This window comes from Nyctibius grandis, chromosome W, assembly GCF_013368605.1.
Source record: "Nyctibius grandis isolate bNycGra1 chromosome W, bNycGra1.pri, whole genome shotgun sequence".
Classification (NCBI taxonomy): Eukaryota; Metazoa; Chordata; class Aves; order Nyctibiiformes; family Nyctibiidae; genus Nyctibius; species Nyctibius grandis.
Window position 1 is genome coordinate 9,251,489 of NC_090694.1, and position 134,612 is coordinate 9,386,100.

Sequence of the window (134,612 nt, forward strand, 5' to 3'; positions counted from 1 at the left end):
ATGCAGCAAGTCTTTCCTCCTCAGACTGCAGAGGACTGAAGCGGCTCTGCAAGGGCACCTCAGGCTTCAGGGGAAGTCTTTTTCTCCTGCTGGTCCTTGCCTTTGCAATCTTCCAATCCTCTGCAGTTATATCCCCCTTTCCTTCTGTGTGTGCCACTGGGGGGTTCTGCAGCGGCACCTCAGGCCTCAGAGGAAGTCACTTCCTCCTGCTGGTTTTTGTCTTTACAACCCTCCATTCTCCTGTAGTTTTATCCTCCCTTCCTTCTGAGTGTGCCACTGGGGGGGTTTTTGGCTGTTTGGCCATGGACTGTGGGGCCACTGCAGACTGCACTTGAACCCCATTATCCAACTCCTTCTCAGCCTCCTTGATATTACACAGCCTCCTCACTGCCTCCTGCAGCTCAGCCACATGCTGCAGGAGGTCCTCCACCTGGGCACACCTGATGCAGGCAGGTCTGCTGCTGCCCATCCCTGCCCCAGGCAAAAGATCAAGACACTTACCACAGCCCGAGGTCTGCGCTCCAGCCTCTCCCTTCAGCAGCTCTGTCTGGGTGGAGGCATCGGTTACAGCTAGGGTCGATGGTGCAGATCCCCGAGCCGGAGCTGCAGCCCTCGCTCTCAGGCGAGTGCCCACCATTCTGCCTTGAGGGTCAGGTAGGGTGTCTACGCCCTTCCCTGCATGCCCTCCCGCGCAAACTACCGCACCACGCTCTGGCTGCCCACTTTATTCGCTGGCGCTCCCAAGGCCGCCTTTTGTAGGAGGGGCCGCGGTTGCTCTGGCAACGCCCCCGCCTCGTCAGCGACTCTCCGCGAGAGCTCCCGGCTCCGGGCGCCTCTCGCCGCTGCCCTGGCGTTTCCTTACCTCAGGAAAAGCTGCTGTGCGCCGAGATCTGCCGCTCCGTTGCAGGACGGGCCGGCTCCGGAGCAGCTCCCTTCGGCGACTGACTGCTAGTTCACTATCAACACGTACAAATAAACTTTATTAATCATCATTTGAATGCCTCTTAATGCCTAATCAAGATAGAATCCCATTTTTTCTAGTGTGGGGAGACAATGCATAGGCTCTGAGTGGGCAAAGGGCAGGGAGTATTTAGACATGCTACACTGGAAGGTCACTCACCATAGGCCACCAAACAGGAGAGTGGCACTGCTGGGGATAAACCCCAGCATCCCAGCTCAGTGTCCTTTTCCACACGATGACATATCCCTGAATTAATGTAGTTAAGCTTTTGACAAAAGAGAAGACATTTGAAAATGAGAAAATATAGCTACAAGAGCTATATAATTTTCTTGCAACCCAGGCTCTAATGGACTTTTTTTTTTAAACAGTTAATGGTAAGATTAATGGTTTTATGTCTATAAAACTGGCAAGAACATCTTGCCAATGAATGCAAGACTAGCATTTTCACTTTATCTTTTGTAAGAGAAAAACATATACCAAGATCTTAAAGAGAGATGATTTTCCAGTGGAGCATCAAATGAAGCTGTCTTTATGAAATGACTTGATTTTGAAGCAGAATAAGCAAAGATTCCAAAGATTTTTGTATGATGGACTTGGTAATGTTCTGTACCAGCTGTTGCTAAGGGCTACAGAGACAGTTTTCTACCCTGCTGGATGCACAGAAAATCATTGGCCTTCACTCAATTGCTTTACATTCACACAGCCCATAGACTACTCTGATTTTTGTCCCAGCTGCCTAGAGCTTCAGTGCAGCTGTGGCAGCTATCAGTAAGACATATAGCATCATAGCAACCCTTGTTTTCACCATCAGTTCACACTTGCTGAAGACTTGCTTCATCCTACTCTGAAAGAATTCCCTAGTAAGAAGTAAAGCCAGTTGTTCTGCTTATAAGTCACATCATGACATAAAGCAGGAGAGTCATAATTGATAGCAAATTATTTCCATAGATGTGACCAGCAATGTGAGTGAAGACAGAAGCCCCTGCAGTTCTCAATGACATTGTATCTTCACTAATCTACATTTACCTCCCATGGACACTGACAGGTTTTCATCTAAAAGTCTGGTATTCTTTCATACTACATGACCTCTTTAAGTTACATGAGCTGCTGTACATTTCTAATACTTTGCTTGATAACAAGTTTGCAAACAAACCCTCTTTTTGGTCTTTACAAAATACTGTGCATTTTTCTCTTTCATCTCTGGATGTCTCCGTTCCTGTGTGATATGATCTAAGTAATCCTGCTCCGGCAGGGGGATTGGACTAGATGATCTTTCGAGGTCCCTTCCAATCCCTAACATTCTGTGATTCTGTGATTCTGTGAAATTGAACGAGCAGGGCAAAGAAAATCAGCAGAGCATAATATGGCCACTAGCGTATCAACTGTAGTGTGTGCATTTATGAACCTGTCACTCGGAGATTAGACCAGACATGCTTCTCTCATCAAAGGCTTCAAAGTCAAGCCTGAATACTCAACTGACTTTCCCAAGATGGGATTTTCCTACTCTCAAAACAAATATGGCATTTCTGTCCATGCTGGAGAACCCTCTCATATTTGTATCATCAAGTATAATTAGTTGCATTATTGAATCCAGCTGTTCCAGCATCAAATTCTCTGGTAAGTTCCAGTGTGGCTGACTTGCTGCCTTGTAATTTGCTGACAGAAGACATTAAGGCATCATTTCCATATGTGTTAGGACTGCTTTGAGTTCATTTACAGTTCCAGTGAACTGTAATCTAGTGCAGCCTAACGGCTTAGAGCATTAACTAGAGAGCTGTATTCCCAGGTCAGGCGCTGGGTTACTATACAACTTTTGGCAAGTTGCTTAACATTTCAGGTAATCTTTCTTCTAAACTTAATATCACTATATTTACTATACTTACCTCATAAGAATTTTCGGAAGCTCAATTAATATTTATAAGTCTTCTAGCTTAGATAACAGGCCCTGTTCAAAATGCTGCTTCATAAATTGTCATTTATGGCTATATCTAACCAGTAGCGTTGGAAACATTTTTAGGCACTTTTGTTATCTTGTCAATAGAAGTTAGACTGCTTGCACAACAAATAAAACTACCAGTGTGATGAACCTTCCTGCTAACAGGTGGTAAGGATTGATTCCATGTTTTAAAACGTGGAAATTTTTCTTTCTCTCAGTTCACAGCTTATTCATGACATGGAAATGCCTTTCACCAATTAGAACAGAAATTCAGTTTTTACTAGTAAAGTTCAAAATATGTTCTTCTCCAGCTTAGTGGAATGTCACCCTGTTTGGATCCTGCTTTTTACTTCTGTGTTTGAAGTCCTGCACAAAGTCAAAGGATGAAGTCATTGGAGGCATGACATGTAGGAAAAATGTTATCGGCTTTAGCTGTTCACGGGACACTATATGATGTTAGCAGTGATACAGTAGCTAACATTATGATGACAGCTTTTACAAGGTAAATTATATCCTCTCTAGTGAAATTATTTTCTATTTGAAAGATAGAGACTAACTGAAGGCCCTTGACTTCAGCGTTGCCCACATAGTCAGTGACTGAAAGCAGTAACGCAATACAAATGATTAATTTTCAACCTATGAATAATCCTAGCAAAGAAGCAAAAAATAAATAAGTATTGATCCACACTCACAGACCTCAAGGCTGATCCATTTCTGTTATAATTGATGGGAAAATTTCCTTTCTTAGCTTTACTCTCTGTTGTTAACTAAACTCAACATCCGTCACACACGTTCACCTCATAATCACAAATGACGATCAAAAATGTCATTTTAGCCTCCAGGCATGAAGTAGAAGTACCTAGTGATGCTAGCCAGCAGGAATCAGAAGATTTTGAGTTCCTGTTTTATTTGTGTAAGGGTATGATAAGCTTGTGAGGACTGGAAACAACTGCATTGCAAATTCTTAGCAAGCTCTCCATAAGACTCAAAATAGTAAGATCATCCAGACACACATGAACGGGCACAATCCAGTGTGTCCATCCACTGTGGTACATGCAGTCCAAATCAGTTCATCATTTGCACTTTGAGAATTTATTGGAAAATTAGCTTATAAACACAGGATAGTGATGTATTCAACTACTTCTGGAGTACAGTTTGTGGCCTGACAATTAGTATTTCATCATAACATAACAAAGCTTTTAATAGTCATTTGCGATTAAGGGAGAAGGTAAGGAAACTCTGAGATCTGCAGTAGTAGGCATTTAATGGCCCTAAGTAATCCAAACAAAACTGTATTGTTATCTGCTCACTCATAGTGTTGTCAGCTCAAAGGATTTTATCAAGAATATTCCAGTACATTATATTTTTCTTAAAATCCCAATTCACGAAGAACCTCAGTTTTCTGTTTTTAAGCAGGAGCATCCAGTGCTTACTTTAAGCACTCAACTTGTATGGAAACCCTAAAGCACTCAAAAAAAATCTATCCTTCCTGCAAAAGGATCCTTCATGATCTCCCTCTATAGGCCTCTAAAGACACTTCCTTCTCTCCCTTGATGAGAAAGGGATCCTAGAGTAGTGTCCCGATGTGGTTAAAATGAAGCCACAGGTTAGGTGTCCTGGGTACCAAATTAAGCTTCTCATGCTGAGGTTTAAAGGTGCACATCCCTCATGACTAAAAGTTCAAAGTCAAAAGGCAAAGCATAGTACATTTTATGACGTGCCGAGTCATGATTTTGAAGTTATCCTCATGTTTTTTGAAGTCTGTTTAGTGAATATCTGGAAGCACTGCATAAGCTCTTGGATAAATATTCCGGCTCTCAAATATGGCCCATCATGTCTCTTCCTCTTTAAATGAAGCCCAAGCAGCTTCATTCTCTTGACAGCATTAATGGCAAGCATGCAAGGGGCTGTCTGAGAGGCCTTTGAGAATAGCAAGGGCTGTATGCATGCATCCATGCACTCTTCAGGCCTTTGAGCTGAAAGGGAATTCATTGTGTTTGGATGAGCTGTAGCAGCTGATGTTTACAGCTTGTGCTGTGTGAAGAAACAAACTGTGGGTTAAACACAGAAATTTTCTTTTGTAACCTCACTGTTGAGGATAGGGATTGTAATGCTGCCATGTGGCTAAGCAAAGGTTTTGCTCATTATGAATGTGCATAAATACAAATACATGCATGTGATGCTTTGAAAAAAACCCTGAACAGGGATTTTATTTCCTATTTAAAAAGTCAGTGAACTCAGAGGTGCCTTGTCAGTACCAACAGCTTTGTGTGTTCTGCCTGCCTTGGTCATAAAGTCCCATAGTATAAGGGTCTAGAATCTCCCTATTTTATGATGATAAAAAATGAACTGTAGCAAGGCCATCTGATATTATCAAACAGGGAAAGTGCATGGAGGCACACAGCTTTGAAGTAGCCTGGAATCCTTTTTTGCTGAAATGCCATAGTGATGGCCACAGTGAAAATAGAGGACTGTGGCTAGGAGGAAGGCACACTATCTGTTGCATCTTCAATACAAAATATTTTGTGCCCAATTCTTTTCTTTTTATAGTTATGAAGGCTTCTCACCAATAGTCTTGAACATCACAGAGAATGGCAGTGTTCAGAAAAAAATTCATTGTGCTAGGAGCCTTGAAAGGAATTTGGAACATATTGTTTACTGGATGTTAGCAGCTACTTGAAATTGAACTTTTGCTGTGTGTATACATTACCATCCTCCAATCCCACAGGTATTATACACAAATATCCAGCTCTACTGATGGAAAACATGACAGGGTGCATTTGGCAAGGATTTTTCATTCAGAACTGACTTCCCTGCCAGGAGGTTTCAAGGCTCATGCAGCATTGGCACCTACCCTTCTGCAAACCATCAGTGTGGCTAAAAAAGCTTCCTCATTACATCACTTCTTTTCATTTTCTTATCATTTAGTAAAAGTTTTTCTCTGGTGGGAAAAAGGTAGGATTGTTTGCCTCAGCCACATTAAATATTCTCACACAGCCTCCTGTCCCAATTCAAATAGATTTACTGGCAAAACTCATAATGTGACCAAGAATGGCCCAAAACAGTGATTTTTGGCTTTTTCTATTTCTGGATCTTCAACATTTCTGCAGGGAAGGTGAGAGGCGTGTATAGCAAACATAAGCTGAGCAAAGCCTTGATTTCATTAGCTGTCTTTCACAGACTCCTCATAGAAAACCACTGTCCTAAATCATTAAATCGCAGAGCTTAGCTTATGCAATGTTTGTCTCTATGAAGCCAATAAGCTAGTCCTGTGCAGGATTACTGCCCATGATTTGGCCCATAATGCCTTTGCACGTAGCTATTCACAAAATCTATCACACGATAAAGGAAAAGACATCTTCTCTTCAAAATGAGACATTTGTCCATATGGCCACACTCTCAGAGTACCTCACAGTCTGTAGAGTACGTACATATACTGTATGTGTACATGGTATACTCATTTTTAACAATGGAAAACTGAAAAGCAAAGGAATACCTTTTCAGGTATATGCAGGAACCTAATTCCAGAGGATTTAGAAGCACACCAGGAATTTTTACTTCACAGTGGAGAGAAATAAGCTTCACAGGGGGTGATGAAGAGCAAGAGGCTCACGTAGGTATCATAAATATCCTACAGTCCCCTGAGGGACTGTGGCCCATAGGTGACCCATGCTGCAGCAGGGACACCCCCAGGGGACTGCTGCCCCCGGGTGACCAACACCGGGACAGGGACGCTCCTGAGTGACTGTGGCCCATGGACAACCCACATCGGAGGAAAGGCACTAAGAAACAGAGTAGCAAGAAAACCTGAAGCAGCAAAGAACAGCAGAGAAAATGAATGAGAAGCAAATAGCAGCAGAGGAAAAGCAGTAAGAAGCAAAGTACAGCAGAACAAAATAAATAAACAAAATAAACAAACAAAGAGAGCAGCAGAAAAAACACATGCATGTGTCCTCGTTTCACTGGGATTTTGTTTCAGTTTGTGGCTAGCCATGGTGATCAAGGCCCTTAGCAGTTAAATGCAGGGCAGCTGACCCAGGCTGGCCCACAGATGTATTCTATATCATTAACATCAAGTTCACTATAAAAGGGAGGGCTTGCTAGGGAGAGGTGGGCTTGTTTTTGCTCTCTTCTTTTTTAGTATCTCTTTTTCTCATTCCCAGCAATTGGTATTCCTGGAACAACCTGCTGCAACTCTGTAGCAAAGTATAATTTTGTGTGTTTTGTGTTATCATCAATATGGGTTTTCTTTCTTTTATTAAATCTGTTTAACTTCTAACCCATGTCTCTCTCTTTTTCCCCATTTCCTTCCTCGGTTGGGGAAGGGATGTTGGGTGAGAGAAAAACTGTTATTGTTCAGCCCCAGGTGCGGGCTAAACATAGACAGCATGCAACCCCAAACCTCCTGTGTCACCCATTGCCTGACTGGAATAACTGGGACAGACTGAGTTTAACCCACAGCAAACACAGGGGAAGTCAACCCTGGGAAAGTAGGAGGGAAAAGTGTTTGGCTCAAGTGCTTTTTTGATCATTGATGTTCTTTTTTCTCCATACCCAAAACAATGATCAGAAGTTGATGTTAACTGGACATAAGTAAAAATTCCCTGAGAAGTTTTGCCCATGACAGATGCTTAGATGCTCTTACCAATAAGGTGTGCCCTTCCAGCCCCACAAAGCTCTGATTCCTTCCAGTGGGAACACGTCTGTCTCCAGTAAAAACTGACCAGGAACCACAGTGCCTGGCTCCTATCAGGTGTCCCAGCTAACAGTTCCCTTTAACTACTGCAACATAAAATATCATGAAGAGCTTATTAATAGGTCAAGCCTAAAGCTACAGGAGTATTTCAAAATATTCATTATTAAATTTGGAGCGAAAGGGGAATAGGAGTTATATTTGGTAGTAAAGAACTGCAGCCCAATATAAAAAAAAAAAAAAATTAATATGGATATTATTAAACACAGAGTTAGGTGACTGTCATGTTACAGGAGAGATTTTAACATTCAATTTTTCTTTCACTACAGTCAGTAGTAAAACATGCTTTTACTTCAAGAGGAGCTGAATGGAGCCATTAAGTGGAGTTGAATTGTTAGGCCACATGGTCTCTCTCCTTGTAATTTTCTTTGTGTTACAGGTATTTATTTCTGTTTTCCGTTTGTGTTTACATTTTCTTGGCCCTTTTAGTGCCCTAAGGAGCCATTTATAAGTGGTCATAACACAGTAACCCACAAAATTACAGCCCTATAAATTATTTCCTCAGGCATTAAAAGAGCCTGGGGAAATACAAACACAGACTGACTCAAAACTTTTATTTAATAAAATTTAGGCCATATTGGTGGTGGGGAAAAAAAAATCATCATTTCAAAAACTGGGAAACTACTTGGAAATATAGTTAATTTTTACCTACTTGTCTTATAGACAGATATCATCTTGGCATACAGGGGAATTTGAAAGCTTACACAAAAGCATACATGTGTCAGTGGAGCAAAAAGCTTTTTTGTTTTGGAGTGTTTTTTGTAAATTTAAATTTTAAGTTAACTTATTACAAATAATTAAGCCTTAGAATGGAAGAAAGTTAATTACACCCTCTAATCTCTCTCTCATGCTCTGGACATCTGGCAGTCTACCTTAGCAGTCATTTTGGCATAATAGAGAAAAACCTGGAAAACAAGGCACTCAGTGCTGAGGATATGAAATCCATCCCTATATGTTTGAGAGTGTTTACTGTGGACTACCTCTAACCTGGTCCTACAGACTGAATGTTCATTCACAGCTCTAACGCATCTTCTAGCTTAATTTCAAAAGAATCCAAGTTTGTGTGCTCCAAGACTGCTCCGCAATAGAAACCAAAACATAGCAAGTGTGGGGAGAACAACAGCAGCCACCCCACCCCAAAAAACCCACCCCTGTGATTCACTCCAAAAGCCAACTTTTTATTCAAACTAAAATGCAAAAGTAGGTTCAGTCCCCAATTTCCCCTATGTGAATGGACTGGAATCACATGCTTGCTACAAGGAACTGACGTAGCAGGCTATGTATGACTCACTAGATTATGATATGGTTTCTAAAACTCCAGACTAAAGCAAGAGTTTGAGAAACTGATTGACAGATTAATAGATCGCATAACTGCAAACTTGTCATTTTGTAATCAGTTAAATTCCCCTACTTATAAGAAGTTACAAAGCCAATGTACCAGCACAAAACAAAACTTCATACTTTTCAGGACAGAAAGTAAAGAGTGTATTTGCTAGAAACAGCAGCTTTTACAAAGTTAGAATTTAATCTCTGATCTGAGTAATAAGTTGCTGGCTCAAGAAGGGCAAGGGGGAGGACAAGGAAACAATAGGCCACACAGCCTAACCTTGACCCTGGGAAGGTTACATAGCCAACTCCCCTGGGAACTTCATGAAAGATAAGGTGACTAGGAACAGGCAGCATGATTTTACACAGGTAAATCATACCTGGCCAACCTGACTGCCTTCTACAGTGAGATGGCTGACCCTGTGGACACAGGAAGAGCAATGGATGTTGCATACCTTGATTTTTAGCAAGGCCTTTGACAAGGTTTCCCACAGTATCCAGGCACATTAGTGACATACAGTTTGCACAGGAGGAATATCAACTAGGTGGAAAACTAGCTGGTCCACCAGACTCAAATGGTTGTGATTGCAGTATAAAGTCCAGCTAATGGTGAGGTACCAGTAGCATTCATGAGGGGATCAGTGCTGAAGTCAGCGCTTTAATGTCTTTATTACTGACCTGGATGATGGGAAGGAAAGCACTCTCAGCTAGTTCACAGATTTTAGCAAATTGGAGGAACAAATGATATACTGGAGAGCATGACTGTCAGAGGGACCTCAGCAGACTAAAGAAACAGGTTGACAGGAATCTCATTAAGTTCAAAGGCAAATGCAAAGTCCATTATTCAGGACGGAATAACCCCATACAACAGTACAGAGCGTGGGCTGACTAGCTAGAAAACAGCTCTGCAGAAAAGGTCAAGATGGTCTCACTGGACAAGTTGAACATGAATCAGCAGAACAACCGTGCAGCAAAGGCCAACCACGTATTGGGCTGCATCAGTAAGCATATAGCCAGCAGGTAAGGGAAGTGATGATTCCCCTGTACTTTGCACTTGTGAGACCGCGTGTTCAGTACAAGAACCCACTGACATACTGAAGTGATACAAACGGGGAGCCATCATTCACACGTTACATACAAGAAGAAGTGGAAAGAACTGGGTTTGTCAGTCTTAGAAGGATAAGGGGAGAATCTTCTTGTTGCTTTCCATGAGACAGTGGAGAAAACAGACTCTTTTCTGAGGGGCACAGTAACTGGATTAGGCTAGGCAATACACACAAGTTGCAGCAAAGGAAATTCCAATCAGATATCAAAAAATTTTTGTTCACAATGGGAAGAATCAAACACTGGAACAGGGGAACAGAGAGGCTGTGGAATCTCCAACCAAGAGATGTTCAAATCAAAGCCTGGAGCAATCTGATCTAACTGGACCTGTTTTGAGCAGGGGGTTGGACCAAATTATCTCTAGAGGATCCTTCCAACCTAAAATCCTCTGTAACTTTAATAATGCAACAACTTATATTAAAAACAAAGATTCAAGGTGTCTCGAGGCCATGGACACACACTGCAAATTGGAAGAGTTCCACCAGGTGAACAGAAATTAGCGTCTTCCATCCTCTCTCCTTTTGTTCTTGCTGCACTGCTTTGCCATGATCTGATCAGAACAGATTTTCATAGCCTGCTTGAGGCATGCTAGAGTAAATACCTCTTGGGTGATAATAAGCCACTGGAGACAGAAGAGAGAGAGTAAAATCTTCAAACTAGCAGTCAGATCCACAAAGGGCTATGGCTTTACCATTTGTCAGACTACAAATCCATATACTGTGGGTATATGCTCCCCAGGTGGCCTACTCAGTCAAGAGGAAAGAGAGGTTACCTCATGAATCAACACCAGGCTGCAGCCTCTAAGAGAGGCCTCAAGTCTCAGCTTGATGAAAACATGAGTTGCGTGTCAGATTTGTGCAACTATACAATTGAACAGACTATCAGATGGCTAACATTATTCATTTATCATTCACTTTGAAGGCAGATGCTGGAATCATCATAACAATCAACTTGACCACCTTGTAGAACTAAATAACTAAGAACTGAAGCAAACTTATATGGTATCAGGCTCAATGGGATAGGATTCATCTCACACCTCAGCCAATGGAAAATGAAGCATTCAGCCAAGTTAAAAAAGAAAGCCTAAAGAATTATGTCAAAAAAGGAAACATATTGGGATCAACTGCTCTCAACAGTTGTCTAACCCTCTTCATTTATTAGAAGAGCTCATATAAAAGTTTCTAAGATCAGGTGATATCAGTCATACCTAGAACGAACGTTTTAAAGAACCATTCAAATAAAAAAAAATTAAAATGCATATTTCACTATGATTCCTTTTCACTACGTTCTTTAATCTCAACATCCATTGGTGGCATTTTGATCTTTTAACTCCCAGAGAGAATGTCAGACTACTTATCTACTCAGGAAATACAACAGGAGAGAAAAGAGACAGTGATCGATAAAGAAAAATAATCAACACTTTATTAGCACTTCAACAATTACCTGGTGTTCCATGGTAAAGCACAGTTTTAAAGATAACACTGGTACCTCTGACCCAACATAACTGTATGATTTTTTCCAAATACAAAGGAAAAAAATTCCCCTCCCTTTTATTTTTTTTAAAGAAAAGCTGTCTTATATTAGCTACTTATAAGCAGAGACGTGTTGCATACTGCAGTTAGATACTTCACGTTTGACAAGACATAAATTAACGTTTTAGAATGTTAAATCTGTTCAAATCCCTTTTTTGCTTAGTTGTGAGGGAGAGGATCATTTCCTAGTCTTTCCCCTTCTCCCATTTCCCTCCTATTTTTTTTGCAGACCTAAAAGAAAAGTTGAATACGATGAAATCAAGAGGCCACACGTGCTACATTCAAACATAGCTGCCACAATGTTTTAATTTAAAATTTAATTACAAGTATTTTCCTGCAGTGTAAAACATATTAGTGCTTATGTGATAATTTTTATTTTAAATTATATAAGAGTTTTGCAATAAGGGCAGCTTCTTTCATACACTGTTACATTCCTTAATGCATTACCTGCTCAAAGTATGGGTTTTAAGTGATCTTCACATAAAAACAGAGGTAACTAAGTGGAAATACTATATTTTATATGAGGTCTCAATACATGGTGCAAAAAAAAAAGTTTGTTCTATCAATCAAGATGCATTAATTTCAAGACTTACTTCACAGCAGTTTGTCTTACCCAGATATGAATGCTTTCTAACACAAGTACAGCTATTTCTATTTAGCCTTTGTCACCATGGACAGTTGCTACATCATTATGGAAACATGATAAATTCATTTTATTAGACAAATATTTGAGTTCCACTCAAGTACACTTAACAATAAAAACAAAACAGCAATCTATATCATAATTTAATTCTTTACTGAACATATTATGAGAATTTAACAGTGCTTTTAATTAGATTAGGGAGAAGTCAAATAATCAAACCACTGGATTTTAAGTTGGATTTTAAGTTTGGTATGTTTCTGTGCTGTCCAAACAATAGCTTATTTATTTAGAAAAATTCTAATAAACTCCAGCATCTTAAATATTTTCAAAAGGATCTTTTCCAGCATCACAAAACTGTTAATTCAGAAAGCATTACTAAATTTTAAAGTAGCAAATACAGTTAAAAGTCTAAGTGAACTGTTGCATTTAAGAGGGCTAATTTGGCAGAAGCTAAACTCCCTTGCATTCCAGCTTGTCCTCAGATATCAGAGGGGCTGGGGGCAGCTGAGCTTAGCCTCTGAGTGATGCCTGATTTGACACCTTAAATTTTGGCTGAAATAGGCCAAAAGTCGGCACTATCAGTCCGGCTGCATTCAACAGCTAATATGTTGAACTAACACAGGTCCGGATGCACTCATAGTGCAGAGCCCAGTCGTGGTCGATGAACTAACATGGTTCCAGATTATGCCATAAACCTGGGCACATCCACCAAAATAAAATCCTCACAACCAGTTCCACAGTTAAGGTAATTTATTTGAGCAATGGATACAGATTCTTTTAGATTGCCAGTGATGAATACACTGTCTGCAAAGCACGCTTAGGTACCTATGAACATATATATGTTGCAAGATGACTATATAGCGCTACTAATACGATTACAAATACAAGCTTGATTTCTAAGCTTCCTGGGGAAGCACCTGGTATAACCAAGCGTACGAATCTTACCCAAAGGCGTCCCTATGGGTGGAGAAGAGAGGTTCAGCCCATCGACTGATCCCAGAAGTCCGTAGTGATGTCTCCCTGGCTTCTTAGCAATGGTATCTTCCCCCCCTTGCCTCTTTCTTAAAGGCATTTTATAGTATTTTCCTATGTTTAGGTGCAGCTTGAGTGACTTTAGTCATATATACCTTTATTATTCATTGGTGTAAAATTCTCTCACTTCAATTTTAAAGGCATAGGCTAAGAAAAATTCAGAGAGCATGCTCAGGGCAGAGGGAGGCGGATAACTTTTGGGATGGGGGTGTGTTTTGGTATTATAATGAAATTATAATGAGCAAAGTTCATCCACAGGACACGATTGCACCACGATCGCTGGCTCAGCAACCAGTGTTTTGGGTGGAACGGGGTATTATTTCTTATTTGACAATAGCTATGCGATTTATCGTCTACAAGGTACCATGGAGTTCCCATACCTGCCTTGTTTACACAGAGCCTGGTCACGGTTATCTCCACACTGTTCCACCCTCCATTCTCTCAGAGTTAGCACACCAAGCTCCCTTGGTGCACGAACATCTAAGAATGCAGGCCAGGTTGCCTGGGGAACTGTCACCACATCCCACCCTAGATGCTTTCTTAGTTCTGTAAGATGTGGATATAACTTTACTCTCAATAAGTGTGCCTCCAATAATAAGTTTCAATAAGTTGCCCCCCAGTAGTTTCTCCACATGAACAAAAACTGAAACACTGTGGTCCAAATTCTGTGAACAGATCAGGTATGCAAGATGTTCTGCCTGTGCAGAACTGGACCATATTTTTCCTCAGACAGTTAAAAAGGCAATGACTGGAAAAGATGGAGAATTTAGCAGCTGCTGAAAACAGTTAAGCAGTGCAAGTAAGTGTACATTTCCTTGTCAGGCTTGAAGATCACTTGGTAGGTCCCTGAAATCCTGTGTTTTGTTTTACACAATGTAAGTGGACACTACAAAAAAGTGGAACTGTATTTTAAAGAAAAATAACTTTCCTAAAGTGTTCCAGATTCACAGCATCCATACAATCCACAAAAGAAACAGTTCATTTTTTTTTAATAGAGATTTAACAGAATATTATGTTTAGGATCTCAAATCATGTAAGCATGTTTGCAATTCTGCTTTAAATTTTGATGAAATAAATAGTTATTTTTGTCCATACTGGCCAAAGAACAGCTTTGATAAGACAGAATACAATTTTGGCACAGCAATTTTTAGTGAATTTCCATGACAGAAGTATAGACAGTTAGGAGAAGGAAGCCAATAACTACTTAAAGATGACAAAGAGTAATTACTTCCTGCTTCTAACAGCTCAATGTTAACCTTAAAAAGCACATTTTCGTTCTTTAATGCATTGCCTCATGGGAGATTTAGTTTGAAGGGCTAATGTGCCCATCCTTTCATAAAAGCCTACATCCCTGACTGAACTACATCTCCTAGGAGTCAATGCAGTCTTCTCCAAATGCCGGCTGCATTACGACAGTAAGATTCTTCTAACTCATGCTTTCCATTACCTCTGTGACAAAACCATAGTCACAATCATGAGTGGAATATAAATCAGTATTTAGCTTTGATATGATTCCCTGACTTTGGCCTGTATGGCATCACAAGTCTTCTTAGCATCTCCCAACAACATGGCAGTATTGGGTTTGTAGAAGATTGGATTGTTCACAGCTGCATAACCAACTCCCAAAGATCTCTTCATTACAATGACCTGCATATAAAGAGTTCATGTTTGACACAGTGAAAACCAACCATCATTCCCCCTCAAATGAAGATGACACAAAACCAACCTCTATAAACGAAGGGAGAGGAAGAGAGATCCCTGGCCAAAATAGGGTGTTCACTGCTACAAAACTGTATTTCAAATTTTAATATACCAGATAAATTGAAATCTGGACCAGTTTCAGAAACATGTTATTGTTAAAGACAATATTACATGTCAGATGAAGTGACTGTGGACACTACATCTATTCATATGCTTTTACTTTATTCCATATAATAAAGTCAAAGCAAGATGGGCACTGATGATTATAACATAGGTTTTTGAGGCTTTTTCATTTTTAAACTGTTTTAAGAACCCAATTCCCTGTCAACACCACAATTCAGATGAGCGTTCACATCAATACTTGGTGCAATGTACTTCTCCAGACTATTACTCTGTATTACTTCATATATGGGATTTAAAAAAAAAAAATCCTAAAATAAATTTCAGCCAGTTTTAGCCATTAAATGTAAAATTAGTTAACCAATGCACCTTCAGGAGAGAAACTGTGAAGCTGTACCAACTTTAAACATATAAATGTTTAGTTCTCAAATTGCAACACATAGCTATGGAGAAAACACTGATTAACGTATGTGCCTATGACACTGAGTACTTGAATGGTTCAGTAGAACAACACTGGACTCCAAAAAAATTTCACAAAGGGTGCAAAGGAATAGTCAACCCATAGAAGAACTGAGGCTAAGATTGGGTTCAGAACAAGAGATCAAAGATTTCACATCAAGGAAACTTGATGTGAGCAGAACATCATTTGTTCTAATCACATTTTTTGAGCAGAAGCATTTTCATTGGTCTTTTCTATTGCAGTCACCATTAGTCTCACTAAAGCACTTGCTGATGATTATAAAATCATGAAAACTGCATCACACTTACAGAGCACTGACTGTTTTGTTGGACAGCTTGCAGAAAAGCTTCTCATGGAAACCAGAAGAGTAAGATAATCTTGTTAGCTTCTCCTATAAACCATGTTTTTAAGAGCATGCTATCTATAGGTAGGTGCTAACACAACCCTGTTAATCATCTCACCTGTTTGGACTTCCAGACATCAAGAACTGGCATTCCAGCTATGATAGAGTTTGGATCTTCCTGAGCTGCTGAATTAACTGTATCATTTGCACCAATTACAAGGACCAAGTCAGTTTCTGCAGCAAGAGAAAGAAAATAAAACTGATGAAAAATTATCTGAAACCTGAACACTGAGACTGATGTACATTTGTGTGTTAAATCTGATCTTCAGAGGCAGAAGAACCTCTTATGGTAAGCACTCTACAAACATTTATGGGGACTTCATTCACAAATATTTTACAAACTTATCAAGGCAAGTTATACATTAGAGTCCAAGTGTGCTACCAACTACTCCCAGCAAACTGCAAGCATCTAGAACCCCATTTCAAGGGGCTCGTTAGGCCACTCTGCCACACAAAGTTAAATCCTTCAATATTTAAATGTGGTTTCATACACACATAGTATCAGCACTTTCAAATCTCTCTGTGCCTGGTTTTTCCTTTGAATATTCGTTAGAAAAACCTTTTACTAGTGTGCTGGTTTTGGCTGGGATAGAGTTAATTTTCTTCATATTAGCTGGTATAGGGCTATGTTTTGGATTTGTGCTGAAAACAGTGTTAATAATGCAGAGATGTTTTAGTTATTGCTGAGCAGTGCTTACACAGTGTCAAGGCCTTTTCTGCTTCTCACACTGCCCCACCAGCGAGTAGGCTGGAGGTGCACAAGTGAAGAAAAGGGGAAGTCGAGGGCGCGGCTCCCGGGTGCTGGGCGACGGTTCCGGAGTAACGACACAATCCCAATATGAGTATGGAAGTTCTCCGTTTAATGATTACACATACAGGATATATATAGACTCTAAGCAGAGAGCACGCTGATCACGCACCAAAGCCCGCGTTTCCATTGGTAAAGCCTTGCTGTCCACGCGTACTAGTAGCATATATGATTGGTCTATAAATTTAGATACACAGAGCGATGAGCACCCCCTCCCCTTTTTCTGTTTCTTTTATCTGTTTGTTACAACTGCCAAGTTCTTGTTTTGTTGCATTTTTGCAGTGTTCAAGGAGAGTCCAAGGTGACTCGCTCTGGGCCTAACTCTTGCTCAAAGCCTGGATTGCTCAGACTGCTCAGTGGCATGAAATCATGCCCCCTCTCACTTAACCAAGCCTCCACAATTCCCCCTTCTTGTTTTTGAGCAAGCCAGGCCTGATTAACAATTTTTGTTACAGATTGCTGCAAGCAGGAAAATAAGCAAGGCACTATTAGCAGAATAACCATGATTATAAGCGCTCCCATAATAAGCATTTTTATCAAATCCATCAACCACCCTCCAATTTCAAAACTGCCAAGCCAATTATCCAGAAACCCATGACGTTCCTTCAATTTGTTCGTCGAGCTCAGCAAGTCCTGAATCTGTCTATGAATGGACTGCGAAGAGTCATTCAAATCCATGCAACACATCCCATCAAAATCCTGACAGCCATGTCCATGCATAAGCAAAAGAAAGTCTATGGCAGCTCTATTTTGCAAAGTTGCATGCCTAACACTATCAACATCATTTTCCAAGGCTCCTAAGACCTTGGAGGTCTCATTGACCCTTTTTCCACTCCAACAAGTCAACCTTCTTAACTGCGCTATTGCATGCGCCGAAGCAACCCCCGGTGCAAGGAAAGACACGAAGATTGCTTCCGTTTTTGACCATAATTCTACTTCCTCCTGACAGTCCTCACGAAAAGAGGACGTGCTCCACCTTTGTCTGAGGCGATGTAATTGAGTGTGATTTAATATCAATTTCTGAGAGGGCATTAGTAGGCTTAACTTGACCAATGTGCATGGACCTCCTACCTTTTTACTAGGTAGACCAGGCCAGGCCCTGTCTCCACAAATTAGGAATAGGCCTTTTGGTAGCTTTCTGGGAAATTTAATATCTGGAATCTGCCACTGAGTGCCTGGGTTCGGTCCTCTCCCCTTTTTCCCATAGGTCTGGCGACACCAGACAGAGTCATTTTTCCATATTTCACCACTAGGGGTTACATTTTGTTTCCTGGTGCCGTTGTTCCAGTCCGTATAGTTACGACCTTCAGAATAATTGAAAAAGACACAAGCCTCCGTCCCTAGAGTCCCCAATATATCCAATTCTTGGGGCTCTAGTGGACTGACTGGTAAGAAGTCATCCCATACATCCCAATTGTTAACGCATTTTACTGCTGTTTTACACTTTGTTTGTAAAGCCTCACTTCGTCCTGTTAGCACCTCTTTATTCGCTGATCCGTTTAGGGGCATCCCCACTAAACAGGTGTGGAAGGGTTGTTCAGGCTGAGCTAAAGAGGCACAAAATTGCGTTTGATTCAGTGTTCTCATTAGTGTAATCCAGATATTGTTACTGCCTTCCCAAGGTGTTTTGGGATGATACACAGTATCATGTGCCACTGACAGAGGTAACAGGATTAAGAGGGACCAGACCGGTCTGAATTTCTTTTGATCCATTTTGCCCTTCACTTCTTACACTCCTTTTTCGTCTTCTCCCACTTCCTTCTTTCAACTTCCCACTCCACTGGTATACAATTACCGTTACTACATTCAATAGCCACCAGTAAGACTATTTCGCCAAAAACACACGTATTATTAAACCACCCTGCTTGACAGAATTGATATTCTTCCTCAGTTAACGGTTCCGTACCTGCTTTTAGAACTTCGTTTCCTAACTCTGTCTGTTCTTTCAGACACCTCCTACACCATCGACATGCATATGACGCTCTCTTCCAAAACCTCTCAACACACATAAAACACCTACGCAAAACCCACGGATCACATTCAATACCCCATATATTACTCATGCACACTGGACACTTGATTTCCCTCCTGTTTGTAAATAAACTGTAGCTTTTTATCTTTTGGCAGATGTGTTAACAATTGTTCAGTAAAGTCCTATAAGGCCATACACCACTCAAAGTACTGAGCTGCAATAGGAACGGTTAGTGATGCAGGATCTGTGGCCACAAGCTCTCGACATCGCATCCGATCTTTGATGATAATCTGTGCCAATAGCTCTGTAACGAATTTGATCATTCTGAATTCCATTGATCAATTATTGCATACGGAATTTGCCTATCAAACAAAGTGATAATTTGTATTTCCTGATTCAAATCAATACGATGAACAAATTTGGAATGTAGCCTGCTTTCTATTTCTGTAATCAGTTGTTGTACCTCTGCGCTTCACTGCGGTTCGGGTTGCGAGCTGACTGCTTAAGCCTGGCCTTTCTCCAGTTTCCCTGCACTCTGCAGCTGGTTGTTATCAGCTGACCTTGAGCATTATATTTGGACCTGCACAGTTTCACAAAATGCCTCAGCTTCTCACAGCAAAGACACATCAAAACACAGTTATCTCTCCCACTCAGCTTCGATTTCTTAAGGCAGTTTTTCTTAAAGTGACCTTCTTGCTCGCATGTATAACAACGATGAACTACCTTAACTGCCACCGCAAAAGTTTTTGTTAAATGCTCCATCTGAAATGTGGTGTTTCCTACTTTCCCACACGCATCCATTAGCTCGGTTAAAGTGGGGTCACGATTCGCCATCCCTGTAATAATTTTCCTGCAGTCCTCATCTGTGTTGTCCCTCGCTAACTGTAGTGGCAATGCTTCCTTTACAATTTTCCAATCTAATGGTTGCCAAATATTTCTTTCCTCAGGACCCGCACCCACAATCACCGGATACGCTTGTGGAATTATAACCCCTTCTAATAACGCATCTCGAATGCTCTCTTTCCATTTCACTCCTTCCCCCCTTTCCCCTGTATTCGCAGGCGGATGCTGACCCTCTCCCTCACCTCCCACATTACCAGATGGACGCAGACCTCCCCCCCTGCCCTGATCTAAAGGTGGAGTAGGGAACTGCAAAGGAGGTTGAGGTGGCCCTAATACTTGTCCCGAACACAGAGGGGGGTTTGGGGGAGACATAGTCACATGTCTCGAGGCGTTGGCTGAACGATGCTGCTGCAATTCCGTCTTTAATTCTTCCAGTCGTCTACCAAGCTCTGTCATGTCAATTTCATGTCCATTTCGTGATGGTAATGGTCCTTTAAGTCCTTGTGATTCTGGTACTGCTGACTCCGTAACTGGAGACCTTAACAGTGGTCGTTTAGTGCCGGAATGTAAACTTTGTTCAACAGACCCAGGAAATGGCGAATCCGGTAAAGGTGGATACAAAGCAGGTTTACCCTCCTTCTTGTCCTCCTGCTCAGCCTCATCCGTAGAGAGATCAATGAGAGGAGGAGGGGGTTTCGGCCAAGTCTCCTGTTCAGCATCTGAATCAATTAGTTCAAAACGAGCTCGTGTTTTAGGGCGCACTATCAGTCCTGATGGATCTGTATCTATTTTACTCGCTCCCCGCTCCTCAGCTTTTTTCGGAGCCGTCCGTACCAACGGCAGTAAAGGAGCTGCCACCGGTACAGCCTCCGGGGCCGTGGGAGGTGTTGGTCCCGCAAACAGTGAGGGGGTAGTAGACGCCTGCGGTCCTAAAGCCATAAAAGCTGTATGTGTGACTTCTCTCTCTGCTTTTATTCCTTTTAACGCTTCGCTAACCAGCCTCCACGTAGTAGACAATTTATAGGCTTCCTTATCACCACTTGACACCGCATCCCAGAGAGAGTCACCAATCTTCTCCCACAAAGGCACTTCAAAGACATCATTAAAGGTTGTAAAATGTCCTTTATCTTTTGCCCAAAACAGTAACTGCTTTAACGCAGCTTTGTCGTATTCCTCCTTTTCGTCAGGGTCCTTATTAATAGTCTTTTTCCACGTAATATCTCCCAGTTCTTTCCATTCCTCCACAGAGAATACAAGCGCCGTGTCCTTAAAACGTACCCAGCGCTGTCCCAGCTTTATCAATTTAATGAGTTGTTTTATCGTTGTCTCATTTCCTCTCTTAGAGAAGATACTAATGAGCAACGCGGAGGCAGCTTCCATCTCCATAGCTGCCCCCCGTTTCGGTGCTTGTGTGCGCTGCACAGCACCAACCAGTGTCTGCTCTACCTTTTCTTTCAAGCAGCACCTATTCCTGGGAGTGGAGTGGCCAACTCTTCCAGTGTCTGCTCTGCCTTAGAGACCCAAGCAGCACCCTCCCAGCCGTTCTTTCCCAGCACCCTCCAAAAAATTCTGCCTACCGCAGTTATGGAATTGAGCTCGCAGCGAGAAGGATGTCCTTTTGCTCCGTGGTAACCATCCTCTGCTACCAGTTGAAGAAAAGGGGAAGTCGAGGGCGCGGCTCCCGGGTGCTGGGCGACGGTTCCGGAGTAACGACACAATCCCAATATGAGTATGGAAGTTCTCCGTTTAATGATTACACATACAGGATATATATAGACTCTAAGCAGAGAGCACGCTGATCACGCACCAAAGCCCGCGTTTCCATTGGTAAAGCCTTGCTGTCCACGCGTACTAGTAGCATATATGATTGGTCTATAAATTTAGATACACAGAGCGATGAGCACCCCCTCCCCTTTTCCTGTTTCTTTTATCTGTTTGTTACAACTGCCAAGTTCTTGTTTTGTTGCATTTTTGCAGTGTTCAAGGAGAGTCCAAGGTGACTCGCTCTGGGCCTAACTCTTGCTCAAAGCCTGGATTGCTCAGACTGCTCAGTGGCATGAAATCATGCCCCCTCTCACTTAACCAAGCCTCCACACACAAGAAGTTGGGACAGCTGACCCCAACTGACCAAAGGGATATTCCATACCATATGATGTCATGCTCAGCATATAAAGCTGGGGGAAGAAGAAGGAAGGGGGGGACATTCGGAGTGATGGCATTTTGTCCTCCCAAGTAACCGTTACGCGTGATGGAGCCCTGCTTTCCTGGAGATGGCTGAACACCTGCCTGCTGATGGGAAGTAGTGAATGAATTCCTTGCTTTGCTTTGCTTGCATGTGCGGCTTTTGCTTTACTTATTAAACTGTCTTTATCTCAACCCACAAGTTTTCTTACTTTTACTCTTCTGATTCTCTCCCCCATCACACCGGGGGAGAGTGAGCGAGCAGCTGTGTGGGGCTTAGTTGCCGGCTGGGGTTAAACCACAACAACTAGAAACTTCCTTATTTTTAAATAAGGATGTAGGAAAGCAAAACGTTGTACGTACATTGCTATACTGGTTTGCAAGATATAACAGGGTCAAATCATCCACAGCACCTGACCTAAAGAAATAACAGTATTTTTCTCCTGTATGGAGCAGTAGCAGTGATTAAAAAAGACACAGCATTTGTCATTTATTTCACAGCTACAAGCAATTGAAAAAAAGTTCTCTTGGTTCTGGAGGAAACAAGTTTCACAGGCCTATTTATCCCTCTCCCTTCAATACCTACTCTTTTCTGTACTCCTGCATCCCATATTTCCCTTTGCTTTAACCTGTCTTTACTCTCTGCTTCTCAGTTTTCTGCTTTTGAGTCAGGCCATTTCTTGTATTCCTCTGTGCTCACTTGCCATCAGCTGGGAGAGCACTCAGATTGCAAGAGAAAGACCTCTGCTCCTCTACAGTGGTATCACAACAGGCACAAAGAGAAACTGAATGGCCTAAGATTTTCTATTTTTAAAATCCTTGTGTGATGTAAAAACAGAAGAATCAAATAAAAATTGACAAGATCAAATCCAATCTATTAGAAACTTATAGCTCGCATGCTAACCTGGGAAGTCTTTGTTGATCTCATCCATTTCCAGTACAATATCGTAGGGAACACCAGCTTCTTCTAGGAGTACGTTCAGCTGACCAGGCATACAGCCAGCCACAGGGTGAATACCAAACCTAACAGGAAAAATTCCAACCCCATTAATAAGTACTGACCACTCTGTTTTATATAACAAAATTGCCACCTGTGACCTACAAGGCTGAGAAGTTCTTTAAGCACACGTACGAATTAATAAAAATAAATGGTTAAATCTTAACAATATTGTAAGTACTTTTCCAGTGTTGCAGGGAACTGAGTGGGTGGGAAAGGGAACAACGCCCATAGATTTGACTCTTCACCTGGAGAGCAGCTGTTCCTTTTCTGGAAAGTTAAAAGTATGACTGACACAACAGGTATGCAAAAGAATATGCTCAATTCCCAGTAAAACTAAAAAATCTAGGAGCACAGTTTCAATCCCTCCATCATAAGAAGACTCTTTCAGAAAGTTGTTGCACCTGCAAAGCGGCTTTGGAGAGCCTACTGCAATAAAAATGCCAAGGACACTTCTAGTGACAACATGGAAGGAACTAGTAGCCAGAAATGCCCAGAAACACATCACTGCAGGATGGACCAACAGAGTAAATTTTCCCCCCCTGCCCCAGCAAAAGCTTATACCAGCAAGCTTTGTGGGTTTTCTTCAATTACTTTTTAAAGTAATAGGACTAATTTTACCATTCTGTCTGGCTACAATCATCAGCCCAAATCACATCACGCACAGCAAGCATTCACGTGCACCTTCCAAGCAGTACCATATTTAAAATCTTGTGACAGATATCTTTGGTTCTTTACGAATAAGCCCATTTGCTGCAAAACCATCACCCACATTAATATGCTTCGCAGGTCTCTTACATCACTGAAAAGTGAAAGCACCACAGAGTAAGTGAACTGGCTACAACAGAACACTCTTCATGAAAAGGCCAAAAGCGTGCAGCCTTCCTGAAGCAAAAGCACTCCTAGACCTAGAAACGCACTTGGAAACGCTCTGGAGCTATCACTAAATGTAATGTTGACTCAAGCACACCAGAAATGCCTCAGATGAATGTTGTATAGGGCTGAATCTAAATGTTTAATAAGGAAGTCTACATGTATTTTGGAATAGACAGAAAATACCCAAGAGAAAACTGTAAATTCTTGGATTTCTGAGCAGAAATTTCTGAGCAGAAATCCAAGTGAGTCAGGAATGCAATAAAAGGAATTCAGACAGACTTCTTCAGAAAGGAGGGAAAAACTGATAAATCAACTTGCCATGACAGAGGGATTGTCACGTATTTTTATTTTCAACTCCACTGCGACAGAAGTGGACCATCAGTGATGTGTTATCCACAAGTCACAGTCCAATCAATGTTGGGGATTGGCTGCATGACAAAGGTCATGGCTCATTGGAACAACTGTACGAGCAGAGCAGATTCTGAGGCGAGCAAGACTAGGCCTCAGGCCCTGGCCGAAACTGCAATTCATGCTGATGATAGCAGAACGGCAAGGATACTGAGACCTTGACAGGGATCGTAAACAACTAACTAAAGGGGGAGTGAGAGCCGTGAGAATGAGAAAGAAGCACAGCTGGCTAACCGCAAGTAGGAGGGATATGCAAAAGTAACTTGTAGAGCTTCAGCCAATCAATAGTTGACTAGTAGGCATAATTAAAATCCACTGTATAAATAGATGCTGTCTGGGCTAATAAAGTGACGCATGCTTTATCACTCATAATGAGTTGTCTGCGTGTTGTTCCTCCGCTACTCGCAAATGGCGCCCGAACAAGGACATGAAGGAAATGAGCAGGAGTAGCGGACACAGAGAAGCACCGGTAGCAGCGACCGGGGGGCCAAGATCGACCCAACGCTGACTGGCGCAGCGTGTTGACCAGCGGAGCCTGAACCGTCCAAAAGGGGTTCGCCGTCTGTGAGGGCTGCCGGGAAGGCTGCATCAACGATTTGTCCTACAATGGAGTGCCTTAACCAAGGAGCACGAGTGCCTTAACCAAGGAGCACGGAGAGATCGCCGGCAATATGGATTTCGAGGTAACCCAAGAATTATTGCAGCGCTTTTTAGAAAAGCAGGGAGTAGATTGTATCAAACAATTGTCAGGAATAGTTGCCTATGGGAAAGTTAAAGGCTGTTTCCAACAACCCGACTCCTTGTTTGAAGTAGAGGAATGGCGAAAATTCGGTGATATCTTGTGGGACCAAAACCTCCCACAGCCCCAGTGGCTGTACCGGTGGCAGCTACTTTATCGCCATCAGTACGGACGGCTCCGAAAAAAGCTGAGGAGCGGGGAGCGAGTAAAATAGATACAGATCCATCAGGACTGATAGTGCGCCCTAAAACACGAGCTCGTTTTGGACTAAGTGATTCAGACGCTGAACAGGAGATTTGGCCGAAACCCCCTCCGAAACCACCTCCTCTCATTGATCTCTCTACGGATGAGGCTGAACAGGAGAACAAGAAGGAGGGTAAACCTGCTTCGTATCCACCTTTACCGGATTCGCTGTTTCCTGAGTCTGTTGAACAAAGTTTACATTCCGGCGCTAAACGACCACCGTTAAGGATGCCATTTAAGGAGTCAGCAGTACCAGAGTCACAAGGATTTAAAGGACTGTTACCATCACGAAATGGACACGAACTTGACATGACAGAGCTTGGTAGACGACTGGAAGAATTAAAGACGGAATTGCAGCAGCACCGTCCAGCCAACGCCTCGGGACACGTGACTATGTCTCCCCCAAAACCCCCCTCTGTGTTCGGGACAAGTATTAGGGCCACCTCAACCTCCTTTACAACTCCCTACTCCACCTTTAGATCAGGGCAGGGGGGGAGGTTTGCGTCCATCTGGTAATGTGGGAGGTGAGGGAGAGGGTCAGCGTCCACCCGCGTATACAGGGGAAGGGGGGGAGGTGAGGGAGGAGTGAAATGGAAAGGGATCATTCAAGATGCGTTATTAGAAGGAGTTATAATTCCACAAGCATATCCGGTGATTGTGGGTGCGGGTCCTGAGGGGAGAAATATTTGGCAACTGTTAGATTGGAAAATTGTAAAAGAAGCATTGCCACTATAGTTAGCGAAAGACAACACAGGTGAGGACTGCAGGAAAGTTGTTGCAGGGATGGCAAATCGTAACCCCACCTTAACTGAGCTAATGGATGCTTGTGAGAAAGTAGGAACCACCACATTTCAGATGGAGCATTTAGCAAAAACTTTTGCGGCGGCAATTAAGGTAGTTCATCGTTGTTATACATGCGAACAGGAAGGTCACTTTAAGAAAAACTGCCTTAAGAGGTTGAAGCTGAGTGAGAGAGATAACTCTGTTTTGATGTGTCATTGCTGTGGGAAGCTGGGGCATTTTGTGAAGCTGTGCAGGTCTCAGTATAACGCTCAAGGTCAGCTGATAACAACCAGCTGCAGAATACAGGGAAACTGGAGAAAGAACACGGGGGGGGAACCGTGTGCTGACACAAATGAATCTTCCCAACCAGTTCCAGGCCTAAGCAGTTAACTCGCAGCCCGAACCGCAGGGAGCGCAGGACTGGTGTTTCCACACGGGGTTAACCTGCGCGGCTGCCAAGCCTTGGACCTGTGGCAAACAGGGATAATGCTAATGCTGATTGTCAAAAGATCATTGAAGCTTTACCTGGAAAAACAGATTTGAATGTTATGATAAAGGCATGTGCAAAAGTGGGTACTGTGGAACATAAGGCTCAAGTTATGGCTGCGGCCGTACTTGGGGCTTACGTCGTCACAATTGCAGCCTATATTCCAATTGTTAGCAGGGGACACAACTTTAACAGCGCCACGACACACTACTTCAGAGGTACAGCAACTGATTACAGAAATAGAAAGCAGGCTACGTTCCAAATTTGTACATCGTATTGATTTGAATCAGGAAATACAAATTATCACCTTGTTTGATAGGCAAATTCCGTATGCAATAATTGGTCAATGGAATTCAGAATGATCAGATTCGTTACAGAGCTATTGGCACAGATTATTCATCAAAGGACGGATGCGATGTCGGGAGCTTGTGGCCAGAGATCCCTGCATCACTAACCGTTCCTATTGCAGCTCAATATTTTGAGTGGTGTATGGCTAATAGCTTTGCTTTGCAAACAGCCATGGAGAATTTCTCGGGACAGGTTGTTTACCACTTGCCCTCCCATCCTGTTATAAAATTGAGTGTGGAACTTCCAATTGCCACAGGAGTGTGGTGCGCAGACACTCCTGTGGATGGAATTACCATTTTTACGGATGGATCTGGGGACACAGGCAAGACGGGCCTTGTCTGGTATTCTGATGGCAAGTGGGAATCTATGGTAGTACAACAAAATGGTTCACCTCAGGTGGTAGAATTACAAGCTGTATTAAAAATATTTCAGAATTTTCCCATTCCCTTTAATTTGATTACTGATTCAGCATATGTAGCTGGCATTATAAAGCAATTGGATAGATCTGTTATAGAGCATATATGTAATCAGTGTGTTTTTGAATTGCTGCGAGCTCTGTGGCAAGAAATTCAAATCCGAACTGCATTGTTTTATGTTTTACATGTAAGAAATCATACTAATTTGCCTGGGTTTATTGCAGAAGGCAATGCTCGAGTGGACTCTTTGATTTCCAGAGTGGAAGCAATAGCACAACTGCTTGTCAAAGTGCGTAAAAGAATTACAGACATTACCGGACTAGACTCAGATGTTATCTATTTACCTATTGTCCTGGTTTGGCCTAAACCAGGCCGATTTTCTTTTCAGTGATTTTTCCTTTCAGCTAAGTCTCCTCTAAGTAACTGCACTTTCTGAAACTAACTGCATGTTTTTGCAGACAGTGTCTGCTTCCAGGACTGATAACGCTCAAAGTTTGTAGTTATCACTGAGGCACCGGTAGGGATGTTATGCAGAAAGGCTCTTGCTGTACTTATTCTTGAGAGAAACCAAGGTCACTGCTGAATTCCTCACTGCTTACGAGTGAAGAGCCGAAGGGGGGTCGCAGCTGCAGGGGGAAGCGGACAGGGCAGGTGACCCAAAATTGACCAACGAGGGTATTCCATCCCATACACGTCATTCTCAGTATAAAGCGGGGGGATCACGAGGGTCTCGCTCTTTCTGCTATGGCCGGTGTCCAAGGAGGACTCTGTCTGTTTTCCTGCTGCCCCCGATCCCGATCCGTGCATTCCTGAACCCAGCTCTCGACCGTCGCTAGGCCCAGGCTGGGCCTTCCCGGAGCCTGCCCTGCAGTGCCGGTGGTGACGTGGCTGACTTCAGGGGAGCTCAATCTTGGTTTTGTATATATATTTGTATATATTTGATTATTTCTATTATTATTATTATACTTTTTTTTCATTATTATAGTTTATTAAAACTGTTTTAATTTTCCAACCCAGAAGTCTCTCTCCCTTTTCCCTTTCCCTTTCCCTCTGGGGGGAGGGGGGGGATAACAGAGGGCATCTGCCGCAGGTTTAATAGCCAGCCCAGCTTTAAACCGTGACAGATTTATTGGCACCCAACGTGGGGCCCGAGAGAAGCTCCGACAGGTTGCTCTGATAAGTCGAATCCCAGCTCCAGTGGGAGGAGACCCAGAGAGCTCAGCCAAGAGAGTATCAGATTTCTTCCTTTGAGATTTACGAGGGGTTGGAAATTAAAACAGATAGCTAAGATGATAATGTTATTTGTGAGCCTTGTGTTACCTCTTTTCTTTATAAAGCTTGTTTTAGAGTTAAGTGTAATGATACCTTACTTGCCGTATGCGCTGTGTGTTAGTGCTTTCATGTGGTTTAACAGGGCGTGCTGGTCGAAATGTGTCATTTTGGTATGGGTTTTGATACTGATTTATGTCGTGATAAACTGGGCAGTTATTATTCCGATCTCTTATCTCTATGATACAATGATGGGCAGCTTTAATCGCGAATCCGTAGCTGCGCACACCGGGCATCTTTTAACTGATTTTGATAGTATCTGCTCCTTTTTTGCCAAGCTGATTCCTGCAAAATTCGAACAGGGCATGTTGTTATTTTCGTGTGTCCTGAATGTGTTACTGGTGTGCTATGTGATTAGATGTCAGTGCAGCAACAGCGGGAGGTATCATGCTGCCCCTGTAACCAGGAGAAAACACCGAAAGAAATCAGCTAGTAAAGTGAAGGATGATGACTCAGAGGCTTCTAAGGCAGAGCCAGCACAGGACCCAGGTGAGGGCCCTTCTCAGTCAGAGTCAGGGCCTGACACAGAGGGGGGTTTCCTTGATCGTCTTTTTAAAGAAGGCCCATTACACAAGAAGGACAAGAAAGGTCCTTCTAAAGCAGAACAATCACAGGAGGACTCGGACTCGGAAGTAGAGATAACCTACCACTCCTTATCCCTGAAAGAACTGCGAAATATAAGAAAAGATTTTAGTCGTTATGACGGTGAGCCAATTATTACCTGGTTGCTCCGATGCTGGGATAATGGGGCAGATAGCATAGAATTGGATGGTAGAGAAGCCAGACAGTTGGGATCCCTGTCCAGAGATGGTGGTATTGATAAGATGCTTCCAAGAAGGTCGAACAGTATCAGTCTCTGGAGGCGACTCTTGTCAGCTGTAAAGAGCAGGTATCCCTATAAAGATGATGTTATGAGCCACCTAAGCAAATGGACCACTATAGAAAAAGGTATTAACTACCTTAGAGAACTAGCTGTGCAAGAGATCATTTATAAACACCCTCAGGACATTGTAGATCCTGTAAATCCTGATGAAGTGGAATGCAACCGATCCATGTTCCGGAAGGTTGTGAAGAGTGCTCCACCAACACATGGCCATACATTGTCAATATTAGTCTGGGGAGAAGATCCTATGGCACGACCTAGTGTGGGCGAAATGGCTAACTATATGCGACAGTATGAAGATAGTATTTCTTCCCCACTGCAGGCCCGTGTCTCGGCTGTGGAAAAACTGACTAAGGAGAACAAGGACTCATTTAAACAACTGTCAGACAAACTGTCCAGGATCGAGAATAAACTTGACTCTCTACCTACACAGGCCCGTGTTGCAGCCTTTAGGAGGAAACGCCCTCCTACAGGACCAGCTCAAAGGAAACCGAACACGTCACGAGGTATCCTGTGGTTTACCCTGCGTGATTATGGGGAGGACATGAACAGATGGCATGGACAACCTACCAGTACCCTACAGGCACGAGTACGTGAGTTGCAAGCTAACAGAAATACCAGTGAGAATTTTCCTAGGAGGATGGCTGCTCCAGTTACCAGTGAGCAGGACCCCAGTCAGGGTAGATGGGCCTCAAATCCCTTTTTTCCAAGAGTGAATAGGGGAAATGAAGGTCCAATCCCCGTGAGCTGCACGAATCCAATCTTTAATTAGAGGGGCCCTGCCTCTAGCCAGGAGGAGGAGAGGGATAACCGGATTTATTGGACTGTGTGGATTCGATGGCCTGGCACATTAGAACCACAAAAGTATCGAGCCCTGGTAGACACTGGTGCACAGTGCACCCTCATGCCATCGAATCATAAAGGGACAGAATCTGTCAGTATCTCGGGAATAACAGGGGGATCTCAAGAGTTATCTGTATTGGAGGCCGAAGTGAGCCTAACTGAAAATGAATGGAAAAAGCACCCCATTGTGACTGGCCCAGATGCTCCGTGCATCCTTGGCATAGACTACCTTAAGAAAGGGTATTTTAAGGACCCAAAAGGATATAGATGGGCCTTTGGTGTAGCAGCTGTAGAGACTGAGGACATTAAACAGCTGTCTACCTTGCCTGGCCTCTCAGAGGATCCTTCTGTTGTGGGGTTGCTGAAAGTTGAAGAACAACAGGTGCCAATTGCTACTGCCACGGTGCACCGACGACAATATCGCACCAATCGAGACTCCCTGATCCCCATTCATAAACTGATTAGACAATTAGAAAATCAAGGAGTGATTAGCAAGACTCGCTCACCCTTTAATAGTCCTATATGGCCAGTGCAAAAGTCTAATGGAGAATGGAGATTAACTGTGGACTATCGTGGCCTAAATGAAGTTACACCAAGTGGTACGCCACTATAGACATTGCTAATGCATTTTTCTCTATTCCCTTGGCACCAAAGTGCAGGCCACAGTTTGCTTTTACCTGGAGAGGTATCCAGTACACCTGGAATTGACTGCCCCAGGGGTGGAAACACAGTCCTACTATTTGCCACGGACTGATCCAGACTGCACTAGAAGAGGGTGGAGATCCAGAACATTTGCAATATATTGATGACATCATTGTGTGGGGTGATACAGCAGCAGAAGTCTTTGAGAAAGGGGAGAAAATAATCCAAATTCTTCTGCAAGCTGGTTTTGCCATAAAAAGAGGCAAGGTCAAGGGACCTGCCCGGGAGATCCAGTTTTTAGGGATTAAATGGCAAGATGGGCGTCGCCAGATCCCGATAGAGGTGATCAACAAAATAACAGCTATGTCCCCACCAACTAACAAAAAGGAAACACAAGCCTTCTTAGGCGTTGTGGGTTTCTGGAGAATGCATATTCCAGATTACAGCCAGATTGTACGCCCTCTTTATCAGGTGACCAGAAAGAAGAATGATTTTCAGTGGGGCCCTGAACAACAACAGGCTTTTGAACAGATTAAACAAGAGATTGTGCATGCAGTAGCCCTTGGACCAGTCCGTATGGGACAAGATGTTAAAAATATGCTCTACACCTCAGCTGGGGACAATGGTCCTACCTGGAGCCTCTGGCAGAAAGTGCCAGGGGAGACTCGAGGTCGACCCCTAGGATTTTGGAGTCGAGGATACAAGGGTTCCGAGGCCAATTACACCCCAACTGAAAAAGAGATACTGGCAGCATATGAAGGAGTTAGAGCTGCCTCAGAGGTAATCGGTACTGAAGCACAGCTTCTCCTGGCACCCCAATTACCAGTACTAGGCTGGATGTTCAAGGGTAAGGTTCCTACTACTCATCATGCAACTGATGCTACATGGAGTAAATGGATTGCATTAATTACACAGAGGGCTCGAATAGGAAACCCTAATCGCCCAGGAATCTTAGAAGTGATTATGGACTGGCCAGAAGGCAAAGACTTCGGAATGCCACCAGAAAAGGAGGTGACACGTGCTGAAGAAGCCCCACCATATAATGAACTACCAGAGGATGAGAAGCAGTATGCCCTGTTCACCGATGGATCCTGCCGTCTTGTAGGAAAGCATCGGAAGTGGAAAGCTGCTGTATGGAGTCCTATACGACGAGTCACAGAAGCCACAGAAGGACAAGGTGAATCAAGTCAATTTGCAGAGGTAAAAGCCATCCAGCTGGCTTTAGACATTGCTGAACGAGAAAAGTGGCCAAGGCTGTATCTTTATACTGACTCATGGATGGTGGCAAATGCCTTGTGGGGGTGGTTAAAGCAGTGGAAGCAAAGCAACTGGCAGCGTAAAGGTAAACCTATTTGGGCTGTTGAACTGTGGCAAGATATTGCTGCTCGGCTAGAGAAACTAGTCGTGAAGGTACGTCATGTAGAAGCTCACGTACCTAAAAGTCGGGCAACTGAGGAACATCAAAACAACCAACAAGCAGATCAGGCTGCTAAAGTGTTCCAAATAGATTTGGACTGGGAACATAAAGGTGAACTATTTTTAGCTCGGTGGGCTCATGACACTTCAGGTCATCAAGGGAGAGATGCAACATACAGATGGGCTCGTGACCGAGGGGTGGACTTAACCATGGACTCTATTGCACAGGTTATCCATGATTGTGAAACATGCGCCGCAATTAAGCAAGCCAAACGGTTAAAACCTTTGTGGTATGGGGGGCGGTGGTTGAAATATAAATATGGGGAGGCCTGGCAAATTGACTACATCACACTCCCTCAAACCCGCCAGGGTAAACGTTATGTGCTTACCATGGTGGAGGCGACCACCGGATGGTTGGAAACATACCCTGTGCCCCATGCCACTGCCCGGAACACTATCCTGGGCCTCGAAAAGCAAATCTTTTGGCGACATGGCACACCAGAGAGAATTGAGTCGGACAATGGTACTCATTTCAAAAACAGTCTCATAGATAACTGGGCCAAAGAGCATGGCATCGAATGGGTATATCACATCCCCTATCATGCACCAGCATCTGGGAAAGTTGAACGGTATAATGGGCTGTTAAAAACTACCCTGAAAGCAATGGGGGGTGGAACCTTTAAAAACTGGAATAAGCATTTGGCACAAGCTACCTGGCTAGTTAACACCAGAGGATCTATCAGCCGAGCTGGCCCTGCTCAGTCAGACCTTTTACATACAGTAGAAGGGGATAAAGTCCCTGTGGTGCATGAAAGGAATCTGTTGGGAAAAACTGTCTGGGTTCTTCCTGCTACGGGCAAAGGTAAACCCATTCATGGGATTGCTTTTGCTCAAGGACCTGGATGTACTTGGTGGGTGATGCTGCAGGATGGTGGAGTCCGATGTGTCCCTGAAGGTGATCTGATCTTGGGTGAGAATACTTAATTCTGAACTGCATGATGTTAATTGCTGCATAATACTAACAGTGTTCATAAGTGTCTTTCAGGTTGAAGCAGTGGTGATGAGACCGGAGCTAGCTGCAAGTGGCGTCTAGTAATCTCCTCGAGACTGACATCTTTAACCTGCAACCCGTGGGCACGAACTGTGACAAAGCTCATACCATCTTTCCTACCCTGGGAGACTCCTAGCCAGATGGAAACCCACAATCCTGAACTAAATGAACTTGATGAACTTTTTTTTTTTTGTATAGAGATGAATCATAAACTAATGTTATCTGTATATATTTTAAAATGAAAAGTTAGTGGTGATCTGAGTATGACGTGAATGGTATGGAATAAGGGGTGGAATGTCCTGGTTTGGCCTAAACCAGGCCGATTTTCTTTTCAGTGATTTTTCCTTTCAGCTAAGTCTCCTCTAAGTAACTGCACTTTCTGAAACTAACTGCATGTTTTTGCAGACAGTGTCTGCTTCCAGGACTGATAACGCTCAAAGTTTGTAGTTATTGCTGAGGCACCGGTAGGGATGTTGTGCAGAAAGGCTCTTGCTGTACTTATTCTTGAGAGAAACCAAGGTCACTGCTGAATTCCTCACTGCTTACGAGTGAAGAGCCGAAGGGGGGTCGCAGCTGCAGGGGGAAGCGGACAGGGCAGGTGACCCAAAATTGACCAACGAGGGTATTCCATCCCATACACGTCATTCTCGGTATAAAGGGGGGGGATCACGAGGGTCTCGCTCTCTTTCTGCTATGGCCGGTGTCCAGGGAGGACTCCGTCTGTTTTCCTGCTGCCCCCGATCCCGATCCGTGCATTCCTGAATCCAGCTCTCGACCATCGCTAGACCCAGGCTGGGCCTTCCCGGAGCCTGTCCTGCAGTGCCGGTGGTGACGTGGCTGACTTCAGGGGAGCTCAATCTTGGTTTTGTATATATATTTGTATATATTTGATTATTTCTATTATTATTATTATACTTTTTTTCATTATTATAGTTTATTAAAACTGTTTTAATTTTCCAACCCAGAAGTCTCTCTCCCTTTTCCCTTTCACTTTCCCTTTGGGGGGAGGGGGGGGGATAACAGAGGGCATCTGCCGCAGGTTTAATAGCCAGCCCAGCTTTAAACCGTGACACCTATCAAGAAGGAATATCTACAGTGGTTAACAAATCAGTCAACTATTTTTCAAATGGCCTTACAGGACTTTACTGGACAATTGTTAACACATTTATCAAAAGATAAAAGCTACAGTTTATTTGCAAACAGGATTGGGAAGAACAACCTATCAGATCAGAGATATCTGTGACTGGACTAACTGTTTTTACTGATGCTTATAGTTATTATGTTAATTTCATGCCTGTTCTCATGTCTTCGCAAGGATCTCGATCGAATGATGAACCTAGCTCTGCTCATACAAAAAGAAAAAGGGGGAATTGTTGGGGATTGGCTGCATGACAAAGGTCATGGCTCATTGGAACAACTGTACGAGCAGAGCAGATTCTGAGGCGAGCAAGACTAGGCCTCAGGCCCTGGCCGAAACTGCAATTCATGCTGATGATAGCAGAACGGCAAGGATACTGAGACCTTGACAGGGATCGTAAACAACTAACTAAAGGGGGAGTGAGAGCCGTGAGAATGAGAAAGAAGCACAGCTGGCTAACCGCAAGTAGGAGGGATATGCAAAAGTAACTTGTAGAGCTTCAGCCAATCAATAGTTGACTAGTAGGCATAATTAAAATCCACTGTATAAATAGATGCTGTCTGGGCTAATAAAGTGACGCATGCTTTATCACTCATAATGAATTGTCTGCGTGTTGTTCCTCCGCTACTCGCAAATCAATACAGATCACTTGTGAATCACTTGGTCAGTCACCAAGGCGAGCTGCTCTGGAGGCGGCCCAATCTGCAGCGGAGCGGCAGATCTTGGCGTACAGGGGGTTTTCCTGAGGCAGGGAAACGCCAGGGCAGTGGAGAGACCCACCAGGAGCCAGCAGCTCTTGCAAGAGACACTGAGGAGGTCTGGGCGTTGCCAGAGCAACCGTGGCCACCCACACACCTATAAAAAAGCAGCCTAGGGAGCGCTGCAAACAGAGCGGGCAAACAGAGCGTGGTGCAATAGCCAGGGCATGGCACAGCAGTTTGTGCAGAAGGGTGCGCAGGAAGGGCGCGCAGGAAGGGCGTCGTCACCCTACTAGCTCAAGAGGTGAGTTTAATGGGTGGTCATCACCCTCCCAGAAGGAGCTTAGCTATGGTATCCACCTGGCAGAAAGCTGTTCTTTGCACTCACCAGAACAGATGTGGCTACCCAGACAGAGCTCCCACAAAAACATGCAGCCACCCAGGTCTCAGGCTGCAGGGCATGCCAGAGCCTTTCACTAGTAACGGATGGCAGTAGTGAGAACAGCTGTGTGAGGTGTGACCAAGTAGATGATCTGCTCAGCTTGGTGGCAGAGCTATGAGAGAAAGTAGAAAGGTTAAGGAGCATCAGGGAGTCTGAGATAGACTGGTGGAACCATGCTCTGCCCTCCCTGAGACAGAAACAGGAACAGCCACCAGAAAAAAACACAAGATCAAGGGGATCCTGTATCCTCTCCCCACCAGGCAGAAGGCAGTAGCTTAAAGGAAAGGAGTGAATGGAGGCAAGTCCACACTCGGGGTGGCAGGCGAACCCCCTCCTTGCCTACCTCGCCTTCCCAGGTGCCTCTATACAACAGGTATGAGGCTCTGGATGTGAAAGGTCAGTCAATTGATGATGTGGATGATGGTCCATCTACACCAGAGGTGTTGCCAAGGTCAGAAAGGCCTACCCCTCCATATCACAACCACCTCCACGAGGAAGAAAAGATGGGTTATAGTTGTAGGTGACTCCATTCTGAGGGGAACAGAGGATCCAATATGCCAGACAGAACCTCCTCGTAGGGAAGTCTGCTGTCTCACTGGGGCCTGGGTTAAGAACATTGCTAGGAAACTTCCTAGCCTGGTACGTCCCTTGGACTATTACCCATTATTGCTCTTCCACGTGGGTGGCGATGAAGCTGTAACATGCAGTCTGACAATCAAAAGAGACTTCAGGGCCTTGGGACGGTTGGTAAGGGAATCTGGAGCACAGGTAATTTTTTCAGTGACATTGGAAGAAACAGACGGACCCAGTCTATTAATACATGGCTCCGTGGCTGGTGTCACTGCCAGAATTTTGGGTTTTTCGATAACAGGATGGTCTACACGGCACCAGGCCTGCTGGCATCTTTCTCAAAGGGGGAAGAGAGTCTTTGCTAACGAGCTAGCGGAGCTCATTGGCAGAGCTTTAAACTAGACTTGAAGGAGGAGGGGATGACATGCCAAGGTTAGAGGGACAGCGTGCTAGCGAGGGCCCTCAGCCTGTTGCTCTGAAACTTGCTGGGTACGCTGGAGCACACCTGAAGTCTTACAGAGAAGAGCCAGGGGCTCCTGAGGCAATAGGAGCCAACAGGGAAACACCTCAAAGGAATTAAGGGGTGTACCTCTAAAAAGGTGACACAGCCAACAGCCCAGCTGAAGTGCCTCTACACCAATGCATGCAGCACGGGCAACAAACAGGAGGATCTGGAAGCCACCGTGCTGCTAGAAAGCTACAACCTAGTTGCCATTACTGAAACCTGGTGGGACTAATCCCATGACTGGAGTGCTGCTATTGATGGCTACAAGCTGTTCAGAAGGGACAGGCGAGGAAGGAGGGACAGAGGGGTTGCCCTCTACATCAAGAAATGGATAGATTGTGAAGAGCTGCCTCTGAAGAATAGCCACGAGCAGGTTGAAAGCTTATGGGTAAGAATTAGAGACCAAGGCAACAAAGGGAACCTTGTGGTTGGTGTCTATTACAGGCCACCTGATCAAGGGGAGCCTATTGCCGAAGCCTTCTTACTCCAGCTACAGGAGGCATTGCGCTCACAGGCTCTCGTCCTGCTGGGGGACTTCAACCACCCTGACATCTGATGGAAAAGCAGCACAGCAAGCTGCAGGCAATCCAGGAGACTCCTGGAGTGCATTGAGGATAACTTCTTAAGCCAGGTAATAGACAGCCCTACCAGAGGGGACGCGATACCGGACCTGTTGGTCACCAATGCAAGTGAGCTAATCGGTGACGTCAAGATTGGAGGCAGCCTGGGCTGCAGTAATCACACACTGGTGCGGTTCTGTCTTGGTTTGGCCTAAACCAGGACAATTTTCCTTTCAGTGATTTTTACTTCCAGCTAAGTTTCTTCTAAGTAACTGCACTTTCTGAAAGTAACTGCATGTTTTGCAGACAGTGTCTGTTTCCAGGACTGATAACGCTCAAAGTTTGTAGTTATCGCTGAGGCACCGGTGAGGATGTTATACAGAAAGGCTCTTGCTGTACTTAGAGAAACCAAGGTCACTGCTAAATTCCTCACTGCTTACAAGTGAAGAGCCGAAGGGGGGTCGCACCTGCAGGGAGGAGTGGACAGGGCAGGTGACCCAAAATTGACCAACGAAGGTATTCCATCCCATACACGTCATTCTCAGTATAAAGCGGGGGGATCACGAGGGTCTCGCTCTTTCTGCTATGGCCGGTGTCCAAGGAGGACTCTGTCTGTTTTCCTGCTGCCCCCGATCCCAATCCGTGCATTCCTGAATCCAGTTCCCATCCATCGCTGGGCCCAGCCTGGGCCTTCCCGGAGCCTGTCCTGCAGTGCTGGTGGTGACATGGCCGACATCGGGGGAGCTCGATCTTAGTTTTGTATATATTTGTATATATTTGATTATTCCAATATTATTATTATACTCTTTTCCATTATTATAGTTTATTAAAACTGTTTTAACTTTCCAACCCGTAAGTCTCTCTCCCTTTTCCCTTTCCCTTCGGGGGGCGGGGGGGAGGGTTAACAGAGAGCATCTGCCACAGGATTAATAGCCGGCCCAGCTTTAAACCGTGACAGATTTATTGGCGCCCAACGTGGGGCTCGAGAGAAGCTCCGACAGGTTGCTCTGATAAGTCGAATCCCAGCTCCGGTGGGAGGAGACCCGGAGAGCTCAGCTGAGAGAGTATCAGATTTCTTCCTTTGAGATTTAGGAGGGGTTGGAAATTAAAACAGATAGCTAAGATGATAATGTCATTTTTGAACGCTGTGTTATCTCGTCTCTTTATAAAGCTTTTTACAGAGTTAAGTGTAATAATACCTTACTTGCCATATGCGCTGTTTGTTAGTGTTTACATGCGGCTTACCAGTGGGCGCTGGTCGAAATGTATCGTTTTGGTATGGGTTTTGATACTGATTTATGTCGTGATAAACTGGGCAGTTATTATTCCGATCTCTTATCTCTATGACACAATGATGGGCAGCTTTAATCGCGAATCGGTAGCAGCGACTTCATCTGCACACTCCAGGTGTCCTTTAGCTGATTCTGTTAATGATTACACTTCCAATTTTACTTCGGGAAATAGTACCTTCCCCTTTTCTGCCAAGCTGATTCCACTAGATTCTGCGAAATTCGGATGGGGCATGTTTTTATTTTCGGGTGTCCTGAACGTATTTCAGTTTCTGATGTGGTATAAGATTAAATGTCGGTGCAGGGACAGCTGTAGATGTTATGCTGCCGCTACAGCCACTAAATCCACTCAAACCCCAGCATCTACCCAATCTGTACCAACTGCCCCTGTAACCAGGAAGAACCACCAAAAGAAATCAGCTCGTGAAGAGAAGGATGATGACTCGGAGCCTTCTAAGGCAGAGCCATCACATGATCCAGGTGAGGGCCCTTCTCGGGCAGAGTCAGGGCCCAACACAGATGAGGGTCTCCTTCACCGTCTTTTTAAAAGAGGCCCATCATGCAAGAAAGGTCCTTCTAAAGCAGAACCATCACAGGAGGAGGACTCGGACATAGAGGTAACCTACCACTCCTTATCCCTGAAGGACCTGAGAAATATAAGGAAAGGCTTCAGCCGTTATGACGGTGAGCCAATTATTACCTGGTTGCTCCGATGCTGGGATAATGGGGCGGATAGCATGGACTTGGATGGTAGAGAAGCCAGACAGTTGGGATCCCTGTCCAGAGATGGTGGTATTGATAAGGCGCTCACAAGAAGGTCAAACACTATCAGTCTGTAGAGGCGACTCTCGTCAGCTGTAAAGAGCAGGTATCCCTATAAAGATGATGTTATGAGCCACCTAAGCAAATGGACCACTATAGAAAAAGGTATTAACTACCTTAGAGAACTGGCTGTGCGAGAGATCATTTATAGACGCCCATGGGAAATTGTAGATCCTGTAAATCCTGATGAAGTGGAATGCAACCGATCCATGTTCCGGAAGGTTGTACAGAGTGCTCCACCAGCATATACCCATACATTGTCAATATTGGTCTGGGGAGAAGATAATACGGCACCATCTACTGTGGGTAAAATGGCTAACTGTATGCGACAGTATGAAGATAGTATTTCTTCCCCACTGCAGGCCTGTGTCTTGGCTGTGGAAAAACTGACTAAGGAAAACAAGGACTCATTTAAACAACTGTCAGACAAACTGTCCAGGATAAAGAATGAACTTGACTCTCTACCTGCACAGGCCCGCGTTGCAGCTGTTAGGAGAGTTACATGAGTTGCAAGGTAGAAGAAAACATACAGAGAGTTTTCCTAGGAGGATGGCTGCTCCAGTTACCAGTGAGCAGGACTCCAGTCACGGTAGATGGGCCTCAGATCCCTATTTCCCAAATGTGAATAGGGGGAATGAAGGTCCAATCCCTGTGAGCAGCACGAATCCATTCCTTAATTAGGGGGGCCCTCCCTCCAGCCGGGTGGAGGAGAGGGACAACTGAGTTTATTGGACCGTGTGGATTCGATGGCCTGGCACATCAAAATCACAAAGGTATCGAGCCCTGGTAGACACTGGTGCACAGTGCACCCTAATGCTGTCGAATCGTAAAGGGGCAGAATCTATCAGTATTTCAGGAGTAACAGGGGGATCTCAAGAGTTATCTGTATTGGAGGCTGAAGTGAGCCTAACTAAAAATGAATGGAAAAAGCACCCCATTGTGACTGGCCCAGATGCTCCATGCATCCTTGGCATAGACTACCTCAAGAGAGGGTATTTTAAGGACCCAAAAGGGTATAGATGGGCCTTTGGTATAGCAGCTGTAGAGACTGAGGACATTAAACAGCTGTCTACCTTGCCTGGCCTCTCAGAGGATCCTTCTGTTGTGGGGTTACTGAAAATTGAAGAACAGGTGCCAGTTGCTACTACCACAGTGCACTGACAACAGTATTGCACCAATCAAGATTCCCTGATCCCCATTCATAAACTGATTAGACAATTAGAAAGTCAAGGAGTGATTAGCAAGACTTGCTCACCCTTTAATAGTCCTATATGGCCAGTGCAAAAGTCGAATGGAGATTAACAGTAAACTATCGTGACCTAAATGAAGTTACACCACCACCGAGTGCTGCCATGCCAGACATGCTCTAATTCACTACGAACTGGAGTCAAAGGCAGCCAAGTGGTACGCCACCATAGACATTGCTAATGCATTTTTCTCCATTCCCTTGGCACCAAAGTGCAGGCCACAGTTTTCTTTTACCTGGAGAGGTATCCAGTACACCTGGAATCGACTGCCCCATGGGTGGAAACACAGCCCTACTACTTGCCTTGGACTGATTCAGACTGCACTGGAAGAGGGTGGAGTTCTGGAACATTTGCAATACATTGATGACATCATTGTATGGGGTGATACAGCAGCAGAAGTCTTTGAGAAAGGGGAGAAAATAATCCAAATTCTTCTGCAAGCTGGTTTTGCCATAAAAAGAGGCAAGGTCAAGGGACCTGCCCGGGAGATCCAGTTTTTAGGGATTAAATGGCAAGATGGACATTGCTAAATCCCAATAGAGGTGATCAACAAAACAGCTATGTCCCCACCAACTAACAAAAAGGAAACACAAGCCTTCTTAGGTGTTGTGGGTTTCTGGAGAATGCATATTCCAGATTACAGCCAGATTGTACGCCCTCTTTATCAGGTGACCAGAAAGAAAAATGATTTTCAGTGGGGCCCTGAACAACGACAGGCTTTTGAACAGATCAAACAAGAGACTGTGCATGCAGTAGCCCTTGGACCAGTCTGGACAGGAGATGATGTTAAACATGTGCTCTATACCATAGCCAGAGACAATGGTCCTACCTGGAGCCTCTGGCAGAAAGTACCGGGGGAGACTCGAGGTCGACCCCTAGGATTTTGGAGTCAAGGATACAAGGGCTCCAAGGCTAACTATACTCCAAGTGAAAAAGAAATACTGGCAGCATATCACAGAATCACAGAATCACAGAATGTTAGGGATTGGAAGGGACCTCGAAAGATCATCTAGTCCAATCCCCCTGCCGGGGCAGGATTGCCTAGACCATATCACACAGGAACGCGTCCAGGCGGGTTTTGAATGTCTCCAGAGAAGGAGACTCCACAACCTCTCTGGGCAGCCTGTTCCAGTGTTCAGTCACCCTCACCGTAAAGAAGTTTTTCCTCAAATTTAAGCGGAACCTCCTGTGTTCCAGCTTGCACCCATTGCCCCTTGTCCTGTCAAGGGATGTCACTGAGAAGAGCCTGGCTCCATCCTCTTGACACTTGCCCTTTACATATTTATAAACATTAATGAGGTCACCCCTCAGTCTCCTCTTCTCTAAGCTAAAGAGACCCAGCTCCCTCAGCCTCTCCTCATAAGGGAGATGTTCCACTCCCTTAATCATCTTTGTGGCTCTGCGCTGGACTCTCTCTAGCAGTTCCCTGTCCTTCTTGAACTGAGGGGCCCAGAACTGGACACAATACTCCAGATGCGGCCTCACCAGGGCAGAGTAGAGGGGGAGGAGAACCTCTCTTGACCTGCTAACCACACCCCTTCTAATACACCCCAGGATGCCATTGGCCTTCTTGGCCACAAGGGCACACTGCTGGCTCATGCTCATCCTGTTGTCCACTAGGACCCCCAGGTCCCTTTCCCCTACGCTGCTCTCCAACAGGTCTGCCCCCAACTTGTACTGGTACATGGGGTTGTTCTTGCCCAGATGCAGGACTCTACACTTGCCCTTGTTATATTTCATTAAATTTCTCCCCGCCCAACTCTCCAGCCTGTCCAGGTCTCTCTGAATGGCTGCGCAGCCTTCCGTTGTGTCAGCCACTCCTCCCAGTTTTGTGTCATCAGCGAACTTGCTGACAGTGCACTCTATTCCCTCATCCAAGTCATTAATGAATATATTGAATAGAACTGGTCCCAGTACCGACCCCTGAGGGACTACGCTAGACACAGGCCTCCAACTAGTCTCTTTCCCATTGACCACCACTCTCTGGCTTCTTTCCTTCAGCCAGTTCACAATCCACCTCACTACCCGATCATCCAGACCACACTTCCCCAGTTTAGCTGCGAGGATGCTGTGGGAGACCGTGTCAAACGCTTTACTGAAATCGAGATAGACCACATCCACAGCTTTACCATCATCTATCCACCGGGTAACATCCTCATAAAAGGCTATCAAGTTGGTTGAGCAAGACTTCCCCTTGGTGAAGCCATGCTGAGTGCCCCTAATGATCCCCCTGTCCTTGATGTGCCTAGAGACAGCACCAAGAACAAGTTGCTCCATCACCTTTCCGGGGATGGAGGTGAGGCTGACCGGTCTATAGTTACCCGGGTCCTCCTTCTTGCCCTTTTTGAAGACTGGAGTGACATTCGCTTTCCTCCAGTCCTCAGGCACCTCTCCCGTTGCCCACGACTTAGCAAAGATGATGGAGAGTGGCCTAGCAATGACTTCCGCCAGCTCCCTCAGCACCCGTGGGTGCATCCCATCAGGGCCCATGGATTTATGGACGTCCAGGTTGCTTAATTGGTCCCTGACCCAGCCCTCATCAACCAAGACAGATTCCTCCTCTATCCTGACTTCTTCTGGGGCCACAGGGGTCCGGGGCTCCTCAGGACAGCCTCCAACAGTATAGACAGAGGCAAAGAAGGCATTCAGTAACTCTGCCTTCTTTTTATCCTCTGTCTCCAGGACCCCCACCTCATTCATCAGTGGGCCTACATTGCCTCTAGTGTTGGTTTTACCTGCAATGTATTTGAAGAAGCCCTTTCTGTTGTCCTTGACCTCTCTTGCAAGGTTTAATTCCAAGGAGGCCTTAGCTTTCCTAGTTGCCTCCCTACATCCTCTGACAACAGACTTATATTTCTCCCAAGTGGCCAGCCCCTCCTTCCACGATCTGTACACCCTCTTCTTCCACTTGAGTTTGCCCAGCAGTTCCCTGTTCAACCATGCAGGTCTCCTGGTACCCTTCCTTGACTTCCTACCTGTTGGGATGCTCTGATCTTGAGCTTGGAAGAAGCAGTCCTTGAATGCTAACCAACTATCTTGGGCCCCCTTACCTTCTAGTACCCTGTCCCATGGGATTTCCCCTAGCAATTGCTTGAAAAGGCCAAAGTTGGCCCTCCTGAAGTTCAGGGTTGTGATTCTGCTAGCTATTCTGTTCCTGCCACATGAGATCCTGAACTCTACCATCTCATGGTCACTACAACCAAGGCTGCCCTCAACCTTCACCTCTTCAACCAGACCCTCCTTGTTAGTGAGGATCAGATCCAGCAGCGCTCCTCTCCTAGTTGGCTCATCCACCATTTGCATCAGAAAGTTATCATCAACACACTGGAGGAACCTCCTGGACTGGGGATGGCTGGCTGAGTAGGCCTCCCAGCAAATATCAGGGTAGTTGAAATCCCCCACAACAACCAGGCCCTGTAATTGCGAGACTGCTCTCAGCTGCCTGTAGAAGGCCTCATCACCCTCCTCATCCTGATCCGGTGGCCTGTAATAGACACCCACAACAGTATCACCCCTGCCATATGAAGGAGTTAGAGCTGCTTCAGAGATAATTGGTACTGAAGCACAGCGCCTCCTGGCACCCCAATTACCAGTACTAGGCTGGATGTTGAAGGGTAAGGTTCCTACTACTCATCATGCAACTGATGCTACCTGGAGCAAATGGATTGCATTAATTACACAGAGGGCTTGAATAGGAAACCTTAATTGCCCAGGAATCTTAGAAGTGATCATGGACTGGACAGAAGGCAAAGAATTCGGAATGCCACCAGAAAAGGAGGTGACACATGCCGAGGAAGCCCCACCGTATAATGAACTACGAGAGGATGTCAAGCGGTATGCCCTATTCACCAATGGATCCTGCTGTCTTGTAGGAAAGCATCGGAAGTGGAAAGCTGTTGTATGGAGTCCCATACGGCGAGTCACAGAAGCCACAGAAGGACAAGGTGAATCGAGTCAATTCGCAGAGGTAAAAGCCATCCAGCTGGCTTTAGACATTGCTGAACGAGAAAAGTGGCCAAGGCTGTATCTCTATACTGAATCATGGATGGTAGCAAATGCCTTGTGGGGGTGGTTAAAGCAGTGGAAGCAAAGCAACTGGCAGCGCAAAGGTAAACCTATTTGGGCTGCTGAACTGTGGCAAGATATTGCTGCTCAGCTAGAGAAACTAGTCGTGAAGGTACGTCATGTAGATGCTCACGTACCTAAAAGTTGGGCAACTGAGGAACATCGAAACAACCAACAAGCAGATCAGGCTGCTAAAGTGTTCCAAATAGATTTGGACTGGGAACATAAAGGTGAACTATTTTTAGCTCGGTGGGCTCATGACACTTCAGGTCATCAAGGGAGAGATGCAACATACAGATGGGCTCGTGACCGAGGGGTGGACTTAACCATGGACTCTATTGCACAGGTTATCCACGACTGTGAAACATGCGCCGCAATTAAACAAGCCAAACGGTTAAAACCTTTGTGGTATGGGGGGGGCGGTGGTTGAAATCTAAATATGGGGAGGCCTGGCAAATTGACTACATCACACTCCCTCAAACCCGCCAGGGTAAACGTTATGTGCTTACCGTGGTGAAGGCAACCACGGAATGGCTGGAAACATACTCTGTGCCCCATGCCACTGCCCGGAACACTATTCTGGGCCTCGAAAAGCAAATCTTGTGGTGACACGGCACGCCAGAGAGAATTGAGTCGGACAATGGGACTCATTTAAAAAACAGTCTCATAGACAACCGGGCCAAAGAGCATGGCATCGAATGGGTATATCATATCCCCTATCACGCACCAGCCTCTGGGAAAATTGGAAGGTACAATGGGCTGTTAAAAACTACCCTAAAAGCAATGGGAGGTGGAACCTTTAAAAACTGGGATAAGCATTTGGCACAAGCTACCTGGTTAGTTAACACCAGGGATCTATCAATCGAGCTGGCCCTGCTCAGTCAGACCTCTTGCATACAGTAGAAGGGGATAAAGTCCCTGTGGTGCATGAAAGGAATCTGTTGGGAAAAACTGTCTGGGTTCTTCCTGCTACGGGCAAAGGTAAACCCATTCGTGGGATTGCTTTTGCTCAAGGACCTGGATGTACTTAGTGGGTGATGCTGCAGGAAGGTGAAGTCCGATATGTCCCTGAAGATGATGTAATCCTGGGTGAGAATACTTAATTCTGAACTGCATGATGTTAATTGCTACATAATACTAACAGTGTTCATAAGTGTCTTTCAGGTTGAGACAGTGGTGATGAGACCGGAGCTAGTTTCATCAAGTGGCGTCCAGTAACCTCCTCGAGACTGACATCTTTAACCTGCAACCCGTGGGCACGAACCATGACAAAACTCATATCATGTCTCCTGCCCTGAGAGACTGCTAGCCAGATGAAAACCCACAATCCTGAACTAAATGAACTTAATCATTTTTGTATAGAGATGAATCATAAACTAGTGATATCTGTATATATTTGAAAAAGAAACGGTAGTGGTGATCTGAGTATGATGTGAATGGTATGCAATAAGGGGTGGAACATCGTGGTTTGGCCTAAACCAGGACAATTTTCCTTTCAGTGATTTTTACTTTCAGCTAAGTCTCTTCTAAGTAACTGCACTTTCTGAAACTAACTGCATGTTTTGCAGACAGTGTCTGTTTCCAGGACTGATAACGCTCAAAGTTTGTAGTTATCACTGAGGCACCGGTAGGGATGTTATGCAGAAAGGCTCTTGCTGTACTTAGTCTTAGAGAAACCAAGGTCACTGCTAAATTCCTCACTGCTTACAAGTGAAGAGCCAAAGGGGGTTTGCACCTGCAGGGAGGAGCAGACAGGGCAGGTGACCCAAAATTGACCAACGAAGGTATTCCATCCCATACACGTCATTCTCAGTATAAAGTGGGGGGATCACGAGGGTCTCGCCCTCTTTCTGCTATGGCCGGTGTCCGAAGAGGACTCTGTCTGTTTTCCTGCTGCCCCCGATCCCGATCCATGCATCCCTGAATCCAGCTCTCAACCGTCGCTAGGCCCAGCCTGGGCCTTCCCGGAGCCTGCCCTGCAGTGCTGGTGGTGACGTGGTCGACATCGGGGGAGCTCGATCTTAGTTTTGTATATATTTGTATATATTTGATTATTCCAATATTATTATTATACTCTTTTTCATTATTATAGGTTTATTAAAACTGTTTTAACTTTCCAACCCGTAAGTCTCTCTCCCTTTTCCCTTTCCCTTTGGGGGGCAGGGGGGTAGGGTTAACAGAGAGCGTCTGCCACAGGTTTAATAGCCGGCCCAGCTTTAAACCGTAACAGGTTCACAGTCCTGAGGAATACCGGACAGGCAAAGAGTAAAGTCAGGACCCTGAATTTTAGGAAAGCAAACTTTCATCTGTTCAAGGAGTTAGTCAATAGGACCCCCTGGGAAACCACCCTCAGGGACAAGGGAGCAGAACAGAGCTGGCAGATCTTTAAGGATACTTTCCAGAGAGCGCAAGAGCTCTCAATCCCCAGGTGTAAGAAATCAGGAAAGGAAGGCAAGAGACTGGCATGGATGAGGCAAGACCTGCTGGTCAAACTAAAGGGCAAGAAGGAAATGCACAGGCAGAGGAAGCAGGGACAGGTATCCTGGGAAAAGTACAGGGATGCTGCCCAGTTGTGTAGGGGTGGGGGTCAGGAAGGCCAAGGCACAGCTGGAGCTGAACTTAGCAAGGGACGCAAAGAATAATAAGAAGGGCGTCTATAGGCATGTCAGCCAGAAAAGGAAGGTCAAAGAAAGTGTACCCCCGCTGATGAACATGACTGGCAAACTGGTAACAATGGATGAGGAGAAGGCTAGGTATTCAACAACTTTTTTGCCTCAGTCTTCACTGGCAATCTCTCTTCCCACACCTCTCAAGTGGATGGACTGCAAGGCAGGGACTGGGGGAGCAAAGTCCCTCCCAGTGTAAGAGATCAGGTTCATGACCACCTGAGGAACCTGAACATACATAAGCCTATGGGACCTGACAAGATGCATCCCAGAGTCCTGAGGGAACTGGCTGATGCAGTTGCCAAGCCACTCTCCATGATATTTGAAAAGTCATGGCAGTCAGGTGAAGTCCCTGGTGACTGGAAAAAGGGAAACATTGCACCCATTTTTAAAAAGGGTAGAAAGGAGGACCCTGGGAACTACCGACCTGTCAGCCTCACTTCTGTGCCTGGGAAGATCATGGAACAGATCCTCCTAGAAGCTATGCTAAGGCACATGGAGGACAGGGAGGTGATTTGAGATGGCCAGCATGGCTTCACCAAGGGCAAGTCTTGCCTGACCAACCTAGTGGGCCTTCTATGATGGAGTGACTACATCAGTGGACAAGGGAAGAGCTACAGATGTCATCTATCTGGACTTCTGTAAGGCCTTAGACATGGTCCCCCACAACATCCTTCTCTCTAAATTAGAGAGATGTGGATTTGACGGATGGACTGTTCAGTGGATGAGGAATTGGTTGGATGGTCGCATCCAGAGCATAGTGGTCAACGGCTCCATGTCCAGATGGAGATCGGTGACAAGTAGTGTCCCTCAGGGGTCCATAGTGGGACCAGTACTGTTTAATATCTTCATCAATGACATAGACAATGGGATCGAGTGCACCCTCAGCAAGTTTGCAGATGACACCAAACTGAGCGGTGTGGTTGACATGCCTGAGGGACAGGATGCCACCCAGAGGGACCTGGACAAACTTGAGAAGATCTTCAACTGATCTAGTTGAAGATGTCCCTACTCATTGCAGAAGGGTTGGACTAGATGACCTTTAAAGGTCCCTTCCAACCCAAACGATTCTATGATTCTATGAATTTAACACTGTACAAATACATACTGAAAAGGTCAACTGAGTGCTCCATCAGCAAGAGAACATTATGACCATGCAAAGATGAGACAATTGGAACTCCAGAAACAAAATTAAGGACATATTAATCCACATAATGCTAGATATAGTACAATTTTAAGCTCTACGTCAAACATCAGGATAAAAGCTAGTTTTAAAAGGAATGCCTTTATAAAAAACAAAGAAAATAGATTGTATTCGGCTAGTAAACATTTGGGATCCTGTTACAAAGGATAATACCTAGAATCAGAAAAAAAAGAGAGCAAATATACAGGACAAAACATTAACAGCTTACGTTTCACTCCACTCACTCGGTAATATAAGCAGCATGTAGTACTGCAGCTAGTCCTAAAGTGTACCAAATTCAATCACTTACAGTACAGTAGGAGAACTCTTATTCTGAAGTACATCTGAGAAAGCCCATCACTCCTCTGGCAGCGCAAATAGATTTTCCAACAAAATTCTCTTTTGTTTCCAATAAAATTATTTGAGCATCTTTGTGACCAAAGCTGCTTTGGCAATACACAAAACAAAATACTCGCGAGGTTTCTATTAAATACTATATACAATCTTATTTCAAGGGCTGGAAAGCCAACATTTAAGCTGCCAAGAGAATGAATTTCACCTTTGACTTCACCATTCCTGGCAAGATGCAAAGAAAGAAAAGGAAAGAAAGAGACAAGAGATCTTCTTTCAGGAAGAGTTATGGCATGAACTAGTAGTAAGAGACTTCCAAGAGACTCTGCTTGAAACCATATACTGCATATTCACAAAGTTTGAGAAAGCTGCTCATACAAAAGCCTTTTGGACAAATATTGAAGTGACCTCCAGAATTCTGCTTCTGAGAGCCTGTTAACCAAATATGACAATAGCCTGCTAGTACCTCTTGAAATTGGATGTGCAAGTGTGTCAAAAAGAATCATAAAAATATACTCCTCTCTAAGGTTTTAATTATTTCACAAGATAAGACCTACATATATCTGGAGTGAAATTAGCTTGTCCAAGGGAAAGCAGAATTCAGATAAGCATGGAAGAGAGCGAGCTAAAATCCTTGATGGTTCACAGCATGTCTAACAAAAGCCGTGTATCTTGCTCCTGACTCTCAACAGCAGCAGTTCTTCAAAGCTACATGCATTATGGCAGAAATATTTGTCACATATGCTCTCCCAGATGTTCAAAATATGAACCTCATTCATATGTAAAAATTCAAAACATGAATGACTGAGAAGCATGTTTTATGGTAAAAATGTTTTAAAGGGGAAAAATTGCTAAGTTTCTTTGATATGCTTTTAATATCAGTTATGCAAGAACTCCCTTAGGTTGGTTGGTTTGTTTTTAAATCAATCAGAAATCTCATGCTCTTTTTGACTTTCTGTTTACATGTCATTAAGTTTTCAGTCTACATATACTTTACCCAAAACAAAGATTCACAATCATGCTGTGTCTGACTGTAAGCATTAGTCTGGTAGTTCACTGAAACACAGAATTCACCAGGAATTTTCTGTCTCAACCCTGACTGTATAATGTGGGGCTTGCTTATCACCTCCAACCGTCAGATATACTGAAGTGAGCATACGCCTCCTTGCTAGTAACAGACTTCACACCTAAACAGTATGAGTACCAGGCAAGAGTATTCAGCCTTTTTAATCAGCCTCTTTCGGATACTTTTTAGATTTAGGAAGACACAGCACACTGAAAAATTAGTTCATATTTTGAACCTTTTCTTATAACACAAAGAGTGCAACATTTTCCTTTAAATTTAGACTAAAGATCTAAAACTCCTGACATACACAGCATATCTAGGACAGCACTTTCAGCACAGAAAGCATTTCAATTCGGGGGGGGGTACTTAAAGTAGTATGAAGTTAATTATAGTAGTATGAAAAAGACAACTATTGCATTAAAAATTACTGAAAAATTTCAGGATGGAAATTACTTTTTCTATAGTTCATAAAGTCAGCATCTATCTTTATTAGAACTGGCTAGATAATATTCTTGTAATAAATACTGAAAGAGCTAGCACCTACCTAACTCAATGCAGAAGTGTTTCAGGATCACCTCATCCCTGTAAAGATAGGATTCCTATCATTATGCCAAAACTGAACAGAGTGATGCAAGTAACATCTAGCTGGTGCCTAATGTAGCTTACTCAACACTTTAGAAGTTGTATATACAGAGAATAATTCGCCCAAGGGTTTTGTCTCACCCCCTCTTCCCCTCCATTCACTTTGTGTTTTGACACCTCTCCACCTCTATTTCCAGTACAGACAAACTGTTATTCAAGGTAATAGGAGGAAGAAAAAAAAAAACAAAAAAACACAAACTAATAAAAAAACCCCAAACAACCTAGATGAACTGAGAAGTACATCATTCAGATATTGCACAGCTTGAATCCTGCCATATAACAACAGTTGCAGTATAGCATGACTTGTAAGTATCACAGTATAATGCTCTCATGACACATTAGAGATTACTATGTAGATTACTAGCATCAAAACACATAGCTAGCTAAGCTAGCTCAGGCCTGGTGACATGCCTGAGGCAACAAGATGACCCCAGAAACAGTACTTCAGCATGGACTAAGCTCAGTGGCTCTGTTGGGGTCAGGTCAGTTAAATTTAAACTGAATTTAATTAGTTAAATTAAGCATACTTAAGTGAGGGTTGGTACTGGCTCTCTGTTTCCAATCACCATGGTTTATCACAGCAAAGGCAAGATCCAAGTACATGGCATGAACCTTAGCTCAATGCAGTAACCCTCCCAAGAACCCAACTGCAGGGAAGAAAGAAGAGCCTGCCTCCACAAAGCATCACAAACTTACCTAGTAAGGTCACCCAGAGCTGAGTTGACCCATATAGAATCAATGGCATACCTACAATACACCGCCAGGAGCATGCAGCTACAGCTGCATCCTTGCAGAAGCAGATCAGATACAGAAAGGTTTTCTAGTTCTCTCTAGCTACACCAATACGGCACTTGAGCTAACAGATCTGATGGACTCCATTTGTCCCTCCATCTGCAGCATTAATAATTCAGAACTCATCCAGTTAATTTGACTATAAGAAAGAAACTGAGAACTGACACACACATACACACTTAGTGTCTTCCTAGTAAACATACTTAAGCTTCCTAGAAACTTGCATCAGCACACATTGTTCTTAAGCTGCCATTCAGCACTGTGACAGTAATATTCATCTTATGCACACCTGAGCTACACAGTATGTTAAGACTGATTGGGACAGCATCTTAACTGCTCATCCTTTAAAATTCTTACAGATTTTCTTGTAGAGCAACAAAGAATGATGACTGTAAACTGAAATAATTAAACAATTAAAATTAATCAGTTCTATTTATTAAGTTATAGAGAAATGTGCAAGTGGTATCCATCCACATGTTCCATTACTCACAAGCAATTAGAACCATGAAGAGAAAAAAAAAACACAGAACCCTAAAACACATTTTATTAGAGCTCAGGTGTAGAGGTAACAATAAAAATTCAAAAATGCAGATATAACACTAAATCCATTCTATCACATTTTCAAATATGTAAGAAAGTTGTGTTTCCATGTGCTCAAAAGTAATTAGATTCTCCAGCATCAGAAGACAGAAATGCAAGTCCTGTAAGATATCCACCTATAAAAATTAGGTTTAAAAAAAATCAAACCCACACAAAACACACCAACGTATTAGCAATTAATTTGAAAGGCTGTTAAAGAGAGACTCTGCATTTCCCTCAACTATGAGAGTTACTGTGGGGTTCCCACGGGACAATGGTGGGAACGAGGTACTGAACGAGCTATGTCCAGGCATGTCCAGGGGGTGGTAATGGGGTGGTGATGAACTAGCCAATCATAATACAGAACAAGGGCCTTAGCTATGAGACCAACAAGATATGGGGGAAGTTGAGGACCTTGGCTATGAGAAAAATAAGATATGGGGAAGCTGAAAAATAAGAAAGAATGCTGCACCTGCAAGATATAACTTTTTAGCATAAGCCAATAAGAACTAATATAGAGGCGTGTGAACAAAGCATACTAACCAGTCATAATAGAAATGACATGTACACAGAGTGTGTACAAAAATAGAATAGTATAAATGTACCCTCAATAGAATAGTATAAATGTACCCTCAGATACGTAAATAAACGAGATCTGCTTAACAATCATATTGGTCTGCGTGCATTTACTCCGTGCCCTCTCAACAAGTGGCGCCCGAACAGGGACATTCCCCCGGACCAGGGGCCTTCGGCTGGAGACTGCGGAGAAGCAGCGGACAACGGCACGAAAGGAAAGGGTGAGAGGAAGCCAGCTGTAGAGTGCTGCCCCGGCACTGGATTTTCACACCGGCAGGAACGGATGCGGTAAGCCCGAGTTTTGCTAGCAAAGGAAAACCTGGGTAGGGCTTCCCAGGCAGCTGGGGGAGGAATGGGGTCTACCCTGACCAAGACAGAAGTGGCAGTGGTGAAACTCCTCCAACATATACTCTCTGAGAGAGGAATTAAATATGACGAAGCTGCGTTAAAGCAGTTACTGTTTTGGGCAAAAGATAAAGGACATTTTACAACCTTTAATGATGTCTTTGAAGTGCCTTTATGGGAGAAGATTGGTGACTCTCTCTGGGATGCAGTGTCAAGTGGTGATAAGGAAGCCTTTAAATTGTCTGCTACATGGAAGCTGGTTAGTGAAGCGTTAAAAGGAATAAAAGCAGAGAGAGAAGTCACACATACAGCTTTTATGGCTTTAGGACCGCAGACGCCTACTACCCCCTCACTGTTTGCGGGACCAACACCTCCCACGGCCCCGGTGGCTGTACCGGTGGCAGCTCCTTTATCGCCATTGGTACGGACGGCTCTGAAAAAAGCTGAGGAGCGGGGAGCGAGTAAAATAGAGATCCATCAAAAACGGTAGTGCGCCATACTGATCCATCAGAACCGGTAGTGCGCCCTAAAACATGAACTCGATTTGGACTAATTGATTCAGACGCTGAACAAGAGAATTGGCCAAAACCCCCTCCTCCTCTCATTGATCTCTCTACGGATGAGGCTGAGAAAGAGGACAAGAAGGAGGGTAAAACTGTTTCGTATCCACCTTTACCGGATTCGCCGTTTCCTGAGTCTGTTGAACAAAGTTTACATTCCGGCGCTAAACAACCACCGTTAAAGTCTCCAGTTACGGAGTCAGCAGTACCAGAATCACAAGGACTTAAAGGACCGTTACCATCACGAAATGGACACGAAATTGACATGACAGAGCTTGGTAGACGACTGGAAGAATTAAAGACGGAATTGCAGCAGCACCGTCCAGCCAACGCCTCGGGACACATGACTATGTCTCCCCCAAACCCCCCTCTGTGTTCGGGACAAGTATTAGGGCCACCTCAACCTCCTTTGCAAATCCCTACTCCACCTTTAGATCAGGGCGGGGGGGGAGGTTTGCGTCCATCTGGTAATGTGGGAGGTGAGGGAGAGGGTCAGCGTCCGCCCGCGTATACAGGGGAGGTGAGGGAGGAGTGAAATGGAAAGGGATCATTCGAGATGCGTTATTAGAAGGAGTTATAATTCCGCAAGCATATCCTGTGATTGTGGGTGCGGGTCCTGAGGGAAAAAATCTTTGGCAACCGTTAGATTGGAAAATTATAAAAGAAACACGCCAGTCTATACAGACAAATGGCTTGGGCTCTCAGTATACACAGGCTTTGCTTAAACATATTTTTGCAACTAACCTTTTCACGGCAAATGACATTCGACAACTAACGTCCGTGCTGCTGTCTCCTTCTCAAGTTCTACATTTTCTTAATGCCTGGAATAGCGCTTGTCATAGAATAGCTAATACACCTAGGGGTCTGGATGATCCTCTCTTTAACATCACGGCACAAATGCTGTTAGGAGAGGGTCCTTTTTCAACTGTACAGTGGCAAGCGCAGTTTCATGTTGAGGCATTAGCGGCAGCTCAAGACAGTGCATTTCAAGCATTAATATCAGTTCCTAGTGAAGGTGTTCAACAAGCGTATACCAGAGTTTTTCAAAAGACAGGAGAACCATATGGTAAATTTATAGATCGTCTGTATGCAGCTTTGCGAAGCACGCCTGATTTAGATGAAAGTACTAGAGACAAGTTACTGGATGTTCTTGCTTTTGATAATGCTAATGAGACAACTAGAAAAGCATTGGCACATTTACCGAGAGGTGCGGGGGTGGTGGCTATGCTGGAAGCAGTAGAAAGAATGTTAGGAATGGAACAGGCTCAAGTTATGGCAGCTGCAGTCGGAGCAGCAGTGAAACCTCTGCTGCGAGCAAAGGACAAAGATAGGAAATGTTTCAACTGCGGACAGACAGGGCATTTTAAAAAAGATTGCAGAAAAGGACCAAGGAAGTGGTGTGTTAACTGCCGAAGATCAAATCACTATACAGCAGAGTGTACACGATTACAGGGAAACTCCCGGCTGAGCGCGCCGCACCCGCGCGCGCAGACAACAAGTCAGGGTGCTTGGACCGCCACTCCGCAGCCACAAGAGGAAGTGCCGGAGTGGATGTGGAAACAAAATTAGACATATACTTAACAGACAAACAAGTAACTGTAGTTGAAACTAACATGAAAGGACCTTTAGGACATGGTTTGAGTGCGTTACTTCTTGGGCGATCATCTATTTCCAAGCAGGGAATAATTGTACTGCCAGGGGTTATTGATGCAGATTATACAGGTCAAATATGTGCTATGGTATACACCCTATCCCCGCCTGTATTTATTCCGAAGGGCCAAAAGATTGCTCAGTTAGTTCCCTTTAAGGGCTGTGTTCCGAACGCAGAAAACAAAGACAGGGGGGAGGGTTGTTTCGGATCGACGGGACAAGCATTGGTTAATCTTGCTATTGACATCACTAGAAACCAACCGTGTGAAAGAGTAACATTGCGGAATCAGAATGGGGAAGAAAGACAGATCTCTATGCTAATTGATACAGGAGCCGATGTTACGATCATTGCACAGCAACACTGGCCGTCTGCTTGGCCTGTGCAAGCGGCTCCAGTAACGATAGCAGGAGTTGGAGGCTTTACTTTGCCAATGATGAGTCAACAACCGGTACAGCTGCAATTTGCAGACGGAGCCTGTGTAAATGTTAGACCCTATGTCATGAAAGTGCCAGTATCGCTTGTGGGACGAGATGTCTTAACACAATTAGGTGCACGATTGATAACACCTTTTTAGGAGCGGTCACTGAAAAAGGGCCTGTCCTACCTTTAAAATGGAAATCAGAAACACCGGTATGGGTGGATCAGTGGCCGCTTAGATCAGACAGGCTGGAACAGATTGAATTGTTAGTCCAAGAACAGCTAGAAGCAGGTCATATCAGACCGTCCACAAGCCCTTACAATACTCCAATTTTCACGATTCCGAAAAAATCAGGCAAATGGCGATTGCTTCATGATTTGCGGGCCATAAACGATGTTATGGAAGATATGGGAGCATTACAACCTGGACTACCCACTCCTACCATGATTCCAGAAGGTTGGCAAATTTTAGTAATTGATCTAAAAGATTGTTTTTTCACGATATTTTTACATGACAGAGATTGTGCCAAATTTGCGTTCACAGTTCCGAGTATTAACAAGCAGGAACCTGCTAAGAGGTATGAGTGGATAGTCTTGCCTCAGGGTATGAAAAATTCTCCTACATTATGTCAATTATATGTTGCATGGGCCTTACAACCTTTTCATCAAAAGTTTCCTAATCTTTTGATTTATCATTATATGGATGATATTCTGATTGCTGGACAGGATTTAAAGGTGGAATTTGTGTTACCATTGTTAGAAAAAATGCTAGAACAGCGAGGACTGAAAATTGCCCCTGAAAAAATACAAAGATCAGAGCCTTGGAGGTACTTAGGCTGGGAGGTAACTAAGCAAACCATTCGACCTCAAAAAATCTCCCTGAAAGTTGATATATCCACATTGGCTGATGCTCAGAAATTGTTAGGAGAATTGCAGTGGGTTCGTAATACTTGTGGCATTACAAATGATGATATTGCACCGTTAATGCCATTGCTCGGACAAAACCCTGATGTCACTGTGAGCCGTACACTCACTGCAGACCAACAAGCAGCTATAAACAAAATTGCACACAAGGTGGCTACACAGGACGTGGCTCGCATTACTGAGAATGAGCCCCTTTCAGCAATTATTGCAAATACATCAATGGAAAATAAGCATTTGAAAGCATTAATAGTTCAGTTAAAACCAACTCTCAAAATCATTGAATGGGTTTTTCCACCTTTTCATCCTAAAACAACAATTTGTACCAGAGTGGAAGCAATAGCACAATTGCTTGTCAAAGTGCATAAAAGAATTACAGACATTACCGGACTAGACTCAGGTGCTATCTATTTACCTATTAAGAAGGAATATCTACAGTGGTTAACAAATCAGTGTCACGGTTTAAAGCTGGGCCAGCTATTAACCAGGTGGCAGATGCTCTCTGTTAACCCTCTCCCCCCCACCTAAGGGAAAGGGAAAGGGAAAAGGGAGAGAGACTTATGGGTTGGAAAGTTAAAACAGTTTTAATAAACTATAATAATGAAAAAGAATATAATAACAATAATAATAGAAATAACTAAATATATACAAATATGTACAAAACCAAGATCAAGAGCTTGGAAATCCTCCTCAGGCAGAATTGCTCCCCCCAGTACAGGCAGAGGGGAAAAGGCAGTAGCTCCCCCCAGCACGGGCAGAGGGCAAAATGCAAAAGCTCTCCTGCCATCACACCTGCAGGCTTTTAACTGGAGATTTGGCAAAGCTGGTACCAATCAGTGGGAGACAGGAGGGCCCCTCCCTCCTGGGCCCCACCTCCAGGAGGCAGTGGGTTAGTGATAAACAGGAAAGTGAGAATGACATGTATGGGATGGAATACCTTGCTGGTCAATCCTGGGTCACCTGCCCCGTCCACTCCTCCCTGCAGGTACAACCCCCTTCGGCTCTTTACTCGTAAGCAGTGACCTTGGGTTCTCTAAGGCTATTTGGCCTGGTTTGAGCCAAACCAGGACATTCCACCCCTTATTCCATACCATTCATGTCATACTCAGATCACCAGTACCTTTTCATTTTCAAATATATATATACATATCACTAGTCTATGATTCATCTTTATGCGAAAAGTCCATCAAGTTCATTTGGTTCAGGATTGTGGGTTTCCATCTGGCTAGCAGTCTCTCAGCAGTCTCTCTGGCTAGCAGTCTCTCTTTCGTCATGGTTCGTGCCCACGGGTTGCAGGTTAAAGATGTCAGACTCGAGGAGGTTACTGGACGCCACTTGATGAAGCTAGTTCCGGTCTCATCAACACTGTCTTAACCTGAAAGACACTTATGCAGCAACAACATACAGTTCAGGCTTAAGTAGTCTCACCCATAATCAGATCACCTTCAGGGACACATCGGACTTCACCATCTTGCAACATCACCCACCAAGTACATCCAGGTCCCTGAGCAAAAGCAATCCCACGAATGGGTTTACCTTTGCCCGTTGCAGGAACAATCCAGACAGTTTTTCCCAATAGATTCCTTTCATGCACCACCGGGACTTTATCTCCTTCTACTGTATGTAGAAGGTCTGACTGAGCAGGGCCAGCTCGATTGATAGATCCCCTGGTGTTAACTAACCAGGTAGCTTGTGCCAGATGTTTATCCCAGTTTTTAAAGGTTCCACCCCCCATTGCTTTCAGGGTAGTTTTTAACAGCCCATTATACCGTTCAATTTTCCCAGAGGCTGGTGCATGATAGGGGATGTGATATACCCATTCAATGCCATGCTCTTTGGCCCAGTTGTCTGTGAGACTGTTTTTGAAATGAGTCCCATTGTCCGACTCAATTCTCTCTGGCGTGCCATGTCGCCACAAGATTTGCTTTTCGAGGCCCAGAATAGTGTTCCGGGCAGTGGCATGGGGCACAGAGTATGTTTCCAACCATCCGGTGGTCGCCTCCACCATGGTAAGCACATAGCGTTTACCCTGGCGGGTTTGAGGGAGTGTGATGTAGTCAATTTGCCAGGCCTCCCCATATTTATATTTCAACCACCGTCCCCCATACCACAAAGGTTTTAACCGTTTGGCTTGCTTAATTGCGGCGCATGTTTCACAATCATGGATAACCTGTGCAATAGAGTCCATGGTTAAGTCCACCCCTCGGTCACGAGCCCATCTGTATGTTGCATCTCTTCCTTGATGACCTGAAGTGTCATGAGCCCACCGAGCTAAAAATAGTTCACCTTTGTGTTCCCAGTCCAAATCTATTTGGAACACTTTAGCAGCTTGATCCGCTTGTTGGTTGTTTCGATGTTCCTCAGTTGCCCGACTTTTAGGTACGTGGGCATCTACATGACGTGCCTTCACGACTAGTTTCTCTAGCCGAGCAGCAATATCTCGCCACAATTTAGCAGCCCAAATAGGTTTACCTTTGCGCTGCCAGTTGCTTCGCTTCCACTGCTTTAACCACCCCCACAAGGCATTTGCCACCATCCATGAGTCAGTATAAAGATACAGCCTTGGCCACTTTTCTCGTTCAGCAATGTCTAAAGCCAGCTGGATGGCTTTTACTTCTGCAAATTGACTTGATTCACCTTGTCCTTCTGTGGCTTCTGTGACTCGTCGTATAGGACTCCATACAGCAGCTTTCCACTTCCGATGCTTTCCTACAAGACGGCAGGATCCATCGGTGAACAGCGCATACTGCTTCTCATCCTCTGGTAGTTCATTATATGGTGGGGCTTCTTCAGCACGTGTCACCTCCTTTTCTGGTGGCATTCCGAAGTCTTTGCCTTCTGGCCAGTCCATGATTACTTCTAAGATTCCTGGGCGATTAGGGTTTCCTATTCGAGCCCTCTGCGTAATTAATGCAATCCATTTACTCCACGTCGCATCAGTTGCATGATGGGTAGTGGGAACCTTACCCTTGAACATCCAGCCTAGTACTGGTAGTCGAGGTGCTAGGAGAAGTTGTGCTTCAGTACCAATTACCTCTGAAGCAGCTCTAACTCCTTCATATGCTGCCAGTATCTCTTTTTCAGTTGGAGTGTAATTGGCCTCGGAGCCCTTGTATCCTCGACTCCAAAATCCTAGGGGTCGACCTCGAGTCTCCCCTGGCACTTTCTGCCAGAGGCTCCAGGTAGGACCATTGTCCCCAGCTGCGGTGTAGAGCACATTTTTAACATCTTGTCCCGTACGGACTGGTCCAAGGGCTACTGCATGCACAATCTCTTGTTTAATCTGTTCAAAAGCCTGTCGTTGTTCAGGGCCCCACTGAAAATCATTCTTCTTTCTGGTCACTTGATAAAGAGGGCGTACAATCTGGCTGTAATCTGGAATATGCATTCTCCAGAAACCCACAACGCCTAAGAAGGCTTGTGTTTCCTTTTTGTTAGTTGGTGGGGACATGGCTGTTATTTTGTTGATCACCTCTGTCGGGATCTGGCGACGCCCATCTTGCCATTTAATCCCTAAAAACTGGATCTCCCGGGCAGGCCCCTTGACCTTGCCTCTTTTTATGGCAAAACCAGCTTTCAGAAGAATTTGGATTATTTTCTCCCCTTTGTCAAAAACTTCTGCTGCTGTATCACCCCACACAATGATGTCATCAATGTATTGCAAATGTTCTGGAGCTCCACCCTCTTCTAGTGCAGTCTGGATCAGTCCATGGCAAATAGTAGGACTGTGTTTCCACCCCTGGGGCAGTCGATTCCAGGTGTACTGGATACCTCTCCAGGTAAAAGCAAACTGTGGCCTGCACTTTGGTGCCAAAGGAATAGAGAAAAATGCATTAGCAATGTCTATGGTGGCGTACCACTTGGCTGCCTTTGACTCCAGTTTGTATTGAAGTTCTAGCATGTCTGGCACAGCAGCACTCAGCGGTGGCGTAACTTCATTTAGGCCACGATAGTCCACAGTTAATCTCCATTCTCCATCAGACTTTCGCACTGGCCATATAGGACTATTAAAGGGTGAGCGAGTCTTGCCAATCACTCCTTGATTTTCTAATTGTCTAATCAGTTTATGAATGGGGATCAGGGAGTCTCGGTTGGTGCGATATTGTCGTCGGTGCACCGTGGTAGTAGCAATTGGCACCTGTTGTTCTTCAACCTTCAGCAACCCCACAACAGAAGGATCTTCTGAGAGGCCAGGCAAGGTAGACAGCTGTTTAATGTCCTCAGTCTCTACAGCTGCTATACCAAAGGCCCATCTGTACCCTTTTGGGTCCTTAAAATACCCTCTCTTGAGGTAGTCTATGCCAAGGATGCACGGAGCATCTGGGCCAGTCACAATGGGGTGCTTTTTCCATTCATTTTTAGTTAGGCTCACTTCAGCCTCCAATACAGATAACACTTGAGATCCTCCTGTTACTCCTGAAATGCTGATAGATTCTGCCCCTTTATGATCCGATGGCATTAGGGTACACTGTGCACCAGTGTCTACCAAGGCTCGATACCTTTGTGGTTTTAATGTGCCAGGCCATCGAATCCACACAGTCCAATAAATCCGGTTGTCCCTCTCCTCCACCTGGCTGGAGGCAGGGCCCCCCTAATCAAGAAATGGATTCGTGCTGCTCCCAGGGACTGGACCTTCATTTCTCCTATTCACACTTGGGAAAAAGTGATTTGAGGCCCATCTCCCCTGACTGGGGTCCTGCTCACTGGTAACTGGAGCAGCCATCCTCCTAGAAAAATTCTCTCTGGTATTTCTTTTAGCTTGCAACTCACGTACTCGTGCCTGTAGGGTACTGGTAGGTTGTCCATGCCATCTGCTCATGTCCTCCCCGTAACCACGCAGGGCAAACCACAGGATACCTCGTGATGTGTTCTGTTTCCTTTGAGCTGGTCCTGTAGGAGAGCGTTTTCTCCTAACAGCTGCAACGCGCGCCTGTGTAGGTAGAGAGTCAAGTTTATTCTCGATCATGGACAGTTTGTCTGACAGTTGTTTAAATGAGTCCTTGTTCTCCTTAGTCAGTTTTTCCACAGCCGAGATGCGTGCCTGCAGTGGGGAAGAAATACTATCTTCATACTGTCGCATACAGTTAGCCATTTCGCCCACACTAGATCGTGCCATAGCATCTTCTTCTCCCCATACTAATATTGACAATGTATGGGTATATGTCGGTGGAGCATTCTTCACAACCTTCCGGAACATGGATCGGTTGCATTCCACTTCATCAGGATCTACAGGATCTACAATGTCCCGTGGGTGTCTATAAATGATCTCTTGCACAGCCAGTTCTCTAAGGTAGTTAATACCTTTTTCTATAGTGGTCCATTTGCTTAGGTGGCTCATAACATCATCTTTATAGGGATACCTGCTCTTTACAGCTGACAAGAGTCGCCTCCAGAGACTGACAGTGTTTGACTTTCTTGCGAGCGCTTTATCAATACCACCATCTCTGGACAGGGATCCCAACTGTCTGGCTTCTCTGCCATCCAATTGCATGCTGTCTGCCCCATTATCCCAGCATCGGAGCAACCAGGTAATAATAGGTTCACTGTCATAACGGCTGAAGTCTTTCCTTATATTTCTCAGGTCCTTCAGGGATAAGGAGTGGTAGGTTATCTCTACGTCCGAGTCCTCTTGTGATAGTTCTGCTTTAGAAGGGCCTTTCTTCTGTGATGGGTCTGCTTTAAAAGGACGATCGAGGAAACCCCCATCTGTGTCAGGCCCTAACTCTGCCTGAGAAGGGCCCTCACCTGGGTCATATGATGGCTCTGCCTTAGAAGGCTCCGAGTCATCATCCTTCACTTCACGAGCTGATTTCTTTTGGTATTTCTTCCTGGTTACAGGAGCAATTGGTACAGATTCGATAGATGCTGGAGTCTGAGTAGATGCAGTGGCTGTCGTGGGAGTGCTGAGAGTCTGAGTAGCTGCAGTGGCCATCTTGGGGGGTGTAGCAGCTGTGGTACAGGCTGCTGAGGTTTCAGTGGGTTTAGTGGCTGTAGCGGCAGTACACACTGTAGGATCTGAGGTGGCTGCATAACACCTACAACTGTCCCTGCATCGATATTTAATCTTATCCCACATCAGAAACACATTCAGGACAACCAAAAATAAAAACATGCCACCTAGACAGCACCATCCTAATTTCGCAAAATCTAGTGGAATCAGCTTGGCAGAAAAGGAGAAGGTGCTATTTCCCAAAGTAAAACTGGAAGTGTAATCATTAACAGAATCAGCTAAAGGACGCTTGGAGCGTGCAGATGAAGTTGCTGCTACTGATTCGCGATCAAAGCTGCCCATCATTGTGTCATAGAGATAAGAGATCGGAATATTAACTGCCCAGTTTATCACAGCATAAATCAGTATCAAACCCCATACCAAAACAATACATTTCGACCAGCGCCCACTGCTAAACTGCATGTAAACATTCATAAGAAGCAAGCAATAACACAGTGCCCACGGCAGGTAAGGCATCATTGCAATACTCAACTGTGAAAGAAACTCCATAAAAAGATGAGATAACACAGCATTCAAAAATGACATCACCATCTTCACTATCTGTTTTAACTTTCCAACCCCTCGTAAATCTCAAAGGAAGAAATGTGATATTCTCTCAGCTGAGCTCTCTGTGTCTCCTCCCACCAGAGCCAGGATTCAACTTATCAGAGTAACCTGTTGGAGCTTCTCTCGAGCCCCACGTTGGGCGCCAATTAAATCTGTCACGGTTTAAAGCTGGGCCAGCTATTAACCAGGTGGCAGATGCTCTCTGTTAACCCTCTCCCCCCCACCTAAGGGAAAGGGAAAGGGAAAAGGGAGAGAGACTTATGGGTTGGAAAGTTAAAACAGTTTTAATAAACTATAATAATGAAAAAGAATATAATAACAATAATAATAGAAATAACTAAATATATACAAATATGTACAAAACCAAGATCAAGAGCTTGGAAATCCTCCTCAGGCAGAATTGCTCCCCCCAGTACAGGCAGAGGGGAAAAGGCAGTAGCTCCCCCCAGCACGGGCAGAGGGCAAAATGCAAAAGCTCTCCTGCCATCACACCTGCAGGCTTTTAACTGGAGATTTGGCAAAGCTGGTACCAATCAGTGGGAGACAGGAGGGCCCCTCCCTCCTGGGCCCCACCTCCAGGAGGCAGTGGGTTAGTGATAAACAGGAAAGTGAGAATGACATGTATGGGATGGAATACCTTGCTGGTCAATCCTGGGTCACCTGCCCCGTCCACTCCTCCCTGCAGGTACAACCCCCTTCGGCTCTTTACTCGTAAGCAGTGACCTTGGGTTCTCTAAGGCTATTTGGCCTGGTTTGAGCCAAACCAGGACAATCAGTCAACTATTTTTCAAATGGCCTTACAGGACTTTACTGGACAATTGTTAACACATTTGCCAAAAGATAAAAAGCTACAGTTTATTTGCAAACAGGATTGGGAAGAAAAACCTATCAGATCAGAGATATCTGTGACTGGACTAACTGTTTTTACTGATGCAGGAAAGCGATCACACTCAGCAGTTATTACCTGGCAAGAGGATGGACAATGGAAACATTGCAAATTCTCAGGACAAACTGAGGACTCATTGCAGACACTTGAACTTTTTGCAATATACCAGGTCTTTATAAAATGGAAGGACTTACCTGTAAATATTGTAACAGACTCTCTTTATGCAGCAGGCATTGTAAATCGAATTGACAGAGCTTTTATACGACCAGTGAAGAATATGCGACTTTACACCATTTTGCTACAGTTGCATCAGGCAATAAACCTCAGAGAGGCACCTTATTTTGTTACTCACATTCGTAGTCATCAATTTGATCAAGGTTTGAGCATTGGCAATAATAAAGCAGACACACTTGTGTCCTATACGCAAATATCACCAAATCTATTTGAACAAGCTCGCCTATCCCATCAATTCTTTCATCAATCAGCGAAAATGTTAGCAAAACAATTTCACCTCACCATGGCACAAGCACGTGAATTAGTTAGTGCTTGTCCTAGTTGTCAGAAAATTGGCATGGGAATTGGGATAGGGGTAAATCCTCGAGGGCTGTGTGCGTTGCAACTGTGGCAAATGGATGTTACTCACATTGCAGAATTTGGAAGACTCAAATATGTTCATGTATCTGTTGATACGTTTTCACATGTAATATGGGCAACAGCACAAACTGGGGAAACAGGTCGTCATGTCAAACGACATTTACTTGCTTGCTTTGCAAGTCTTGGGGTTCCACAACAACTTAAGACTGATAATGGACCAGCATACTGTTCACAGATTTTTCGTCAATTTTGTCAACTATGGGGTATTACACATGTCACTGGGATTCCTCATTCGCCTACAGGTCAGGCGATTGTGGAACGTGCTCATAGTACATTGAAACAGCTTCTGCAAAAACAAAAAGGGGAAGAGGTGACTGAACCTTCTGAGAGACTTGCAAAAGCTGTTTATATACTTAACCATTGTCCTGGTTTGGTCCAAACCAGGCCAATTAGTCTTAGAGAAACCAAGGTCACTGCTAAATTCCTCACTGCTTATGAGTGAAGAGCTGAAGGGGGGGTCGCACCTGCAGGGAGGAGCAGACAGGGCAGGTGACCCAAGATTGACCAACAAGGTATTCCATCCCATACATGTCATTCTCACTTTCCTATTTGTCACTAACCCACTGCCTCCTGGAGGTGGGGCCCAGGAGGGACAGGCCCTCCTGTCTCCCACTGATTGGTACCAGCTTTGCCAATTCTCCAGTTAAAAGCCTGCAGGTGTGATGGTAGGGGGAGCTACTGCATTTTCCCTTCTGCCTGTGCTGGGGGAGGTACTGCATTTTCCCCTCTGCCTGTGCTGGGGGGAGGTACTGCATTTTCCCCTCTGCCTGTGCTGGGGGGAGCAACTCTGCCTGAGGAGGATTTCTAAGCTCTTGATCTTGGTTTTGTATATATTTGTATATATTTGATTATTTCTATTTTTACTATTATACTCTTTTTCATTACTATAGTTTATTAAAACTGTTTTAACTTTCTAACCCATAAGTCTCTCTCCCTTTTTCCTTTCCCTTAGGGGGGTGGGAGAGGGTTAACAGAGAGCATCTGCCACTGGGTTAATAGCTGGCCCAGCTTTAAACAGTGACAGATTTATTGGTGCTCAAAGTGGGGCTCAAGAGAAGCTCCAACAGGTTGCTCTGATAAGTTGAATCCTGGCTCTGGTGGGAGGAGACCCAGAGAGCTCAGCTGAGAGAGTATCAGATTTCCTCCTTTGAGATTTAGGAGGGGTTGGAAAATAAAACAGATAGTGAAGATGGTGATGTCATTTTTGAATGCTGTGTTATCTCGTCTTTTTATACAGTTTCTTTCACAGTTGAGTATTGCAATGATGCCTTACCTGCCATGGGCACTGTGTTATTGCTTGCTTCTTATGAATGTTTACATGCAGTTTAGCAGTGGGTGCTGGTCGAAATGTATTGTTTTGGTATGGGGTTTGATACTGATTTATGCTGTGATAAACTGGGCAGTTAATATTCTGATCTGTTATCTCTATGACACAATGATGGGCAGCTTTAATCGCGAATCAGTAGCAGCGACTTCATTGGCACGCTCCAGGCGTCCTTTAGCTGATTCTGTTAATGATTACACTTCCAATTTTACTTCGGGAAATAGTACCTTCTCCTTTTCTGCCAAGCTGATTCCACTAGATTTTGCAAAATTAGGATGGTGCTGTCTAGGTGGCATGTTTTTGTTTTCGGTTGTCCTGAATGTGTTTCTGATGTGGGATAAGATTAAATATCGGTGCAGGGACAGTTGTAGGTGTTATGCAGCCACCTCAGATCCTACAGCGTGTGCTGCTGCTACAGCCACTAAATCCACTGAAACCTTGGCAGCCTGCACCACAGTTGCTACACCCCCCAAGATGGCCACTGCAGCTACTCAGACTCTAACGAGTCTCAGCACTCCCACAACAGCCACTACATCTATTCAGACCCCAGCATCTATCGAATCTGTACCAATTGCTCCTGTAACCAGGAAGAAATACTGAAAGAAATCAGCTTGTGAAGAGAAGGATGATGACTCAGAGCCTTCTAAGGCAGAGCCATCACATGACCCAGGTGAGGGCCCTTTTCAGGCAGAGTTAGGGCCTGACACAGATGGGGGTTTCCTCGATCGTCCTTTTAAAGCAGACCCATCACAGAAGAAAGGTCCTTCTAAAGCAGAACTATCACAAGAGGAGGACTCGGATGTAGAGATAACCTACCCCTCCTTATCCCTGAAGGACCTGAGAAATATAAGGAAAGACTTCAGCCGTTATGACGGTGAGCCTATTATTACCTGGTTGCTCCGATGCTGGGATAATGGGGCAGACAGCATGCAATTAGATGGCAGAGAAGCCAGACAGTTGGGATCCCTGTCCAGAGATGGTGGTATTGATAAGGCGCTTGCAAGAAAGTCAAACACTATCAGTCTCTGGAGGCGACTCTTGTCAGCTGTAAAGAGCAGGTATCCCTATAAAGATGATGTTATGAGCCACCTAAGCAAATGGACCACTATAGAAAAAGGTATTAACTACCTTAGACAACTAGCTGTGCAAGAGATCATTTATAGACACCCACGGGACATTGTAGATCCTGTAGATCCTGATGAAGTGGAATGCAACCGATCCATGTTCCGGAGGGTGTAAAGAATGCTCCACCGACATACACCCATACATTGTCAATATTAGTATGGGGAGAAGATGATATGGCACGTTCTACTGTGGGTAAAATGGCTAACTGTATGCGACAGTATGAAGATAGTATTTCTTCCCCACTGCAGGCACGCATCTCGGCTGTGGAAAAACTGACTAAGGAAAACAAGGACTCATTTAAACAACTGTCAGACAAACTGTCCAGGATTGAGAATAAACTTGACTCTACCTACACAGGCGCGTGTTGCAGCCTTTAGGAGAAAACGCCCTCCTACAGGACCAGCTCAAAGGAAACGGAACACATCACGAGGTATCCTGTGGTTTGCCCTGCGTGGTTATGGGGAGGACATGAGCAGATGGCATGGACAACCTACCAGTACCCTACAGGCACGAGTACGTGAGTTGCAAGCTAAAAGAAATGCCAGAGAGAATTTTCCTAGGAGGATGGCTGTTCCAGTTACCAGTGAGCAGGACTCCAGTCAGGGTAGATGGGCCTCAAATTCCTTTTTCCCAAGTGTGAATAGGAGAAATGAAGGTCCAGTCCCTGTGAGCAGCACGAATCCATTTCTTAATTAGGGGGGCCCTGCCTCCAGCCAGGTGGAGGAAAGGGACAACTGAGTTTATTGGACTGTGTGGATTCGATGGCCTGGCACATCAAAACCACAAAGGAATCGAGCCTTGGTAGACACTGGTGCACAGTGCACCCTAATGCCATCGGATCATAAAGGGGCAGAATCTATCAGTATTTCAGGAGTAACAGGGGGATCTCAAGTGTTATCTGTATTGGAAGCTGAAGTGAGCCTAACTAAAAATGAATGGAAAAAGCACCCCATTGTGACTGGTCCAGATGCTCCGTGCATCCTTGGCATAGACTACCTCAAGAGAGGGTATTTTAAGGACCCAAAAGGGTATAGGTGGGCCTTTGGTATAGCAGCTGTAGAGACTGAGGACATTAAACAGCTGTCTACCTTGCCTGGCCTCTCAGAGGATCCTTCTGTTGTGGGGTTGCTGAAGGTTGAAGAACAACAGGTGCCAATTGCTACTACCATGGTGCACCGACGACAATATCGCACCAATCGAGACTCCCTGATCCCCATTCATAAACTGATTAGACAATTAGAAAATCAAGGAGTGATTGGCAAGACTTGCTCACCCTTTAATAGTCCTATATGGCCAGTGCAAAAGTCTGATGGAGAATGGAGATTAACTGTGGACTATCGTGGCCTAAATGAAGTGACGCCACCGCTGAGTGCTGCTGTGCCAGACATGCTAGAACTTCAATACGAACTGGAGTCAAAGGCAGCCAAGTGGTACGCCACCATAGACATTGCTAAAGCGTTTTTCTCTATTCCTTTGGCACTGAAGTGCAGGCCGCAGTTTGCTTTTACCTGGAGAGGTATCCAGTACACCTGGAATCGACTGCCCCAGGGGTGGAAACACAGTCCTACTATTTGCCATGGACTGATCCAGACTGCGCTAGAAACGGGTGGAGCTCCAGAACATTTGCAATACATTGATGACATCATTGTATGGGGTGATACAGCAGCAGAAGTTTTTGACAAAGGGGAGAAAATAATCCAAATTCTTCTGAAAGCTGGTTTTGCCATAAAAAGAGGCAAGGTCAAGGGGCCTGCCCGGGAGATCCAGTTTTTAGGGATTAAATGGCAAGATGGGCGTCGCCAGATCCCGATAGAGGTGATCAACAAAATAACAGCTATGTCCCCACCAACTAACAAAAAGGAAACACAAGCCTTCTTAGGCGTTGTGGGTTTCTGGAGAATGCATATTCCAGATTACAGCCAGATTGTACGCCCTCTTTATCAGGTGACCAGAAAGAAGAATGATTTTCAGTGGGGCCCTGAACAACAACAGGCTTTTGAACAGATTAAACAAGAGATTGTGCATGCAGTAGCCCTTGGACCAGTCCGTATGGAACAAGATGTTAAAAATGTGCTCTACACCTCAGCTGGGGACAATGGTCCTACCTGGAGCCTCTGGCAGAAAGTACCAGGGGAGACTCGAGGTCGACCCCTAGGATTTTGGAGTCGAGGATACAAGGGCTCTGAGGCCAATTACACCCCAACTGAAAAAGAGATACTGGCAGCATATGAAGGAGTTAGAGCTGCTTCAGAGGTAATCGGTACTGAAGCACAGCTTCTCCTGGCACCTCGATTACCAGTACTAGGCTGGATGTTCAAGGGTAAGGTTCCCACTACCCATCATGCAACTGATGCTACATGGAGTAAATGGATTGCATTAATTACACAGAGGGCTCGAATAGGAAACCCTAATTGCCCAGGAATCTTAGAAGTGATCATGGACTGGCCAGAAGGCAAAGACTTCGGAATGCCACCAGAAAAGGAGGTGACACGTGCTGAAGAAGCCCCACCATATAATGAACTACCAGAGGATGAGAAGCAGTATGTCCTGTTCACCGATGGATCCTGCCGTCTTGTAGGAAAACATCAGAAGTGGAAAGCTGCTGTATGGAGTCCCATACGGCGAGTCACAGAAGCCACAGAAGGACAAGGTGAATCAAGTCAATTTGCAGAGGTAAAAGCCATCCAGCTGGCTTTAGACATTGCTGAACGAGAAAAGTGGCCAAGGCTGTATCTCTATACTGACTCATGGATGGTGGCAAATGCCTTGTGGGGGTGGTTAAAGCAGTGGAAGTGAAGCAACTGGCAGCGCAAAGGTAAACCTATTTGGGCTGCTGAATTGTGGCAAGATATTGCTGCTCGGCTAGAGAAACTAGTCGTGAAGGTACGTCATGTAGATGCTCACGTACCTAAAAGTCGGGCAACTGAGAAACATCGAAACAACCAACAAGCAGATCAGGCTGCTAAAGTGTTCCAAATAGATTTGGACTGGGAACATAAAGGTGAACTATTTTTAGCTCGGTGGGCTCATGACACTTCAGGTCATCAAGGGAGAGATGCAACATACAGATGGGCTCGTGACCGAGGGGTGGACTTAACCATGGACTCTATTGCACAGGTTATCCATGATTGTGAAACATGCGCCGCAATTAAGCAAGCCAAATGGTTAAAACCTTTGTGGTATGGGGGGCGGTGGTTGAAATATAAATATGGGGAGGCCTGGCAAATTGACTATAACACACTCCCTCAAACCCACCAGGGTAAACACTATGTGCTTACCATGGTGGAGGCGACCACCGGATGGTTGGAAACATACTCTGTGCCCCATGCCACTGCCCGGAACACTATCCTGGGCCTTGAAAAGCAAATCTTGTGGCGACATGGCACGCCAGAGAGAATTGAGTCGGACAATGGTACTCATTTCAAAAACAGTCTCATAGATAACTGGGCCAAAGAGCATGGCATCGAATGGGTATATCACATCCCCTATCATGCACCAGCATCTGGGAAAATTGAACGATATAATGGGCTGTTAAAAACTACCCTGAAAGCAATGGGGGGTGGAACCTTTAAAAACTGGGATAAACATCTGGCACAAGCTACCTGGTTAGTTAACACCAGCGGATCTATCAGTCGAGCTGGCCCTGCTCAGTCAGACCTCTTGCATACAGTAGAAGGGGATAAAGTCCCTGTGGTGCATGAAAGGAATCTATTGGGAAAAACTGTCTGGGTTCTTCCTGCAACGGGCAAAGGTAAACCCATTCGTGGGATTGCTTTTGCTCAGGGACCTGGATGTACTTGGTGGGTGATGTTGCAAGATGGTGAAGTCTGATGTGTCCCTGAAGGTGATCTGATCTTGGGTGAGAATACTTAATTCTGAACAGTATGTTGTTGCTGCATAAGTGTCTTTCAGGTTAAGACAGTGGTGATGAGACTGGAGCTAGCTTCATTAAGTGGCATCCAATAACCTCCTCGAGTCTGACATCTTTAACCTGCAACCCGTGGGCACGAACCATGACAAAAGAGAGACTGCTAGCCAGAGAGACTGCTGAGAGACTGCTAGCCAGATGGAAACCCACAACCCTGAACTAAATTAACTTGATGAACTTTTTGTATAGAGATGAATCATAAACTAGTGATACGTGTGTATATATATTTGAAAATGAAAAGGTAGTGGTGATCTGAGTATGACGTGAATGGTATGGAATAAGGGGTGGAATGTCCTGGTTTGGCCCAAACCAGGCCAATTAGTCTTAGAGAAACCAAGGTCACTGCTAAATTCCTCACTGCTTATGAGTGAAGAGCTGAAGGGGGGGTTGCACCTGCAGGGAGGAGCAGACAGGGCAGGTGACCCAAGATTGACCAACAAGGTATTCCATCCCATACATATCATTCTCACTTTCCTATTTATCACTAACCCACTGCCTCCTGGAGGTGGGGCCCAGGAGGGAGGGGCCCTCCTGTCTCCCACTGATTGGTACCAGCTTTGCCAATTCTCCAGTTAAAAGCCTGCAGGTGTGATGGCAGGGGGAGCTACTGCATTTTCCCCTCTGCCTGTGCTGGGGGGAGCAACTCTGCCTGAGGAGGATTTCCAAGCTCTTGATCTTGGTTTTGTATATATTTGATTATTTCTATTATTACTATTATACTCTTTTTCATTACTATAGTTTATTAAAACTGTTTTAACTTTCCAACCCCTAAGTCTCTCTCCTTTTTCCCTTTCCCTTAGGGTGGGGGGGGGGGAGAGGGTTAACAGAGAGTATCTGCCACTGGGTTAATAGCTGGCCCAGCTTTAAACCGTGACAACCATTTAACTTTAGCAGGAGATAAGGAGCCACCCCCAATTGTAATACATTGGGAGGCAGTTTGACAGGGAGCAAGCTATGTGCAAAACAAAGGCAAAGTGTGGTATAGGGAACCAGGTACTAACGAGTGGTTGGGACCAGGGGAACTGTTACTAATGGGTCGAGGTTATGCTTCTGTCTCTACAGGCATAGGAGTATGATGGTTTCCGATCAAGTGTATTAAACCATATGTGGAGGTGGAACCCAGATCTGGAGATCCGACAGAGAGAGCAGCACCGAGCACTGAGGATCTTGGCCCCGTACCTAAAGATTCTGGGGATTGCGATGCCATCGATAAGCCACCTTGAGGATCCTTTTACGTCATTACCACCTTTACATGCAACAGCTGAAGTAGAAGCAAAATTGGCACGTGGTTGTGATGGACATGGACATTGTTGCGAACCATGGTTTCTAAAAAACTGTAATGTATGTGGGGAAAGTAAGTGGCGGGTTATTCGACAATCTGAGCCGTGGTGGAGACATGTCGGGTGTGTACCGTGTGTAAGACAGTGGGTAACAGAAAGTTCGCTAGAGAGACAGGCAATTCAATTATTAGGGAGAGAGGCTAACTTGCTTGGGAGATTTGATATTCCAGCACTTAATGTGGCAAATAGAATTGGTGACTGTCAGCAAATTCATATAGCTGAAATAGCTAGTTCATTACAAAGATGTGTGCTGGAGCAGCAAATTACATTGGCAGGCAGTGTGGTGAAGGTACAGTGTGGGGAACAAATTAACATACCACGATCATGGGAAGTTTCTCCTGAGGATTGGGAGCGACAGCAATCGCAATGGTCTTATGTATCACAACCATTGGGCAGGCAGTGATAGATATCAGACAAAATATCTGGGTTACCATCGCAAATGCGACCGGACAAGAATCATTTTGCTTGTCCATGGCAACCCCTGGAGATCCTTTTTGTACTTGCCTGATAGGAGTTCCTGTTTTCGATCCAATCAGTTTTCAAGGTTACATACAAAACCCTGCCCTTGCCACAATGAGTGCAACAACAGCTAGTCAATGTGCAAATTCCATGAATCCAGGTGTCAACTATACTGCATGGTGGCAGGGACAGATAATCATGTCACTTAATCACACTATGATAGAACCACAGGAGCTAGATTTGTTAGGTGCCTTAGGACCTACCTATGGGGCAGTTATGTTTAAAAGTGACAAAGCAACTGTTCACGCCCTCATTAACGACAGTACACTACTATATGCTGTACAAGATGTATCTCCAAAAAATGAATTGTATACAGGAATAAGGGAAAATGACTTTTGTCCATTAGGGTGTCGATATTCTGACACGAAGGGAAACAACATGCTAGGCCGGAAGTTACCAGGAGGCTTATTTTTAATTTGTGGTGATCAAGCTTGGCCAGGAATTCCTAGTAGGCCAATTGGAGGTCCATGTTACCTAGGGAAACTTACCTTGTTTCGACCTTCAGTGGGAGAATTGCTAAACAAAACATTATGGAATTACATGGCCTCTCGAAAAAAGCGTGCGGTATTACCGCTAGGACCAGAATGCGATGATCATGTACGGTTCTGGAACAAACCTACTAATTTTATTGCTGCTTTGTTTGTGCCAGTAGGAACTGCAAAAGCATTACAACTAACAAAAACATTAGGGTGCTGGACAGCGAAGCAATTAAATCTAACTTCTGAGATACTTTCAACTTTAGCTACTGATGTTGATAGCATTAGACATGCAGTATTGCAAAATAGGGCTGCAATTGATTTTTTGCTTTTAGCTCAAGGGCATGGATGTGAGGATGTGGAAGGAATGTGTTGCATGAATCTTTCAGATCATTCTGTTTCTGTTCACCAGCATCTTCGTCAACTGAAGGATAACATGCGCAAACTTACCGTATCAACATCACCTTTCCTGGACTGTCTACAGTCTATTGGCATCACAGGATGGATACAGGACTTGCTAGTACAAGGAATGACTGTGTTGGTTGCTGTAATAATTGTCTTGCTAATAATGGGATGTATGATGAGTTGTATCAAGCAGGCGTTGCTGAAAATGTTCCATCAGACCTGGCTTGTTCAAAAACAAAAAGCAGGATTTATGGGTAACCAAGGCTGGGATTCTCTGACCGGGCTCTGCGAGACACAGGGAACCAGGTTTAAGTAAGAAACAAAGACAAAAAAGGACAGGACATAGCTCGTTCAAAAACAAAAAGGGGGATTTGTGGGGTTCCCACGGGACAATGGTGGGAACGAGGTACTGAACGAGCTATGTCCAGGCATGTCCAGGGGGTGGTAATGGGGTGGTGATGAACTAGCCAATCATAATACAGAACAAGGGCCTTAGCTATGAGACCAACAAGATATGGGGGAAGTTGAGGACCTTGGCTATGAGAAAAATAAGATATGGGGAAGCTGAAAAATAAGAAAGAATGCAGCACCTGCAAGATATAACATTTTAGCATAAGCCAATCAGAACTAATATAGAGGTGTGTGAACAAAGCATACTAACCAATCATAATAGAAATGACATGTACACAGAGTGTGTACAAAAATAGAATAGTATAAATGTACCCTCAGATACGTAAATAAACAAGATCTGCTTAACGATCATATTGGTCTGCGTGCATTTACTCTGTGCCCTCTCAACAAGTTACCAGAAAACTACCATACTTCAATTATGAGTCAGATTTAGAAAGTCCATACTAAGCACAATTTTAAAAGCCCTTGCACCCTGGAATTCAATTTTCTTACTAAGAGTACTATGCAGGAAAAAAAAAAACCTTGATAGAAAAAGTCTTAGGAAAGTTATGCTGTGGCAAAAACTAAGATACTTAACTTTATGTGGACATGGACAGTGTCAACTACCCACGCACATATGACCATGTATACAGTTTCAAGCTGTATTATAAAACTAGAGAAGAATTATATATTCTATATATAGAATTATAATTTAATTATGTATAAGAAATCTGAATTTCACAACTAGGGGCCTACAAACAACACAGCACATGGTTAAAGAACTCTGTTGAAAGTTCTTGCCTTATCAATTTACTCAGTTGTAACTTTGCAGAAATACAATGCTAGTTGTAGAATAAGCATTTCCTCTCCAAGGCCAATGAAAAAGTTTTGTTATTTTACCCATCCATAACAAAGAAAAGCTATAATGAAGGGTCAGCAATATCCAGCTTTCTATGTGATTCTACTAATGCATTAAAGATGTGATCTGCTGCATGATCATCTCAAGTAAGCAATTCCAAGGACTCCTTGGAATTAAACCTTGCAAGAGAGGTCAAGGACAACAGAAAGGGCTTCTTCAAATACATTGCAGGTAAAACCAACACTAGAGGCAATGTAGGCCCACTGATGAATGAGGTGGGGGCCCTGGAGACAGAGAATAAAAAGAAGGCAGAGTTACTGAATGCCTTCTTTGCCTCTGTCTATACTGCTGGAGGCTGTCCTGAGGAGCCCTAGACCCCTGAAGCCCCAGTCAAAGTCAGGATAGAGGAGAAGTCTGTCTTGGTTGATGAGGGCTGGGTCAGGGACCAATTAAGCAACCTGGACATCCATAAATCCATGGGCCCTGATGGGATGCACCTGTGGGTGCTGAGGGAGCTGGCAGAAGTCATTGCTAGGCCACTCTCCATCATCTTTGCTAAGTCGTGGGCAACGGGAGAGGTGCCTGAGGACTGGAGGAAAGCAAATGTCACTCCAGTCTTCAAAAAGGGCAAGAAGGAGGACCCGGGTAACTATAGACCGGTCAGCCTCACCTCCATCCCCGGAAAGGTGATGGAACAACTTGTTCTTGGTGCTGTCTCTAGGCACATCAAGGATAGGGGGATCATTAGGGGCAGTCAACATGGCTTCACCAAGGGGAAGTCATGCTTAACCAACTTGATAGCCTTTTATGAGGATGTTACCCGGTGGATAGATAATGGTAAAGCTGTGGATGTGGTCTATCTCGATTTCAGTAAAGCGTTTGACACAGTCTCCCACAGCATCCTTGCAGCTAAACTGAGGAAGTGTGGTCTGGATGATCGGGTAGTGAGGTGGATTGTGAACTGGCTGAAGGAAAGAAGCCAGAGAGTGGTGGTCAATGGGAAAGAGACTAGTTGGAGGCCTGTGTCTAGCGTAGTCCCTCAGGGGTCGGTACTGGGACCAGTACTATTCAATATATTCATTAATGACTTGGATGAGGGAATAGAGTGCACTGTCAGCAAGTTCGCTGATGACACAAAACTGGGAGGAGTGGCTGACACACCGGAAGGCTGCGCAGCCATTCAGAGAGACCTGGACAGGCTGGAGAGTTGGGCGGGGAGAAATTTAATGAAATATAACAAGGGCAAGTGTAGAGTCCTGCATCTGGGCAAGAACAACCCCATGTACCAGTACAAGTTGGGGGCAGACCTGTTGGAGAGCAGCGTAGGGGAAAGGGACCTGGGGGTCCTAGTGGACAACAGGATGAGCATGAGCCAGCAGTGTGCCCTTGTGGCCAAGAAGGCCAATGGCATCCTGGGGTGTATTAGAAGGGGTGTGGTTAGCAGGTCAAGAGAGGTTCTCCTCCCCCTCTACTCTGCCCTGGTGAGGCCGCATCTGGAATATTGTGTGCAGTTCTGGGCCCCTCAGTTCAAGAAGGACAGGGAACTGCTAGAGAGAGTCCAGCGCAGAGCCACGAAGATGATTAAGGGGGTGGAACATCGCCCTTATGAGGAGAGGCTGAGGGAGCTGGGTCTCTTTAGCTTAGAGAAGAGGAGACTGAGGGGTGACCTCATTAATGTTTATAAATATGTAAAGGGCAAGTGTCATGAGGATGGAGCCAGGCTCTTCTCAGTGACATCCCTTGACAGGACAAGGGGCAATGGGTGCAAGCTGGAACACAGGAGGTTCCACATAAATATGAGGAAAAACTTCTTTACAGTGAGGGTAACTGAACACTGGAACAGGCTGCCCAGAGAGGTTGTGGAGTCTCCTTCTCTGGAGACATTCAAAACCCAACTGGACATGTTCCTGTGTGATATGATCTAGGTAATCCTGCTCCGGCAGGGGGATTGGACTAGATGATCTTTCAAGGTCCCTTCCAATGTCTAACATTCTGTGAGGTTAGCTATACAATTTAATAACTAAAACAATCTGAAGTTTCCAAACTCTCCCATATTTCTAAACTTAAACCCTAGTCATAAAAGATTACGCATCATGTTATATAATCTGTGCTCTTCACTGAGAATGTTATGGCTATAGGCAAAGTAAATGAAAACAACAGTGTCTCTGGATCAATCAAGAGCCATGAAGCAAAAAAAGACCATATGACAGATGCAATTTTTCTTGGCACAGTATGGGCATTGCAAACTGATGACAATCGTATGTCCACACTGGCACCCTTCCACAGTGGATGTGTGAGTGTGTCACTACATCTGGATGGTGAGCATACGAGGGTCCCAAGGCACTCCAGGTCTACTGAAACCATAGGGACAGCAGCTGCACTCAATGAACACCGTGGGAGCTCCACAAAGTGATGAAAGGCCTAAATGACCACAAACTGTAAATACAGATTTATTTAATTAAAATATTAAGTAACCACTGCAGTGATCCCTTCCTGGAATTGACTCATTTCAAGTATAAACCAGTTATTTTAAGAATTTATTCACATTTCTTCCCTGCAAAGACAACATAAAAGGCAAAATCAATAATCTTTTATATCATCAAGGTTGATAAAAAAATAAAGCTTGCCCATGCAGAAGCACTGAAAGGAAAGCCAAAAGCATGTGACACTGTCATCGCATTAGACAAGAAAGGTTCTTTTGTTGCACAACTAATGGGTCACACATACAGCTTTTGCTAAACACGGAGAAATAAGGTGTTAAGAGAACTGCTCCAGGAATCAGATACACCAGCACGCACCCTCATTTCTCATGTATGCATGCACAAATACATCTAAAAAGCAATTTTATATGCAAAATTGCGACATTCTGGGTAAACACTAACAAGTCATTGCTGCTAAACCTTACAACAACCCTGCTTTTATCCATCACAATACATGCTGTAAAACACTGCAAAGACTTATATGCAACTTTTCCATGAACTTGGAAAAATAGTGAAAGAAAAGCAAAACATAAACAAAAAAACAAACAAAAAACCACTAATTGCTGGAGTATTGATTCCAAAGGAAAGGCACCATCTGATTGAAATAAACACATGGAAATAAGAGAATGAGTCTGGCTAACCAGCATCTGTCCAAATATCTTGTTTCAAATGAAAACTGAACCTTGACTAATTTTAAAATATTAAATTACTATAATTACAAAAATAGCTTCCCGAACAATCAGCAAAGGAGGCACGATGTTAGCTTTCCAGTACTTTCAATACCTATAAGGTCTATGAAAAATGGAAGAAGGAAAGGACTTGGGCCAATACTGGCACCTAAGAATTATATCTGCTTTTTAGGGTAATGCTCCAGCAGAATAAGTCCATGGGACTGCCCATGTGCACTTCAATAATCCTTCCATGCAATACTCAAAGACCTCTAATAACAGCATTGCTTGCAGTAGCAAAAATTCATGGGAGCCTGATAAGAGTAGGTCTAAAATGCTTAAGGGATTGGAGCATTTGTCATGAGAAGAGAAGCTGAGAGCTGGGATTCTTCAGCCTGGGGAAGAGAAGGCTCAGGGGAATCTTAACACCATGTATAAATATTGATGGCAGGGAGTAAAGAAGACAGAGCCAGATTCTTCTCAGTGGTATTCAGTGAACAGACAAGAGGCAATGGTCACAAATTTAAATATAAGAAAAACTCATTTTACTCTAAGGGTGATTGAACATTGGAACAGATTGCCCAGAGAGGCTGTCAAGTCTCCATCCCTGGAGACTGGATATTCAAAACCCAACTGGACAAGATCCTAAGCAACCTGCTCTAGTTGACTCTGCTTTGAGCAAGGGGGCTAGCTGAACTAGACAATCTCCAGATATCTCTAACTTCAACCATTCTGTGATTCTGTGAAGATTCAGGTTACATTAAAATAGTGACAGAAGTTTACATCTTCAGACCTTCCTGTGTTCACTGACTGCTTTCTAAACAAATCAGACTTTAGAAACCTTAAAAGCATGGTGTGAAAGAAGATACCACAGCTCTAATGCTTGGAAGAGGCAAAGGGAAATCAGGCAGTGTATCCTGTGGAAGCTAAAATCCTGCTGCTAACATAAGATCACAGGGATTGACTTATGAGGATTTTGAGGAATGTAACAGACTGTTAAAAGTAGATCTCCTGAGACAGTGTGCAGCACATCAGTCCAAACACAGGAGCTCTTGAGCATCTGCAAGACACCTCTCATCAATACACACTGAATGTCTTTAGCTATCCCAGAGTGCAGCAAGGATTAGTGGAAGAGTAAAAAGACAATGTAGACTGTGGATTTTTAACCAAAGGAGGGCATCTAACATTACAGTGTGGTTAAATTTTTTCCAGCATTGTTTCAAACATGCCAGTCAGAATTGGATGTTACTGTCCATTTTTTTTTTTGTGGGGTGGTGTTTTTTTGTTTGTTGATGGGTTTTGGGAGTTGGGGGGGGATGGGGGTGTTTGTTGGTTTTTTGTTTGGGTTTTTTTTTGTTGTTGTTGTTGCTATTAATGCAAGTCAGTTATCCCAGGAAAGAAATAAGTCCTGTGTTCTTGGTGCAGAGGCTGCTGCCTCATCTACTCTTCCATTTTATACCAGACTGATCCCAGCAAACACTTTCTCCATACTGCAAGGAGGCCCTCATTTCCTGCCTAGAATCCTCAACTCTTCCCATTGCACCCCTTTAACTATTCCCAAACAGTTACACAAGCAGAGGGGTAAGTTTCCTTAGGAAATTAGGACTTAAAAAAATAAAATAATAAAGCTATTTTAGCCTAGTAAACAATCCCCCTTAATGGAGGTTTCTCTAGGAGGCAATTCAAAGCACTTAAGTTAGGCCTGTGCTCTCTCCCCATTGACTACAAGCATAGAGGAAAAACGATTCTCCTTGCACTGAAGTCAGCTGTTGCGATTACTCCACACAGTAACAATTTTCGACAGTGACTGCTTTCACAGAGTTCTCCAAACTCCACCTTTAGAAAAGGCTGCTAACTGTTCTCTTGTACAGAATACAAAAAGCTACACTGAAATTTTATTTTTCAAAAAACTTCACTGCTTTTTTTGTAGAAAAGTACTACTATATCTAAAGGAGCTAGCTAACTTACCTTACAGAAAAAAAAGAAAGATTTTGTTGCTACAATAAAGTAATTCTTTTTAAACTTCAGCATGACACCAAACAAAGAAACAAGAAATGAAATTATTCTCCAACTGCTGGGGCTACTTCCAAAACCCAAATTTAAGAACAGTCTAAGGTATCTTAATGCCCTCAAATAGTAAAAGGTAGAAATACCTTTTACACTAAAGCATGAAATTTCTAGATATTCAGCTATAAGTTAATAAAACTAGAGCATTCCTCCAGCTAGTATTTCTGAGAGAGAGATCAACATAAGAATGACTGCTGAAAGAAAAACTAAACCAAAACACAGACTTGTATGAGATTTTAATGGCAAAAAAAAGGTAATACTTTTCATCAAGTAAAGTACTTACCTGACATTTTTCCCTTGTTCTCTCAACATCTTCACTAGATCAGCTATGGGGTACTGAGCTTTTGCTGCACACAAACCATAACCTGAAAGAATTTCCAAATTTCAAGCTATTTTTCTGTTTCAATGCAGACAGAACAGTTATGGGGAATAAGTGTACCCTCCACACAAACAGAAGCTCTCATAATTAAAAATAAACAAAAAAAACCCCACAATATATACATCAGATACCATATATTCCCAGGGGAGTTTCAGCCTGATCACTGTAATTCAGTAGCTGAATATGGCTTTTAGCAGCAAATAATCTTTTCAGTCTTTTTATCTGAATTAATTCATCAGAGCAATAAAGCCCAGGAAGAAAATGCAGAGTATAAGTTATTAATGGTGTCCTCAAGGTTTGACCACAGGAGCAAGAGACAAACTCCTTGAAGATGTTTCAAACAAAGCTTGCAAACAAAGATAATTTCCCAAATTAGAACCCTATCTCACTGATGTTTTCATTTAAGCTAAAGTGAAATGAAAGACTACTTTGGACTTTAGCATTCTTCTCATTCCGATGCTAAAATATAATTTAACACAATAGTTGTGCCATTCAGTTGAAGGAAAACAAGCTTGAACTACTCCCCCCACCTGACTTCTCCTAACAGGAAATGTGCTACTGAACTATATAAGCCTATGGCCAACATAAGAGTTTTAGAGAACTCGTGATTTTGGTTTTCAGGGTTTTTTTTTTTTCTACTTTAACTCCAGTATTTATTGTATACTAATTAAGTTTGAGATTTTTTTCTGCAGGCTTTTTAACAAAACAATGCAGAATTGAGCAAGTAGACAAGAAGCATAAACAAAATCCTCTCTTTCAGTAACTTAAGGGACAGATATTTTGTTATTGGTACCACTGGTACTGTGGTAGTGCTTGGAAACTCGCACCACAACAGCTGTACACAAAATTAACTGTAAACATAATTTACAAAAGACAGCCTTTGTCCTGAAGAATTTAAAAACTAAATAAATAGGACAAAGTTTGAAGAGACATACACAAGGAAAAATAAAGTGACATACACATGTCAACACAGAGGAATGATGACTAACCTGTGAACAAAAACAGATCCCACAACCCCAGTCAACATTTGACACGCTGCTGCTATGTTGCAACTGCAAGACAGGCTACAGGTTTTTTGTTTTGTTTTGGGTTTTTTGTTTGTTGTGTTGGTTTGGGTTTTTTTTTAATAATATGTCTTCTGAACATCTTGTTGTATGAGTCAAGAGTGTCTTACCTGGAGTAATAATAATGTTATTGGCTTCCTTTATCATTTCAATTGCATTGTCCACACTGATTTCTGTGTGGGTTCCAGTAATTTCCATGGGCTTCCCACCAGCTGTTGACATGGTGCCATAGCCCCCTAGAATCACATTTGCAAGGGAACGGTTCATAGCCTGAAAGACAAGAGGTTTTTAATCAGCTAAAGATGAAATCCAAAAACAAAGGATAGGAGATGACCACAAATAAAAATTCTGAAGATATTAAAACCTTCCTGATAATAGTCTTTGTCTGCTGGTTTTGCCTGTTTTCAACTCAAAACTTCTTAAAACAGGCTCCTTGAAATAGAGACCCGGATTAAAACAGCAATAGCCAAACATCAGCTTCTAACACATTACACACGTAACAAGAGATCATCAGCATTTCCCCAAGGCAAAGAACAAAACAACACAAATTAAAAAAAACACCTCAGCAAATACTGGTCTCTTTCTGTTCTTAAAGGGGAGGGCTATAAAAGAATGCATATTTAATGATAGATTTTTATTTTTGTATATATATAAATAAAATATACACACAATTTTTGCAAGATATTTTCTTAAGTTCTTGAGCAATTCAACACATAAGCACAGAACTGCTATATGACAGCATGGAAGCCATGTAGCTCTTACAGGTAGCACAGAAGCAAAGCTCCTACAGCATCAAGACAGAAAAGAACAGAACAAAGCTAAGTAGCCACACAAAACTAACCAAATGCTAACTCAAAACAAATTGTAATGAACTGAAGGGGGCCATGAACTTACTGTCAGAGCACCAAAGGGGAACAAGAGATCTTAAACTAGGAGCTTTAAGAGGAAAACACATCCTGAAAATTCAGTTCTGTAGATACATAGCCAGGAAAAGCCACTGGCTAAATACTTTCATTGGCACATCTCCTTGTGAGCATGGTCCCAAAGCAATATCTGGAAGTAGGCAAAACTTGTAATTGCAGTAAATAAAACTTTAGAAGCAGGAAAGGAACAGGATAAATCGCTTCTTTAAACAAATATGTGTCATACATTCTTAAATTTTGCTGTGGTTTCTGAGCTAGCACAGCAGATGTATCTGGAGAGTCACATATACAAGCAAGAGGAAATACCCACACAAAAGTATGCTTCCAAGTGTCCATTTTCCACTGACATTTCAAATCATGCAACTCCACAGGTTTTTGCTATAGCCTGAGAAGATGTGCAATTCTGTGAAATCCAGCATCTAGCAAATAAGCACAAAGATGTTAGAAGAACTTTTCTTTATCCTGATACATTATCACTGTTTCAGATAGTGTAAGGCAAGCACACAAACGCAGGCTCTGTGAAATCAGCATCTTTCTACTGACTGCAGTGGGCAGTAGTTCATATCCTCTAAGAACACACTGCCTTTGACATGTATTGCAACATTAAACCTTCAAAGAGAAAGAGACTACTTAGTATATTGCATCAGTTAAGTGTCAGGTAAGAGAGTCTAGACAGAAGAATACCCTCTTCAGATATTACATACACTGAGCTTACAAGCAGCAAAGCACTATCTACTCATATCTAAACCAAAAGACAACAGTAAGACCAGACCAAAGGAAAAAAGTTCAAATATTAGAAATCTGAGAATCCACACAAAGCAAGCGTGAGATTGAAGCACCCTTGCCTGGCTATGCACCACAGAGCTGAGGAAAGAGGAGGGAAGTCTGGCAAAAAGGGGGTGGTACAGGCGGCTTCAAAATGAGCCAAGACCTCATCAAGCAACAATTAACCAACGCAGCTAAGATCTACCCGGCACAGGGGCATTGTGGTAAGTCTTCTATAGCCTCTTTCGCCTTCTTTACCACCACAGACCACAAACATATGAACAAAGTGCAGGCTTCACCATTCACAGATAATCCAACTAGCAGCAAAAAGCCCTCTCTGCTGTGCATACACAGGTGATACTGGCCAGGAGCTTCCAGCCAGGGAAAACCAAACCCTTCATCCCCAAGAACTGCAAGTCCTTCCACACCACACTGTGCCCACATAAACCACACAGCTAGTACAGGTGATGGGCCAGCATACAATTTGTAAGACTAACACAATTTGTCCCTTCTCTTGCTCTCCATCATCCCAATTCATGGTTCCTCTTCTACCTGAAACATTTTCCCCATCCCTAAGCATACTGATTCTAATACTACAGTTGCAATCATCAAGTATTTGCGGGGGGGGGGGGGGGGGGGGCGGGAATAAGAGAGAGAGAAGGACATGCTAATACAATCAAATGTTTTGAAAAAGTCACATTGTGTTAGTGTTTTAAAAGAAATCACAATTCACAGGATGAGTGAACAGTACAGGCCTTTGCTTTTTGTTTTGAAGTTAAATTTTTTTGTCCTTAACTCACCTCAGTAATCATAAAAGAGGGATGGGCAGAAAAATCAAACTGATATGAGTGCAAAAATTAAGATATTATCTGAATATGTGTTGGCCAATTTTATCAACTCATAAAAGCTTTAAGAGATTATCTGTATAGGCTTTGGACGATTAATCTACAGTTTTATCACAAAAAGTAATTGAAAATGTAAAAAAAATTTTCAACCATTAAGATGCTTCCACAAACACCTTTTAACCTGTACTAGATAAGCTTCAATAAACATACTACTTTAGACTGAAGTCATATGGGGGGGAAACTGTGTTGCTTCATTAGCTCAGGTTGCAATAGCCTAAAGCAGAGTTTACTGAAACTCTTGAACATTTTTTTTCTCCTGAAACAGAGCTTGAAGACATTGATACTGAATCCCTTGATTATAAGAACGCTTTTAAAGTTAATGATTTCCATTAAAGGAAGTAAGGCAGAAAAGAAAAATGCTGGGGGAGAAACAAGTTATTCTGCTTATTGTCTAGAAATTATACAAAATAATTTTAATTTTACTAGCTGATCAACTTTAATTGTCTATGCTTATGTGAAGCAGCACAAGATTTCTAGAATATTACCTCAAAAACTAAACTTCCTGAAGTTTGATAAATACATAGAGGAAAGCCACTCTGTCACTGCATAACTATTTTGCAAATTATTTCCCCAGGCTTCCTATTTACCTAGATCCTTCCAAAAAACAGATGCAAGTATCTCAAAGTTCTGTGAGTTCTGAGAGGAGCTAGCAATAAAAAGGGGACAGTAAAAGAAAAATGAAGCTATAGAGTGACTATGCCTACTGGTAAATATGTATCCAACAGATCATATTTTCACCAAGACTTACAAGAATTTGATCTCTAAAGAACATACTTTTCATACCTGTGTGTCTTTGTTTAGCCCGCACCCAGGGCTAAACAATAAGCAGTTGTTCTATCACCCAAGACCCCTCCCCAGCTGAGAAAGGGAATTGGGAAAAGGAAGGAGACTCATGGGTTAAAATTTAAACAGATGGATTTGAATTACTTTTTCCCCTTTCTCAAAAACTTCTCCTGCTCTATTAGCCCATACAATGATGTCATCAATGTACTGCAGGTGTTCCAGAGCTCCACCCTTCTCCAGTGCAGTCTGGACCAGTCCATGGCACATGGTGGGGCTATGTTTCCACCCCTGGGGGAGTCGATTCCAGGTATACTGGATGCCCCTCCAGGTGAAGGCAAATTGTTGCCTACACTCTGCTGCCAAAGGAATGGCGAAAAAAGCATTTGCAATGTCAATCGTGGCATACCACTTGGCTGCCTTTGACTCCAGTTCATAATGGAGTTCTAACATGTCCGGTACAGCAGCACTCAGTGGTGGTGTGACTTCATTTAGGCCACGATAGTCCACAGTTAGTCTCCATTCCCCATTAGACTTTGGAACTGGCCATATGGGACTGTTGAAGGGGGAGCACGTTTTGCTGATCACTCCTTGGTTCTCCAGTTGACAGATCAGCTCGTGGATGGGGATCAGCGAGTCTCTATTAGTATGATATTGTCACCGGTGGACCGTTGTAGTAGCAACGGGCACCTTTTGCTCCTCAACCCTCAGCAGCCCCCTCAATAGAAGGGTCCTCTGATAGACTGGGCAGGGTAGACAGCTGTTTAATTTCTTCCATCTCCACAGCCACTACACCAAACGCCCACTGGTACCCCCTTGGGTCCTTGAAATACCCTCTTCTCATGTAACCTATACCAAGAATGCATGAGTGTCCTGGTTTGGCCTAAAACAGAACTAATTTTCCTTTTGGTGATTTTTACTTTCAGCCAAGTCTCTTCTAAGTAACTGCACTTTCTGAAACTAACTGCATGTTTTGCAGACAGCATCTGCTTCTAGGACTGATAATGCTTGATGTTTATAGTTATTATTGAGGCACTAGTAGGAACAGTATGCAGAAAGGCTCTTGCTGTACTTATTCTTAGAGAAGCCAAGGTCACTGCTAAATTCCTTACTGCTTACGAGTGAAGAGCCAAAGGGGGGTCGCACCTGCAGGGAGGAGCGGACAGGGCAGGTGACCCAAAATTGACCAACAAAGGTATTCCATCCCATACACGTCATTCTCCGTATAAAGCAGGGGGATCATGAGGGTCCCTGCCCCTTCTGCTATGGCCGGTGTGCAAAGAGGACTCTGTCCATTTTCCTGCTGCCCCCAATCCCAATCTGTGTGTTCCTGAATCCAGTTCCCATCCATTGCTGGGCCCAGTCTTGGCCTTCCCGAAGCCTGCCCTGCAGTGCCAGTGGTGACATGACCGACTTCAGGGGAGCTCGATCTTGGTTTTCTATATATTTGTATATATTTAATTATTTCCATTATTATTATTATACTCTTTTTCATTATTATAGTTCATTAAAACTGTTTTAACTTTCCAAACCATAAGTCTCTCTCCCTTTTCTCTTTCCCTTCCCCTTCTGGGGGGGGAGGGAGGGTTAATAAAGAGTGTAATAGCCAGCCCAGCTGTAAACCGTGACAGATTTATTGGCACCCAACATGGGGCATGAGAGAAGCTCCAACAGGTTGCTCTGATAAGTTGAATCCCAGCTCCAGCAGGAGGAGACCCAGAGAACTTAGACAAGAGAGTATCAGATTTCTTTCTTTGAGAATTTTGAGGAGTTGGAAAATAAAAGAGATAGCTCACATCATGCCGTTTTTTAACAGAGTGATATCACATATCTTTATAGAGTTTCTTTCACAGTTGAGTATTGCAATGCTGCCTTACCTGCCATATGCACTGTGTTACTGCTTGCTTCTTATTAATGTTTACGTGAGGTTTAGCAGTGGAAGCTGGTCAAAATGCATTGTTTTGCTATGGGGTTTGATACTGATTTATGCTGTGATAAACTGGGCCATTATTATTCTGGTCTCTTATCTCTATGACATAATGATCTGCAGTTTTAACCAAGAATCAGTAGCAGCAACTTCATCTGCGTACTCTGGGTGTTCTTTAGCTGATTTTGTTAATAATTACACTTTAAATTTTACTTTGGGAAATAGCACTCTTCCCTTTTCTGCCAAGCTGATTCCAGTAGATTTTTAAAATGGTTGGGGCTATCTAAATGGCATATTCCTATTTTTGTGTGGTTTTTGTTTGTTTGTTTTTTGTTTTGTTTTGGTTTCTTTTTTTTTGTTTTTTTTTTGTTTTTTTTATGAATGTGTTTCAGGTGTGGTATAAAATTAAATGTTATCTAGGCATCTCAGCTGCTGCAGCCTCCACAACAGCCTCTGTATCTACTCAAACCCTGGCAAGGATGAGGGCTAGGCTAGCCCCCCCCCGCCCCAGAGAGCCTCAGCACTCTGACAACCACCACTGCACCCCCCACAACAGCCGCTGCATCTACTCAAACCCCAGCAGCACACACTGCTGCTGCTGCACCCCCCACAATGGCTACTACATCCACTCAAACCCCAGCAATATGCACTGCAGCTGCTACACCCCCCAAGACGGCCACAGCATCTACTCAAACCTCAGCAGTCTGCACCTTAGCCACTGCACCCCAGAAGACCACAGCTGCATCTATTCAAACCTCAGCAGCCTGCACCATAGCCACTGCACCCCCCACAACAGCAACTGCATCTACTCAAATTCTGATGATGGGCACCATAGTTACACCAGCCTTGGCAACAGGTACTGCCAATACTCCAGTTCCAACGACAGGCACCACAGCTACACCAGCCTCAGCAACTTACACCGCAGCCCCAGCAGCCACTGTGACAACTACTGCATCCACTCTACCCCCAACAACGGGCACCAGAGTCACACCAACTCCAACAACAGATCTTGCAGTCACTCCAACTCCGACAACAGGCATTATAGTTACTTTAACCTCGACGATGGGCACTGCAGCTACACCAACCCTGGTGTCTGCCATGGTGATTCTACCCCCATCTGCTACTGGTGTTCAGTGCAGATGCAAGTGCTCTATGCCTACTTCAGGACCAGAGGACCAATCTGTGCCAATAGCAATTGCCCCTGTAATCAGGAAGAAATACCAAAAGAAATCAGCTCTTGAAAAGAAGGATGATGATGCAGAGCCTTCTCAGGCAGAGCCAACACCTGATACAGATGAGGGCCTTTCTTGGTCTTCTTAAAGCAGAACCATCACAGAAGAGAGGTCCTTCAAAAGCAGAACCATCACAGGAGGAAGACTGACACAGACATAACCTATCACTCCCTATCCTTGAAGGACCTGCAAAATATAAGGAAAGACTTCAGCCATCGTGAAGGTGAGCCAATTATTACCTGGTTGCTCCGATGCTGGGATAATGGGGCAGATAGCATGGACTTCGATGGTAGAGAAGCCAGACAGTTGGGATCCCTGTCCAGAGATGGTGGTATTGATAAGGCGCTTGCGAAAAAGTCAAACACTATCAGTCTGTAGAGGCGACTCTCGTCAGCTGTAAAGAGCAGGTATCCCTATAAAGATGATGTTATGAGCCACCTAAGCAAATGGACCACTATAGAAAAAGGTATTGACTACCTTAGAGAACTGGCTGTGCAAGAGATCATTTATAGACACCCACGGGAAAATGTAGATCCTGTAAATCCTGATGAAGTGGAATGCAACCGATCCATGTTCCAGACACGAGCAGATGGCATGGACAACCTACCAGTACCCTACAGGCACGAGTACATGAGTTGCAAGGTAGAAGAAAACATACAGAGAGTTTTCCTAGGAGGATGGCTGCTCCAGTTACCAGTGAGCAGGACTCCAGTCACGGTAGATGGGCCTCAGATCCCTATTTCCCAAATGTGAATAGGGGGAATGAAGGTCCAATCCCTGTGAGCAGCACGAATCCATTCCTTAATTAGGGGGGCCCTGCCTCCAGCCGGGTGGAGGAGAGGGACAACTGAGTTTATTGGACTGTGTGGATTCGATGGCCTGGCACATCAAAACCACAAAGGTATCGAGCCCTGGTAGACACTGGTGCACAGTGCACCCTAATGCCATCGGATCATAAAGGGGCAGAATCTATCAGTATTTCAGGAGTAACAGGGGGATCTCAAGAGTTATCTGTATTGGAGGCCGAAGTGAGCCTAACTAAAAATGAATGGAAAAAGCACCCCATTGTGACTGGCCCAGATGCTCCGTGCATCCTTGGCATAGACTACCTCAAGAGAGGGTATTTTAAGGACCCAAAAGGGTATAGGTGGGCCTTTGGTATAGCAGCTGTAGAGACTGAGGACATTAAACAGCTGTCTACCTTGCCTGGCCTCTCAGAGGATCCTTCTGTTGTGGGGTTACTGAAAGTTGAAGAACAGGTGCCAGTTGCTACTACCACAGTGCACTGACAACAGTATTGCACCAATCGAGACTCCCTGATCCCCATTCATAAACTGATTAGACAATTAGAAAGTCAAGGAGTGATTAGCAAGACTTGCTCACCCTTTAATAGTCCTATATGGCCAGTGCAAAAGTCGAATGGAGATTAACAGTAAACTATCGTGACCTAAATGAAGTTACACCACCACCGAGTGCTGCCATGCCAGACATGCTCTAATTCACTACGAACTGGAGTCAAAGGCAGCCAAGTGGTACGCCACCATAGACATTGCTAATGCATTTTTCTCCATTCCCTTGGCACCAAAGTGCAGGCCACAGTTTTCTTTTACCTGGAGAGGTATCCAGTACACCTGGAATCGACTGCCCCATGGGTGGAAACACAGCCCTACTACTTGCCTTGGACTGATTCAGACTGCACTGGAAGAGGGTGGAGTTCTGGAACATTTGCAATACATTGATGACATCATTGTATGGGGTGATACAGCAGCAGAAGTCTTTAAGAAAGGGGAGAAAATAATTCAAATTCTTCTGAAAGCTGGTTTTGCCATAAAAAGAGGCAAGGTCAAGGGACCTGCCCGGGAGATCCAGTTTTTAGGGATTAAATGGCAAGATGGACATTGCTAAATCCCAATAGAGGTGATCAACAAAACAGCTATGTCCCCACCAACTAACAAAAAGGAAACACAAGCCTTCTTAGGCGTTGTGGGTTTCTGGAGAATGCATATTCCAGATTACAGCCAGATTGTACGCCCTCTTTATCAGGTGACCAGAAAGAAAAATGATTTTCAGTGGGGCCCTGAACAACGACAGGCTTTTGAACAGATCAAACAAGAGACTGTGCATGCAGTAGCCCTTGGACCAGTCTGGACAGGAGATGATGTTAAACATGTGCTCTATACCATAGCCAGAGACAATGGTCCTACCTGGAGCCTCTGGCAGAAAGTACCAGGGGAGACTCGAGGTCGATCACTAGGATTTTGGAGTCAAGGATACAAGGGCTCCAAGGCTAACTATACTCCAAGTGAAAAAGAAATACTGGCAGCATATGAAGGAGTTAGAGCTGCTTCAGAGATAATTGGTACTGAAGCACAGCACCTCCTGGCACCCCAATTACCAGTACTGGGCTGGATGTTGAAGGGTAAGGTTCCTACTACTCATCATGCAACTGATGCTACATGGAGCAAATGGATTGCATTAATTACACAGAGGGCTTGAATAGGAAACCTTAATTGCCCAGGAATCTTAGAAGTGATCATGGACTGGACAGAAGGCAAAGAATTCGGAATGCCACCAGAAAAGGAGGTGACACATGCCGAGGAAGCCCCACCGTATAATGAACTACGAGAGGATGTCAAGCGGTATGCCCTATTCACCAATGGATCCTGCTGTCTTGTAGGAAAGCATCGGAAGTGGAAAGCTGTTGTATGGAGTCCTATACAACGAGTCACAGAAGCCACAGAAGAACAAGGTGAATCAAGTCAATTCACATAGGTAAAAGCCATCCAGCTGGCTTTAGACATTGCTGAACGAGAAAAGTGGCCAAGGCTGTATCTCTGTACTGACTCATGGATGGTAGCAAATGCCTTAAAGCAGTGGAAGCGAAGCAACTGGCAGCACAGAAGTAAACCTATTTGGGCTACCAAACTGTGGCAAGATATTGCTGCCCAGCTAGAGAAACTAATTGTGAAGGTACATCACGTAGACACTGACGTATCTAAAAGTCAGGCCACTGAGGAACATCGAAACAACCAACAAGTGGATCAGGCTGCTAAAGTGTTCCAAATAGATTTGGACTGGGAACATAAAGGTGAACTATTTTTAGCTCGGTGGGCTCATGACACTTCAGGTCATCAAGGGAGAGATGCAACATACAGATGGGCTCGTGACCAAGGGGTGGACTTAACCATGGACACTATTGCACAGGTTATCCATCACTCTGAAACATGCACCGCAATTAAACAAGCCAAACGGTTAAAACCTTTGTGGTATGGGGGGCAGTGGTTGAAATATAAATATGGGGAGGCCTGGCAGATAGACTATATCACACTCCCTCAAACCTGCCAGGGTAAACACTATGTGCTTACCATGGCAGAGGCAACCTCCGGATGGATGGAAACACACTCTGTGCCCCATGCCACTGCCCGAAACACTATCCTGGGCCTCAAAAAACAAATCTTGTGGTGACACGGCACGCCAGAAAGAATTGAGTCAGACAATGGGACTCATTTAAAAAACAGTCTCATAGACAACTGGGCCAAAGAGCATGGCATCGAATGGGTATATCATATCCCCTATCATGCACCAGCCTCTGGGAAAATTGAAAGGTACAATGGGCTGTTAAAAACTACCCTAAAAGCAATGGGGGGTGAAGCCTTTAAAAACTGGAATAAGCATTTGGCACAAGCTACCTGGCTAGTGAACACCAGGGGATCTATCAGTCAAGCTGGCCCTGCTCAGTCAGACCTCTTACATACAGTAGAAGGGGATAAAGTCCCTGTGGTGCATGAAAGGAATCTGTTGGGAAAAACTGTCTGGGTTCTTCCTGCTTCAGGCAAAGGTAAACCCATTCATGGGATTGCTTTTGCTCAAGGGCCTGGATGTACTTGGTGGGTGACGCTGCAGAATGGTGAAGTCCTACATGCCCCTGAAGGTGATCTAATCCTGGGTGAGAATACTTAATTCTGAACTATATGATGTTAATTGTTACATGATACTAACAGTGTTCATAAGTGTCTTACAGGTTAAGGCAGTGGTGATGAGACCAGAGCTAGCTTTATCAAGCGGTGTCCAGTAACCTCCTTGAGACTGACATCTTTAACCTGCAACCTGTGGGCATGAACCATGACAAATGTCATACCATCTCTCCTGCCCTGAGAGACTGCTATGACAGATGTGATTAACTAAATGAGCTTAATCTGTACAGAGAGATGAATCAAACTAGTGATATCTGTATATATTTGAAAAGGAAAAGGTGGGAATAGTAATCCAAGTATGATATGAACAGTACAGAATAAGAGGTAGAAGGTCCTGATTTGGCCTAAAACAGAACCAATTTTCCTTCCAGTGATTTTTACTTTCAGCTAAGTTTCTTCTAATTAACTGCACTTTCTGAAAGTAACTGCATGTTTTGCAGACAGTGTCTGCTTCTGGGACTGATAACACTCAAAGTTCATAGTTATCACTGAGGCACTGGTAGGGATGTTATATAGAAAGGCTCTTGCTGTACTTATTCTTACAGAAACCAAGGTCACCAATCAATTCCTCACTGATTACAAGTGAAGAGCCACAGGAGGGTGGCACCTCCAGGGAGGAGCAGACAGGACAGGTGACCCAAAAAGTGACCAACAAGGTATTCCATCTCATACATGTCATTCTCCGTATAAAGCAGGGGGATCATAAGGGTCCCTGCCCTTTCTGCTATAGCCAGTGTGCGAAAAGGACTCTGTCCATTTTCCTGCTGCCCCCGATCTGTGTTCCTGAATCCAGTTCCCATCCGTCGCTGGGCCCAGTCTGGGCCTTCCCAAAGCCTGCCCTGCAGTGCCAGTGGTGACATGGCTGACATCAGGGGAGCTCAATCTTGGTTTTGTATATATTTAATTATTTCCATTATTATTATTATGCTCTTTTTCATTATTATAGTTTATTAAAACTGTTTTAACTTTCCAAACCCATAAGTCTCCCTTTTCTCTTTCCCTTCTAGGGGGGGAGGGAGGGTTAATAGAGAGCATCTGCCACCAGTTTAATAGCCAGCCCAGCTTTAAAACATGACAATAAGGCATCTGAGCCAGTCACAATAGGGTGCATCTGCCACTCAGTCCCAGTCAGACTCACTTCAGCTTTCAATACAGTCAGCTCTTGGGAGCCCCATCATGCCAGAGATAGAAATCAATTCTGTCCCTTTATAGTTTGATGACATTAGTGTGCATTGTATGCCAGTGTCCACTAGAGCCTTACACTCCTGTGGGTCTGATGTGCCAGGCCATCGAATCCACACAGTCCAAAAAATACAGTTGTCCCTCTCCTGCACCTGGCTGGAGGCAGGGCTCCTCTAATCCTGAACATAGTGTTCATTATCGACATCTCTGATGTAGCAGCTCAAGGAGATTTGATCCCCATTATTCACATCTGGTAAATAGGGATCTGAAGCCCATCTACACTGTCTGGAGAGCTTCCCATTGGAAACTAGAGCAACAAGTTCCCTGTTTATTATCAGTTCACCTTGCAACTCACATATGCATGTCTAAAGCCGAGATAGGTTTTCCATACCATTTTTTCATGTCCTCTCCATGGTCATGCAGGAAAAACCACAGGGTGCCTCGTGTACCATCTCTCCTGAGCAGGTCTTGCAGAGGAACGCTGTCTCCTCATAGCAGAGATGTTCATCAGTACAGGCAGAGAGCAGGGCCTATCATCCATCTGGGACAATTTTTCTTACACCTCACTGCATAGTTCTGAGGATTTGTCAGACAGTTCTTCCACAGCTGAGATGCTGGCCCATGGGGAGGAAAAGAGATTGTCTGCATACTGCCACATCCAATTATCTATGTCACCCACCATTGGTGCCTCATCATCTTTCCAGGTAAATAGTGCTAATGTGTTGACATACGGCTATGGCACACTCAGTACCCACTTGCACCACATGGGTCCAGTAACTGAGTGCATCTGGATCTACTGGTGTCTGGGGGTCATCCAGGTCAGCAAAAATCAGCTCCCACACAGCTATTTCCCTCAGATTCTTAACCCCTCTCTCAATGGTTGTCCACTTGCCTGCATGGTATATGACATCATCCCTAAAGGGATACTTGTTCTTCACGATTTGCAGGAGTCGCCACCAGAGAGTGAGGGGCTCTGCACCTGTCACAAGACCCCTGTCAATACCCACTTCTCTAGCCATTGGTCCCAGCTGCTTGGCTTCTCTACCATCTAACTCAAAAACATTAGTTCCATTATCCCAGCAGCAGAGCAGCCAAGTAATAAGTTGCTCACCTTCATGACTGCTGTAATCTTTACGTATACCTCACAGCTCACTCAGGGATAAGGATTGAGGGGTTACTTCTGGCTCATCCTCCTTTGATGCCCCTGGTAGGCCATCACAGCCTGCTCTTTTTGTATACTTCTGCTTCTGTACAGGGGCAACTGATAACAGCACTGGTTGAGTGCCTAGGTTAGCTGCATCACCCATCACTGGGGGCTGATTAGTTGCAGCCCTTGTTGCCAAGGTCTGGGTCATCACAGCAAGTGCTTCCTGGAGTTGAGCAATCACAGTGCCCAGTGCAGAGATCTGAATAGCCTCTGGGGTAGCCAGGGTTCCTGCTATAGGGACTGTCAGGGTCTGAGTATCTGCAATTCCAGTCATGGGTGCTGGGGCAGCTGCAGTGTCTTTCATAGGGGCTGGAGCTGCTGTGGTACCTGGTGCAGGGGCCAGGGCTTCTGCAGGGCCCATTACAGTGGCTGCAGCAGCTGTTCTGTATCCACCCCTATACCCATGTTGCACTCTAAGTAAGAGCAAGAACTGAAAGACATTCAGAAGGCCCGACAATATGAGCATGGTGGTTGAAACATCCCATGGGTATTCAAAATTCTCAAAAGCCATTGAGATCAGCCTCAATGGGAAAGGAAAGTACATGTCACCCAGTCCCATTCCACAGAAATCAGAAATGGTCCCAGTTCCAAACAAATTTATAATACCATAAACCAATGCCAAACAACATAGCAGAGTGATACCTCCAAGTCCATGCCCAGAAGTGATAAACACCACAAAACCAGTAACAAACAGCATCAAAGCCACACATTTGATTAGCCACCCCAAAAGCAACTGTAAAAATCAAACACCAGAGAATTCCACCCCGCCACCCTGCTACTGATACCAACATAATGAATGCTCATAACAAAAGCAGTCAAATCTGTGAAAACTTCAACCCTCCGAGACTCTCAGATCAAAAGTCTATGGTTCTCCTGGGTGAGCTATTCACGTTGGGCACCAAATAAACTATCTTCATTTAGCCCACACCCAGGGCTAAACAATAAGCAGTTCTTCCATCACCCAAGACCCCAATTCCCTTTCTCAGCTGGGGAGGGAAAAGGAGGGATACTCATGGGTTGTAATTTAAACAGATTTTATAGAATAAGGAAACCAATATCAACGATAATACAAAAGACACAAAATTATACTTAGCCCACATAGTGATGGCAAGTCACTCCAGTGATAGTAATCATTGAGCAGGGGAGACCGAGCAAGACCAAGCTGGTGGAGGTAAAAAAAGCAGATCAAAAAGCCCCAACCATCCCCAGCAAGCTTTCCCATTTATAGTGAACATGATGTTAATGTTATAGAATACACCTGTGGGGGCCAGCCTGGATCAGCTGCCCTGGCTTTCACTGCTAATAGCCTTGATCACCATACCACAGGTGGCCACAAACAAACAAAATAGAACAGAAAAGTGATTCTATAAGTTTTATCCCCACAAAACCAGGACACTGTGTTACCCCATAAGCATCATCTTTCTACTGATATTGACTAAATTGCTGACTGTATACAAAAATATATATCTATATACAAAAAGATATCCTATAAGCCACATAATCTTTTTTTTTTTTGATAAGGAGATACAAAATGTTCAGGAAATAACAAAATTCTTTAAAATTCATACCTGGGATTGTTCATTTGAACTCACTTCTATGAAGCCACACAGAAATACTTTAAGCTTTTCTGAAATTGTTCCTCAAGAGAGATGAAAATCAATGATACTGAACTTTCCTAACATAACACTATTTATCAGCAGAGAGGAAGTAAAAGGCAACAGCCAGGGCTGACCATAGAAAAACATCAGGACAGGAGAATAGCAACATTGATCATACAAGAACACAAGAGCAGAAGTGAAATAGAATTATACAACAGAGAATCAGGAGGTTGGCAGCTGTTGCACTGTGAAGAGTTTTCTTTAAGTCATTACCTCTCCATCTTCAAAAACAAAAAAGGAGACACACACAGGAAGACAAAGAGACTTCTGTACAAGTGTGCCAGGAAAAAAGGAGACTATTACTAATAATGCAATATGGTTACACAGAGTTGAAGCTCAAGTTTGGTCTGACACAGACATTAGTATCAGCAATAAATTAATGCAAGCCTGCTGCCACCCTGTGGTACTTCAAAGTAACTACTCTGAAGAAAGTAGCACACTTTCCTACACTTCAAAAAACAAACTTTAAATTACTCTCTAGTCAAACCAAATGTGTTTGTTGTTGTTTTGTGGTTTTTTTTTTTTTAAAGGAACTCACTACTTACAATATCTCCTGCTGATAAATTTTAAATTTAGTTTAAATTTAACAACACTGGAGAGTTACATGACTAAAAAGACAGCTGAGCACAAGTAATATCTATTTGAGCCCAGATTCAAACCCTGAATGCCCAAGTCAACACAGAGGCTTTCCTCGGTTTTGAAGCAGGTCTCTCTCCAAACCAGAGAGAGATGACTGACATCTAGTCCAACAGTTTCAATCAAGAATTTTCTAGTCTCTAAACACCTAGCAGTCTGGTCTTCCAATTGCTTATCTTCCTAGAAAACATGCTGAATAAACTTTCTCATTACTTAGAAAACAAGCACAGTTTCTGCTCACTTCTTACCACACACATGATGTAAGAGAGGATGGCACCAGAGGAGCCAATGAGTGCACCAAAAATGGTCAACAAGTTGTTGTTCAGTAGAAAGCCCTCAGCACACAAAGCCCATCCAGAATAACTATTCAGGACAGTAATAACTACAGGCAAGTCAGCACCTCCAATAGCTGCTGTTAAAGTGACACCCTGGAAAAGGAAAGAAAATACACACTTCAGTATAAGCCATGACTAAGGAGAACATGCAAAGAGGACAGTCTGCCTGCAGCATTAAAAAAAATATATATGAAGTTACTTAATAACCCAATCCAAGTATTTTCAATGTAGGAGACATCAAGCTGTGGCCTGAGGATTTGACTTACCAATTCTGTCTTCTGAGCAAGGACAGGAAGGCACTCCACTGTCCTCATCCTGTGCTTCGTCACATGTTTTTACTCAAAAAAATATCCCACCAGCTCCACGGAATTGTTCATACTGAGCAGACTTTGCAAGACTCCGTTTACAGAATGGTAATATGTAGGGTAAATTTTGCAACAGCTTGCGTGAGTGAATGGGGAAAGTTACACATGGGGATAATCTTATTAAGTTATCATGACAACCTGTACATCCAGTGCCTTTATAAGTATCTTAAGGATGAACTTTCCAAAAAGTCTTTTAAAATATCAGTTTATCATATAAAAGCCTCCATTTCATAGCTGCAAAAAGTAATTATATACATACATGCCTGTTCTTTGGAACAGTGTTGTTTTATAGCTAGATTTAGGAGAGTCAGTTGCTGAGGGATTAGATTGGACTGGGCTGGGCTGCTGGCGGCCCTGACCTTGAAGGAATGGAGCTATGTCCTTGAAGAGGTTAAACCTGAGAGTGAAGAGGAATTTAGCAAGAAAACAGAACGCGAGAAAAGATACGGAGTGACATTCCAGCTGCCAACCACAGACTTGTGGCCAGCACATGACGGCAAATCAGCAGTTGTGGTTGGGCGTGTGAACAGTGAGTGCAACCAATCACAAAGCTAGCCAGCTAGAGGGGGGAAGATATAAAAAAATGGAGTAAAATAAACACAGGCGCTCTTTTTGCTTTTGCTCTTGCTTTGCTGCCTGCTTGAAACTATCCTTCTGTCTCCTGTTTTTATTTGACCGCTGTGACAAATATAACAACAAGTTGCTACTTGCAAGTTAACATACAGACACTATGATGATAGTGACTCAGGATGATAAAATACAAGAGGAAACTTGCAAAGCTGAAGAATGAACTGCTTGTTTCACCTCCTGTAATTCCCCAACTTACCATTATGGCTGAGAGAGCTGAGACAGAACCTAAACAAGTAATTCCCATAGTGTAACTAGGATCAATCGTATATGGAACCATTCCGCCAACACTGGCAGCCAGCAATCCTGCATTCAATGCATGTCGACCAGGCAAGAGCAGTGGTGAAGAATCCAGGATACCTGCAGTCAAACACATATTCAGAGATTGACACATACATGCAGGAGAACCTGTTTCTTGCCCCAGAGAAGACTGAATACCTCAGCAAAATAAAAATTTTTTTTAAAAAAAAAAAAAAAAAAAAAAAGGAGGAGCAGAAGATAAAACAAGTTAGTTGAAGCTGAGACCTTATGCTGACTCAGTACACATTCAGACTTATTCTAGATTATCAAATACTCATGTTTAAACTCTTGTTTTACTTCCTAATCTCTCTTAAGTGTTTCAGAATAATCAAAGACCTCTTTTCCTCCTGAAAAGTGCCTTTTTTTTTTTTTTCTTCATTAAACTTACTTAAATTCTGGCCCCCAGTCTTTGCATGCCATGCATGAAGCTCTGCAATAGGAAGCTCTTAGCTGGAGCTTCTTAGTACAGGTATTATCTCAGTCTCTCAAAAGCTGTATGCTTAGAAAAATATGACTACACAGATAACCCCAAATATAAAATACTCCTGCTTTCAAATGCTTTAGTTTCACCAGTACCCTCAGTCACACAGATTTCCCACAGCTTCCCACATTGGCAGAGACTTGAGGGGAAGAGAGGTTTGGAGATTTGTGATTCAGTTTAAAAAGACAAACAAGTATTTATTTTCATCCTATGCTTTAAAACAACACAGCAAAGAGTAAAAATAATTATCCATTACTTTTGATGTAAGTAATTACTTACTGTCTCATTTAAATTTAGCTGAATTCAAGAGAAAGAATGAACTGACCAAAGTATGTGACCTGCTACCTCTAGTTCAATAGTATAGACAAGCTTATTATTATGGTGCTGATATGACAATGGAAGGGGGGGGAAAAAAAAAGAAAACAACAAAAAAATATGAGTGTGCTGAAACAGGCAGTGAAGTTCACCAGGGACATGTGCACAAATCACTAGGAGTGGTGGAGAGGGGAAGATGAAGAGAAAGAAAATAATTGAGAAGAAATAAATGAGTAACTACTTAGCAGAAATACATACTACTGACAAAGCCTTCAAAAAGATTATTAGAGAAGACAGCTTTCCATCCATATCATGCTTCCTCCTTCAGTTGCTGGTCTCAAACACTGAAGAAAGCAAACAGATGTTTCCCAAAGGAACTATTGCAAGGCTAATAACAAGATTAATAGGAAGCTCTTAATACCTGTACTAAGAAGTTCCAGCTATCTGTCTCTCAAAAGCTGTGTGCTTACAAAACCAAAAATAAATGCAATAAAAAAACCTTCATGTGCATAAGAATCAGGAATTAGCAAGTGTTTAATTTAGAAGGCATATTTACTAAAACAGTAATAGGCATGGGGTTTGCATAGTAGGTAAATAGATAGTGGATTGGATGGTTTAAAGTGAGTCAAGTCTTAACTGATACTGCAGAACTACCTACCTAAACAAAGCCTGCAATGCTAAGAACAAAATCCCATAAATATTAGTGGTGCTCACTGAGTCCAGCAACACCAGGGTTTCAATTAAAACGTCTGCTCAGGAAAACAAAGTTGTGATCATAAAGGTTCAATAAAATAGAGTCAGGTACAGTGTCTTAACAACACTAAAGCAACACTCATTTCTAGATGAGATGAATTGAAGGAAGCTTATATGATTTGGTAATTAACAGCAGTAATATGTCCAAGCACTGAAGACAAACCATTCATAACTAAAGCTGTACACAAGCAAAACCAGAATTTTTTTAAAAGTACACTCATAAGAACTAAACATATAAACTTTTACCTGATGCAAAATACAATGTTTCATTCCAATTACACAGCAGTCTAAAGGCAGAGCTAAATCTTGTGGGAGGCCTTTAACAAATAGAATAGTTCTAAATAGAAGGTCTCACCTTGCAGTTTTCCATAAGCAGCAAGAGAGCCACTGAAAGTCACCCCGCCAATGTATGTGCCAAGTTACGCCACAATCTTGGTGAGGTTTGCAGCTGGATCAGTAGCAAAGTGAGGATCCTCACAGTGAGGATCACCTGTGAGTATTCTGCTATACAGGTGAGCATAGCAGCCAAACCAACCAAACTATGGAAAGCAGCCACTAGCTGAGGCAGATCTGTAATCTGGATACGTTTAGCAATCGTCAAACCTATTGAGAGGTGAAGACAGAAGGGAAGTCTTACAAAACACAACTAATCTGTGCAGCTAGAAATTGATATATCATGGTTCAGTGTGCAATGAATACATGCACGCACATGCCTGTTCCAGTGGAAAAATTTGTTCTACACTAGAAATTGCTATGGCATTTAACAGAAAGCTGCATATGGGTATTTTGTGCAATGAGAATATCATGGAAATTAGAAGATTAAAACATATCATGTTCTTAGAAGCTTCATTAAGTATTGAGAAATTCAACATTTCAGTTAAGAAAGCACAGTGTGAAAAAGTGAATTTGGCAGCATTCAGTCAGCAACTGAACAGAAGTATGAAGCTGGGCAAGTTCATTCACCTCTGCATACCCAGTTTCCCTAACAGAGATTATGTGCTCCTGCTTTTCCACCAGTCTCTCCATTCTTTACCACATCCTGATGCATTAATAAATGCCCTGGGACTTATGATTCTTTGTTCACATACTTGCAAAATAACATAAGCAAGCCATAAATGTAAGTTAACCAATTCACCTGTGACCTATACAATATTTTGCATATATACAGCTTGCATAAATGCATGTATAGAGAATATATTATTAGTTTCTAGTATCATACACATACCTATGGTACCACCAAGTGCCACTGCACCTGACATCTGCAAGAACAATTCAGGTGAGGGTTTAAGGCCTCCAAGAGTTGCTGCTAAGCCTCCTGCAACACCAATCATACCCAAAGCATTTCCAAGACGAGCTGTTCCTTGGGTGGACAGACCAGCCAGGGCACCAACACAGCATAAGCCTGAGCCCAGATACATCACCTTTAAAATAAGAAAAACATCAATATACATACATGAAGTAGAGGCACAAAGTGCATAATTATCAAAATCTTTCTGATTACACAAAAGGGCAAATTTCTCCAGAATGTGTATAAGTCACCAGATGGCTTGTTCTTAACTGAAGTAGAAGTCAAACTCTTGACTGTGAGAAACTGTTGTATGGGATGTGATTTTGGTCAATTAATATGCAATATCTATTCAAACTTTTTCCCCACTTCATGAGCTTGGTTTATCTGCACTGTGAATACTAAATTTGCATCAAGCCAACTTTCCTCATCATTTCAGAAGCAAGTTTTTCTTTAGTACAATCCCAAAGCTAAACTACACATTATAGGAATAGTTTTGGAATTTGCTTATGGTGCATCTGAACTCCTCTTTTCAAAAAGCATGAACAAGCTTAAATGAACTAAGCTATACATGTCTAGATAACTAAAAAAAACCTCAATGTATTGCAAGCCCCCAGGATAAAGCTATCTTGGATTCACTTTTTCCAAACACAGAAGGCAATACACATTGATTCTTCTTACTATTAAAACAAATGCAAACAGAAGTCCATCTACCACAAAAGGTGCTATAGGTACAATCCCTGTACATCCCTCTGTGCTGAAATCTCATCCCATCCAGATGTCATACCTACTTTAATTGTCACTCCAAGTTGAACTTTTAGAAACATTTACACCAAGGACTAGTTTCTATAGTCACTCTAATATTTAAGCTGTAATTTAGGATAACTGTCCAATAAATAACAAAGTGCCTGCTACTTTGGAAAAGGGTGGGAAATTAAAGCTTTTAAAATTTGCAGATTCAGCATTTGAGGTATGATTACAAGCTTAAAGTTAATCAACTTCATATTGGCTTTGTTGAAATACATAACTGATAAAAAGACTATGGCTAATTTGCTATTTACTCCTTAACAGAGTAAGCAGTTGTCCTCCTTTAGCCTGCACCCAGGGCTAAACAATAAACAATTTTTCTATCACCCCATGTCCCTTCCCCAAACAAGGAAGGGAATTGGGAACAGGAGGGAGACCCATAGGTTGAAGTTAAACAGATTTTCATGAAATAAAGAAATCAATATAAATGACAACACAAAACTATACTTATCTATAGAGCACTGATAAGTCGCTCTATCAATCACCATCACTGGAAAATAAGAACAGGTGGAAAAAGAACAAGATAGCAAAAATAGCCCCCATACTTCTTAGAAAGCCCTCTCTTTTATAGTGAACTTTGATGTTAATGATATAGAATACACCTGTGGGCCAGCCTGGGTCAGCTGCCCTGGATTTAACTGCTAAGGGCCTTGATCACTATGGCTGGCCACAAACTGAAACCAAATCCCCATGAAACCAGGACAGCAGTGAAGAAGCATACCTTGCTGTGAACAGCGGGCTGAGCACCACAAAGTTATCTTCTTACCTGTTCAATATTATAGCTGCTGTTGAGAGCAGCTGCATAGCCTCCTACAAATACACCACCAGGAAGTAGGTAGAAGTAGTTGTACTCAGGAGGGTCTGTGGGACGTTTGAACATATCCAGCATTCTCTGTGTAACTAGAAACCCACCTGGCCAAAAGAAAGCAACAATTTTTGAAAAATAAAATCTAAAACTAAGCATATACCAAGCTATAAGAGAAATATTTGGTTAAACCATATTACCACACAAAGTTAGCAACTGACATCACTAAAGCCTCTGAAAAGCTAGTAATCTGGAAAACCACCAGGAAACAAAGGTGTAATCAGGGTGAGATCCTGTTGTCTTTTTTAACCTTTGGAGGGAATTTATGAAAGCCTGGAGGACTTGCCCTGGCTCCATACTCTACGCTGACTATAGGGTACAGCTTAGTTTATGACTATGCTCTTTTCCCTGTCTACTCTAGCAGAAAATAGTATTTATAAGACACATTGCTCACTTTCACATCTTTTTTTATTCATGAAGCTGGGACTTTTGAAGATGGAGCAAGCAGAATTTTGTTCTATGCCACTAGTATATTTCTCAAGTGGAAAAAGGAATACAAAACCAAATGCAGTACCGCCTTGGGATATACAGGAAAAAGCTATTTTATGTAGTCATCGCCCAAGGATACTGTAAAAGAAAAATGCATATTTAAATGCTTCCCAAAAAAAGGTTACACTACAGGGTGTGTGAACCATATACGCTAACTACCATTAAATTTGGGGTTTTTTTTCTTTATTGATGGATGCTCTCAGATTCTTTTCCCAGAATATTTCTAGAATCTACACACTGTAAGAGCTAGAAGAATTAAAAGAATTACACAAGTGCTTTAAGTTAGCTTCAGGAAAAAAAAAACAACTAACATTCATACCTGCAATATTGACTGAAGAGATAAAGGTTGAAAGCACTGCTAGACTTTGAGGAGTGTTTTCAGGGAGATAGTTTCTTCCCATCAATACCAGTCCACCAAATGCAGTAAGTCCTATTTAAAAGGGAAAAAAGTTACTGAACCTTAAAAGGCTCTATACCTAGAGCAAGTTTCCTTCTGCCTGTCAAAAAAAGACCAGTCAACTCAAATTTTTACCCCTACTCTACACATTACTATTTAAACAAAGACTGCCATGATCTTTTTCAGCAATATAAACATGTTTCAAAAGAAACAAAATAGCATATGAATGTAGTTTTGAAGTACAGTGCCTCAAGCACAGAGTCAGCCTCTGAGTACTTGCTCAATAAAAGAAACTTTGCTTTTAATAGTCAAAATAGATCAGACTTGTGACCTGTCACATATATAGTGGCAATGTTCACGCCATCGCATCCAACTGGGGAATAAGCTAGGCCAACCAGAGCAGCAACAAATGTTCCTTAGCTGCCTCCCAAGATGGGAACCAGAAGGCCAACCACCTCAAGGGTGTGTATGGCTATGGTGGATCCTCTTGCACCCCTCCTGGGAAACCTACATGCTCGATTACCTCTCTGAAATGCCTGTACAGCAATGCATGCAGCATGGGGAATAAACAGGAAGAATTAGAGATCTATGTGCAGTCACAGGGCCATAATCTCATTGCAATCACAGAGGCATGGTGGGATAGCTCGCATGACTGGAATGCTGTCATGGATGGGTATGTACTTTTTAGGAAAGACAGGCCAGCAAGGTGAGGAGGTGGAGTTGCCCTTTATGTGAGAGATCAACTGGAATGCATCGAGCTCTGCCTAGGGGTGGATGAAGAACGAGTTGAGAGCTTATGGGTAAGAATTAAGGGGCAGGCTAATATGGGTGACACTGTTGTGGGGGTTTACTACAGGCCACCTGATCAGGAAGAGGAAGTAGATGAGGCCTTCTACAGACAGCTGGAAGTAGCCTCATGATCACAGGCCCTGGTTCTCATGGGCGACTTCGATCACCCCGATATCTGCTGGAAAGACAACACAGCTAGGCACCCACAGTCCAGGAGGTTCCTGCAGAGCATTGAGGATAACTTTTTGACACAGGTGGTGGAGGAGCCAACGCAGAGGGGTGCGCTGCTGGACCTTGTGCTATCAAACAAGGAGGGACTGGTTGGGGATGTGAAGGTTGGGGGCAGCCTCTGCTGCAGCGACCGTGAGATGGTGGAGTTTAGGATCCTTCATGGAGGAAGCAAAGCAATAAGTAGCATTACAACCCTGGACTTCAGGAGAGCTAACTTTGGCCTATTCAAGGACCTACTTGGGGGTATCCCATGGGTTAGGGCTCTAGAAGGTAGGGGGGGTCCAAGAGAGCTGGTCAATATTCAAGCATCACCTCCTCCAAGCTCAAGATCAGTGCATCCCTATGAGTAAGAAATCAAGCAAAGGGGGCAGGAGACCTGCATGGATGAGCAAGGAGCTTCTGGCAAAACTCAAATGGAAGAAGGAAGTTTATGGAATGTGGAAAAAGGGACAGGCCACTTGGGAGGAATATAGGAACATTGTCAGAGTATGCAGGGATGCGTCGAGGAAGGCTAAGTCCCACTTGGAATTAAATCTGGCAAGGGACATCAAAGACAACAAGAAGGGCTTCTTCAAGTATATCAGCAGCAAAAGGAAGACTAGGGAAAATGTGGGCCCGCTGGTGAATGAGGTGGGTGCCCTGGTGACAGATGATACAGAGACGGCGAGTTACTGAATGCCTTCTTTGCTTCAGTCTTTACTGCTAAGGCTATCGTTCAGGAATCCCAGACCCTGGAGGTACGAGAGAAAGTCTGGAGAAAGGAAGACCTTCCCTTGGTTGAGGAGGATCAAGTTAGAGATCATTTAGACAAACTGGACACCCACAATTCCATGGGCCCCAATGGGATGCACCCACGAGTGCTGAGGGAGCTGGCAGATGTTATTGCCAAGCCACTCTCCATCACCTTTGAAAGGTCATGGAGAACAGGAGAGGTGCCTGAGGGCTGGAGGAAGGCCAGTTTCACTCCAGCCTCCAAAAGGGCAAGAAGGAGGACCCAGGAAACTACAGGCCAGTCAGCCTCACCTCCATCCCTGGAAAGGTGATGGAACAGCTCATTCTGAATGCCATCTCTAAGCATGTAGAAGAAAAGAAGGTTATCAGGAATAGTCAACGTGGATTCACCAAGGGGAAATCATGCTTGACCAATCTGATGGCCTTCTATGATGGCATGAATGGCTGGGTAGATGAGGGGAGAGCAGTGGATGTTGTCTACCTTGACTTCAGCAAGGCTTTTGACACTTTCTCCCATAACATCCTCATAGGGAAGCTCAGGAAGTGTGGGTTAGATGGGTGGACAGTGAGGTGGATTGAGAACTGGCTGAATGGCAGAGCTCAGAGGATTGTGATCAGCGTTACTGAGTCTAGTTGGAGGCCTGTAGCTAGTGGTGTTCCCCAGGGGTCAGTACTGGGTCCAGTCTTGTTCAATTTATTCATCAGTGACCTGGACAAAGGGACTGAGTGTACCCTCAGCAAGTTTGCTGATGACACAAAACTGGGAGGAGTGGCCAATACACCAGAAGGCTGTGCTGCCATTCAGCGAGACCTGGGCAGGCTAGAGGGTTGGGCGGAGAGGAACCTAATGAAATTCAACAAAGGCAAGTGTAGGGTCCTGCACCTAGGGAGGAATAACCCCATGCACCAGTACAGGTTGGGGGTTGACCTGCTGGAAAGCAGCTCTGCAGGGGAGGATCTGGCAGTCCTGGTGGACAACAAGTTCACCATGAGCCAGCAATGTGCCCTTGTGGCCAAGAAGGCCAATGGTATCCTGGGGTGCATTAGGAAGAGTGTGGCCGGCAGTTTGAGGGAGGTTATCCTCCCCCTCTACACTGCCCTAGTGAGGCCACACCTGGAGTACTGTGTCCAGTTCTGAGCCCCCCAGTTCAAGAAAGACAAGGAACTACTGGAGAGAGTCCAGCAGAGGTCTACAAAGATTATTCGAGGACTGGAGCATCTCTCTCCTGAGGAAAGGGTGGGAGAGCTGGGTCTGTTTAGCCTGGAAAAGAGAAGACTGAGAGGGGATCTTATCAATGCTTACAAATACCTTAGGTGCGGCTGTCAAGAGGATGGTGCCAGACTCTTCTCAGTGGTGCCCAGTGACAGGACAAGGGGAACAGGCACAAACTGAAACACGGGAAGTTCCATATGAATATGAGGAAAAACTTCTTTACTTGGAGGGTGACAGAGCACTGGAAAAGGCTGCTGTCAGGTTCCGGATTAAGATCTGCCTTAAAAGTAAATCTAGAAATAAAATGCAGTCAGTCCCGAGAGGGACACGCCTGATTGGTAAAAGTAAATCTAGAAATTAAATGCAGTCAGTCCACGTGGGACCCGCCTGATTAGTAAAAAAGTAAATCTAGAAAATAAATGCAGTCAGTCCACGTGGGACCCGCCTGATTAGTAACTCCAGTGCAGTCAGTCCACGTGGGACCTGCCTGGTTCAATGCAGTCAGTCCACGCGGGACCCGCCTGATTATAAATCACCCGGTATGCTTAACCTGCCTGCAGGTAAAGCACCCCCAAAATCCTGACCAGAAATAAAATAGATTCATGATCCTTGAGTTCGGACAAAGCACAACCGAAGCATGGTATCAATAAACTTAACTTGGACTTTATTAAGTCCAACAATGAGGCAACTTAGTGAGCAAGGAAGGGGGAGAGAGAGAGAGAGAGAGAAGTAAAAGGAAGAGAGGAAAAGAGAACAGTTGAGAGGGAAAGGATAGTCACCACCCTGGATCCCGCAGCGTCCCGTGGGATCTTTTGTTGATTCTCGGCAGTCGCGGTGGGGGCCCCACGTGGTCGGGCGATCCGGCCTCTTTTATAGAGTTTTTTGGCAGAGTCATGTGACATGGAGCCGCCAGTCAACAGTTCGCACCAATCACAGGTCTGAGGGCGGGACAGGTCCGGTTCCTGCGCCGTAGGTTGGCCCATTGCCAGGCTGTCGCCAGATGTGTCTCTCCGGAGGGGGTGGAGGGTGCAGGGCGGAGACGTCCCTCAAGTCGGCGCCTACCTTCTTGCCTCACAAAATGTCGTCAAGGTCGGTAGTCCGGTACCCCACAAGATGGCGTCTGAGCACGTGGCATAGGACGGTTTCTGAGACAATGCCGAAAGAAAAAAAAAAAGGGGACAAGGAACAGATCCCCACACCACCCCGTGGCTCCGAAATCGTCAATGTCAGTGGTTCAATTCCAGGGGGTGTAGAAAGGTAAGGGCAGAAAAAGATAACAGGTTAAAAGAAGGAAAAGGGAAGAAAAAAGTATACAAGGAAATAAAGATAAGTCCAATGACTTGCGATTGGTATCATTCTAATAAATAGAATGAGACACCTCCTCTTCTTTACAGAAGTCTAACAACAACAATACCATCAATAACAACAAACAACTTTTGATAAAATTATAGTGTAGTTATAACATGTCGTAAACAAAATGAGAAAGAGTTATATAATGTAACCACATTTCCATTATCATCAATTTTCAAGAAACAATTAGAGTCATTTAATTTTGCACAAACTCCTCCTTCTGCTAGCAGGTAATCGAGAACCAGCCAATGTTGATTGGTTCTCGAGCACCGCTGATTGGTTCATTGGTGTTCCAGGTTGCGGGTCCATAATACTCAATAATACATTGGGGATCATATAATTTGATTCCCAATTCTTAGCTGTCAGTTTTCAGAAGTATGAAGAATGGTGGTCATATCATCCTAATATAACATACCCCAGTCCAAATTTTTGGTAGCATTTTGTATGCATGGTGCCCGCAAATCCAATAATGACCTTTCAGGGTTTGCATCCCGTTTGCAAAGGACTTGGCCATGATCTGGCAGGGCGGTAGTCCTTTGACTCAGATGGTTCCCAGGCCAAAGGGGTCCCCTGTCACACCACAGTTAATGCAATTAATTTAATTCCATCATCATTTACATTACCATGCTCCTGCCCACTGTTTCCAAACACAATTTGCACCTAATATTTCCCCAAAGTGAGTGTAATCAGTGGGAGATTAGAAAATCTTCTCCCACCAGGGACTGATTGTACCACCCTCCCTTTTGGGTGTACCTAATACAATAGTGACCAGGAGCAGGGTGTTGTATAGACCAAGATGAGGGTGATTCTTCTCACAATCCACTTGGGAGCAAGAGGAATGGAGATCCACAGCCAACTTTCCAGACCAAATGGTCCGCCACACACCCAGCAATTAATAAGATTAAAAGCTTGAGCGATCAATTTTCCCAAGAACAAGAACTCATTTTCCCATGTTAAACCTGAAAACAAGGAAGCAAGGTTCTCGCCGGGCATGCTTTGAACAGTATAGACGAGACAACATACAACTGCCCAAAACAATTTTGCCAATGGTGATAAAGGCATACTGCAAAGATTATTAAAGCTATACAATTTACAACTATACGCACAATCAAAACTTCCATTAAATGTTACTTTCTTCTTCTTCTTCTCTGAACTTCTATCTTACAACCTGTAAAAAAAAAAAAGAAACTTCTCGGTCCTATTAGTGAAAGGACCGGGTGAGGTTTTGGTTAACCATTGTCTGGTGGAATAGATTGGGGTCTTGGGAATGAGCAAAACCATTCTTTCAAGGTTTGGACTATGTTTTCCCCAGTGACAGGCCAGCCTCGAGCTTGTGCCTCACAGTAAAGATCTTTGGCTCCCATATGTCCTCGTCTGACATGCAACCACTCCAATAGTCCTTCCCAACTCTCTGTCACTGCTTCTTTTTGCAGGCGAGCCAAACGAGACAATTTGTCTGCCCCACCGTTCCACCAACTAGCTGGATCATCACCGCCCTGATGAGAGGCCACCCAGGCTATGGCAAAGTTCCCTCGTTTGGCAATTCTTAAAATGTCCTGCCACTTTTCCTTTTGCCATACCGATATCCGGTTGACTTCCCACCCATTTTTCTCCCAGAAAGGAAGTCACTCGGTGCACCCCTTAAAGACAGTGAAAGAGTCAGTGTAGATGTAGACAGGAGAAGATTGAGCCTCATGTGGGAAAACACTGCAAACAGCAATTAATTCACCCACTTGTGCACTACCTTCACCTTCTGTTATGATTTTCTCATCAGTCTGGGCTTGTAAGGCAGCGGCTCGATACTTCCACACTTTTCCCTCACGTTTGGCTGAGGCATCAGTGAACCAGACATTCGGTAATTGCTTGGAAAATGGAGGCGCTACTTGTATGACTGGAGGCGGGAAGTTATTCTCACGATCTGGAGAGAATTCCTCCTGTATAGCTAGTTTTTTAGGTGTGCCTTCTGATACATTAAAGATGCCACAATAATGTTCAATTTGTGCATACCATTTCCGCACGGATGCTCGTTGTGCCACCCCGTCAGGGGGAGGGGTCCCTGCTAAAATTGGGTTTATTACCTTAAAGGGGCCTCTGAGAATGATTGGTTGCTGACGAATGGTGCGCTCGGCCTCTCGTAGTGCTAAGCTTACCACAAACAATCCTATTATCCACAACGCCTTCCTTCGAGATGTACTATCTCTCTTTAAATTCACCAGGTTTGGGGGAGAGGGCCTCGCCAGAGGAAACTTCGCCTCCGTACGCCTCACATTTTTAGGTTCTGATTTCACTGGACCATATTTCCACCCATAGTTAATCAATTCTTGAGCTACTTCCCCCCACGTCCACACTTTTTGTCCTGGGATATGGCGATCCGGGGTTAAAGCTCCGGTTAAAGCAGCTGTCACCCGTGCACTCTGAGGGGTATTTCTGATAGTGCCTTGTAATTGAATTCCTAAGGGTTTCAATGAATCAGGCAAACCTCTAATCAGGGGAGTCATCCTCTCAGGATCTACCGGTATCATCATTGGGGATTCCTGCCTAAGCTTCAATTCCCAATCATGCATCATCTGCAAACAAGCTGCCTTTTGCACATTCTCCACAAGCTGATCCACCGAGCCTGTAAGCGCAAGAGGATCTCCCCTTTCCAAGGGATTTAAACCTCCAGCCCAATAAGCTGTTCGCTGGGTGAGAGACCAAGGGGCCCTATGATCACCAGTAGTCAAAAACACTCCAGGTCCCCAATATCCCTCAGCTTCTCTTTCACTCAACATAATTTGATCACCACCAGTTAACGACACTCTCCACACATCCTCTGTCTCAGACTCCTTTGGACTGCGTGAATATTCTTTTTTCAACTTAGCCAATTCAGTTGCTGTATATGGCACCTCCTTAGTAACCATCTTAGGGTTATTGTCCTCACTATCCTCATAAGCATATTCTACCTTGACCAGCAGTCGAAGGGGTTGCGGAGGACCCTGCGGTAAATCATATCGCATCCTCCCTTCCTCTGGTTCTCCACTGGGGTACAAACCATCCCCTTTGTGATAATCACCATGGGACGGGGCTGCATCAGCTGCCTGTTGACGATTCCGTCGCCCCCTTGCAGTCACAAGCACGTAACTTTTCTGCAAAAGCCTCCTGCAAACACCTCACATTCTCCTGTTCATTCCCTACTTCATCTTGCAGAGTTTTAACCCGTTCCTCCAATTTACAGTTTCTTTCCTCTAAATCTGCCACCCGCTCTTGCAACAACTGCACCAAAAGCTTTAGTGCCTGTGGCGTCTGTGCCGGGTCTTCTAATTCCTGATTTTGCGTTTCAACAGATGCACTCAGAATTGTGCCCATTCTCTCTAAGCTATTGATACCTTCCGAAACTCAAGGATCCTGTCCGTGATGCCAATTTAAAATGTCAGGTTCCGGATTAAGATCTGCCTTAAAAGTAAATCTAGAAATAAAATGCAGTCAGTCCACGTGGGACCCGCCTGATTAGTAACTCCAGTGCAGTCAGTCCACGTGGGACCTGCCTGGTTCAATGCAGTCAGTCCACGCGGGACCCGCCTGATTATAAATCACCCGGTATGCTTAACCTGCCTGCAGGTAAAGCACCCCCAAAATCCTGACCAGAAATAAAATAGATTCGTGATCCTTGAGTTCGGACAAAGCACAACCGAAGCACGGTATCAATAAACTTAACTTGGACTTTATTAAGTCCAACAATGAGGCAACTTAGTGAGCAAGGAAGGGGGAGAGAGAGAGAGAGAGAGAAGTAAAAGGAAGAGAGGAAAAGAGAACAGTTGAGAGGGAAAGGATAGTCACCACCCTGGATCCCGCAGCGTCCCGTGGGATCTTTTGTTGATTCTCGGCAGTCGGCGGTGGGGGCCCCGCATGGTCAGGCGATCCGGCCTCTTTTATAGAGTTTTTTGGCAGAGTCATGTGACATGGAGCCGCCAGTCAACAGTTCGCACCAATCACAGGTCTGAGGGCGGGACAGGTCCGGTTCCTGCGCCGTAGGATTGGCCCATTGCCAGGCTGTCGCCGGATGTGTCTCTCCGGAGGGGGTGGAGGGTGCAGGGCGGAGACGTCCCTCAAGTCGGCGCCTACCTTCTTGCCTCACAAAATGTCGTCAAGGTCGGTAGTCCGGTACCCCACAAGATGGCGTCTGAGCACGTGGCATAGGACGGTTTCTGAGACAATGCCGAAAGAAAAGAAAAAAAAGGGGGACAAGGAACAGATCCCCACAGCTGCCCAGGGAGGTTGTGGAGTCTCCTTCTCTGGAGATATTCAAAACCCACCTGGACATGACCCTGTGCAACCTGCTGTTGCGTTAAAAGCGAATTTGGCAGAAGATAAACCCCCTTGCTTTCTAACTCTCCTCACCGAAATGGGAGGTTAGGTGCGGCTAGGTTTAAATTCTGAGCGATGTCCAATTTTCTGTTATCAGTCCAGTTGCGTTTAATATGTATATTAAACTACCACGGGTCCGGATACACTGATAGCAGTCTGCACTGCCAGTCCAATTGTGCTCATGAACTAGCATGGCTGCGTAGGGTTCAGTCGCGTTCAGTGAGAAACTTTGACAACTGGCTACTTAAACAGTGCAGTTTTATTAGCAACAGATATACAGGTTTTTGGATTGCCGGTGATAGTGGCTGTCTGCAAGAAAGCACGTGCAAATATGGTATTATCAAGAATAACACGCGTGAAAAGATTATAATAATACAGCCTGGCTACAAATGTTAGGGAGTAACTCTTTAAAGAGATTTCTAAGATTCCCGAGAAAAGCGCTTAGCATAAATCTCACCCAAGGTGTTCCAAGGCGGGGGGGAGCGAGGCTCAGCCCGTCGGCCGATCCCGGCAGTCAGAGGCAGTCTGAGATGGAGTTTCCCTTGACTTGCTCACGGTGATGTCTTCTTTTCTCCCCTCCAAGAATTCCCCGTTTGTCTGGTTATTTTATATCCTTTCTACCTTCAAGGTGGAGTTTGAGTGACTATAGTCATACATACTTTTATTATGATGGGTGTAAATTTCTCTCGCTTCACGTTTAAAGGTATAGTCTACAAGAAATCGAGGGCGCAGACTCAGAGAGGAGTGGTCGCACCTCGGAGGCGGGTAGCCTTCGGGATGGAGGTGTGTTTTGGTATTAAAATGAGGCTAAAACGAGCAAAGTTCACGAAAAGGTAACATCTTGGCAAGGTCTCGGAAAACTGTTGGCTCAGAGGGCCAAACGGACTGCTTATCAGCTCTAGAGAAACATCTCTTCCCATTTATCATCACGGAGCAAGGCCACGGAGTTTCCACTCCGCTCCATGCTCTATGATTTGTTGCAGGGAGTTGCTGTGTTAGTGGATTCCTTGCGTGCCTGCTGCAGCTGTGTCCCATCCTCAGAGCTCCTTGATTTTATACTTCTCCCTAATGGGTGAACAATGCTACGTTTTTCATATAAACCTTAGTTTTCAGATGCAAATCTTAATTTTACTAATAATTCCACACCTGCTCTAGGTGAACCTGCTTTATCAGGGGTGCTGGACTAGATGATCTCCAGAGGTGCCTTCCAACCCCAACCATTCTATGATATAAACACACATATATATAAAATCTTACATGTTTATAAGGTTATGAATCTTACAGGTCACTCTTAGGAAATTTTTCTTTTTTCCCCTCCTCAAAACACGTAATTTGTGGAGAGGAAAAAAAGAAAGCAGAAAACATGAAAGACAACTTACTTTCAGGGCAACATTTTGGGAGGAAAGATGTGTTGTATGAAAGGAGAGACTGCAGCACTCTAAGTAAAACAAACTTTAAAACAAACAGTTTAAGAGTTGAAAATTACTTATAAAAAATAAAAAAATACGCAGCACCACATTTGCCTTTCTTTTGAAAAAACATACTCTTGGAAAGAGTATGTTCCAAGTTACTTTCATAAATAGCAAGGACAACTCAGAGATTCTAAGTAGTACTAGGCTCTTTGGCATTTTAAAAGGCATATCAGCAGACTTTTGTCTAAAGTTCCCGTAAAAGGAGTGGTGTTTATTTCAAATAGAAAACAAGAAGTTATATGACAGCTACTTACCTGAGATAGCATTAGTCACTGACATGAGCGGAGAGTGAAGAGCAGGAGTCACACCCCATACTGTATGGTACCCCACTATTCCAGCTAGGCCAAACGTCGTCACCATTTGTGTGAAAGCAGTATTAGGAGCTACGATGCCCAGTCCTAACATGCCCGCTAAACCTAGAAAAAAAGCAGAGCAAAACTTTTTTATAACTTTTCAATGGTTTCTTACATATAAACTCTGTACAATAGAAGTCCCGTACTGAGCTAAAAGCAAAAAGGAGTTTTGTGCATGAATTTGTTTCAAGATCAGATGGATCATCTTTGTCAACTAAACTACAAGGCTCTTTAAGTGCTAGTGGTTTTTTTTACAATATAAAATAAATCCAGAAATATAATACCGACATCTTTGTTATGCATGCAGACAAAGCAGCAAGGATAGGTTTCTACCCCAACACTGGCTCCTGTCACGCTCCTGTTCTACAGCAAAAATGTAGAAGAGTCACAATCATGTTGACATACTACTTGAAAGACTCAAAAAGAGTGAGTATGAAGAACAGAGGTTAACATTAAGAATACTCAATTAATTAATTACCTTGTGCAGAAGTTCTGATGCACACAGAATACCAAATAAGAGGAAGAGCCAATATTTATTTGTCAAGACAATGTCCTGTTCCAAATACTTCAGTAGGTTATGGGTGTTTAAGTCTCATACAGTACATTACATTAAAGACTGAAGGAAGCAATGGCATTAAATTGATTCTGCTGCAAAGTATGGGCACAGTCCCTAGCAGGAGTCCTTCGGAATTTCAAGTATTTTACTGATATTTAAATAAAGCCAAACATACATACATGCACACAGCATGAGTCAGCACTGTTTGAAATGTTAATACTTTTGGTTAAACTTCTAAAATTTTATTTTCCCCTCTCAAAAGCAATTATTACACTACACTGATTTTGCACTAGGATACGCCAGCCAGTTATTCAATTGAACGAGTAAAATGAGGAGTCACTGCAAAGTATTAGCCAAATGAGGAACACTCTACACCGATTCTCCAACTCTGGAAGATGCCTACCTGCTGTGTATACAGATGCACTAGTCATAGTTTTTCTAAAAGGTGTAATAGTAGCTGCTTTTTCCGCTTCCAGCTCTGCTACAGTCTTCTGCTTCACAGGGGCTCCCTGAGGAATGTTATTTGGTGGAGGTGCTGGGAAAATCACCTTGCCATCCTGACAAGAGATATTTACGGTTATCCCTAACATGGCAGATGCTTTATAGTTCGATGAGTCTACTCTTAATCCTGCAACTCAGATAAGTCTTAAGGCCTTAGAGCCATGCCACAAGAACATCTTCCTTTTTCCTACATCAGCAGAAATTTGCAGGGCTAGATGAACAGTACAGCCGGACCAAGTTAACCATACTGGTTTACACATTTTTCAGACAAGATTTAATATCAGTGTCCAGGAGCACCTGGTGAAAACACAGCACAGGGCTTAAAAGCAGGAATCAAAGCAAAGAGGGAAAGTTCCTTAAATGGAAAACATTTATCCAAAATAAAACAGGGTTTTGGAAAAAGCAAGTTCCGCTACAGATCTGAACTGTAATCAGGGTACTCAGACCTCAGCAAGGTTCCAGGCATGATGTCTCACATTTCTTCTTGTTCTCCAGGCCTCTAGAGGAACAACTGCTGGAGCTGTCAGACCTAAAAGTTGTACATGCCACTTTAGTGGTCTGAGAGAGCTGAAACCAATGCAAGCCTCCTCCAGAGTAGATATTAATAAGCATTACAAAATCTTGGCAACATTATCCAGCAAAACTCAACAGAAATGAATACCTCTTACCTAAACTGCAGATTATTATTTCCTAATAGTTGCATAAGGAGAGCCCATACTTGTTGGGGTCCATGCGAGGAACAGACTACAGCACACCAATATGATGCTCTAATAGCCACTTTATTGTAGTTAACACAGCTCTTTTATAACATACATACTTTTCTTATCTCTTGGTCATGCCTTAAGCTATTGGCTGCAAGCACTGTGCACACTCTGGCTGGGCGCCACTTCTACTGTTCTGATTGGATACTTGCTATGCCTAAGCAAGGCCACATCCTTATGCTTTCTTGCTGACTCGTGCTCTTACATAACAGTGTACTCGTATGTTCTCTCTATAGTTCTTCCACGATCCAGGCCCCAACATCTCCCCCTTTCTTTCTTAATACAATGGCAATGGTTCTTGATATCATTCCCTGCAAACCTTTTATGATACAGAGTACCAAGACAAAGATGAATAGCAATACTTGCGCCAAGCCTTTCACTAGGCTGGCTATCCATCCTCCAATTCCCAGACCACCCAACCAGTCATCCAAAAACCCATGATGCTCCCGCATTTTCTGTTCTGGATTCAGATTCTGGAGCCACGGCCAGATGATACGTGCAAGGCGGTGATCACGCCTCCTCAAGGCCTCTGGTGTTAGAGTTGCCTGGTCCTGTAGCATCGGCTGGTTCATCTAGCCACGGCTTCACCCATTTGGCCGGAACCCATTGGCAGTTATTTCCTGTGGAGACACAAGCATACCCTCTGCCCCAAGTTATCAATTGCTTTGGCCCTTCCCAAGTGCCTGATTCTGGGATGAATACCCTTACCGATACATTTGTATTACTGAGGTCTTTTTGATTTCCCTGCCCGTGAGCTATGGCAGGTGGTGTTTGCGAGTTCTGCTTAGGGTTTAGCCAATTTAATACAAACAATGTTTTATGTAGCACATCCTGTGGTCCCATCTCCCCCTGTTTTCGAATAATTTCTAAATGCTTTTTTAATGTGCGATGCGCACGTTCCACAATTGCCTGCCCTGTAGAATTGTATGGAATACCGCGTACATGTGTAATACCCCATTTCTGCATAAACTCTGCAAACGATTCAGAGCGATAGGCAGGGCCATTATCAGTCTTAATTTGTTCTGGCTGGCCCATTACTGCAATAGCTTGCAACAAATGTTTTTTAACGGCCTTAGCTGTCATGGAGGTCAGGGCTGTAGCCCACATGTGACCGGAGCAGGTGTCAATTGATACATGGATATATTTGAGTCTGCCAAAGGCAGCATAGTCGGTGATGTCTGTTTGCCAAATCTGTCTGGGTTGGAGTCCCCTGGGATTTGCTCCCGCAATCTGTAACACAGGTATTCTAGCACAATCGGGGCAAGAAGGTATAATCGCCCTTGCATCAGTCTTTGTCAATTGGAATTGCAATCGCAATGCTGCTGCAGATTGGTGAAAAAACTGGTGAGATTGCCGAGCCTCTGTTAATTTTGCCTGCGGGGATCTGTCCACCCGAAACGTGGATACCAACTGATCGGCTCGGGAGTTTCCTTCCACCAAACCTCCGGGTAAACTGGTATGGCTTCTAATGTGGGTGACAAATACCAGGTGTAGACGGTGTTGCATTTCATGCCATAGGTCGAGAAAGGCTTTGAACAGCAGTTCATTGGCGATATGGCGAAGCAACGATCGGTGTATGCGTTTCACAACCCCTACCACGTATAGGGAATCCACTACCAAATTTAAGGGTGCTTCGCGCCACTTCTGTAAGGCCAGGAGTACAGCTTGTAATTCTAAAACCTGAGCAGATCCTTCTGCTACGATGACATGTTTTCTCCATTCTCCCTGTTCTTGCCAGACAAATCCGGCTTTTCCGGTGCGGCTACTTGCATCGGTAAACACCGTGATTGCTTGCAACGGCTCACTGACGACAAGAGGCCGTTCTTCCAGTGATATGTGAGTTTTAAAGATGGGGTGTGATGGATAGTGATTGTCAATCTGCATCGTCGTGTTCAATAGGGCTAAGGACATAAGTTTTTCTCGTTGACATACTGCTGGTAGGTAGTCGAGGCTGATTGGAATAACAAGCTTGTCAGGTGTTCGTCCAGCCACAGCTAATAGCCGTGCAGTCCCTTTGAGAATGACTTGAGCGATAGCTTCCCACCTTGTAGTGATAGTCTTTTTACCATGAGAGGGTAAAAACACCCATTCCAGCACTTGAAGTGGATTTGACTGAGATGGGTCCCATTGTCCTAATATGCCTGACACTTCAAGGTCCATATTATAAATGTACAAGTCCACGGGTAATTCAGGCACTACTCGTGAAGCACAAGACAAGGCAATCTTTTGAGTTATTACTTGCAGTGCAGATCGAGCTGCTTCTGTGAGCTCGCGGGATTCTTGAGGTGCGGAACCCTTCTGAAGCATTTCGAAGAGAGGTTGAAGGTCTGCATTGGTGATGCCGCAGCCAGTCCTTATCCACTGAATGTCTCCCACTAATTTCTGTACATCGCTCAGGGTCTTTACATTTGCTCGAATCTCCAATTTCTGAGGTCGAACAGTGGATTCGGTAAGCGATCGCCCTAGATATTTCCAAGGTGTTGACAGCTGCACCTTTTCCGGGGCTATGACCAAGCCCCACTTTTCCAGATCCGACTTCAATTCTTCTACCTCTTCGCTGGCGATGGTTCCCTTTTGACAAAGTAGCAAGTCATCCATATAATGGTAAATCAGCATTCCCTCATGCGTCTTTCGAAATTTCTGTAGAGCCAGATCCACGTACCACTGACAAATTGTTGGAGAATTCTTCATACCTTGTGGCAATACCACCCAATGATACCTCTTCGCTGGTGCTGCACAATTTATGGAGGGAACTGTAAATGCAAATTTTTCACAGTTGTCCGGGTGCAAAGGTATCGTGAAGAAACAGTCTTTGAGGTCGATCACGACGATATCCCATCCTCGTGGTAACATAGTAGGCGTAGGGAGCCCTGGCTGTAACGGACCCATGTCTTGCATGACAGCATTAACAGCCCTTAAATCTTGCAGTAATCTCCATTTCCCTGACTTTTTAGGTATTGTAAATACAGGTGTGTTCCATGGACTTGTTGAGGGTACTAGGTGACCTGCATCAAGTTGTTCTTGCACCAACTCCTGTAAGTGTGCGAGCTTTTCTTCGGGTAGCGGCCATTGGTCCACCCAGACGGGTGATGTTGTTAACCAAGTAAGCTTCAGTGTAGGTCGGGTGTTGCTCGCCGCAATGGCCGCTTCTAAAAAGGCGTTTGGAGAACGCATCCCCATTGCGAAAGCACATCTCGCCCCAGAATCCAAATAGTGGTATGTGACACATACGGTCGAACTCGAGCCATTATTTTCTCCTGACAGTCCTCGATTGTTACAAAACGAGTGCTTACATGTGTGGGTGAAGCACCTCCGATTCCGACCACAGTGGTATTAACTGATTCAAGAGGCCATGCTTCTGGACAGGCCGCACAAGGAACTATGGTAACATCAGCTCCAGAGTCCAACAACATCCGCTTCTCGGTTAACGTTATGTTTCTGGGTCCTCTGATATTAACTGTTCGACAGGGTTTGGCAGCAGTTATTTCATGCACAAATGCGACTGTGGGGGCTCCAGTGGAACCAAAACCCTTGGTTCCCTCTGGCGTTGTCAACGGCTCTAGGAACGCTGGATCGGAACAGAACTATTTGAGCGATTCTAGTTCCTCGTTTCAACGTCACAGGTGGGTTTAATACTCGCAACATGATTCCAGTTTGTCCAGTGTAGTCCGCGTCGATGACGCCTGGTAGCACCAGAAGACCTTGTTTGGTAGCTGATGATCTTCCTAACAACAATCCACTGAGTCCGTAGCCTAAAGGTCCGCTAACGGTTGAGGGAATTACGTGTACGGCGCCATCTGTAATTGTTACATCTGATCCCACGGCCAAATCAATGCCTGCGCTCCCTCTGGTGGAAGCTGAGAGCTCTGAGAGACAGCTTGAATGGGGTAGGCTGCCAGACGGTATTGTGGTGTCATCGCGCCCCGTTCCCCGGCGCTGCTTCTCAAGTTTCCCTGCAATGGGGTTCCATCCTTTTTAAATCTTGATCGGCAGTCCTTCGCCTAGTGCCCAAATTTATTGCAGCGATTGCACACACCTGCAAGCCCAGCGGATCCTCCGGGGTTGCTCCCCTTGTTTGGGGTATTCTTCTTGGGGCAATTCCGCTTCATGTGTCCCTTTTCTCCACACTGATAGCATCCTGTCCTGGATGGGCCTCGGTTTTCTTTCCCTGTTTTCCATGGTGGCTTTAAAACTGCGGCTAAGGCGTCAGCATGGGCTTGAGCATGAATCCGCGCCTTTTCCGCCTCCGCTTGCAGTATTGGAACTTTGCTACAAGCCTCAACCATATCTGCCAGTGTGGCCGTCTTTCCCAAACTGGCAAGAATCTGCTGACATTGTGGGTTCGCATTCATGACTGCTAAATCCTTCCCGACTGCGGCCTTAGCTTCAGGAGTTAAATTCGGCGATGCATCAATGGCGTCTTTTAAGCGATCAACAAATTGCATATAAGGTTCACCCGCCTTCTGTTTGACCATCGTGTAAGGGGGCTTAGGTGTTCCTATATTTGGCAACTCCTTTAATGCAGCCAATGCTAAGGCCTGTGATTGTTGTAACACGTGCGGATGTAAAGCAGCTTGTGTCGCACCATCGGCGTACTGACCTTTCCCTAATAGTGCATCAATCGATGCCAGTCTCAGGGGGTCCCCTTCATCTCGGTGTACGTTCTCAACAGCGGCTATCTCCACCTTTTGCTGCCACTTTTCCAAAAATAACAGGTATGCAGTGGGTGGCAACATCAGTTCGCCAAGAGCACGTATGTCCACTTGTGTTAATGTTTGGTTTTTAAAGAATGATGTTAGCAACTGCATCACATGTTTATTGTCCATTCCGTACTGCATCACCGCTTCTTGTAACTGCTTCACAGTTTTCCAATCAAACGGTGCCCATTGACGACGATCTCCTTGTGTGAAAACTGGCATTGCGGTGATGCTATGCGGTAACATTACGCCTTCGATGGTGGCCTCTCGAATGACGCCCCGCCATCTTTGCCCTGGATCATAACCGGGTAATGCTTCAGGCCGTGTATTCTGTTCGTCACCAGGATCGTTGGAATCTGAAGATTTCGGCATTGGCGTAGATGGGTCTCGAGCTCCCCCTGCTGGTCTGTGAGTGCTATTCTCTTGTCGAGGAGGTTCAGTCAGCCTGCGCATGCCCGAACGAGAAGACGATGGCCCGCCCTGGGGAGGCGATGGCCCGCCCAGGCCACTCCTAAATCTGTTGCGTAGGTACGCATCAGCTGCTGCGTCCTCCCACTCTCCATCTGCCACACACCATTTCGCCCACTTCTGGCTTCTTTCCTCTTTGTGCTTTACCTCTGCTGGAGTTAGTTCCACTTCTGCTGGCGGACCTTTCTGCTTCTTGATAGCCTGTCCGAGAGCCTCTAACCAACTAGATATCGCCTGCGAGGCTTTATTGTAAGCGAGTTGCCACGATGTTTTACTAACTCCTCCATCTAGCTTCTCCATTTTTTTTAATATTTCCTGCATTTGCTGTTCTTGTCGCTGCAGTAACTCTCGCAAAGATGCGTAACTGTCCGCTTCAGGAGCGGCGTCTGACTCATTTGTTTCTACTTCCATGGGAAGGGGTACAGTTTCAGGATTCACCGGCGGCTGTTTGCCCCTGTCATCCTCCAGAGGGGGTACCGAGACCCCAGATGTCGCCTCCGGCCCTATTTCATGAGGCATTAATGGGGCTGACGGGACTGTTGAGTCTCCACCCCAAAACTCTACCTCGAGCGCAGGGTAAGCGGCGGGCACCGAGCCTGCGGGGGCGGGGGGGGGCGGGGGAAAGGGTATCGGCGAGGCCTCATAGGGAGGGGCTGCCTCTACAGGGTCCGCCGGTAACTTCTCTTTTTTCCTCTGGTTTTGTTAGTGCTTTTTTGAGAGCGGATTGCACTTTCACCTCAGAGGACATAGCCTCCAGCATATCCCTCACCTTCTTCCAAGATGTGGCTAACTTTCTAGCCTCTTTATTTCCCACCGTAATTGATTTCCAAAGTTCTTGCCCTAGATCGTCCCAGCAAGCTGCAGAAAACAACTGATCGGTGGTTTTTAGCAAGCCTCTTCGCTGGCCCCATCCCAGCAAAGTTTCTACTTCTTTTCTTTTTATCTCAGTCTCAGTTTGTGCGGCTATCTGCAGAATACACTCCACCGCCGCCTTTTCCAGTGCAGATACTGCACCCCCCATCCTGCCGTTAATCACGTAGGCCTACGATTCCCGTCTCCCTCGAACGGCCCGGCTCACCTCCGCCGGCACGGCAGTCACCCTCGCGTTTTCGTCTGGTCCCCCTTCTTCTCCGTTGTGAAGATCACGTCGGGGTCACCACAATGTTGGGGTCCATGCGAGGAACGGACTACAGCACACCAATATGATGCTCTAATAGTCCACTTTATTGTAGTTAACACACTCTTTTATAACATACATACTTTTCTTATCTCTCGGTCATGCCTTAAGCTATTGGCTGCAAGCACTGTGCACACTCTGCGCGCCACTTCTGCTGTTCTGATTGGATACTTGCTATGAGCCTAAGCAAGCCACATCCTTATGCTTTCTTGCTGACTCATGCTCTTACATAACAGTGTACTCGTATGTTCTCTCTATAGTTCTTCCACAATCCAGGCCCCAACAGTACTGGCCCATGCCCCAAGTTTGTATTTTATTATTTCCTAATAGAGCTTAAATTATTCTGCATATTCTAGTTCCACCAGGTTTTTTTCTGAAGTTACTCTTATAAGCACAGAAACATATACTTATTTAAAAAAATTAAAGGAAGAATGTTTTTCTGGTCCTGTAGTAATGTTTCAAAAATGTTTTAAATAACTATGCTTTAATCACATGAATACAACATGCAAATTTAATCTTTTTCCTATTTTTCAATAGTACACACATTAGGTATTTGTTTAACCTTAACAAGAAGACAAAAGCAAAGAGGTTCCCTTCACAAAAAGGTACAGAGGAATATTCAGCTGAATACAAACACAATTACCCACACTCTCCATCAAGCCACCTCTGAAGTCTGTTGACATGCAGTATTTTTAAATGCATTTTCAAGAGACAGCACTGATAAATGTAAAAGTACGTACTCACAAATTAAGATAATATTTACCAACTTACCTTCATTACCACAGTTCCTCTAATAACATGATCCAGAGTCCCATAATCAAATTCATCTTTTGGATCAAAGTAGAAGTTCTCTTTGTCAGGACTAATAGCCTTTAGGAGTTTGATAATATTATTGGAATACAGAGTACTAGCCTGAGTAGCCATTCTGCTAGGCAGGTCTGTGTAGCCAATGTGTGTAACACCCTGAAAAAAAAAAAGAAAAAAAATCAAGTAAAATATTAAGGATTAGTTTAATCTCTGAAGAAGCAGCATCTCTTCCAATACATCCTTTTGGAAATATATATCCAAACTGTTTAATATATTTCTGCTTTTAACCCCATCTAAAACTGTTACCTGCAGCTCTAACATTATTAATTGGGGGGAGGATTATTTGCAATAGTTACAAAACTCAACATGATCAAACCCAACACCTTAAATGCTATTAGCAACACGCCTACAGAGAGAAGAGAACGTATTGGTGCAAGAGCTTGTCCTCTCCAAATCCTACTATTCTCTTGGAATTTAGTTTCTTAAAGCAACCAGGTAACAGATTATCCTGCCCGGTGCTTGGCATCTTCTCAGTCCTTCTGGAGGACATGCACTGGAGGCAACATTCTACATGACAGAAGAGCGAAGGGAGCTTCATCAGAGCTAGCTAGCTGTGCAAGTAATATGCCCAGGTTCACATTTATGTAAAGATGTAATAGAATATATCCACACTGTTTAAAGAATATATGTGAGTATACCTGACTATCAGGCTCTTGAGCTTTTAGAAGGTGGGGGAAGCTGAGGCTGGCATACACTCTTCATGCTCAAGCAGGCTTGTGTTAAAACACTGCTCCTCACAACTTACAGCTAAGATCCATGCATGCTTCCAGGAACTCTGGCTTCTTAATGCAATGCTCCGGCACACTACTAGTAGTTCTGCACTGCTGCTCTTTTCCGTAGCTCAGTGCCAGTATGCTATGTCCAGGGGTAATATTCCTCTGGCTAAAAGCACTCCATATAAATTCTTCATGGAAGTATCTGCTTATTTCTGTTCTACATACTCTAATTTCAGTTTTTAAGCAATGACATCAAAAGCCCTAGAAAACCACAAAGCAAAATACAATGTGTGACTCATGATATACACACACAACCCTGTTTATGTTAAGGACAACCATGGCAGCAATATGTCCTACAGGCTTCCCTAGAGCAGAATAATAATGGCATTATGCCTTTACATTACCAAATAACAAACTTGGAAATCTGCTACTTTAAATCTCATCACCCAGATTTCTATAACTGCTAGTAGATTTCTCACAAGTACCAAAAATAAACTCCTCAAAACAGAAAACAAGCTCTCAACTGAGCCAATGAACATTGGAGCAAAAACAAAGCAGTTAGTCCAGGGCAAAATTGCTCAGTTTAATGAACCAATTCATGCTACTTCTAGTTTGGGTTACAAGTAGTTTGGATACTCTAGGGCAGACACACTCATGTTGGTGAAGCTAAAGACATACAAAGACAGCACCCTCCTGAAGCTGAAATTATATTGAGCTAAGTCAGAGACTTTGCACTGAAGTAAACACTGACATAGTCTGAACCTGTTTAGCTGTACCTGTGACAGGGATTGTAACCTCCAGTTGTGAGAGGTGATGAGCAAGTCAAAGAAGCTATTGCTACTGCTGTCTCTTTAGGTATACCAAGAAATAGACATCAAACCACACCCTCAACTCAGGGACAAATCACTGGACTTGGAAGTCTAATAAATAACACTCCCATACTTATCAACCAAATTAACACTATACAAAGGTATTTGTTTCTTTAAAAATCTTCAAATTGTTATACATAGAGATGATTAGAGACCAAATGCAAATCTAAAGGATTACTTAAGCCTAAATAGCAAAATCAGCTACTCATTTTCAGCATACAGTTTATAAAATACAATGTGAATTCAAGCAAACAGAGAATGATCTGCAGACCAAAATGCTCACCTTATGAACATACATTTCTCCAGGCTTTGTAGTCTCAATGTTTCCCCCTGCTTCTGCAGCTAAATCCACAACAACTGAACCTTCCTTCATTGATTCAATCATATCTTTCTTAAACAAGATGGGAGCTTTTTTTGCCTAACAAGACAAAGCACAGTAAGTTAAACACAAAATACAGCTCTTATCTATAGAGCTCAGGAGATGAGTTCTCTCCTTCTCTCTCTCTCTAAACTTTATTTTTGTAAGCAAAATTTTCAACTAATTGGTACCTAGGATGAAATGTCACAGAGGGTTTGTTTATACAGGCAGAGAGAAGAGATGCTAAAACATCTTGCACCCAAGCATATATATAAAAAAAAAAGGTATGCATGGGCAGTCTACCAAAAATGCTGGCAAGTCCAATTTTGTCATCAGTAAACAGACAAGATCCAATCTTACAATTCAAATCATAACCCAAAAAAAGAAACGCCACATCATAAGTTATTAAGACAGATATTGTGCAATACAAAGTACTAAAACCTAAGTTCTACCTTACTACGTTTCAATTACAAAAGACAGTACAGATTCAATTGGACTTGTTACAGTGCATAAGCTGCATAGCAGAAGTAGCAGTGATGCAATAAATATGCAAGAGAAATATAGATTTGTGCTGGTTTTGGCTGGGATAGAGTTAATTTTCTAAACATAGCTGGTATGGGGCTATGTTTTGGATTTGTGCTGGAAACAGTGTTGATAACACAGGGATGTTTTCATTATTGCTGAGTGCGGCGGGCAGCAAGGAAGGCACAGACTCTGAGATCGAGGATGCAAGGGCCTGAAGCCGAAAGGCCTAAGGCTTTTTATTGTTATGCTACTACCCTATTTAACTGCTACAATGCAGGAGCCAGACTAGGCAGTTCAAGATAACATCAACATTCACATGCTAAGCACTCATCACCCATTCTGGGAAGAGCCACAGTGTCCTGGGCTCAAAACATCAACAACCATTCCCTGTTTTCAGCTCTGTGTTCAGAACTGACCTTCAACACATGTTTACTTCTTTCATGCCTCAAAAAGCCCTGTGAACTGGTCTTGGCTCCTTTACCTTAGAAGCAAGCAAAAACTATTCTCAGTGCAGTGTTCCCAAGCAAATCTTCTGCTCCCCAAGTAAAGCACAGCTGTTTGCAGGCCGAGGGTCTTCCACATTTCCCCCTTTTTTGTTTATTCGATGACAAGGGTGGTCATGATGTGGGCTTCGGCTTTTCAGAGTCCTCTGATTGCTGACCAGGTCTCTGAAGCAGCACCCGGGGTAAAGGCACACAAGCAGGGACGCAGGCACCGCGGAGTTCAGTTCCTGCTAGAGAGAGAGTGAGAGAGATTCCGGGCCTGCTGCTTTCGCCTGTATATTAGGGATTTCTGGCAGGCAGCAGTTTTCCACTGCGCTTTGATCTTTCTCACAGCAGGGCAGGAATCTCAGGCATAAACAATTAGGTGCCCTTGAGTCTTATCACAGGCCTATGTTATCTGAATGCAGATGTTCTACTTGTCCAGCACACAAGACAAAATAACAGTTAGTAGTTTGATATACGTGTTTTTTGACACCCCAGGTGCAAGTCACTTGAGCGTGTTTACAGTCCTCCTCGCCAATCTTCCGTTATATTCCCACATTCTACCCCCTCGCTCAAGAGACTGCTTCTCCTGGGTAGTTCAAAGCTGGACGTGCACATTTGGCTTGCGGGGTGTAGAGCAGAGTAATATACAGAGGCACGCAATAAATACATATAGAAAAAGGAATAAACATAGATATCTATACAATAATGCTGTAGCATCACTAATTACAAAGAAGGGCCAAAGATAAACAAGACTGTGAACAACATCCCTGTAGTGTCCAAATTTACTTGATTCACACGCTCTAGAAGAGAGAACTGCTCTGAGAACCAAAACAGTATCTTCTCCTCAGAGCCACCTGCATGTGTCAACAGAAAGGCCTTAACCACGCTTGCGTGGAAGCGAAGTCACACAGCAGACAGCACAACTATGGGGGGACCACGACCACCAGAGACCACCCAAGACCCCTCGCAGCATGCTACTTGCGTGCTCATCCAGTCATTTCAGCATTCCCCAAGTAATGCTGGGTGTCAGGTTAACTGTTCTACGTTGCTTGCATGGTCCCTGTACTTTCAGCGTCTGCATTTCTGGTACCGGGTTCTGGTTGTGGTTTCTCCAGCTCATGGTATGGCTTCACGCATCTCGCAGGTAGCCAACGAGGACCTGTTGGGAGTAAAACACAAGCATATCCCCTCCCCCATGTCAACAATTCTACTGGTCCACGCCAATCAGTTGGGCCTGGCAGATCTTTATACCAAACCTTAGGATTTTGTGTAAAGGGAACTTTACCCTGAAAATGTCGTTCCACTGCCGTGGTATCTAATCGACATGATGACCGATTTAGAAAATTTAAAGTGAACACAGCCATATCTAATTGTTCTTGAGGAGTTGTGGCTACACTCCCCCTTTTTTGTTTTTGCAACATGTGTTTCAAGTTTTGATGTGTCCATTCAATTATGGCTTGTCCGGTGGGGGTGTGCAGGATACCTGTAACGTGAGACACACCCCACTGTTGTAGGAATAAGGCCATTGCTTGAGATACATAGGCAGGTCCATTGTCTGTTTTTATTTGTTTAGGGAGGCCCATAAGTGCAAAGCACCTTGTCCAATGTTTCTTAACATCCTGAGTCCATTCCCCTGTAGCTGCAGAAGCAACAACATAACCAGAAAAGGTATCCACAGTAATGTGAACATACTTTTGCCTGCCAAAAGGTGGATAATGTGTAACATCTGTTTGCCAAATTTCATTAGCCTTCAGTCCCCTGACATTTACACCATCATGATAAGTTGCAGTATTATATAGTCGACAATCGTTACATGCCCGAATAATATCACGAGCCTGCGTTTTTGTCAGAGCAAATTCTTTCTGTAAACTGCGAGCATTTTGATGGAAAAAGGAGTGAGATAATTGTGCATGTTGAAATCGTTGAGTAAGGGAGGATGATGTTATGGGCAAAACAGTGTACTTATCAGCTACTGCATTCCCTTCTACCAGAGGTCCTGGCAAGCGAGTGTGAGACCGAATATGAACAATAAAGCAAGGATGCTGTCGTTGCAGAAGCAGAGTTGCAATAGCAAGGAAAAGTTTATACAGCTCTTGATTGCTGATTTCTTTGATAAATGCAGCTTCTAAGCGGTTAATAGCACCAACAGCATATAGTGAATCTGATACAATATTAATAGGTTTGCTTGCAAACAATGTCAAAGCTAAATGTATTGCAGACAATTCAACAACCTGAGTGAACGCTTCCACAGTAATTGATGTGTGTTGCCATTGTGCCTTTTCTTTCCAGGCCACTACGGCCTTCTTTGTTTTACCTGAGCCGTCTGTAAAAACAGTTTTTGCATTCGGTATAGGGTGAGGCACCATCGCTCTCTGTGGTTGTAAACAGAGGGAAGGTAAGGCTTGCAAGATTTTATTCTGTGGCAAAGTAAAATGGATATCATTCAAATAATCAGCCAGAGCAGCCTGAAATTCAAGGCTGTCCCTCATCAGAGTAATGTGGGTTTCCTTATGAAAGGGTAGGTAAATAATGTCAGGGTCTCGACCTGTCAGCTGCTGTATCCTGAACCGTCCTTTCTGAATCACCATAATGACCATCTCCAAAGGGGTCATAATTGTTTTTGTAAAGGTGTGTGATAAGAAAATCCATTCCAGGGTAACTAATTGCTGTGATTCTGTCAATTGAGCAAATAGCCCATAAGGCTGGAATTTTGTGTGAATCACAAAAAATAAAAGAGGCAAATGTAAGATTATACGTCCTGCTTGGGAAGTTGTATGTTTTTGAATTACCAGTGCCAATTCCTGTTTTGCTTTGTCAGAAAGGATTCGAGGCGAAGTTAAATCTGAATCCCCCTTCAAGGTGTTAAACAGGGTACTTAACTCTTCAGTAGAAATACCCAGCACAGGACGAATCCAATTAATTGTCCCTAGTAGTTGCTACAAATCATTTAATGTAGAGATATTGTTTACCAAACGAAGTTGTTGTGGTCATAAGGTTCTGGTAAACAGTACCCATCCCAAATACTTCCAGGGCGGTTCTGTTTGTATTTTTTCTGGGGAAATATGAAGCCCAAATTGTTGTAAAGAGTCTTTTAGATGATTTACAGTTTTCATCAGTTCTGTCTGTGTCAAAGCTGCAATGAGAATGTCATCCATATAATGGTAAATAAGAGCCTGTTTAAAAATACTTCGAGTCGGCTCTATTGCAGCCGAGACCACTAACTGACAAACTGTGGGACTGTTCATCATGCCCTGTGGGAGAACCTTCCTTTCTGCTCATCTTTCTTCTTTACTGTCGGCTTTGGGCAGTTCTTTCTAATATGCCCCATTTGATTACACTCAAAACATTTCATTTCTGCTCATCCCACAACGAGTTGCTGAGCCAAGGCACTTGCAAGTAAAGTAGCTTTATGCTCTTCAGAACCCACGTTCTGACAGGCTTTAATAAATTCTGCTATACTTTTGTAAGAGGTTTTTAGAGGGCCCAAAATTCTTTGACAATCTGCATTTGCATTTTCATAAGCCAATTGTAATAACAGCGTTTCTACTGTATTTTCATCATCAATCTGCCTGCTCAGTGCTGTTTGTAAACGATCAATAAATATAACATAGGGTTCTTGAGCTCCTTGCCTGACTGCCGCAAAAGAGGGCTGGCGTTTCCCTGCCTCCGGAACGCGTTTCAGGCACTTTAAAGCCAATGCAGAGATCTGTTGTAAACGCTGCCGAGGTAGCCGTGCCTGTACCTCTGGTGTCGCATACTGATTAATTCCCAAATATTCTTGCCTATTTTCCAAAGTGTCCACAGAAACAGCCTCCTGGTACTCTGCCAGCCACACTGAATATTGTGCAGGTGTTAAAATCATCCGTAAAAGTGACTTCCAATCACGTGGTGTCATAGTATAGGATTCCCCAATGACTGTTACTAAATTTGAAGTATAGTTACTGTGCAAACCATAGTCTCTCACCGCAGCCCATACTTCCTTAATCATTTCATAACTAAGGTAGCGATACTCAGGAGAATGATTTGGGCGATAGATTACCGGCATCACTGTCAGCATGGCAAAATCTCCTTTACGAGCAGCTTCCTCTCTACATTTTTCTGCCAGCGTTTTGTATTTCGTTACACGAGACACTGGTGCCTTTTCAGCAAAGCCAATAGGTGGCTCGGCAGATGCAGGATACGGAGGAGCTGTTGGTGTTAACTGTGCTCTAGCCGTAGCCGCTGCCGCTGCTGCTGCCGCCGGCTGCGAGACTCCCCGTACCGAAGGGATGGCCGCAGCCATTTCTTTTACCAATGTTAATGGTGGGTATAAATTGGACTGTATGTCTGGATCTGTGAAATCAAGATCGTAAGGATCGTCTGATTCTCCGGAGACTGTTTCATATACAGGCTCCTGTTGCTCCTTCACATCCACTAAGGTGTTAATAGGAGTGGATGCCAGAGATTGCAAATACTCCTCTGCAGGCTGGAGTGCAGAGAGTGCTGTAAAAACAACCCTCCACGTTGCTTCTAAATCCTTTAGAATATCAGACTGCAGCGTGTTCCGTTTTTGTATTTCTATCCCCGCTTTCACCCAGATCTTTGCATCGTAAGTCCCTGATACAGGGAACCAGGTACAGTTGTCTTTGATCCATACTAATAACTGCACCAATTTCGCTAATTGGACCTTATAGCCCTGTTCGCGTAATATACGCTGTAATACCTCAGTGTAGAGCTTACGCTCTTGGGAACTAGCCTGTCCCATGTTTATTGCGATCGCGGAACTCACTGATCCTGGGGACTCTCCGGTCCTGGGGACTCGCTCTCCGGTCCTGAGGATTCTCCGATCCTGGGGACTCTCAGGTCTTGGGGACTCTCTGGTCCTGGGGATTCTCCGATCCTGGGGACTCTCAGGTCCTGGGGACTCTCCGGTCCTGGGGACTCTCCGGTCCTGGCGCGCGCTAGCCCCTGACAATCGTTCGATCAGAGTCGCCACCGCTTCTTCATTAATCTTCAGTCTTGTTTGGGCGCCATTTGCTGCGGGCGGCAAGGAAGGCACAGACTCTGAGATCGAGGATGCAAGGGCCTGAAGCCGAAAGGCCTAAGGCTTTTTATTGTTATGTTACTACCCTATTTAACTGCTACAATGCAGGAGCCAGACTAGGCAGTTCAAGATAACATCAACATTCACACGCTAAGCACTCATCACCCATTCTGGGAAGAGCCACAGTGTCCTGGGCTCAAAACATCAACAACCATTCCCTGTTTTCAGCTCTGTGTTCAGAACTGACCTTCAACACATGTTTACTTCTTTCATGCCTCAAAAAGCCCTGTGAACTGGTCTTGGCTCCTTTATCTTAGAAGCAAGCAAAAACTATTCTCAATGCAGTGTTCCCAAGCAAATCTTCTGCTCCCCAAGTAAAGCACAGCTGTTTGCAGGCCGAGGGTCTTCCACAGCTGAGCAGTGCTTACACAGAGTCAAAGTCTTTTCTGCTTCTCACACCACCCCACCAGTGAGTAGGCTGGGGGTGCACAAGAAGCTGGGAGGGGACACAGCTGTGACAGCTGACCCCAACTGAACAAAGGGACATTCCATACCATATGGCATCATGCTCAGCAATAAAACGTGGGGGGAGGTTGGCCGGGGGACTACTGCTCCGGGACTGGCTGGGCATCAGTCAGTTGGTGGTGAGCAATTGTTCTCATTTGCATCACTTGTCTTTCTTGGGTTTTATTTCTCTGTTATTTTCCTTTTCATTACAATTGTTATTATTATGATTTCAATTATTAAAATGTTCTTATCTCAACCCACGAGTTTTCTCACTTTTACCCTTCCAATTCTCTTCCCCCCATCCTGCTAGGGGGAGGAGTGAGCAAGTGGCCACATGATGCTTAGTTGCCGGCTGAGGTTAAACCACAACAGTCCTTTTTGTCACCCAATGTGGGGCTCGAGGGGTTGAGATAATAACAGATTGACCAGAGTGTATTAAAAGGGATTTAGATCTGTTAACAGTCATGATATTAGCTTATCTGATCTGCACCATGCTCTATTTTTTGCTGTACATGTTAAAGATTGCTGTTGGCTTTTGCAGTTTGCTGTGCTCTGTAGTGCTTAGTGATGTTTTGCCTGGAAGATTTGTTATTAAAACACTGACCTTGAGCTTAATCTGGTATTTGGGCTTTGTACTGAAGCCATTACTGTACTTCAGGTACCATCCCATGGAGACAATTAAAAATTATACTTCTTCCTCTGAAAGGTTTTTTGTGGAGGAAATACAGAATGGCACATTCGCTACCTTTTTCTGTGTTGTTTTCTCCCTCGTTACAATAACTTTTCAGTATCTCAAACATCCTTGGGTAGTTAAAATACTTCTATTGGTATTTCTTAGGAATATTGCTTCGGTTTTGTCTAAGGTTAACAAGCAATTTAGGAATATGACCCAGGCTCCGCTAGAGTATGGTCATGGATGGCAAGGCATGTGGGAGAATATGGGCAGGTATCTAGAGAACTTCTCACTCCAATGATCTGAAACTTCACTCCTGAACAACTACAGGATCCTGATGAAGTGACAGAATATTTGAATAAAAAATGCCGTGGCTATTCAAAAGAGGCACAACTTGCCACGCTGTGCCAGGCCCTGGCCAGCATCTACCAAACACTGCTTGATATTATGCAGCACCCTCAAGGAGAAGAGAGGGAAAACATACCAACAGACACTATGGCTAAACCAGATACTATATCAGTCACCCCTATAACTAAAAAGAAACAATGGAAGTGGAAGTCAGCTTGTTTAGTAAGAGATGAAGAAGCTTCTCCTAATAGGGAGTAGGAGAAAGAATCAGAAGAGGCAGCCCATTCTGCAGCAGAGCAGTCACAAGACCAGGAGAAGGAAGAGACTGAAATCATAAATGAGACAGAAACCACTGGATCCTTATCCCCAAGAGAGCTGCGAGATATGCGAAAAGATTTTAGCCATCAACCAGGTGAGCTAATTCTCAGCTGGTTACTCCGATGCTGGGATATTGGGGCCAGTAGTCAGGAATTAGAGGGTAAGGAAGCCCGGCAGCTGGGATCCCTTGCTAAGGATAAGGCCATTGACAAAGGGATTGGAAAAAAGGCAGGAGTCCTCAGTCTTTGGTGGCAACTTCTGTCAAGTACAAAGGACAGGTATCCCTTCAAGGAAGAACTTGAAAATTCCTGAAGCAAATGGACCAACATTGAGGGAGGTATCCAGTATCTGAGGGAATTAGCTGTGGTGGAGGTGATCTATGACAACCTGGATGACAACCAGGCATCCTAAGACCTGGATGAAATCCGGTGCACACAGTCCATATGGCAAAAGTTTGTATGGAATGCACCGATGTCATACACTCACAACCTGGCGATAATGAACTGGACAGACATGGAGGCACCAACTATAGATGAACTGGCCAGACAATTCCAAGAATACAAATATAATGTCACTTCCTCCATGTGGGCCTGTGTCTCGGTTGTGGACAGAATGACCCAAAAAATGTCTGAGCAAGCCAAGAAGGGTAGGTCTTCCTCACGCACTCCAACCAATGTCTCAGCTATTAAGAGTCAGCCTTTTTCTGTTCAAGGGAGAGGGTACCAGTGGTGCACACCACGTGCAAGCCTGTGGTTCTTCCTGCGTGACCAGGGGGAGGACATGAGGAAGTGGGATGGTGAACCTACATGGAGACTAGAAGCTCGGGTACAGGAACTGCAAGGAAAAACAACAGACAAAAAGCATCCATCCAGAAAAATTACTGCTCCAGTGTCTGTTGGGCAGAGTAGAAGGGCTGATCATCCTTTTGACCCTGATGAAGGGACTTCTGTTTTGCAGTTACAAAAATCAAGTAATGAATACTCCGACCAGGAACAGAGGGGTCCTGCCTTCAGCCAGGTGGAAGAAAGGGACAACCGGGTTTACTGGACTGTGTGGGTTTGATGGCCTGGCACATCAGCCCCACGGGAGTAATAAAGCTCTAGTGAACACTTGTGCACAGTGTACTCTAATACCATCAGATTACAAAGGGGCAGAATCCATCTGCATTTCTGGAGTGACGGGAGGATCCCAAGAATTGTCTGTGTTGGAGGCTAAGGTAAGCCTAACTGGGAATGAGCAGCAACAGCATCCTATTGTGACTGATCTGGAGGCTCCATGTATCCTTGGCATAGGCTACCTCAGGAGATGGTACTTCAAAGACCCAAAAGGTCCTTTAACCCACCCATACCAGTGGGCTTTTGGTATAGCTGTCTTGAGTACAGAGATTAAACAGCTGTCTAGCTTGCCTGGTCTCTCAGAGGATACATCTGTGGTGGGGTTGTTGCAGGTTAAAGAACAGCAAGTGCCAATTGCTACCATGACAGTGCACTGGCGACAATATCGCACCAATCGAGACTCCCTGGTTCCCATCCATAAGCTGATCCAGCGACTGGAGAACCAAGGAGTGATCAGTAAGACTCATTCACCCTTTAAAAGTCCCATATGGCCAGTGCAAAAATCTAACAGA

At 44.1% G+C, this 134,612-nt stretch overlaps 1 protein-coding gene across 1 annotated transcript; it reads right to left on the minus strand.

The window, feature by feature from the left end:
* Positions 1-14,319: 14,319 nt before the first annotated feature.
* On the minus strand, positions 14,320-101,224 carry LOC137675666 (NAD(P) transhydrogenase, mitochondrial-like). The gene is given in 10 exon segments (XM_068421842.1): positions 14,320-14,934; positions 16,030-16,145; positions 22,680-22,798; positions 80,282-80,363; positions 81,552-81,711; positions 96,879-97,058; positions 98,157-98,317; positions 100,162-100,282; positions 100,285-100,409; positions 101,032-101,224. Coding segments are annotated over 10 exon segments (1,407 nt in total). The 3' UTR covers positions 14,320-14,784.
* Positions 101,225-134,612: the final 33,388 nt, after the last annotated feature.